The sequence below is a fragment of the Ceratotherium simum genome, chromosome 3 (genome assembly GCF_057802395.1).
Source record: "Ceratotherium simum simum isolate JZ-2026a chromosome 3, ASM5780239v1, whole genome shotgun sequence".
In the NCBI taxonomy this organism is placed as follows: Eukaryota; Metazoa; Chordata; class Mammalia; order Perissodactyla; family Rhinocerotidae; genus Ceratotherium; species Ceratotherium simum.
The window spans coordinates 47,146,676-47,265,303 of NC_141902.1; the positions used below are offsets into that span (position 1 = coordinate 47,146,676).

General features: G+C 41.1%; 3 protein-coding genes, 1 non-coding gene and 1 pseudogene across 7 annotated transcripts; 3 read left to right on the forward strand and 2 right to left on the reverse strand.

The window, feature by feature from the left end:
* The first annotated feature begins 5,511 nt into the window (after window positions 1–5,511).
* On the forward strand, window positions 5,512–40,708 carry SCG3 (secretogranin III). 2 transcript variants are annotated; one of them, XM_004421581.3, is made up of 12 exons: window positions 5,512–5,862; window positions 6,541–6,593; window positions 7,095–7,140; window positions 7,237–7,452; window positions 12,928–13,070; window positions 14,086–14,235; window positions 17,249–17,426; window positions 20,657–20,773; window positions 24,302–24,385; window positions 26,033–26,170; window positions 35,997–36,077; window positions 40,494–40,708. In XM_004421581.3, exons 1-12 carry the CDS (start codon window positions 5,772–5,774, stop codon window positions 40,610–40,612), a joined length of 1,416 nt encoding a protein of 471 aa, XP_004421638.1. In that variant the 5' UTR covers window positions 5,512–5,771; the 3' UTR covers window positions 40,613–40,708. The 2 variants fall into 2 exon arrangements, with proteins under 2 accessions (XP_004421638.1, XP_087283360.1); XM_087427234.1 differs by lacking the exons at window positions 35,997–36,077; window positions 40,494–40,708 and adding an exon at window positions 28,068–29,926.
* Window positions 40,709–43,737: 3,029 nt separating this feature from the next.
* LYSMD2 (LysM domain containing 2) lies at window positions 43,738–72,671 on the reverse strand. Of its 2 annotated transcripts, none has more exons than XM_004421585.2 (3): window positions 56,170–56,596; window positions 45,374–45,702; window positions 43,738–44,333 (listed from the first exon to the last, which is right to left on the reverse strand). In XM_004421585.2, the coding sequence occupies exons 1-3, from the start codon at window positions 56,440–56,442 to the stop codon at window positions 44,291–44,293; spliced, it is 645 nt and encodes a 214-aa protein (XP_004421642.2). In that variant the 5' UTR covers window positions 56,443–56,596; the 3' UTR covers window positions 43,738–44,290. The 2 variants fall into 2 exon arrangements, with proteins under 2 accessions (XP_004421642.2, XP_087283389.1); XM_087427263.1 differs by lacking the exon at window positions 56,170–56,596 and adding an exon at window positions 72,485–72,671 and having other exon boundaries at window positions 43,742–44,333.
* Window positions 72,496–78,103, reverse strand: LOC147917553 (uncharacterized; annotated as a pseudogene).
* Window positions 72,833–118,241, forward strand: TMOD2 (tropomodulin 2). Of its 2 annotated transcripts, none has more exons than XM_087427246.1 (10): window positions 72,833–72,919; window positions 85,385–85,579; window positions 87,380–87,536; window positions 90,958–91,080; window positions 95,192–95,278; window positions 99,794–99,924; window positions 101,988–102,095; window positions 109,107–109,250; window positions 115,009–115,153; window positions 117,093–118,241. In XM_087427246.1, exons 2-10 carry the CDS (start codon window positions 85,454–85,456, stop codon window positions 117,125–117,127), a joined length of 1,056 nt encoding a protein of 351 aa, XP_087283372.1. In that variant the 5' UTR covers window positions 72,833–72,919; window positions 85,385–85,453; the 3' UTR covers window positions 117,128–118,241. The 2 variants fall into 2 exon arrangements, with proteins under 2 accessions (XP_087283372.1, XP_087283378.1); XM_087427252.1 differs by having other exon boundaries at window positions 72,849–72,919; window positions 85,382–85,579.
* On the forward strand, window positions 75,060–75,165 carry LOC147917554 (U6 spliceosomal RNA). Its single transcript, XR_015551831.1, has one exon. It is a non-coding gene; the product is annotated as a U6 spliceosomal RNA (small nuclear RNA).
* Window positions 118,242–118,628: the final 387 nt, after the last annotated feature.

Here is a 118,628-nt window from a genome sequence, read left to right on the forward strand (position 1 = left end):
ACATACCTTGCATGGCTAATACCTTGTGAAGATCCACAAGGGAGCACGTCTTCAGTATTTTAGCAAATCCGTCAAAGCTGGACCTTACAGGAAGGAATCCCAGTTCATACCATTTATCTCCCTTCCTCCGTCCCCTCAACCCCCATACCTACACCATTGAAGAGGGAGAAAAACTGGAATAATCCCCTATTCCTAATTCCCAGGGCCACAGAGGCCAGCTGCAATTACTGGCAGGGTGGAGGGTGTGTACTAATCTGAAGACCCCTTGGGAAGCCTTAGCCCACCTCAAGCATGCCCCTGGAAAGGGAAGGGAGGGGCAAAGCTGATGGGGAGGGATGGTGTCTGCTGCAGTTTGGCTACTTGAGGTACTCCCATGGTTTGCAAAAAAGTGCCAAGTCTCATGTAAGAGCACAGCTTTGGGTAGACACATAAAATGATAAAATTCCATCCAACAAACAGTTATTGACCTCTTTACTATATGCTAGATACCAATATAAAAAGATAAATCCTGGCTAGCTCCTCCCCTCAAAGAGGTCACGGTAAAAAGGACGTACAAGCAATGACAATGCACTGTGAAAATTGTTTAGAATGGCATTCAAGCAGTAGCAGAGCGTCAGGGAAGACAAAAAACCCTCCCGCCAGATTTTCATTTCTCCTTTCCCGAACTTATCACAATCTATGCTCATCTCCCAGAAGAAAGTAATTCATTACAATTGTCTGAAACATAATGGAGTATGTTTGTAGCATATAAAATTATTTATCTAGATTATATTGCTTTATTGTTTTTTTCTGATTATAAAACCAATACATACTCACATTTTCAACTCATATTTCAAGGAATTCAGGATTGCCTTATTAACAAAGAAAAAAATCTAACCTGGAAACCACTGTAAATATTACGGGAACAGATTTTTCAGATAACTCTCTATTTATGTGTGCACATACATTCACACACACACACACACACAATTTTTATCATAGGAACCAAACTGCTAATAGGAAACCTGATATTTTTCATTCAATAATGCTTGATCCATCTTAAATACTATATTCTATGATGTAGTGAGTGTCTGTTATTTTTGTTTGCCTTATGCCCTTACCCTGTTTGCCTTATACCCTGCCCTGATACCCTAAATGCTCTACATTGTAGTTCTGGAGGGAGCCCTCAATCATAGTACCTCACACCTTCCTCCCATGGCCCCTTTGGCAGGTGATTGACCTAATCTGGTTCAACCATGGTACAAGTAAGGTAAGTAAATAACAAGATAAATTAGCCAACTAGCTACCTTCCCGTCCTACCCATCTCAGATTCAGTTCTGGCTCTTTCCACTCTGTAGGTAGCCAATAACATCTTGTCATTTTGGCCCATGTTCTTTATGCGTATACTCTTTTCATTTCCATGCCTTCACTTTCCTTGATTATTTTAGCCTTTTTATTTGCTCACTTCCATTATCCTTGGTTATTTTAATTTGCCTCTGATGGTGACTTTCAGATTCCACATCTACTTCTCCTTTGAGCTATATCAGCAGCCATCTCCAGTGCTGGCATTCTGTGTCATTCCTATAACTCTGTAGCTGTGAGGGCCTTTGCCAGCTCTGGCTCTCTATTCTTAGGCCTTTCATGAACATTTCTTCTGCAAGACTACTCTTTTGTAAAGAAAATGTTGAGTGGAGAATCGTAATGACAGGGTGGATAACAGCTCTTTAAGGAACTGACAGCTTCTGGCACTGCAAGACTGTCATGAGCTTCCAATGTGGGACAGCCATCACAGTCCCGGCATTTGAAGACTAAGAGTAAACAGGCCATCCTCCATCACTTCTTTCATTTATTTAAGCAAATGCATTTCCAGATGCTATAAGAAGGGCTGAGAAATGAAAGATGAGTAAGTCGATATCTTTTTCCTCGAGGAATTCACAATTTAGTAGGATAGACAGCTATATATGTAAGCAGATAATTACAGTGAAAGATACAATTTTACAGGTATATGTATAAAATAGTTTCTTAGAAAAAACATGCACTAAAAGCACATGTACCAAAAATCAGCAGTGGTTATCTCTGTAAAATGATTTTTTTCCCTTTTTGCTTATCTGTATTTTCAGAATTTTTCCTTCAATTTTTGACATAAGGAGAGAAGAACCATGCACAAAGAGCAGCACGATGGGATACATGCTATATTGGAAGTGTGCACTGTATTCCAAGGAAGCAACCAACTTGTCTGAGGAAGTCAAACAAAAGCTTGCAACATCTACCTTTCCAATCTTACACTCAAACGTGTCTCTCACATGCCAACCAAATGCAAGTCACGTCATTGTTCGGATCCTGGTCCAAGCAAACCAACTGTAAAAATATTTATACGGCAAGGGGGGAAATCTGAACTCTGACTGGATATTTGATGATACTAAGGTAGTATTATTATTATGAGTTATGACAAAGGTATTACAGTAATGTTGGGAAAAAAAGAATCTTTATCTTTTAGGTAAACATTCTGACATACTTATGGATGAAATGATAGGAACTTTGGGATTTTTATGGGTAAACAACCCATTGCGGGGGCTGGACCCATGGCCTAGTGGTTAAGTTCGGTGTGCTCCGCTTTGGTGGCCTGGGTTTGGTTCCCGGGTGCGGACCTATACCACTTGTTGGTAGCCACGCTGTGGTGGCGATCCACATACAAAATAGAGGAAGATTGGCACAAATGTTAGCTCAGAGTGAATCTTCCTCAAGCAAAAAAAAAAAAATCCATTGCGGTTGCTAAGTGGTTGAGGATATAAAATAAAAAGAGTGGTCATGATTTAATGATTATTGAAGTTGGGTAATGAATTTATGGGAGCTCACTTCAATATTTTCTCTACTTTTGTGTGTGTTTGAAATTTTCTATAATAAAATATGCAATAATAATTAATATAACAATTTTTACTATAATAAATAAAAACATTCTTCAAATGTCTCTATCTTCAAGACTCAGCTCAAAAGGCATCTTCTCTACCAGTGAATGAGCACATGACAATCAATCCATGTGTGTGTTGACATATGCACAAGCAGTATTAACAAACTCAATTTGCATTGCCTGTTGTCTATTCCATGATAACCTGATCTATGTCAAAGACACTTGTTTTTATAATTTCAACATATATTTTTGATATTATTCAAAGTTTATATGGTGCTTACATACAATAATCAAATATTTTAACCTTTTTATTATTATGAAAAAAGACATCTTCTCTTTGAAATCTTTCCTGACTATCCGTTCCATTATTTGCACCTCACCTGAACTCTGCACATACAACAGGGAACCCATAATACACTCTTGTGCTTATTGGTTCACTTATATTTAAATGAGATCAATGTGTAGTACACGAAACCTATTCAGCAAATAGTTGTGGTTGTTGTTGTTTTTGCTGTTATAATCACAGTCCTTTCTGTTAGGCTATAAGACCAGCAGTGAGCATATCTTATTTGTCTTTGTATACCCAACAATTATCTCAATACCTGGTACATTTCAAGTGCTCAATAAACATCTGTTAAATGAATGAATGAATGAAACATAGGATTACTCCCTTCATAGGCCTATACTAAGTCAAGCAGAAGCATCCATAAGACTGAGGAATGTAGACTAATTCATGCCTCAAAGTTTCCTCAGTGGTCCACAGCTCATTTGATCAGAAACATAAAATGTTCCTAGATTTAGTATCCATTTAACACAGTCACATTGAGGCCAAATGGCAGAGAATGGTCAAATACCTTTTTTATTTTTGCAAGCAACGCAATGTGCTCGATAGCCATCCCTTACCTTCATCTCATCCTGAGCCTCTCCCAGCTGCAAACATATTTTGAGGGGAGGTGTGAGTCAGGAACAGGACAAAGCATAGAGTGAGGCTGAGGGATTCAGTCAGCAATAGAGTGAGTCTTAGGATTGGTGAATGGGTATATCACATAATATTCAGTAATGTTTCTTAAAAGCTGAAAACATTTCATGACTTATTTTTAGGCTGTGTCAAAATATTCCCGGCATCAAAATAACTTGATCAAAACATGTACCCATTTGATCTCCACAATAACATTAGGAGGTAGGCAGAGCCTGCCATCTCTGCTTTAAAGAAGAGGAAATTTACCCTTCACTCAGCTGGGATTTTAAATTGTGACTTAATTTTTTGAATGCAGTATGCTGGGATAATGATGTTATGTTATCGCTGCCAAGAAACAACTATTTGTTTTGAAGTAGCTGTTGGATTAAAAGTACTCTTTAGATTCTTAAAGGAAGTATTTGAGTGACTTCCAAACTCAAAAACTTCCAGAATGAGGGAGATTTGTTTGTTAGCTTGTTTGTTTGTTTGTTTTTAAGGACTTGAATAACTAACTTGCTCCTCGAAAAGCAAGGGTGCAGAAATCAAAGGCCTGATTGTGCTGAATCCTCCTCTTTGGTCTTTATTCAGACTGGTTCCCAGCATGCCACAGAGCAAAGGAAAGGGTCCAAGCTCTGTCTAAAAATCAGAGACTAAAGAACTTACTCAGCACCCTGCTCACATTAGTCTTGCTTGTATTCATCATTTACCAAGTCTTTTGATAGCTCCTTTTATACAATAATGTTAGGCTTCTGGGAATATTCTCAGAATATAGGAAGCACCTCCCTGACCTAGTTATGATATAAAATGCTTTTCATGACTATCTCTTCTCTTCAAGGACCCCTAGAACAGCCAGGTCCATAGGCATAATTGAATTCTGGGGAAGAATTTTACAAAAGTACAGTTGTTGTTGTTGTTGTTGTTGTTGTCGTCTATTGTTTGGTAGTCGTGAAAGGCGAGATATCCCCTTGGGGGGAAAGGGGAAATTTTAGAATGAACCTGGCCCTTGCTACTCACCTACGTAACACTGATGAGGACATTCACTCTTAGGGGAACAGGCAATGATTTTTTAGTTCTGTTTCAGCATCTAGGAGAGTGAGAGTGTGTTGCAGCAATCGGACTATTTGAAAGAATGTTCCTTGAATTTCCCAATTCAAAAGACTCCCTAGAGCTGAGACACAAAGAAGAGCACCAAACGATGCTTGGTATGTCAACCCAAATCACAAAAGGCAGGGCTTTTCTAAGGATATAAGAATTATATCTACCTTTTGGGTGCAGGAGGTAGAATGGAAAGAAGGGATTCTGGAGCAGATATCCCAGAATAATCCCAAAACAGAACTCTTCACACAAGGTTATCTAACTCTCCTTGACAGGTGCTCGGGCAGAGAAGGCATTTGGTCCTTGAGGTGACGTTTACTTGGGAGGTTATGTCAGTGATTTCCAAGTTTACAGCAATCCAGGTGACCCTGAGCACAGGAGCACCCCTAGGACTGCGGCAAGAAAATACGCTAGCAGGTCTGTCGCCCCTCCCCCTTCCATTCCCAGGGATTGGAGTAGCTTTGGAGTCGCTGACGCCATCCCTTCCCGCCTCTGGATCTCAGCGAGCATGCGCTTTCTTCCTCACTTCCTCTCAAGGAGGGAGAGTAAGGCTACGCCCTAGCCGACCCGCGGCCGGCTCCGCGTCACAGGAACTTCAGCACCCACAGCGCGGACAGCGCTCTCTTCCACCTGAAGACCTGACGCCCGAGCCCCGAGCCTTTCTAATCCCTTTACTCCCTAGCCGCGCAGAGCTCCACCGACCGCCGGTCCCCCCCACTCTCCCTCCCTGCACCCTCCTTCTTCCTGTTTTTACTCCTCCTTTTCATTCATAACAAAAGCTACAGCTTCGGGAGCCCGGCGCCAGGCTGTTTCTGAGCCAAGCGTGGAAGAATGGGGTTCCTTTGGACCGGCACTTGGATTCTGGTGTTGGTGCTCCACAGCAGCCCAATTCAAGCTTTCCCCAAACCGGGAGGCAGCCAAGGTACGCAGACACTTTCCTTCCCACCTCTCTTTTATTTCGCCACGAAAAGGTAAAACTTGGCATAATCCGAGAGCTGTAAATCACCTTGCCTCATTTTCTGATCAAATTATATCCGTGCATATTGACAGAGAAATCAGTTTGAATTTAGAGGCAGAAGACAGATTTTCCCCCTACTTTTTAAATGATAGAGGAATAACATGGTCGTTATGAAAGATCTTATTTTGAAACTGGGGAGTGGGGGGTGGCTTTTAAACCTAATAAAATGACTTGGGTTTTTTTCTAGTTGTCTTGCAACCATTCTCAGATACTCTATTCATAACAAGTGCAGTGTATGATAAAAGACTTTTAACGTGCCAATAATGCCAATTCAAATTATGCTCTGTCTAGTTGAAAACAGCTGGTAAACCAAGTGTTAGAACTATATGTTAGATTTCTGGTTAGGAAAAAAAGTGTAATTCTATTAACTCAGGAAATAAACCAGGCAAATAAGCAAGGCTACATCGATAATCATCGTTATTGTACAATCTTGATAATCTTTGTTAATATATATTTTTGTTTCACTGTCATCCAAAGATATTTCTCTTAATATTTGTTTTTCTTTTTTGAAGATTTTATGTAATAAAAGACATATTGTGTCTTTCCAATGCACAACTAAATTTATATGTGTGTTTATTCTAGACAAACCCCTACATAATAGAGAATTAAGTGCAGAAAGACCTTTAAATGAACAGGTAGGTCAAAAGTAAAATTATAAATGTTATTTCATTTTACTTTAGTTATTATTATTTAATGTAATTATACTGTGACATTTTAGCCACTTTGAATTCACAAACCTCAGGAGCTTAATAATAAGTTGACAGAAATTGGGATGAGAAATACAGTTTTGGCAATTTCTCTGTCCTGACAGTGATATACGTAGAGTTTCGCATACTACACAGAGCTGGCTGTATTATAATCCAGTGAGCTCAACATCACATCCACTCTATTATAATATTGTTTATCAGACCTTTATCTTTCACCAATATTATAGAAGGGAGTTAATATTTATAGAACATCTGCCCCTTTTTTAAATCTCATTTAATCCTATAACAATGCTTTGAGAGAGAAATTATTATCTATATTTCACAAATAAGAAAACTAAATCCCACAGAGATTAAATCATTTAGCTCTCATACTTGGTAAGTGGTGGAGCAATGATTTAAAACCAGGTCTATCCCCTGTTTGTTTCACAGATTGCTGAAGCAGAAGCAGGCAAGATTAAAAAAACATACCCTCCAGGTAAAAAGAAATTGTAATGATATTAAATTTAAATGATGTAAGCTATGAAAATCTTAACTAAAATGGATGTGTTGGGCTTGGGGACTTTTATTGCAGAAAACAAGCCAAGTGAAAGCAATTATTCCTTTGTTGATAACTTGAACCTGCTAAAGGCAATAACAGAAAAGGAAAAAATTGAGAAAGAAAGACAATCCATAGGAAGCTCCCCATATGATAATAAATTGAATGTGGAAGATGTCGATTCAACCAAGAATCGAAGACTGATTGATGATTATGATTCTACTAAGAGTGGACTGGATCATAAATTTCAAGGTAAATGAGGAAAAAGAACTTTTGCTTCCCATTTTCTCTAACTTGGAGTTTCCCATTATGGGTTAAGAGAAAGTCCTTTATTTTAAAAATACCTCTTATACACTCATAATCCTTTATTAGTCAGGACCAAAACTGAGATAGAGCCCAAATTTACTGATAATGTGTGAGGCCCAGCTCCACAGAAACCCAAATTTTATTTTCTCTTTAAAGGTTCCTTTACTGATGCTTTGGAAAAAAACTTAAATCTACTATCCATATTTTATGTTACTGAATTCATTTTAACAGTCCAATTTATTTTAAATATTAGTACAAACAAAATATCATAATTCTCAAATAATTAAATCAAAAAAATACCCTCCCCCAAAGGGGAAATATCCCTGACTTCCTTTTCAGTGTTCTCTTCCTAGCCATATCCTTTCTTTCTAGGTCATTCTAGTCTTTCCTTGGCTTCAATTACCATCTATATTCTGATGTCTCATATCACTAGCCCACACTTCTCTGAGATATACATATCCGTCCATCTACTGAACATCTTCCCTTGGAAGTCTCAGAGGCACCTCAAAATTAATGTGTCCAAGATTAAACTCATAATCTCTGTCCACCTTACAACCTAGCCCTCTTAGAGGGCTCTTTCTCTAGGTAAGGCACTACTACTCAGCCAATATTCCAAGACAGAAATCTAAGAATCAAACTACTCCTCTTTTTCCTCATTTCTCAAATTCTAATCCACTAGACTTGACTTCCTATGCATCTCTCAGATTTTTTTTTTCTCTATCCCCAATCACCGCCATTCTTGTCCAAGCTCCAATCATGTCTCACTTGAACTACAGCAGAATCTTCTAATGGGTCTTCTAATAGCAGCCAGAGTGATCTTTTTAACACACAAATATGAACATGTCACTCTTTTGCATAAAACCCATTAGTAGATTCCCATTTCTCTTAGGATAAGAACCAAAATTCTTTTTTTTTTTTTAAAGATTTTATTTATTTATTTTTCCCCCCAAAGCCCCAGTAGATAGTTGTATGTCATAGCTGCACATCCTTCTAGTTGCTGTATGTGGGATTCGGCCTCAGGATGGACGGAGAAGTGGTGCCTCGGTGCGCGCCCGGGATCCGAACCCGGGCCACCAGCATCGGAGCGCGTGCACTTAACCACCAAGCCACGGGGCCGGCCCCAGAACCAAAATTCTTAATGTGGCTTCCACAGTCCTTCATGGACTGGTTTCTGTCTGCTTTTCTAGGTTTATCCAGCACACATGATATGATAGAAACCTTGTTCCTTTCCTTCATGGCACTTCATGCAGTTCATAATTTTACATTCCTATGTGTGACTACTTATGCTTTATGTCTTTCTCCTCAAATAAATTGAAAACTTCACAAGAACAAAGAATTGATGAATGAGTAAATGAACAAATAAAAGAATACATGAGGGAATAAATGAATTATTGTACCTAGGCATTGAGGAAGAGGGTGTGTTTCCCATTCTGAGAACCAGTGCTTAAGAGTGACTATGGATTTTCTTATATGTCCTTATTCTGTTCCATGTCCACAAGAGAATTATGCCGATTATCTCTGCCAGAAAACAACTACCAATTACATTTCACTTTCATTGGTTATCGTAGCCTGAGCAGAGTTCAGAAGTATGTTGTGCATGTATGGGGTGGGGGAGATGGTTTATATTTTGAAACATTTTATTTTATTTATTTATTTTTTTTTTGTGAGGAAGATCAGCCCTCAGCTAACATCCATGCCAATCCTCCTCTTTCTGCTGAAGAAGACTGGCCCTGGGCTAAGATCTGTGCCTATCTTCCTCCGCTTTATGTGGGATGTAGCCACAGCATGGCCTGACAAGCGGTGCACCAGTGCGCACCTGGGATCCGAACCTGGGCCGCCAGCAGCAGAGCGCGCTCACTTAACCACACCCCACGGGGCCGGCCCCCTTGAAACATTTTATATTGCCTACTACTCAAGGAAATTTAGGTTTTTTTCCCCTGAATTCTACTTTTTAACCAAAAATATTTGGACTAGAAATGAATAGACACTGGGCATGGCTGCATACAAAACAGATTCCCGCCCACCCAGTGGTATAGCGGTTAAGGTCATGCGCTCTGCTTCAGCGGCCTGGGGTTCGCAGGTTCAGACCCCAGGTACGGACCTATGCACCGCTTATCAAGCCATGCTGTGGCAGGCGTCCCACATATAAAGTAGAGGAAGATGGGCACGAATGTTAGCCCAGGGCCAATCTTCTTCAGCAAAAAGAGGAGGATTGGCAACAGATGTTAGCTGAGGGCTAATCTTCCTAAAAAACAAACAAACAAACAAAACAGATTCAACCACTTTGACTGAACTGACCATTTGATTTAATAAAATTAAAAAATAGTCTAATGTTTGTTGGACTGAATCTTTTTGGTCCAACTGGTTGCACACGCAGGCGGAGGCACAGATCTCTTTGTGATCTGACCACTAACGAGTAACTTATTTTTAAATTGTTCAAAATTTTGTTAGCATCCCAAACGGGTTCAGAAATACCAAGTGCTAGTCCTGAGGTCTCTAGGTTTACCCTAGGAGTCATTTTAAGTCCACTTGAGATTACAGAGAAGATTCTTGGAGAGAATCATCTATGAGTAAATCACTGGTCTCCTCTCCTACCTTAGAAGTGTTGGAATCAAAGGGTTTGGGACCACAGAGGTGACTAGAACCTCGGAGGCATGCAGGCTTACATTGCAGAAGGGAGGGCAAGAGAGCCTAACTTCTGCAAGGTACTTTCCTGCCTTTAGGAAACCTCCAAATGGGCTTATGCTATAGGGCCCATCAGTTCTCCTTTTCAGCGTTTTCTACAGTATGTGTGATTCAGGATTTTTCCAAGTTTCTTTTATGAAGCAGTGCTTTCGGGCTCCTGTGTGCATTTACCAAACAAATATTCATTGAGCAATTACGCTTTCCGACTATGAACTAGTCAATAAACTCTGTGCACTTAGGGACCATGCCTCAACTAATTATTACTCTGTTTCCAGTTTTGGCCCACATTGTCTTTAATAAAAATATATTAAACAAGTGAATGTCAAGTGCCATGTTAGATGCTGAGGATTCAAAACATAACGGGGAAGATGATGACTTGAACATGGCTCTTTTACATCCATTTAGAATGTTTTTGCTGCTTTAAAAAGATTGTAAATGTTGAACTCATGTTTGGCTTTCCTCTGAGGGTCTATACAGGAGGGTGAGATACCCCTTCATGAGCAGTAGAGGAGTCACTCTGAGTAATTCTGTCCATTTTAGAGGAGCCAGGAGAAATCAGTGGAAGGTAAGGAGCAACGCCCAAGTGCTCAACTATTAACCCCATCTAGCAAAGCTCTACTAGGGGAGGCCTAAGTTCCTGGCTGCAGAGAATACAGCAGAGCAGCAGAGGAGAGAGGCTATTTCTTCAGAGTGTTGCTGACATCCTCCCTGTTGTGAAGTAAATGAACTGAAAAACAGTCATCTCAGTTATTGCCCAGCTCCAGCAGGCAACCAATATACTTCCTGTTTCAGATCCTGAGGGACAAGTGGGAAGGGAAATAAATTCTTCCACCTCTGTGTAGACCAGGACAGTTTCTGCTCCACATATTCCCAAGAGTCTGTGTTGCAACCTATAAATGGAAAAATCAGACCTGAATGATAGTGAGTCTCCGCTTGTGAAAAAATGGATGATGAACCCAATTTTTATTCAGCTAGGAGGGGAACTTATTTTGCGGGGTTTTTTTTAGGGGTTTTTCTGCTTATTAGTCACTGGCCCACAGGGCTCAAAGGGCTCACAGCTCATGGATTGGCTGACAGCTCAGCAATAATATACTGTCAGGGAACTTCCAGTCCTCTGTGTATAATCACTCTACCCCTAAGCTTCCTAAGCTTCTTTTCAAACAACAAGATGTTCTGCCCGAGGCTGCATATACCTCCATCTCCATAGAGTCTGGAAGAAAGGCCCTGAGAGGAATTCCTTATTTGAACCCCCCATGGAAGAAAAGGACAGAATCAATAGAAATACTAGGTTCTTCTTCCCTAGAGTGAATATAATCAGAATTATTGGGGCAGAATCTGGCCAGGGACTTAATTTCTATTGTCTCTGGAAGATAATTGCAATTCTTTTATTTCAGGTACAAATCCACTGTAGATAATAATAATTAGCTTTCATATAATATTGTAATTAGGTTTCATATAGTACTTTGCAACTTCAAAGGTGCATTTACATCTTACTTCATCTGATCCTCACAATAATTCCATGAAATAGATAATCCTAGGATCTTCCTTTACAGGGGTCCAGGGATACATAGTGGTGTCACTGGGGCTAAAATTCTGATCTTTCTAGTCTGCCTAGAGGTGACAGGGAGAGTTGAGTGCCTTGTAAACTTGCACATATTAATATATTGCTTCATGTGGTATAGCTGAAAAGAGACCAATTGATTCCCAGGAGTTCTCCATGGACATGATACAATGCTTCCTCACCACCAACTCTACTGTATGCTCCCTTTCCCTCAGGGCGGGCCCTTGCTTTAGTCCAAAGTAGTGCTGCCAAATGTATTCCCAGGACAGCCAAGCATACAGATTTGCAAGTTTCTCTGCAGAGATTTACATATTGCTTTGTGCAAATCTGTTGTCACATTTTAAAAGTTTAAATTCCAGGCACCTAAAATAAGTTCCCTATTCTCTGGAGAAAGGGGCTTATCACATTAATCTGTCTTACATAAAGGCACTCTGATACGTAAATATTTATTCCAGGTAAGTCATAAAATCTTCAGTACACACTCTCTGGTTCTAGGTGTGAGGCGGTTTCCCCCACCCTCAGCCCAGGAATTTGCCAGCAAAGGGAATACATGTACAAATAGTACCAATATACTCCTTGTATGGAAATGGAATATCAAACCATATAATAGATAGAAGGGTGCTTTGAACAGTATGGCATGCTATATAAGTACGGCATACAATAATAATTAAAAGTATAATATTGTTTGTATTATTAGAATAAAAACTGGAGTGGCCTTTTGTGTTGTCTTCAGATCTTCCTTCCTCTTGTAACCACATAAGAAGCTTTCAGAATTTCCATTATCATCCTAGGTTCTTAACTTCAAGTCAAATTTTATTTCAAACCAAGAGTTTATGTGGACCAAGCAGGACCATAGATATATTCCAAACATCTGAGTATACAAGAGCAAGGTATAGATCATATACAGTCATGTGCTACATAATGACATTTCGGTCAATGACGGACCACATACACGGTGCTGGTGCCATAAGATTAGTACCATATAGCCTAGGTGTGCAGTATACTATACCACCTAGGTTTGTGTAAGTACACTCTCTGATGTTCGCACAATGACGAAATTGCCTAATGACGCATTTCTCAGAACGTATCCCCATCACTAAGTGACATATGACTGTAATATGATCCATGAAATGTCTGTGATCACTATGATGTGAAACTGTGATTGCTCTGTCTAGATGATCCAGATGGCCTTCATCAACTAGATGGAACACCTTTAACTGCTGAAGACATTGTCCAGAAAATTGCTACCAGGATTTATGAGGAAAATGACAGAAGAGTGTTTGACAAGATCGTTTCTAAACTGCTGAATCTTGGCCTAGTAAGTCATGCATGAGAATAAACCCAATTCTTAGTACAGTTTGGAATATGCTAAGAAGCCAAGCCATGAGATTCAAGTAGCCAAATGCTTACAATGCATCTACTTTATACTAGGCACCGTAGGTTTTGAGGACAAGTAAGGCAACATTCTTTCCCTCTAGGAATGTATGGTCTATCCGTAGAACTAGTCAAGTACACACGTGCCTATGGTGGAAGCAGCATAAGAACCATAAGAGCAGTTCAGCATGCCAGAGGATGGATTATATCCAGTTGGGCAATAAGGAAAAGCTTCAGAGAAGGAGGTGTTTGAAGTTAGCTTAAAAGGATGGTTAGGATTTAACCAGCAGAAGTAAAAGACGTGTGATGTGAGGAGGAAATAACATGAGCAAGGGCAAGCAATATTTGGGAAACTCTAAGCAATCCGATTTGACCCTGCTCATCTTGGCCCCCAGCCCTAGCACAACCCTGGCAGGCTTTATTCGGGTATTAAACTTGCAAGTTTACATTACCTGACCATGACCTGCCACTGAGGGTGAGAAACAACCCTCAAGATGTTTCTCAAAGTGAGTGTGTTCCACGGGTTCCAACGGACAGGACTGACCACTTGCCCAGGGGGCCCAAAGAGTGCTGGGTAGTCACAGTAACAGCCAGCAACTAGTACAGGCATAAACAGGGGTTGTCCAGAAAGAGTGACCAGAAGATTCTCTAAAAATATGTATTCAACTACAGAGTTTAGTCTAGATTGGTTTTGTTTTGTTTTGTTTTGTTTTGTTTTGTTTGCTGAAGAAGATTCATCCTGAGCTAACATCCATGCCAATCTTCCTCTTGTTGTTTAGTATGTGGGCCACCAGCACAGCATGGCCACTAACAGAGCAGCGTAGGTCTGCACCCAGGAACCAAACCCAGGCTGCTGTAGCAGAGCATGATGAACTTAACCACTAGGCCACTGGGGCTGGCCCTAGTCTAGATTTTTTAATCACAAAAATGGGAATAACAGTTATATATGTTTATAACAGATCACAGAAAGCCAGGCACACACACTGGAAGATGAAGTAGCTGAGGTTTTACAAAAATTGATCTCAAAGGAAGCCAACAATTATGAAGAGGAACCCGATAAACCCACAAGCAGAACTGAAAGCCAGGCTGGGAAAATACCAGAGAAAGTGGTATGTATATGTGAATGTATATGTGTACGTTGTGGATGTGTGTATATGCATGTGCATGGATGTGTGTGTGTGTCTACTTGTATTTGTATATAATTAATACAACCTGTGTATAATTAATACCTCACTTGGTCCCAAAGCAGATTTGGGATATGTGACATTTTTAGCCCACTTAAAATATATATTCATGAAATACCAATAAATGAAAAGATACAAATGAACTCTACTTTGAAAATAATTTAAACATACATGTTATATTGTGTTACATAGTAAAGATTCTGTCTTATACCCCACAGTAGAATAACACATATTATGTGAAATGGTTATTGTGCATAACAACTATTTGTGTAATTCCAGTCTACTGGAACCAGATATTTCACAGCTCTTTTGGTATCCAACTTCTGTTCACAGTGAATGTCATCATCTGCCCCCAGAACCCCAAGAAAAGAAATTCAGGTTGATCTGATCCTCGGCCACACCAGCTTTTCTATTCCCCAGAGCTGGTTGCCTGCTGCTGCCTGTCTGTCCCGCCCTGTACTCTTCCACCTGCTCCCTCCTCTTTTCATTGGTTCAGAGGCCTGTCTGTCATCATTTACTTGAACCAGTCATTCATCCTTCTTTCTCCCTGCTGGTCTCTGTGCCTCTTAATCTTTTCTTTGGCATCAGCCAAGCTACTGGAATCTGTCTGCCCTCCTTGACCTCCTTTTAAAACTCTAAATGGAGCTGATCATAGGAGGAAATGGGAGGATATCAGACTCCTCACCTGTCCTTTGGTTTTCTCCACCAGAGCACCCAGACCCCAACGCTGCTCGTCTCCTCCAACATCCTATCCCAAATACAAAGAAAAAGACTATATAGGCTTATGGTCCTGTTTTAGAGGAGGCTAAGAAACAGAAATTGGGTCTGGATTTTCCTTCTTTACTAGATAGCTTAAAAGCTCCCCTTGACTCTCCCTGCTTCCAATCCCCACCAGCTTTCATCTTTCTAAACAGCTTTTGAAAATCCACTGACTCTAAAAAAAGCTTTCTAGATTTATCAAAGAACTCTTGACTTTCACTCAAGCTTACCACTCTGAACTGAAACTGAATGGCTATTTTCACGATTCTTCGCTCCCAGTATGTAGTCCTCATTTACCCATCTTTAAAATGTCCATGTGCTTGACCTGTTCACTCACGCTGTCTAAATGCATCAGCGCAAATGAAATATTCTTTTTTTTTTGAAGTTTTTTGGTTTTTTATTTATTTATTTTTTGTGAGGAAGATCAGCCCTGAGCTAACATCCATGCCAATCCTCCTCTTTTTGCTGAGGAAGACTGGCCCTGAGCTAACATCCATGCCCATCTTTCTCCACTTGATGTGGGACACCGCCACAGCATGGCCTGACAAGCGGTGTGTCAGTAGGCGCCGGGATCCGAACCCGGGCCGCCAGCAGTGGAGCGCACGCACTTAACCACTATGCCACAGGGCTGGCCCCTGAAATATTCTTTCAATAAATATTTATTGAGGTACTAACTATGTATCAAGCACTGGGGAGACAATGCTCATATAAAGAGACATAATCCCTGCTTTCATGAAGCTTACAGTCTAATGGAAGAAGTAGATGGTCTTCAAATAGTCACATGTTTTAATTACAATTGCTCTAAGTGTTCTAAGGAAAGAAACATGGTTCTATGAGATCTCATAAAAAAGGAACCTATCCTGGGGCCAGCCCCGTGGCATGGTGGTTGAGTTTGGCATGCTCTGCTTCAGCAGCCCGGGTTCAGCCCGGTTTTGATCCCAAGCGTGGACCTACACCACTCATCAGCCATGTTGTGGTGGTGACCCACATACAAAATGGAGGAAGATTGGCACAGATGTTAGCTCAGGGCTAATCTTCCTCAAGCAAAAAAAAGAGGAAGATTGGCAACAGATGTTATTTCAGGGCGAGTCTTCCTTACCAAAAAAAAAAACGAACTCGTCCTGGACTTGGGCTCAGGGGAGGCTTCCCCGAGGAAATGACTTGAGGCAAAAACCAAAGGCTGAATAGGAGTTAACTTGTGGAACATGAGAGGCAACATGTAGAGAAGGATATGTGGAGTATCCAAGTCACTGAAACAAGGACAGTGTCGCTAGCACAGAGAGAGCAATGAGAGATGAGACTGGGGAAGTGGCCCCGGGCCAAGCCAGGCAGGGCCCTCTAAGCCATGTGTGGATTCTGATCTTTATCATAAGAGCTATGGGAAAACACTGAAGGATTTTAAGCAAAGGAGTCACATGACCATACTTTTAAAAAGATAACTGGCTACAACATGGAAAAGGCAGTGTTGGGAATAGATTGGAGACGAGTCGTGTACCAGCTAGAAGGTAAGAGATGAAGGCAGCTTGGACTAGAATGGGGTAGTTGAGAAAGAGAGAAATGTACAAATTTGGGATAAATTTTGAAAGTAGGGCCAACAAGACTACTGATGGATTGGATGCGGGAAGGGAAGAGGAAGAGGCACGAAAGACTCTTAAATTTTTGTCTAGTTCACTGAATGGACAATGGCTCATTAACTAAGATGGGGAACACTGGACACAAATCAGTTCTGGGGGAAAGTCTTGTGTACTTTTCCAGACAGCCCTTAAAATGTCACTGAGAAGTCCCCAAGGTGTGACTGCTCTGCTAGTGTTAGATATTCTGACACTGATCTTGACACCATAGATTCTGTGACCTCAAAGTTCCTCTCCTTGGTGAAAGGCAATTTTACAAGGAGACACTCATGAAGACTGATAGAGGGGAAGTTGGCCAGAACGGGAAGCTAGAAATTCCCTGTCTAGTCTCCCCTGAACAGGGGCTAGGGTCTTCAGGTGAAGCACCTGTCTGTAAGTTCCAATGACCTTTCCATGTGACTAGATGCCCAGATGCCTGCAAGAGCTTGCACAGGAGGAGGTATCCTTGCACTTCACATTCAAGGGTAGCACAGAGGAAAGAATCAAGCTGGAGTGTCATTAGTTCTAACAAAATGTTTATTTTTTTATTGATTCTTTCCCCACTGGAGACTCCAATGGCGGCAATTCAAGATGGTTTTACTAATGGAGAAAATGATGAAACAGTATCTAACACTTTAACTTCGACGAATGGCTTGGAAAGGAGCACTAAAACCTACAATGAAGACAGCTTCGAGGAACTTCAATATTTCCCAAACTTCTATGCACTCCTGAAAAGTATCGATTCAGGTAAACACTGTTTTCTGACCATGTGGAACAGAAACAGTCATTCCAGGAAATGTGTGGGTGGGTTTCTTTTTCTTCCTGTTTTCAGTTTCCAAATGCAATCCTCAATGATATATATTGTGGCCTCAGGGAAAAGAGTTCACATGGATTTTTTTCAAGCATACTAGTCATGGAAACATTTAGTAAAGGCTAATCAGGAAAGGTGGAGTGTCTGGATAATTTAATCTTCTTGTTAACAGAGGGTTCATTTGTTTGTTCAACAAACAACTATGGAACATGTGCTGTGTTCATGGTATTAGAGGGAACCTTGTGCAGACGTGGAGATGAATCAGTGTCCCTGGGCTGACCCAGCTCAGCCTCAACTCTTGTTGCAAATCTTTTTTTTAAAACGGCTTTATTTATTATCCTCTCTTAGTGGGAACAATGTGTGGAACATAATTTATCATTTTTTAAATGATTCAGAATTTGCTTTTTAGACATTTTCATCTTCAGTCTTCGAATGAGTTAAAGTGAAATAAACCTTGGACTAGAGGAGGTCAGGAGCCCAAAGCACACTTGGAAAATGGTTTTTTTTAAAAAAAAAAAGTCCTTAAGGTGTCTTGCTCTTTTCTCTTATATGTGCACCAAAATAAGTTAAGTGAAGATTTCAGTTCATGTTTATTTTTCGTTAATCTGCATGGAGGATAATAACGGGCAAAGTTTCTGTTGTTGTTACTGTCCAGACAGATGCCCTACACTGCCTTACGGCTTTTCTTCTCCTTGTTCAATGATTCAGCCCCACATCGAACATTTGTAATCAAGATTTCTATAATTGTAACATATTTCCCCCAAGAAGTGACCTTAGAGTGAGCTTTCATTTCTGCAGAACATGCTTTGTCTTTCAATTCCAGACATTGCCCAGATGGCACTGGCCCCTCTTCTGGTGTCTGCAGGGCTTGTACATCTTGAGGGTCCATTCTGAGCCATCTTGCCCCATTGGTTGGCAGATGCGTGGCTCAGAACCTCTGTCATCCTGGTGAGTCACTTCTTGTCAGTGCAGAGCCTCAGCATGATACCAAATACCTATATGGATGTGACCTTGAGTAAGTAACGTGTTGGCTGAAGTTATTTACCAGCACTTTTCCAGCATCTCTTCCCCCACATTCTTCTGTCCCAACCTTGTAATTTTTATGGTATTTTTAGGATTCCACTATATGGAATGTCCTTTATTTTATGTGTTTTTATCCTTCAATTTCCTTCATCTCATTCCTTATTGCCTTTATTTTTATAGAATTTTAATTTAAATACTTACACTGAGGTCTTTGATAGTACTCATCTTTCTCACCCAAGGTCTGAACCAATTGAGAAATAATAAAGCAGGTAGAAAACCAAAGTATGTCTGATACCGATAAAAAAAGATTGAGCTATAGGGGCTGGCAGGTGGCGTAGTGGTTAAGTTCACGCACTCTGCTTCAGTGGCCAGGGGTTCTCAGGTTCAGATCCCAGGCGCAGACCTACACACCACTCATCAAGCCATGTTGGGGCAGTGTCTCACATACAAAATGGAGGAAGATTGGCACAGATGTTAGCTCAGGGTCAATCTTCCTCACCAAAAAAAAAAAAACAAAAAAAAATATTGAGTTGTAGAGTATAGATTAGTGTAAGAGCCAACAATGGGCTTGCTCACTCCCTGCTTGTCAGTTTAGCTCTTAGAACAGCCAATCTCAGGGATAATTTGAATCTGCAAAGCAGACACTTTTCTCAGATCCCTGCCTTCTGCTGTTCCAGGGGAGTGGAAAGAAGAAAGATTCCAAATCTGATCAGTCAAGAAATATAAACCAATGGCTATTGCCTACCAACCACATCTGTGGGGAGGATGAAAAGATGGGGGGAGAAGGGCTAGGAATATTTAGAGAAAATCCTTCAAGGCAGCTAAAAGAATAGGGAAAATGGGCTCTCCTCTAGCATCTTAGTTTTTCTTTTCTTCAAAAATGGAAATGGATTTTTTTCTGATTTTAGAATTGATACATCTACTGAACTGCTATGGAATCCTTGGCCATCTGGTTTTATCAAGATGCAGAATAGTGTGTTAGATATGAAGAGTTCCCGAGAAACTGAACAGTGGTTACCTATAGGGAATAGGAGTTGGCGAGGAGGAAGAGAATGTTACTTTCACTGTTATTTACTTCTGTACTATTGGAATATTTTTACTATATGTATAAATTCTTTTAAATGAAATAAAGTTTAGGAAACAGTATATACTATTGTTAAAAAATCAACCTAACATTTAAAACATAAAGATACGTGTGTGTTCTTATTTCAAATATGAAGTTTGGTTAATGAAAACAGATCATTCTTGCCCTCAAAAATGTACAGAAAAAGTAGAGTAAAGTTGAGTAGAGAAAAGTTGTTGGGTCACCAATCTTCTAACTTTCCTTTTGAGTTCATGTTATCTTGGTTGCAAACTGTCTCTTTATCATCTACTCTATTAATAAAATATTTTCAATTAAAGTAAACCTTTTTGGAGAAGTTATAATCGCCTGTTTCTGAAAAATTTCAGTATACCCATACATTATCCTGTATTCCCAATCAAGTCTTAGGCTTTTTGTAAATTAAATGCAGATCTTCCTCGACTTACAATGAGGTTACGACCTGATAAACCCATCAGTAAGTTGAGAATATCCTAAGTTGAAAATGCATTTAATACACCTAAACTACTCAACGTCATAGCTTAGCCTCGCCTAACCTAAATGTGCTTGGAACACTAACGTTAGCCTACAGTTAGGCAAAATCATCTAACACAAACCCTATTTTATAGTCAAGTGTTGACTATCTTATGTAATTTATTGAATAGCGTACTGAAAGTGAAAAATAGAATGGGTATGTGGGTACAGAATGGTTGTAAGTGTATCAGTTGTTTACCCTCGTGATCGCTGGGCTGACTGGTTGCTGCAGCTTGCTGCCGCTGCCCAGCATCACAAAAGAGTAACTACCACATATCACTAGTCCGGGAAAGGATCAAAATGGAAAATTCAACATACCATTTCTACTGAATGCATATCATTTTTGCACCATTGTAAAGTTGAAAAACCATAAGTTGAACCATCTTAAGTCTGGGACCAGATGTCTGTATACATGATTTTAACTATAAACGTAGGGCGAAATCTTTCAATAAGATGCTGTACTTCGTAAATTGACATTGAAAGATGAAGCTATACTCCAGTAGTTTTTTAAAATTTTGTCTTTTTATATAGAAAAAGAGGCAAAAGAGAAAGAAACGCTGATTACCATCATGAAAACGTTGATTGACTTTGTGAAGATGATGGTCAAGTACGGCACAATATCCCCGGAGGAAGGTGTTTCCTACCTTGGTGAGAGTCCTGTCTGTTTTGTTTTTACTGTGGTTAGTGTTCATTGTCCAAAGTGAATAAGGGATTTGGCAATAATTACTTCACTAATCTGATAATTTACACCAAAATAGCCTGAATCATCCGGTAACCAGAATAGCCCAGCTTAATAATGCATACAAATAAAATTAACCAGAAGTTTTCAACTCTTTATCTCTATAAATCCAGCTAGAGTACAAACATTTCACATTTACCATATTTTGTCTTAACATTTTCTAGTAATCTCCATGAACACAATTTAATTAAAATTTGACTTACTATTTTTTTTCAATTGTGTTTGGATGGTCAGGACTAAAAGAGTCTTGATTTTAACTGGTGAGGTCTTGTGTGGTGGGAAGGAAAGAGCATTGGACCGGGCATTGGAAGTTCTGCCTCCTGGTCCCAACTCTGCCACGGACCAGCTCTGTCCCGGCGGGGAAGGCACTCACCTTGCTGCGCCTCAGTTTCTGCATCTGTAAAATAAAAGACTTTGTTATCTATAACAGGGGCCTGTAAACTACTGCACTTGGACCAAATCTGGCCCATTGCCTATTTTTGTGTAGTACACAAGCTAAGAAGGGCTTTTACATTTTTAAATGGTTGAAAAAACATCAAAAGAAGAATAGTACATCGTGGCACAAGAAAACTATATAAAATTCAAATTTCAGTGTCCATAAATGAAGTTTTGTTGGAACACAGCTGTGCTCATTTGTTTTAGTGCAACAATGGCTGCTTTTGTGCAACAACGGCAGAGTCGAGCAGTTGCGATAGAGACCATATGACCCTCAAAGCCAAAAATATTTACTTTCTGGACCTTTATAGAAAAAGTTTGCCGACCCGTGATTCCTAGAACTTTATAGATAAGCTTGGACGTTCTTTGATTCTGCGTGTCAGTTATTTAAAAAAAAAAAAAAAGGCTCTTTGTTTTCCTGTTTGGTTTAGTTAATCCACAAATACCATTTGCCCTCATGCCCTGTGGGCGGATGAGCTCTCCGCCCCTCACTCTCATCTTTGATGCAGGAGGGAGAATTAAACAAGAGAAAATCTCATAAGACAGAGTAATCCAGAATTATTCTGCATGAACTCCATTTTTTTCTACATGAAAATAGTTTTGCTGTTTTTTTCTGATTATAAAAAGCATATTTATTTTTAAAAAATCAGTCATTGCAAAAAGGAAGTGAAAAATCACTCATAATCCAAAACTCAGGTGACATTCTGGTTTATCTCTCTCCAGATGTTTTTCTCTGTGTGTGTGTGTGTGTGTGTGTGTGTGTACACGCACACGTATATACCTATGTTTTTTCTTTCTTTTAACTTATTTAACAAGAAATAGGCTCATGTTACACACAGTGCTTTGTGGTCCACTTTACTCACTTAACAGTAGATCAAAGACATTTTTCAGATCACTCATTTTTCCATACCAATACCCTGTGACTTAGAAATAAGTTAGAGATGGCACAAGGTTGATACGCAAGGGAAGTATTTTCACTATTATTTATAGCTGTGCTGTCCAATATGGTAGCCACTAACCATATGTTGTTATTTAAAGTAAAAGTAATTAAAATTAAGCAAAATTAAAAATTAGTTTCTCAGTTACACTAAGCACATTTCAAGAGCTCAATTGCCACATGTAGCTGGTGGCTACCATGTTGAGGAGCGCAGAAATTAATATTTCCATCATTGCAGAAAGTTCTATTGGACAGCACTGGTTTATAGGAACAAAACAATGAAAATAACCCAGATACTCCACAGGAGGAGAATATCTAAAATTGTTTATTTATTATGATAAATCTAGACTATTTAAATTTTATTTTTAAATGTTTGTATTTTTAATAATTGTATATATTTATTATGTCTACAATATAAATATTGTTTACAAAGACTAATGACAGGGGGAAATAGTCATGATATACTGCTGAATGCTTAAAGCCATTTAGAATATGACCTCAATTTTGGTGTTAAAAAATGGATATATGTATAGAAAGTTGGAAGGAAATATAGCAAAACATGATCTGGGCATAATAAGTATTTTTTTCTTTATAATTTTCTGTTTTCTTCATTTTCTCGTATATATACGTGTGTGTAACTTTTACAATCAGAAAATGTTATGTTTAAAGAATTTTTCTGTATAAGTACATTGGCTTTGACTTCTGCTGCTGTGGGGTCCACCCTTAGACCCCGAGGGCTCGGGCGCACCATGGGTAGAATGGAAAGGATGGATCAGCCTCCTCTCCTCCCTTCTCAGCGAGTGACAAATAATGACTAGTCATCCACCTCTCTGTCGTGGTCCCAATAGTGTAAGCTGAGAAAACATCACTCAATAGGATATACTGATTTTCTTCTCAAAAGAAGGGTGAGGTGGGGTGGAAGGAGGAGTTTACTTGGGAAGAAATAATACAAAGTAATAATGGAATCTGTATAGAGTAATTGCAAAGAAATGCTTGTTTGCAAATAGCAAAAAAGGCCTGCCTTATTAGTGAGATGGATATGTGGCTGGTTGAATAACTAAACACTAACAGTGTGGATTCTAATTCATTGACTACTTTGAGGCGGTCACCGTCTAGATTCCTGTCTAGTAACACCTAAAATGATGGTACTCCAAAGAGCAGAATTATAACAAAGACAAGGATACAGATTTCAGCTTAGTATGAGTAGGGAAATTCTTACCCTTAAGACAACCTGACAGTAGAAATGGCTGCCTCCTGAATTAATGAGGAAGCTGAATGACGGAAATCCAACTGTTTGTTTAAGTGAAAAGGGAATTTATTGCCTCCTATAACTGAAAAGTCCAGGGCTAGGGGTGGCCTGGCTTCAGGTTTGTGAAGTCCACCAATGGTGTGAGGAATCTATCCTTCCCCATCTCACAGCTCTGACTTTCCCTATGTCAATTCATTCCAGACAAGCTGCTCCCTTATGGGAACAGGATGGCTGGCACAGCCCCAATGTCAGATCCTCACAGTACCGCAATCCTAGTGGGAAGAGAGCCTCTTTCTCCCAGGGGTCCTAGCATTGACTCTCATTGGCCTGGCTTAAGTCATGTGTTCCTCCCTGAAAGGCAGAAGTCTCAGAGGAGCCGGGTGGAAGACCCTGAGAAGCCAGGCCTGGGTTATTCAGCCCCCACTTGAGGCAAATGTGCTGAGTGGGAGAGGTCTGGGTTCTCCAAAGGAAAATCAAGGTGTAGTTACTAGAAGGTGTTGAGTAGGCCAAAATCACAGCTGTCCCTTATAGGCCCCCAACCCTGGATGTGTTCTAGCAGTGACCACAGAGACATGAAAGGGACTTCTGCAGTTAACCAAGTAGGAGGCCAAACTTGGGGATCTCAAATAGCATGCCTTTCCATCCTGAAAGTCTATGATTCCCAGAAATAAAATCTGTGTCAAAGCATCTTACTAGCAGTGTTAATATTGTGGAATTGCTGTTGTGATATTTCTGATGAGATTTAAACATTTTTAGTACAACTTTGATATCATCTTTCAGGAAATAAAATTATATTTCTTTCCCTCCTCCCTCCAGAAAACTTGGATGAAACAATTGCTCTTCAGACCAAGAACAAGCTAGAAAAAAATGTCACTGACAATAAAAGCAAGCTTTTCCCAGGTATGATTTATTTAACTATTCTTCTAGCTTTTAGTGCAATAACCCCTTTGAGCAGTAAATAATGATCTTCAAGAAACATTGATAAAGAATTACAGATTTAAAAAAGTTTTAAAATCTGAAATCCAACCATAGGATTAAGTAGCTATCACTTTAGCTATTTTGTGGCCAGTCTCAGCACAGAAATCTGATCCCAAGAAGTATTGAAAAGAAATATGTCTTTACTGAAGATTCTTAGGAGGTGGCTGGTGGGGAAAGGAGAGGGCAACATCATGAAATGGAGCAATCCTTCCTAAAATGCTCCGTTAGGTATCTTTTTCTCTCCCCAAGTCACCACTTTTCCAGACTCCTGTCCCTGGTCATCTGTCCACTCTTTGCTGCTCCCTCCACTTGCTCTCCCCTCCCAGGTCTTCTCTCTCTTCTGGGATAGTCTGTGCCCCTATGTAACATGATTTAGCCCCTTCTCTCAGTTTCTTCACTGCTGCATCTCCAGCCATCACCCTGCTCAGCACTGTGAACACCACGGAGCCGAGCTGTGCAAAGGAGCCTCCTTCCCGGGGCGGAGCCAAAAAGAGAAAAGATCGCAAGTTCATAGACCTTAATTTTGTGTCCCTATCTCAGAAGTTATGTACATATATTTGATGGCATAACACAGAGCCCTTTAAAATGTCATCTGCAAGTAGTTTTTTAATAACCTGGAAACATCCTTCCATAATGGTGACAATGACAAAAGCAAGGAACAAGATTGTACCACAACTACGAAAAAAATGTGCATCAAAAAATAGAGAGACCATAGCACTGGTAGTGGATGTGTTACGTAGTGAGACAATAACTGATTTCTTTCTTTCTTCTTTCCTATTTTTTCTATACTAATAACCCTTTTATTACAAAAAAAAAAAGCCTATTGTTAGACTGCTTGAGATTCCCTATTTTGTTGACAACAGGGATGCATTATAACTGTTTTCGAGGGGTTACCTACTTTAGGGTTTATGATTTTTTTTAATTCGATATAGGATTGCTAGAAGGAAATATAGTTATTTTTAAGTGAAAAGTGAGCAGGGTTATCCCTTCTTGACAGCAAGGGTCCAATTCTCTTCTTCACACTGGGGAGACCACGAGTAAGGGAGTAGGAAGAAGGAGGCAGAAGGAGAGAAGTCCTGCCAGAGCCCCAAATCCTTAGTGCCACTCTGAGTAACAGACTGTTCTTCAAAAACACAATGTCAAGGAGAGATTGGGCAGTTATAGAGTTATTCTCATCTGGAATCAAGACTCAAATTTACTTTGGGACCTGACATATCCCACTTGATTGCCTACATTGATTAAAGAAAAGAAAATAATCTACGCTCTAATGACACAGTGTGGCAGAAGGGAAAGAACACTGAACCAGAATCCATACAGCCAGAGGTTGGCCCAGCTCTCCTGCTAACTCAGTGGGTGAGCTTAGGTATATCTCTCTCCTCTCTGGGCCTCAGTTTCCTCTTCTGTGAAATAGAGGGAGGGAGTTGGATTAGATAATCACTAAGATCTCTTTCAGCTCAAAAAACGATCTGACCTCAAAATGTATCTTTTCAGTAAAGTTTATTTCTACATTAGGATTTAATTAATAGATAGGAAAATGGGTTATAACAACAGTGCGTAATCTGATTACAGTGCCATCAGAGAAGAGTCATGAAGAAACAGATAGTACGAAGGAAGAAGCAGCTAAGATGGAAAAGGAATATGGAACCTTGAAGGATTCCACAAAAGATGATAACTCCAACCCAAGAGGAAAGACAGATAAGCCAAAAGGTATGGAACTGACAGCTCTAGGTCGGCAATGAAATTGGGGAAGCAGAAACTTTTACCACACCTGGAAGGGTGATCCAAAAGGCAAACTTCCGCAACTCTGAGAAATTAGCACCATCTGTATAGAAAAGATTCAGCCTGTGATACCTTTATTTGAATAGTAATTTTTTTAACAGTCTTGAGTCTCCTGGGATGGCAAATTGGTTTCATCTTTTGATGGTCCTTAGTGTCCAAGAGGCTTTTCTTCTTGGGGAGGAATACTCACGACCATTTGGGCATTGTTTAATGTCCAATTTATGATCTTATGAATTTATTAAGCAATATTTCTTTAGACATAATTAATACTCCTCTAAATACTCACTACTTATTCAACAAAATCATCAAGACGTATGGATTTAAAGTGAATTTCTTTCATCATTTATAATGATTGCAACCTGACAAACACTTTTAAGGACTGGATTAAAAATCATAAATCCAATATATTAAACTTCCTTAAATAACCTAAATACCTTAAAAAGCGAAAAAGCATACATTAAACTAGCCCAATAATTACAAAACCTATGTTTTTATCTTTATTGTTACACATTCCTGGGGTCCAATTTTTACTCTGTCCTAGTAAGTCTATATGACATAAAATTTACATCTTCCTAAGATTTTAGAAACTTTACCATACCCTTAAAGAAAAAGACCCTGTGAGGTTGCAAGTTCTAAGTTGTTAACCCTTTGATTTCAGGTCAGGATGTGGGATCCAGGTGCATAGTCCAGTGGTTCAAGCCCCTTTTATTACAAAGTGTGTTAGTTACACATGGAAAATTTACATCTCTCTCTCAGATAGATATTCTTTTCTTTGAAGCTCAGTGTCTTTACCAGAAGTTGTGAACAGGTGGCTTAAGTCTATCTTATTTTTCTGTCATTATGATACATTGACCCCTTTGGTGTAATTGGAACCTTACTTACATCCTCTCAGTGTCTCATTAGTAGAGTCGTCTAGAGGTTTTCTTCCCTGGAAGCTGAGGGAGTGAATCGTTGCTCTCCCGTGGCAGGGGGGTGGGGAGTATGACATCCCACTAATTCGTCACCTGAAAACATACCACTGGGCTCTCTTTTCATTGTTTATGATGTATACTCATGAGTGACAATGAACTGATGGACTTTGCTTATTCCTTGCTATAATATGACATGAGACCACAAAAGCTGATCATGTTCATGGTATAGCTCCTAATTTTGAAGAGACTGCTTGGCCCACATACAGGTTCCCAATCTCTCCTTGCTCGTACAGATAGAAACAGGCTCACATTCATACTTAATAACAGATCCATGCTTAACAGTGTCTGTGCATTAAGTAAAAAAGAAACAAACTAGCCATGTATTTAATACCTTGTAAGTTAGCAATAAAATTACAAACCATTTCCCTTTATATTATTACTACCTTTGTTAACACTTTATACCTATTAACTTTTTCCATTTATGTAAGTTGTACCAGTTGACGAAGATGATGATGATGATTTTGTGCTTAAATTGGCATAGCCTTGGCAGTAGGAGCCCCCCTAAGTTTCTCCTTTGTCCTTTTAGCACTGTGCCCAGGGGTTTTTAAAGTATCTTTGCTCTCCAGCAACAACAGGATATTCTAGACCCACTCTGAATTTTTGTGTCTCAAGACTTGAAATCAATTCCCCTTCAAAGAGTTCTGGTTTCTTTTTGTGGAAAATATAGAAAATTGAACCTGGGTTATATGGGTTCAAATGAGTGATGATGTTGGCCGAAGGTATTGCTTCTATTTTAGTTATTGGGACTTTTTTGAGACAGGGCTGAAAAAGAAATTTTTTCTTAATGTATCAAGTTTATGTTGATTTTTTTCTATCTTATGAAGTTTTGTATTTTTGTACCCTTTTTTCTCTAGCATTCATTTCATAGACCATCACAGTTTTCTCCTACACTGACACAGCTGACGTATCAACTCTGATTGTCTGGTAATCACCTATGTTGAGAAAGGTTATGATGTTGCAACTGGACTCAGGAGGAAAGAATGTTGGACTGATTAATTAACAATGTCTGTCATGGGTATGAAAAGGGGGAATTGGTGATATATGTGCCTTGTTTGCTGAACGGTCATAATGCCTTGATCCACTCAACCCTAGGCCCACTTTAGATGAATGGTAAACTTATTTTTAATATATATATTTCTTAATTGTGGTAAAATACACATAACAAAATTTGCCATCCTAAGCGTGTTTAAGTATACAGTTCAGTGGCATTAAGTACATTCATATTATTGTGCTAGCTTCACCACCATCTATTTCCAGAACTCTTCTCATCTTGCAAAACTGAAACTCTGTACTCATTAAATAGTAACTCCCCATTTCTGTTCTCCCCCCAGGCCCTGGCAACCACCATTCTACTTTCTGTCTCTGTGAATTTGACTCCTCTAGGTACCTCATATAAGTAGAATCATATAGTATTTGTCCTTTTGCAGATGACTTATTTCACTTACCATAATGTCCTCAAGGTTCATCCATGTTATAGCACGTGTCAGAATTTCCTTCCTTTTAAAGACTGAACAATATTCCATTGGATGTATATACCACATTTTTTTGTCCATCTATTTGTCTATGAATGCTTGGGTTGCTTCCATCTTTTGGCTATTGTGAATAATGCTGCTCTGAACATGGGTGTACAGATATCTTGAGACTCTGCATTCAGTTTTTATGGGAATATTCCCAGAAGTAGAATTGCTAGATTATATGGTAGTTCTAACTTTTTGAGGAATTTCCATAACAGCTGCACCCTTTTACGTTCCCACCAACTGTGTGCAAGGGTTCCAATTTCTCCACATCCTCACCAACACTTCTTATTTTCTGTCTTTTTGATGGTAGCCATCCTAACGGATGTGAGGTACAGGATGAGTGATAAACTTTTGAAAAATTTAAAAACCAGGAAAAGACTGGTCCTGTGGCCTGAGGTAGAGAGCCAGGAACTGGGCATCACAAAGCACTTCAGCTCACCCCCATAGAAACCCGGTATGCCCAAATCATCTCTTCTGAGTGCAACTCATGTGTAGTGAATGCATTTTCCTAGAACACAGCAAGCCATCGTCCAGGTCCTTTGATTTGCTGAGGCAGCATGCTCAGTGCTTAAGACAACGCCTTATATCGCTGTGCAAATATTCCTAGGAATGGGTGCTGACAAGTCTCTTTGCTTGTGTTAGGAAAACATTATGTAAAAAAGGAATATGAGGGAGTTGATTCTTGATAGCCCACTGTTGCCTATTTAGGATGTCACTGTTTGGAGACTAATGATGAGGTTAGATTTCTTTTCTCATTAAGATTTCCATCAGGTAATAGTGGGGAGAGAGGAGAGTAAAACTCCATCCATTTGGTGTTACTCTTTGTAATGGCTCTCCTGAAACATTAGGAAGAAGGTAGAGATTTGGGGCTAAAATTAGTCCCCCCCCCCATTATTTAGAGATTTAATTTATTCATGCTCCCCCTGATCCCCATTACTCTGGGATAAGGAAAACTGATTCTAGTACCATTTAGAAAACATCAAACAGCTTAAGCCAAGGGCCAACATTTCTTTGAAAAAAATGTAATTAATCCCCAAAAGGACATACTATGGCATATCTCCTTGTATTCACAGTTGCTTTATTTGCACTTTTTTCAAAGGCTATTTTGCTTCTCTGTTATAAAGCTGGTGAGAAAACACCTCTTGTCTCTAGGCAGAAAAATAAAAGCATCCATGTGTGTGAAGGCTTGGGTGTTGACTGGCTTTCCTGAGACATTTATTCAGCAATAAATAAACATTTATTCTGATGGTGTGCCTGGCACTGTGCTCAAGAAGTAGAGCTACAGAAGGAACAGAAGAACCAATGCCTGCTTCTGAGGACTGGAAGAAGTTTTGAAATGAGAATAATTCTTCCCATACGTAGGCAAGTGTAACACAAGCCACATACGTGCATACTTATCTCTCTTATTGATGAGTCAGGAGTGTGTAGAACAGGCTCCCTTCAGAGAGAAAGTTGGAGGGTGTTACAAAGCAGAGCAAGGGATGAGATAATGGCCCAGCTAGAACCACTTAAGGAAATAATTATAAGCGGGATGCATTGGCAGGAATATCTGTAGAGTCTACTTTGGTCTTGCAATGTGAGGTGATGGCCCCATCTAACGACGGCAAATATTTATTAACCATGCCACACATATGCTGGGTCCTGTGAGGAACAGGAATAATAATAATAATAATAAACAGTAATATCCTACATTTATATCATTCTTCAAATTACAAAGCATGTTTACATGCATCTCATTTCAGGTTTAATGTAAAAAAATCCAATTTAATTACCAATGATGAAAAATGACACATTCACCTTTGAATATAGTTTACTTAGACAATTTAAACTCTTGCTTTCTACAAGGACTCACATTAAGAATAACATTTTAAAATATTGATTTCTAATTGGTGCAGTTATTTGAATGATTCCATAATTATTCCTAAATTGAGGGATATACCAATGAAATTGAATTTATTCTAATTTCAACCGTATCTATCAAGTTGCTTAACTTTTCAAGTAAATTGCTCTCTGGAGACCAAAGAAAAGTGCTTTAAAACTTTATTCCATGATCTAAGTGTGGCTCTTTTTGCCAGTTCGATGTTTACTCATTCACTTCTGCTCTATGAGTCACTGAAAATCTTTTTTTAAAATCATCCAAGGGATGAGATAAGCATTATGATACCCATAAACTCATTCCAGTGCTATTATTTGTCAAGTTTATGGCTAGATAATAGAATTAGATTGAAAAAGGTGATCTCTAAGATACTTTTCACCTAAATATCATATTATTCACATGTCTTCTTTATAGGAGCCAGAAGAGAAGACAGCTTGTTTAATTATTAAATTGATAATAAATTGACTAACTCATGAGGATGCTTTTATTTTTCAAACAACGTAAGAGAAGAAAGCTCATGCCTTTATTCAAGCCCCAAGGCATCCTGCTAGAAATGTCCAAAAATAGAGAGTCCAGTCTTCTCCCCTGTGAGTCAGCAAGTGTGCCAGGATCTAAGCACAGGCAGAGGTCTACCACCAACACGGGTTTTTTAAGGACAGTGAAGGAGAATTTCTTCCCATGTATAGAAACCATGAATCTTCTTTTTAGAATTATTCCTTAATTTACAAATAAGTAAACCAAGACTCAGGAGATAAGTGACTCACCCAAGATCTCATAGCCAACGAGTGGCAAAGCTGGCCCTTGAACTCATGCCCCTTGACTCCCATTCAGTGCTCATCCCAGTATTCCATGCTGCATCTTATGCACAAGTAAAATGTCATCATTGTGCAGAAATTCTTTTTTGTTATTGTTTTTTTTTGCTGAGAAAGAGTCACCCTGAGCTAAGATCTGTTGCCACTCTTCCTCTTTTTTTTTCCTCCCTAAAGCCCCAGTGCATAGTTGTATATCCTAGTTGTAGGTCCTTCTATGTGAGTTGCTGCCACAGCATGGCAACTGACAGATGGGTGGTGTGGTTCCTCGACTGGGACGCCACCCAGGCCACCAAAGCAGTGATAGTGCCAAACTTTAACCACTACGCCATAAGGGCTGGCCCAGAAATTCTTGAATTGAGTGGCTCTGGGGCCCATGTTGGCATCCATGATACCAGTATCAGTTGCTTTGTTTTCTGCAGTTCAAAACTGTAATCATATGATCTTTACTATACAGAATTTCAAGCATTATATCAAACAATTTTTATAAACACTTTTTTAGAAGATCTAGTATCTTTAGTATACCCAGTATTCAATAGGTTAATTCTTTTGATTTCTACAGTTTTCTTTTAAGGAGGAGCAGATCAGGATAGCATACCAGGGTTACAACAAATTCATGTATAAAAAAGGATATTTCTCTTGCAATGCTGAAAACCAGAACAGCCAGAAAAGCAGGGCTGCGTCTTGACTCTGGCCCTTTTCCCGTCTGCTGCAGCATATGTTTTAAGGCTTGTGCCATATTACCTCAGCCATGAGCTATTTTTTTCCAAAGGAAGCTAAAATAAATTTGAAAAAAAATAGGCCAGCTTTCCAAAGTGGACTGTCATGGGTTTTCAGTGTACACTGTGTAAACAAAAGATTTGCTTTACAGCTCCCGAGAAGAGAAAATGTAAATAGGAACCAGCTGCTTCTCTCCAAGAGCAGAGGGACACCTGATTTTATTTATTCTCGTTGTTACCAGTGCGCCAGTAAGTGTGTGGAGCTCCCAATACCAGTGGCAGTGGTTCCCAAACTTGGCCCCATATTGGAATCACCTCAGGATGGTTAAAAAATACTGATGCTTGGCCCCTACCTCCAGATATGCTGATTTAATTGGCATGAAGAGTGACTGGGCATTAGGATTTTTAAAAGCTCCCCTATGTGATTCTAATGTGCAACTGAGTTTGAGAACCACCTACCGCCTTGCTGGCCAGTTTGGTAATAACAACAGGCACTACTTCCCTCTCGTGTAAAAGGTGAATTTTATGTAGCTCCACTATGAGAGGCTCCAGATTCATTCTCATTCAAGTGCAAGCTCTGACCCTTACTCAGCTGTGTCCCCTTGGGCACATCACTTAGCCCCTCTGAGCCTTAGTTCCCTCATGAGTAAAATGGAGTAAGCTTATTTCGTAGGGCTCTGTGAAGATTAAATGACATATGGATATAGTATGCCTAGCGCATTTGTAGGTGTTTTAAATTGTTTCTGATATAACTATCATTTAAATTCAGAATCCATTAAATTTCAAGTCTCTCAAATAAACAATTCATTTTTTGTAAAAAGAAAAGAAATCTATACCATTTATACTTTTTAAAAAATTGTAGTCTCCCTTGTTTCTACTCCATGCTCACTGAGCAATCTTCTGATTACAATCGGCTTCTATATAAGAAGGCTTCATTCATTCACTCATTCGACAAATATTTACTGAGAGCCTGCTACGTGTCAGGCTTTATTCTAGGCATGGGGATACATCGGAAAACAAGAAATATTTCTAAAGGAGGAAGACAAACAATGAACTTCAATATATTATATGATATGGTAGAAAGGGATAAGTGCTATGGATAAAAATAAAGCAAAAAGGGGGATGAGGGTGACGGGGGGGTTTAAATTAGAGAAACAGTCCTAATCATAGATGTTATGATCCACAAGATAGTAGTCTTTTAATGGATTGCAGTCTAGTTTTCTTTAAGCCGCAGTAAACTCACTCTCTGCTATGCATTGATGATGTCAAGATAGTGAGTAAAATTACTTCTCATGCATTTCATACTTTTTAAAATTCAAACACCATTTTTATTATAGGTAATTGGTTCCTGAGCAAAAAGCAAGCTAACAAGATGATCCTGAGTCCCCTGTTTCAAATTGTCTTAAGTTGGGTTCCCTCTGAATCAGATCTTAGAGAAGGATTTGAGGTTGAGTAGTTTAATTGGGAGATGACCCCAGGAAGCACCACTGGGGGGATAGGTACATGAGACAGCGAAGGGAAAGAAACCAATGTAAGGTGTGTTAGTGAGCAGGCTTCAGCTGTGAGCAACTGGGGCTCCATCCCACTGAGGACCTCTGGGAGACTGGAACATGCCTGAGGAGTAAGGATGCTGGGGTATTCATCTACCAATTTTGCCCTTCATTGGTTGAGGGCTCCTCTGTGAGCATATCTGGAATAGGGAAGCATGAGGGTGAGGAATCAACAATGTCTGCTACAGTAGGGCAAAACTTCATATTTATTTTTTACTCTCCTAATTCAGAATTTTTAATACAGTATTTAAACAGAGACTAAGTCCTGGTTTTCCTTTTCTCAAATAGGCTGTCCACATTATGATATGATATCATAGACAAGATTGTGGGAAGAATGCTTATTATCTAAAGAACAAGACTATTTTCACACATTCTCAAAAGTTTCAGAAGCCCTGATTCCCTAATGTGCTAATGCTAAATTATTATCTATTCATTAAAGCAAGCCCTAAGACCCACTAATTTGATTTAAACTCTTTGAAAATATGATGTTGCATTCTTTAGAAATAGTCTACAATAGTCTACACTAGGATTTCTTTCCTTGTTCATAGCGCCTTTTCTTACTGAGTTAATTTGAAATAGAGAATCCCGTTTTTATGTTACCAGATCCAGTTGACATTCGCGGCAAACGGGCAACAGACAGCGCCTATCTCTGTATTCATTGTGCTGTTGTGTTATAACATCAGCCAGGGAACCGTTGGTCTTTCACATGTTCTAACATTCTTAAAAACAAAGCACTGAAATCAGAATTTTTTTACACAGGCGATCGAAGTGAGTAGGGGCTGAAAATTGTGGATCTCTTCTCTTGCCCACTTAAGCCTTTTTGCACAAGACCTTCTCTGTGCTTCTTTGGGGACCAGACAAAGTGGATCCCCAGTGGTGAGGCAAGAGTGGGCTTACAAGATCAGGAAGAAAGATGCTCAGGAAGTCATTTAGGTAAATGCAATGGTGGAAATCGGCACATCGGCAAATCTTAGGGCAATGTTGTTGTTCATGGACTGCAGTCAGGTGTACCCAGATTCAAACCTGGCTCTACTACTTACTAGCCACGTGATCTTCAGCATATTACTTTATCTCTCTATGCCTCAGTTTCTTCATCTGTGAAATGGGGGTGAAATAGGACTGCCTCAAAAGGTTGTTGTGAAGAGTAAGAAAGATCATGCATTTTGGAGCACAAAGCACAGCCCTGGCACATAGTAAGCACACAGTATAAGTAGCTCAACCAAGAGGTCTGGGCAGTAGACTAGAGGTAACAGGGCTCAAAGGGGGCTCAGAACGGGTGGTCACCACATTGAGCTGTGGCAGCCGTTGCTTCTGCAGAGGCTCTGGACTTTGTGGCCTCTCTTTGTAGGCGATCCAGTACTCTCCAGATCACCTGCTTTCTTGGTGCAGACACTCTGAGCACTAGGGACCTCACCTGGTTAAGGGGATGGTCAATTTCTCTGAGACAGAACAAGGTTACATCAGTGTCCACGTCTGAAGACAGGTCTTGTCTTTCAGATAGTGCAGGAAGCAGAAACTTGGCAAGACCAGAGTCCAAATTCCACCTCTATTATTTCCTGTGTGGCCTCAGCCAAGTCACTTAGCCTCTCTGAGCCTTGGTTTCCTCATCTCTAAGTTGATTATAATACCCACTTGCAGACAACAATGTATGTAAAGGGCATCACAGAGCAGATGCTTCAGTGATGGCTGGTATTCTCTGGCCACACTTGAGGCCCATGAGAGAACATTTACATCCAGGGGAGTTTTACTAGAACGACTTCTAAGGTTCACCACACAAACCTTGAAATGAGGCCCAGATCACCTCTTCACTTGAGTTTTTACACACTCCTTACCAGATTGGGCAGAAGACTTGTACAGCTGTTTACACAAAACCACAAATTTGAACTTACCATCACTTATTTGGTGATGGAGTCTTTTAAGTATCTGCCACTCAGATTCAGTTTTTGACCTGATGATGCTCCTCAGTTTGGAAGAACCATCCCTAATCAGAAATGACCCAGTGTAAGAATTGTAGGTACCCACTTATCTAGTGAACAGCATCGAAACTCTTTTCTGCCAGGACATCAATCTATAGTTTTTTGTGTGTGGGGATAATGGCTCCTTGACACTTACCAGCCTAGTCCTGTCCCCTGGAATCCTATCTGCACCCACCCCCCACATAGATATGTGCACTACCTCCTTAGGGACACCACCTCACGAGCGCTCAGTGAGTCCAATATTTGTTTACGGTTTCAAACATAAGTGAGGTCTTTAAAAAGAAACGCAGTGATATTTTTTATGAATGTTTAATATGAGTCTTTTGCCTTTTCCAGGGAAAACAGAAGCCTATTTGGAAGCCATCAGAAAAAATATTGAATGGTTGAAGAAACACAACAAAAAAGGAAATAAAGAAGGTAAGGATTTAGTGTGATTGTAAATTGCATACTTCACCCATTTGTTAGGGGCTCTTGTTAAAGATTCTCACAATCAAATTGGGGGCTAAAGTCTCCTCTCAGAGTCCAAAAGACACTTCTCAGATGCAGAAGGGAACAGAACCTCCATTTCTCTTATTTTTCACATCAGCCTTTCAAGCAAAGGCATTTTCTTTTCTTTTCCATTTTATTATGAAAAATATCAAACAAAAGTAGAGAGAATAGTATGATGAATCCCCACGTATTCATCACCCACCTTCAATAATTATTAACATTTTGTCAGTTTTGTTTTATCTACCTGCCCCTCTTGTCTCGGAGTATTTTAAACAAAGGCCTTTTCTGAGCACATGTTAGGTGCACCCTGCAGTCACTCACTTCCTTAAAACAAAACCCAGAACCAGACTGTGAGGGCAGAGATGTGAAGGACAGCAAGATGCAGCCCCCTGCACTCCCTGCCAAGTCGCTCACAGCAACAATAAAGCTATGGTTGGCCCTGTTCGGTGCTATCATAGATAGTGGTGATGCAGAGGAGGTAAGAGGAGGGGGCACATCTCCTTACAGGGACAGGGACCACTGGGAGAAAGGGCCGAAGGAAAGCCTTCACGGGAGAGGTAAGTGAGGAGAGATGGAGGCAGAGGGAACACTGGGTACAAAGACATAAAGGGACAAAAGAGAGTGATGCGTTCTGGGAACTGGAGCCGTTCGGTTTCCCAGGAACACTGTGTGTCTGTGGGGAGGACCGCCAGACAGGGCTGGAAAGGTGGGCAGCCAGGTCAGAAAGAGCCTTGTGTACCCTGCAAAGGAGGTTAGCTTTAGCCAGAGGAGCCTAAATCAGCGCTTAATTAGTTTAAGAACTGAGAAATCTATCTGGCAGCAGTATGGTTACAGATTGAAAAATTAAGACCCCCAGAAGTCAGGGGAGAGAGAGGAGGCAAGTATCTGGAGCAGAAATGATGGGGCTTAACCCGAGGCAAGGCAGAGGAAATAAAGAAGAAGGGAGAAACCCAAGAGCTACATGGAGAGGATTCCAGTATGATTCCCCGATATCTGGCCAGAGCAGTTGCAGAGTGATGCTTTTAAAATGAGACAAGCAGTACTTTTTAAACTTGAAAGTGCATTCACATTACCTGTGGAGCTTCTAAATATCCTGATGCCCACAAGACCACGAAATCAAACTTGAGGGGCAGGACCCAGGCATCAGTAGTTTTAAACCCCCCATGAGTCCATTGTGCAGCCAAGTTTGAGCACTGCTGAGATAGAGCACAGTGGGAGGAAGAGGTATTTTCAGCATCCCTGTAGCCTGTGATCATGTAAGTTGAGCGAGATGGAAACAATCATCAGGTCCTCACACATACTTCATTTTATTTGATTCAAAATGATGTGCATTTCCAGGCTGTCAGCTCCACTAAAATTCACATAAACTGTATTTCATCAAATCTGTCATTGACTGAAAAATGGGCCATTGTTTCATGTACCACTAAGGAAGAAAAACTATAACAAGCCATAGATGACTGCAAAGACTTTAAAATAAAAAAATGTTTATCTTAGAGTAAATGTAATATGGTGTGTACCAAAATGCATTCTGAAACCAATGTAAATTGTATGGTCCAACAATTTGGAGTACTCATGTTATTTCTTTCACTGATTAACAAATGAATCAGACTCCCGGTCATAACCAGCAACATCCTGCAATTCAATCTTCTAGTTCCAGAAACGACTAACCTAGTGAAGCATGGGACTGTGGTGCTGCATATTGAAGGCTCTGTGAGCAAACTTCAGAATGACAATATTGGGTTTGATGCTCTCTTCTGCCTCCAGAAAGTGAGGGTGACAGGCAATACACCTCCTGAAGGCAGAAACAGCTCTTCCTCCACTGTCTTCATAGGTGTTCTGCTTGACTTGGGTCATCTCTCAAAGCCTGTGGAGATCTAGGTCCTGGGGCCATGCAGTGGCTGCAGCTGTGTGAGCAGGAAGTCTTATTATTAGCTCTGACCTTCCTTAACCTCTGCTGATGCCCTTTGTTTGACAGGGACCTGCGACCTGAATCTCTTTACCAAATCCAGGAAAGGGAGGTCCATGTGATATGATAGTGAGGATGATGATAAAATCTTATGCAGCCTTAGAAAAAAGTCTGCACTTTTTTATAAGTGAATCACAGCCCTTATCTCTTTTGAACCTTACAATCTTAAAATCTCTTTGAAGGTTAGCAAGGTGGCCACTGACTTGTGTTCCCTAACAGCCAGCTAAGGCAGAGCTGGGACGGACTCCAGCAGCCTTTCCTCTGCACCATACTGATTTTCCCACAGCACACAGTGACAGCTGTGTCATAAAGATAGTTTTTCCATCTCAAAAGAAAGCAAAATATTTTCCTGTTTGTCCATTCAAATCACCTGGACCTCTTCACATCTGTCCTTGGGAGTCTGCCTTTTGTCCCGCTAAAGATGTTGACCCTGCAGCCAATTTGGAAGAGCCAGTATTAATTTGAACCAGGGGTCATCAAGAGGCATCTCTTTGTGCCCTGGGAGTCAGTCAGGAATCACATCATGAGGTGCGCACAAAATGTCTGTTCAGATCGATTCTCTATTTTGTGCCTCAGAGAAAGGGAAAGTCAACAAAACAAGACGAAACACCCAAGCACTTATTGAACGTTTGCTCTGCACTTGTCAGATGCTTCACATTCACTACTTCAAGGCCACAGAGCGGTCGAAGCTGTGACTCCAGACAGACCTGGGTTCAGAACCTGACTCTAAAAGGACCCGAGCAAGTGACTTACCTCCTCTGTCCTGTTTCTTCATCTCTGAAATGGGGATACCAATGCTTGCCCTGTTGGGCTTTGTGAGGAGCAAATAAGATGATGGTTGTAAAGTGCTCAATGCTGGGACTTACTTCTTTAATCCTTATGGCCATGCCCTAATGGGGAGCCAATGCTCTCCTTGGCGGAGAGGAAACAAGCTCTCTCTAAGCCTCAGCTCACCTTGATATGGTAAATACCTGGTGCCTGTAGAAAGGACCCTCATGCTTAGTTATCCTTTCAGGCAGGGGCTTAAAGATGCCCAAGTGACCCAGATTCAGGTTACATTCAGGCTGGCTATAGGTGGCCATGGAATGTTCTGAGCTTTTGTACTCCACTCTCTCCTTTCTCTTCTCTTTACAAACTGACAGAAGGCAGGGCTCTGTTCCAGAGGCTGCCAACAGCCAAGACGAATGGCACTGTCCTCAAGAAACTCAGCCTCAGGCAACTCAGAATCTGGAGGGGTCTCCCCAGTTACTCTATGGTATGAAAGACCTACATGTCCAACCATGGGGGATGAGTGTCATCAATTTTGTTACCTCCATAGGATGTATTATATGTAGCCATTAAAAATGGTGTTTCTGAAGAATATTAATGCTCACCGTGTAAAGTTAATGAAAGGAGCTAGTTATAAAGTTGTATATACATTGTGATCTCAATTCTGGATTGAGATACATATATTGAAAAGCTAGAAGAAAATAGAACAAAATACCAACTGTGGTTATCTATGATTAATAGAATTCGGGTGATTTGAATTTTATTTTCATGTTTCTGTATTTTCCATTTTTTAAAACAATAAGTATATAATACTTAAAGAATCAAGGGGAGATACGGGGTTTTTTAAAAAGCCTTCAGAAAGATGCCACCAGCAGCCTCCTTAATGGGGGATCTCTTTGTTTTTGGTGGGTGGTTTGATGGTTTACAAATTTGTTTAAGTAGGACAGAGGAAACATAAAGAGGTTATGGTTTGGCTTTTTATTCCATGCAATTCAAACAACAGGAAAATAGAGGTAATTCTTAATATGGAAAAAAAAAAGTGGGTTGTCACATCAACATGGACTTAACCAACATAACAAGTTCAGGATGTCAAAACGCTGGTTCTGATCGTAAATTTTACTACCTGTGTGACCTTGAAAAAGGCACTTAAACTTTGGGATCTTGTTACCCCAAGTGTGATTCCTGGACCAGCAGATCACCATCTCCCGGGAGCTTGTTTAAAATGAAGAATCTGGGGCCCCAACTCAGACCTACTGAATACAAATCCGCAACTTCCCAAGAAGAGCCCCCGGTGGTTGGTATAAACATTCAAGTTTGCGAAGCCCTGGTCTATCAGCCTGTTCCCTCTGTGGTCAAATGAGGTGGTACTCCCCACCTGAACACCTCACAGGGTTGTGATGAAGAGCACATGAGATAACATAATGCACATAAACATGATTTGAAACTGCAAAGTACTGTACAATTGCTGAGAACTAAAATGTTTTCCATTGTGAAAGACAATAGATGGCAGTTGTGTCGTTGTACAAAATGCTTCCTAGCTAATGGTAATCACTGTAATGGGATCGTTCTTTCCTGATCTTTGCTCATGATACTCTACTGATATTTTCCAGATTATGACCTTTCAAAGATGAGGGACTTCATCAACCAACAAGCTGATGCCTACGTGGAGAAAGGCATCCTTGATAAAGAAGAAGCTGATGCCATCAAGCGTATTTACAGCAGCCTGTAAAAATGGCAAAAGATCTGGGAGTCTTTCAACCATTTCAGAAAACATAATATAGCTTAAAACACTTCTAATTCTGTGATTAAAGTTATTTTGACCCAAGGATTGTTAGAAAGTGCTGAATTTACAGTAGTTAACTTTTTAGAAGTGGTTAACACATAGCTTTCTTGCCATAAAAACTCTGAAAAGTAAAGTTGTATGTAAGCTGAGAGTTTGTATATAGAATCCTTATTTCCTTATAGATTTATAGTCAGAGATGTGTTGGTTTGGAAAAGCCTGTAACGGGCTGAAGTTAAAACTGAACCTTCTTCCCACTGTCACCCCTTGAAGAATTAGAGGGTTCTGTTTTCAAGGCATGCTGGGTACCAAAGTACCTCATAGAATATGTCTGTTACGAGATGTCATTTTCACTACCAGTTCCCTTTTGGGAGTTAAAATAAATTCATGTTTCCTCAAAGCCTCTAGAGCTTAAAGGATAGCTATCTGCTTTGTTGGCTGTTCCTGCTGGCTCTTTATCATGCCCAATGGCACAAAAAGGAACCTGAAAAATGCACATAGGATTTGCTGGATTTATTAGCAGTTTTCCCCTACTCTTAACACTTTCTATTAGTGAGTTTTCAGACATTGAGCTTAAGAGAGATACCTATGTACTCTCCAAGAAGAAAAATGAGATCATAAACACTACACAAAGCAGGGTAAAAATTTATGCCAGATCTCAGTTATCTAAACTGAATATGATCCAAGCCAAGGTTTCTCAATAGAGAGCAAGATGGCCAGGCAGTAGGGTAGAAATAGAGAAAAATATCATTCCCTTCTCTGTGAACAAAAGCTGGGCGATGAACCTCCCTGGAAGAAAAAGTTAATGAACTTTGGATCCCTGCAATTCCTCTTCCTCAACCAACCACAAACACAGCCCTGGAGACAACACTCAGTGGCCCAAGGTCCTCCTGAAATGTTAATGGGCAATGTTCCCAAACCAAAGAATGCTTTGAAAATGTATTATTCAGTGTAAATTAATTATGCAAATATTTTTCTATATATCTCAGTTAGAAATCATAAAAATTATAATGCTTTGTATATTAGCTGTCACTACTTCAAATGGCCTTCTGTTTCCTGTCTTCAAAGCCCCTACTTGGTATTCACTTTTTGGTGAGGGCTGGGGAACTCAAAGGGAAGCTGTAAGGGGCTGTTTTTCACGGGTAGGAGAGCACTGCTCCTCATCCACATCTCTCTCTATAGTTGCAAATACAAACAAAAACCAAACTGACACACACGCAAACCAAACTCAGTATGTTCTAGAGAAGCCAGTACTCACTGGTGAGCATTGAGAGGGAACTAAAAACACCTGTGCCCAAGCTGCACTTGTCAAAGCACCACGAGTCAGACTGTTTCAACGAGTCATCTTTGATGACAAGACCGACTCCACTGGACCCACATCCTATAGTCCACACAGGCTACTTCTACATCAGAGAGAAAGAACTGGCTGTGACTACAGCATTTTATCTATTTGCTTTTCTATAATTTATCTAAATATCTGTGCAGTATTTTTAAAAATAAGAAATTTACTTAGGGAGTTTATTGTAGCTTTCTGAGCACATTGACATTCATTAGCTCCTATTGATACCCAAGACAAAAGGGAGAGAGATCATCAGTCCTGTTTTAGAAATGAGCAAACTGGTTCACAAAAAGAACGAGAGCACAGGATATGCTCAAACTCGAATGGCCAAGAAGTGGTAAAGCTAGGACCAGAACCTAGGGTTCTTGTCTCTCAGCCCACTCCTCCACAAGGATTCTACATGCGAGGCAGGGACTCAAGTACTCTAGTCAGGACAGTTCAGTTGTGGCCACGACGAATTCAGTCTTTACTAACTTGAAGAAGGGGAGAGATGTTTTGGCTAGAAATTGCTAAGAGAGACCTTAGGCAAAAATAAAATATTCAGAAAAATGTTTTTGAGATTGTGGTCTTAATTTCAAATTTGAGCTTATATCTTTTGGATCAAGTTTTTGGATTTTTGTCTTTTGGATTACTCTCAAATTTCAATTGTTTTATGTGAGACAGCATGATAACTACATTTTTTAGTTACTGGGCCTCCACAGAGGCCTGGGTCTTTGCTTACATACATAACTGTTTCGCTTCCTTTATTTGTTTCTTTTAGTTTTCTCCTCTTCCAACTTACTCCCCATAGTTTAGGTGTAGTGGAAACAAGAAAACAGCAAGCATGATCAAGAGTTCACCCTATATCAAAGATGATAATAACATGAGAAAACATGAGAAATAAAAACACGAGATGTTATTATCATGAGAAAAAACGTGAGAAAAAATAACGAGAAAAAAACAAAACACAAGGGATTATGTACGTTATGAACAAACCAGAAATTCAAGACAAGGCGGACAGCTACTGTTTCCCATTCACGCACCTCTTGGTCAGCCTCAGCGGCTGGATCTGTGAGGTTCTGGGTCTGCAAGTTCTGCTGCCTTAACACCCAAGGGCACTTGTTTCCCACTTAATGGGAGGCCTGGAGGAGCCAAGACGGGGAGGAGAAAATGAGGGGAGAGAAGGGAAACAAAGGTCCATTTTGCCTCACAGATAGCAGACTCCTTTGGGGATGTTCGGGAGGGATAAATACAGGGAATTTTTGTGGAAGCTTAAAGATTTATTTAATCTGGTACTTGAATAGAAATTGAGACCAAAAAATATTTAATTGTAAATAATATATTGCTGCTGTAAGGTTTACTGCTGTAACCTATACGTATAATAAAAGTGAGACAAATTAAATTATGTGAATAAAAACCTAACCCTCAATTCAAATGAGCACAGTGACTCAAAACACTATGAAGTGACTTAATGCAATCTAAACTAGAATTCGCCGATGTGTCAGATCATGGTATTGTTTATTTCTTCTTCTGATCGTATTCCATGTTTTCACTACATCTGACCTGAAACATCAGGTCAAATATTATGAAGATGCAAAGGTTACCAGTAACCATAATTGATTTGCTTTTAGATTACTGACTTTTTTTTCAAAATTGCAATTACAATAATAAAAACCATTAAAATAGAGGAGAAACTGTCAGTTTCAAAAATATAATTTAAAAATCTATTTTATTTTCCCATTTGTTGAAAAAAATTGAAGACAAATATGAAAACATAGTTTATTTTCTCATTCAGACTTTTATAGTTTATTTTTACAAAATAGCAGACAAAATTTGGTTCTTTGTATTGTTACAGAATATGTAACACATATCGAAATATATAATATATATATAGCACTTAAGTTATAAACACATAGCAAAATCAGCATCACTTAAACAGTAACCATGTTTTTCACATAATTAGGATTTCTGAGGAGATAAACATTGTTTTTAGCTTGAATATGTAAATAGTCTTTGATGCTTTATGTCAACTAATGTTTACAAAAGCTAGTCTAAAAACTACCACCACCCACAAAAGTGATGAGCTTTAGGAGACAATTTTGCTATCATGCCATAACAAAGACTTAACATTATAGAAAGCCAGAAGGAGCCGATCACATGAGTGCATTTGCAGTAGGTGGAACTACTTAATTGTGATTTAAAGATGTATGCCACGAGAATCCAAAAGGGATGCTTTTGAATCTTCAGTTGTTGCTTTCCTTATGATCCAACCATCTCTTATCCCAGGTTAGACCGTGCCCCTTGATGATCTAACTGTGATAGAGGGAAGTTGCATAGGGACTTTCTTCATCTCTGAAAAAAAGAAATACAACATAAATCAGTGTTTAAAAACTGTATTCAAAAAACTAGCACATACACTTATTATACAACTTAGTATCCACTTGCCAAAGAAGTGCAGGAGTATATCAACTTACAATATTGTGCATGCCTTGAAAGTTATATGAAATGCATATGCTCATTAAGGTGTACCTTATTGTCTTCATTTTATTGGTATCTCAGTTACTGGAATAAAGAATGGTACTTGTTATATATTTATATTTTATATGACATTTAAATAAAGTATATTAAATTATAAAATGATTATATTCATATTTATACTTGTTTATATGTTTTATATTCCACCTCTTTCTCAAAACAATTTGAGGTGCCTACAACAAAGGGCATACATGTAATAAAAGGAATAAAATACAAATAAAACATCAGGACTAAGGAAAGGAGAAGGATACAAATATATTAACTAAAAGAAATATTATAGTACTGTAGTTGAACTGAGCATCAATTTTAGTTGCAAGCTTCCTGGTAGCCAGGGCAAAAAAGATAACAGTAGGTTGTGCCAATTCTTGGAATCACAACAGAAAAAGGAAACCAACTCTACGGGAAAGAGAAAGGTTTGCCCTAGTACCAAATTAAACAACAAAGAAAAAAGCTCACGTAAGATCTTACGTAGGAAACACTCGGTAACAAATGATGAACAATGTCTTTGACAAGTTTTATGAGGATCAGTATTACAAGTATTCTCTAGGGCATTGCTTCCTTTGAAGGGGTCAACTAGATGTCTCTGCTTGGTTGCTCTCCAGAATGGCTAGCTGGACAGTTATGCTACTAAAGCAAAGAAGCAAATGCTTTATAATAAATAACAGAGACAAAAGCATTGGGACAGATAAAGCCTTATGCAGAATGCAGTAGCTCTGTTTAGACTTCATATACTAAAAATGCCTTTCTGGAATTAAAATATAGTTTTTAAAGCAAAAAAGGAAACGAAAAATTTACCACACAAGGACATCTTAAGAGTAATTTATTCAGCCTCTGACATTTTACCAGCATATTCTTACCTGCTCTCTTCTTTTAGTTTCTTGGCTGCCTGTGTTGATAACTTAATCTGTAAGTCTAGTCTCTGCAGGAAATCTCTGGCTGACACTTCCTCAGCCTGCACAGGCCGAACATCGGATTCTTGAGGACTGGGAGGAGAGAGGTCTTCCCCAGCTGCTACTGGCTCCTCTTCATGAGAAAAACTACCAACAGTTTCATTTTCTGGAGAATCTATTGAGTTAAGTCCATTAAACAACAAAGGCTTGTCTGATATAACTGGGATGTTCAAAGTCTTCTTCAGAAATATACAATCATTGGTAAACAGTTTATTTGCCCTTTTAATCTGCTCCATCTAAAATACAGAAAAGGAAACAGAGTCACATATAAATAAATCCAGAAGTAGGGCTTATTACACAACACAACTAAAAATATTCATGAGCAAAACGTGTACAATGCTTTCTCTGGAATTGAGATTCTTATTTCAGGATTAGCTACCTCCCCAGATATTTCAAGAGATGTCATGAAATTCTGTTTCCAATTTAAAAAAAAATAAAGACTAATTTCCCCTACTATATTATTTCCCCTACACGGCAGCTTTTACCAAGCAGCCTTAAATCTCTGAAGTTAAAAAATGTAGAATTTTTAGCACTTATTTAATAAATTCAATTCTTATTTTAATATTTCGATTATCTGATTAAAAAAAATTACTGGTGCTGTTATTTTACTTATGGAGCGCTTCCTATGTCTCTAGAATTGTGTTTGGTAAATATAATGGATACTGAGGTGGTACAGAGTAAGTACAATGAGAATTTGGAAGAATAGTGTAGACTGGGCTGCAGTCATTAAAAAAGTCCTCTCGGAAAAGGTGGGGTTCTGATTTTGATTCTTTTGACTTTAGATGGGCCTTGAAGAATGTGTAGAAATGGGACAGGGAAGGAAAGGAGGTGGGAGCACTTTACACACAGTATCTCATTTTATCTACCCTATGGAGTAGGTATTTGAAGATCCACTTTACAAACAAAAGAAACAAAACTCATAGAGATTATGTACCATGGAATCATCATACGACTGGCAGATGAAGAAGCTGGAATTTAACACAGGTTTCTATAACTTCAAACTCTTTCATAGCCTGTGGATGCCTCCCCTAAACCACAGAGACGGGGATGTGAGTGGAGGTGAAAGTGAGAATGGAATTTACATACATTATCTCATTTAACCTTCATAACTGTTCCGCAATGTAGATATGATCTCCTTTTCACAAATGAAGAAAAGGAGACTCAAGTGAGTTAAGTGGCACCCCTAAGTCCACAATGCTGGTAAGTGCAGACAGGACGCAAAGTCTGCCGGTGCCAAGCGTGATGGAGAAATGCCTGCTCTTATGTTCATCACACTGTATTATGATAGCTGCAGACTTCTCCACCCAACTACCCTGGGAACTCACACTATGCCAGGCTCTTTACGTGTACTGTGTCACCGAATTTTCTCCATAACACTTTCTTGCGAGTGTGTAACCATGACAGTTTGGTATAATAGCTAAGCACACAGGCTTGGGAATCGGACAGACCTGGTTTCAGATCCCAGCTCCACCAACATGAACTGTCCGAACATGACCTTGTTACTTCTTGCATCGAGCCTGTTTCCTCATGCATAAAAAAGGTATTATTTACCCTTCACGGGCTGTCAGAAGGATTCAATGAGAGTTTACACATATACATGCATAGAGGAGATAGACAGACAGACAGACAGATAGATACATAGATACACAGGGATACAGGATATACATGAAAGAGAAAGAACATTTATCAGAGTGCCTGGCAGTAAATGGTACTTACTATTCTCCATTTTCCAATGAAGAAATTAAGGCATACAAGAGATTACTGATTTGACCAAGTGTATATGACTCTCTAAACGTATGAGCTGGAACTTCTGTCTGACTCTAAAGTCCAATGACCTCAGGATAAAAGTGCACGACTAATGGGACCAAATTATGGGGACCCTTTAACGCCAAATTCATCAGGAGTGAAAAAAATTAGATTTCTACTTCCAAGATCTTGAAAAAGCAATAGTCAAATAAACAGACCCTGTTCCTCCTGCTTTCTAACTATAAGCTGAACCCACACAAAAATGTACATTTAAAACTTTTTCTTTTAAAGATACTACGTTAAAGTACTTTTTGGGGGGGGGCGGTCTTTTGTGTTCTAGTTTCTAGTCAAAGGAGAGAAGGCAAGGGTGAGAGAGAGAACATGAATAGGCAGGTGCATTTTAGAGACAAAATTAAAACCTAAAAATCCTAAGTCTCTCTCATCTAGCTGAGGCTTAGATTTGAGAGACTTAAGTAATGTCAATACTTTATCCATAGCAAGTTCAAGTATATTCTAATCTGCCTTCAGTACTCTGTGTTTTTACCACCTCCTCCATCTCTCCATGGAGAGGGCTTCCAACGGCACTGAGCCCTCTCTGGCTCCAGGGTGAGTATACGACTCACTCCTGCCCTTTGGAGCATTACAGAGCTGTGGCTTTTGTGAGAGGTCACAGTCTCATCTCAGAATCACTCAGAGATGCGAGGAGACTTTTGCTGGGTCGGGAGGGGAAAGGTCCTCTATTTTTTCTGCTGGAAGGAGATGTGCCTGCAGCTGCCGGCAGCCATCCTGCCACCTCATGGAACCTGACAGCAAGGCCAGCTTGGAGGAGAGCAATCCCACTTCTGAATCAAAGCCTGAAGCCAGAACACCCCAGGACTTTTCAGTTTCATGAGCTAATAAATGCCATTTTTCGTTTTTGTGTGTGTGTTTTGTGTTTTGCTTAGGCCAATTTGAGTTAGGTTTTCTGTCACTTGTAAATGAAAGAGCCCTCACTGAAACAGTGCCCTCTGAAATGCTCATTGGCAGGGGCCTACAATTGCTAATAGTCATTGCTTTCTGGGAATGATGATGGAGGACAGAAACAGATGGGAGCACCAGGATCTGATTGCTGAGGCAGGAATGCGAACATCAAATGTAACCTGAATTCCCTCAGGACAGGAACTGTTATTTCTATAGCTCCCCAGGGTCAAACAAAGATCTTATACACACTAGGTGCTTAGGATGGATGGATGGATGGGTGGACGGATGGACGAATTGATACAGGTCAGAGGAACAGGCATAAAAGATGAATCCAGAGAAGTAACCAGAAAGCAGTAGTAAGTTATCTGTTATGTTGATTTTTCTCCCTTTAAGCCCACTCTGACCTCCCAATCCATCCACCACTCTTCTTGAGCCTGTTCTTGAGCCTGCACCACCCAAGCCCCCCTGTCCTTGGAATTCCAGTTGGTATTCCAAAGGAAGGCATCAGCAGAACGACCACACTGTGACTCCCACCGCTGCATCCCTGCAGGGCAGAGTTCCTGCCAAGCAGCCCCTCGTCCAAGGCTTCAGCTCTTATCAGTGTTAGGACACCACTCCTCCCTGGCCCTTCAGGCGCAGGGGAACATCTCCCTGCTGCTGACAGTCTCAGGTGCTTCATCATCCCTTGTTGGTTCCCTTAACCCTGCTCACACCTCTGTAAATGTCCCTTCATTAAACTCTCTTTGGCCACACCCTCTGGGCCCACTATCTGTTTCCTGCCAGGACCCTAATGATATATCTATCATTCAGAGCAAGACAGGCCATCACAGCCAGGCTAGGGGCCAATGACAGGGAGCACAAAACAAAGTGACTGAGTGAAAGGCTGGGTGTGGTCAAGGAGTCCACAGGGAGTGAAGGGCTGGGCTCCCTGGCTCCTGTGCATGCTGTTGTACTACTGATTCACTGAGAGAATTGCCTCTTTAACTGGTCTATGAGCTTCCTGAAGTCAGGGACTGTGCCGTCTCCATCTCAGTATCATCAGCAAGCATTTAAGGTGACGTTGACTCTTATGGTCTATACTCTAAGATGGCACACGAGGTGCCAGCATCAGGGACATCAGGGATGACTCTAAGGACAAGCAGATTGAAGTCTGAAGATGAAAACAGGTAAATGAGTTTAATATAAGGTAGTAGTTGGAAACATGGGCTCTGGGGCCACACTTGCTGGGTTCAAATCCTGGCTTTGCCACTTTCTAATCATTCTCTACATCTGTTTTCTTTTCTGTAAAGTAAGGCTAATATTAGTACCTTCCACAGAATATGATTATCGTGAGGATTAAATTAATTAATTCATATAAAGCATTTAGAACAATGCACAGCACACAGGAAGCACTCAAAAATGTCAGCAACTATTATCATTCAATTTGGTTAAAAGAGAGAAAGCAACAGGTAAGGGCAAATGCTAACCTGTATTCAGCAAACAAGAAGGAAGGAGGTAGGAATTTTCTCCCAATAAAAAATATTTCTCCCACAAAGTAAAACTACATAAAGAGAATTTCATGTAAACGAGCCCAGATGAATAACATTATACATTGCCACTGCCCTGAGGCGTGAGCTTTAAGTTTTTTCAAAAGGTAACTAATTTGCTTCTTTACTTGTTCTCCTTTATAAGCAATGGCTTGAACCAACTGCATAGGCTCCAAAATCTGTTACCTGTAGTAAAGTTCAGGAATGAAACCAGCCATGAAAAAGCCAGAAAAAAAGCATTCCAGCCAGAAGGAACAGCTGCAATGCCCCAGAGCAGGAAAAAATTGTGTGGCTGAAGTGCAGGGAGTAACGAGTAAGCTCCAGGCCACACAGACAGCGCCTTGGATGTCAAGGTAAGGAATCGGATTTTATTTTAAATGCGACAAGAAGCCATTGGGGAGTGAAGGGAGGGGGTGACACGATCTGATTACAGTCAAATATCATTTTGGCAGCTTTGTGGAAAATGGACTGGCAAGAAAGAGGCATTAGTGGAAGAAGAAGCCCAGTTATGGAGGAAACCACAGCAGCACAGATAAGAGATTGTAGATAATCCCAAACAGTAAAATGGTGTTTTAGGAATGCTTTATACTTTTATCTGAACGTATATGGGTCTAATGTTCTGGGACTTCCACCTCGCGTAAAACTAAGAAAAGTCATGATCCAATCCAAGGAAGAGCTGGAAAACTCTACAGCTTTCCCACCTGCCCTCTGTTCAACGTTTCCTAATACCCGATTAATGCTGAGAAGAGATTATGACCTTTTCAAAGTGAGGCAGAACTACTCCCTGTTTCTCGGGGGCGGATAAGTAGGGGGAGGTATAGCCATCAAATGCTTTCATTTCAGAAATCTCTCCAATCAGGACTGAACAGCATGACTCACTGAAATTTACTTCTGGTCACTAAGAAACAGATTACAGAATAATTAAGAAAAAGCTAACAGGATGGCCACAAGGTCGACCATGATGAAATTAGGTAGAACAAGTGCCATCAATAACTTAAAAACAACTTATTTAAAATGACTCTCCTGTAAATACATTTTGTAAAGGTGAATTCACTCTGGTGGGAACTCAAAAAACTTCTCCCCAAAACGTAACTCAACAGCAGCTGCTGGGCATGGCCAAGAACTCTCCCCAAAGGCTACTCTGCTCAGCTCACCTGCCTGCCTGTGACTGTAAAATTCAAAATTTCTTTTCTTCCTCTCCACTCCTTAAAAAAGACAAACTCTTCCAAAAACATTTCAGGATACATAATAACTAACATTTACACAGCACTGTGCAGCTTTCACAATGTATATGAAAATATACACATATAACTCTCATTTGATTATCATTTTACAAAAAAGCAAACAAATATTAAAGGATTCTCTCAAGATCATTTTCCAGTAAGTGCTGGATTCCCTCCCCTCCCCCCCACCCCTACTGTCTCCTGTTAAGTTCTAGGTGTTGGTGGCAATCAGACTCTTCCATTGCCATACGCTAATGGGGAAAAGGATTTATTTCTTCCCCATGCTATCTCAGAAGAATATATGAGATTCCATTTATATGTAATGTCCAGAAAAGGCAAATCTATAGATTTAGAAAGTAGGTTCATGGTTGCTGGGACTAGAGAAGGAAACAGGGAATAAGTGCAATGGGCACAGGGACCGTTTCAGTGTGATGAAACTGTTCTAAAAATGGATTGTGGTGAAGGGTGCACAACTCTGCAAATTTACTAACAGTCCTTGAATTGTACACTTCAGATGGGTGAATTTTGTGGCATGGAAATTATACCTCAATAAAGCTGTTTTTAAATTAAAAATACATGAGAAGATATTAAAACTGCAAACTACTAAAGGCTATTTACCGTACCTCTCACTACAGGTGGCACTAGTTATTTATGGTTCTCTTCCCTTGACCAGCAAGAGTCAAGAATTTCCATCAGCAGCAGGGGCTAAAGTTATAAATATGAAAGATTTACATACACTTACATTTCTAACTCACAACACTTGTTCCTCCTAAAATGACAATCATTTCACCTTTTCTCAGCAAGGTGACTTCTGTTCGGGGAAGTATTAAGAAGCGACTGGGCTTACAGAAAGAGAAAACTCTGGGAATAGAACTGGACAGAGGGGCCGGCCCTGTGGCTTAGCAGTTAAGTGCGCACGCTCTGCTACTGGCAGCCCGGGTTCGGATCCCGGGAGCGCACCGATGCACCGCTTCTCCAGCCATGCTGAGGCCGCGTCCCACATACAGCAACTAGAAGGATGTGCAACTATGACATACAACTATCTACTGGGGCTTTGGCGTAAAAAAAAGGAGGAGGATTGGCAATAGATGTTAGCTCAGAGCTGGTCTTCCTCAGCAAAAAGAGGACAATTAGCATGGATGTTAGCTCAGGGCTGTTCTTCCTCACAAAAAAAAAAAAGAACTGGACAGGAAGTGACTGAGGGCACGGGGGTCAATGTGGCCTCTGGAGAGGGGAGAGGACAGGCAAGTTGCCAGGCGGGGAGCAAAGAGACAAAGAAAAAGTATATGCAAATAATAGATCCCCTCCCTGCCTCCTACCCACTTTCAGTTTCTATACCGTTCTCTGGACGTTTTCCCAGGGTTTCCAAACAAAAAGTTCACAAGGCTGCCTGGAGCTGGTCCGTTTCCTCCAGAGGCTTGAAGCCAACTGAGAGGAGCTAGGATCACTGCAAAAGTCATAGCTAAATCTAGAATACTGGGATAGGGAAGGGGCCTTAATGTCTCAGTGGAGATAAGCAGAGCCAGGGAAATACAGCCCAAGCTAGTTCAAGTTCATGTCTCAGATCTGAACTGTACTTAATAATTCCTCAACTCAGCCCAGTGGTTTCGGTTTCCCAGACCCACTTCCTCAAATGCCTCTTACTCTGCTAGAGATGCTCAAATCTAAACCTCTATTTAATGCAATGTAAAGACCCATTGCTGGTGGAAGAGGAGGAAAGAAGCACGGAGCAGTAGTGGCAGTGGTCTTCTTCTGTAGGTTGGAGAGCCAGCCTCAAATGAAACTTGGCAATTCAAGCCAAGCTGGCTGCACCCCCTCACTCAACCCCTACCCTGGGCCCCATCTTTCAGAGTCTGCTTAACTCCAGGGCCCAGTGATTTCACACCAGTCAGGCTTTCCTGTGTATTAAGTGCACACATGGGTGGAGGGGCCACCACGTGCCAGACTCAGGCCAGGCGCAGAATATACAGAGATGAATCAGACAAGCAATCTGGCTTCTCAAGTAGCTACAAGCTAGCGGAAAGTAGTAGCTGATAAACTCACCATGAACAAAAAGAGGACAGCATGCATTATCTTGTAGCCCCAGCATCTAGCACAGGGCCTCAAACAAACCAAGCTCAATAAAAGTAAATTAAAAAATGACGAATGACAGTTATTAACAACTATGAATGACTTTACAAGGGATGGTGGGAAGGGTCATCAAGATATTTTCTAAGCCACTGGCAGAAGAACTGGGGTCCACCAAGTGTCAGACTTGGCTGGGTTCTTGAACATCCACATTCTTCTTTTCTATAAAGCCTCCTGGATTTATAGAATCCAGGGCCCATCTCTAGGGCAGAGATACTCAAACAAAACAGTAAACAAATAAGCAGAAAATTTATAGCATAAAACCTAGTGCTTTGAGAACAAATAAAGAGGCCACGCTTATAAAACATGAAGATTCCTGGGCTCCTTTTCTGGACATTCTGATCCGGTAGGTTCCAGGTCAGCTAGAGTCCTATGAGTCTGTCCCAGGGCATTCTCCTACCCAGGTAAGCTGAAGGAACACTGATCTATTCTCACATCTTGGGATGTACCCTGTTGCTACAGTTGAGCACCCCTTCACATAATCAGTTTCCAACTTGTCCCCCTGGTAACCCAGGGTTGGCAACCAGGTCTCCATCTTTACCCCTAGTTAGAGTCTCTGTTCTGGGAACCTCCTTGTAGCTAAAATACTACTGGCTCTTCCCAGTCTCCCCCACCAAGGGACTAAAGTCCTCCTGGACATCCAGCTGGGTGGCTGGGGAGCTGCCACTGGCAGACAGGCTTCCCTGAGAGTTCCTGCTCCTCTAAGTAAGACTACAGAGCTGTGCTCTGTTCTGGCCAGACAACGGATGTTAAAGTCAACTGTTTGCCTGGACTGACTCTTTATTTCCAGGTGCACTGCTCTGGGTCTCTCAATCTTCAACATCTCATCACCCACTTCTCTAAAAAATCATTTAAACATGTTATAGATGACCTTGGCAGTCAATATTAGAAACTTAACTCACTCAACTTCTTTCTGTTCAGTCAGGGAAAGAAAAAAACTTTTCTACCTTTTTAGCTTCCACCTAAAATCTCAATTTATATTGAGCAAATCCAATTCATACCTACAGACATTAACTAAAGCAAGAATATCACTTCCCTGTTACAGTAAGTATTATCACTTTCACTGGTTCTATGTAACCAGTGGAAAAGTCTCTAAAAATTTATCAACTAGAGTTCAGGGCCCAAAGTAAATGATATATATGTAATAAACCAGTGGTTCTCAACGAAGAGTGAGTTTCTTCCCAGGGAACATTGGGCAATGTCTGGATAGGGGTGGGGGGTGCTACTGGCATCTAGTAAGCAGAAATCAGAGATGCTCCTAAACATCCTACAATGCACAGTACAGCCTCCCACAACAAAGAAGGATCTAGTCCACAACATCAATAGTGCTGAGGCTGAGAAATCCTCTAATAGACTATTTGTGCCTATAGATTATAGTTTCCAATTCATTATATTTGAGCTTAATATCTTAAAATTAAGTCATTATAAGCGTAATGAAAAATATAATTTATACTCTATTGGAAAGGGGTGAAAGGTTATGAGTAACAGGATGTATATTAAAGAAAACAAGGATTAGAAAGCATTTGATCAAAGCTAGAGAACTGCAGTGAGCGGATGTTTAGGAGCTCTAAGCAACTCAAGTGAAACCGTGGAGGGCAGTGGGTGGCAGAGAGACTGCTGTGGGTAGGGACCAGGGAAATAACACTTCTCCGGATATCATGGATTCCTAGGTGCAGTCACCCTGGCCTAGTAAGTAAGATGCATAGAAACCAGACAGAAGGGACCTTCCTTCTTCAGTAACCAAGAAGCTAAGGGAGCTCTCAATAAGACTAGGATAAATATAAGAGTGGAAATTAAAAGTAATATCTAGAAAAAAGCAAATGCTTTTTCACTGTGCTAATTCAAGCTGTCTCAATGAATAAGCATACTTGGAAAATATCCTTCCTTCTCATCCATCTTTTCATCTGTAAAAAGGAGATTAATTACACCTATCTCCAAGGCTTATTAGGAAATCAAACTGAACGAGAACAAGATGGAACAGGACAAATGCAATGCCTGGCACATAGCAGGCATTCAGCAGAAGGTAGCTACTGATATTTCCCAACTCGGCTTAGCTCTGACTCAAACCAGGCCCCATTAATGCACATTAGAATTGGAGTTCTATGTCCACATTTAGAAACTCCCAAGAGGGCAGAATGGGACTATCCCATGATAATGTCAGTAAAGGCCTGCACAGGAAGATCCCTGCTCTCAAAATGTTTACATGAGAGAAGGACCTGCTAGGTAAACATGTACCAGCTTGAATGTGCAAAATAGATGACTCAGTCTCCGTCATTCAGTGACACGCCAGAAAGAGTTTCACTTTAAGAGAAAGATATAGATAAGATCACCTTTCTTCCCATTGCTGTCTAAGGTGCTTCAGGAAAGAACATTGAAAGCTGATACACAACTCAAAAGTAAAAAGGCCATCACATCGCTCAGAGTTAATTGTAGGTAATTTTAATGAAACAATATGTTCCCTCAGGTTTCCATGTTCTTCCCAGAGGTGTAATGCAATATGCCCAAGACACACACACTTATAAATTTATAATAAACACAGCTCTCCAGCTCACCTAGACCACAGTTCTTGGCTGCTGCTTAGCGACAGGTGTCACATTCACAGTTGCCAGTGAGCCCAGGGGTGTAATTTCACTTCTAAATAAAGCAGCATAATCAATAGAACCAGAACCATCCTGCGGGAAAAACTGTACATTCCTGACTCATCACAGCGCTTGTTTACACAGAAAACAAAATTCTCTGCCCTCAGTTCAGCTTTGAGTAAATATACGGTGGTATGATGGGACTGAAACTTGGGGTGCTGTGGCTCCCCGTGGTGCCAAAGCCCTGGTCCTCTTTGGCCTTCCTCACACGACAGATCTGGTGCGAGTCTGGGCAGGGCACCGGGAACTCGATGCACCTACTTGGCGAGGGAGCCCTGGCGGCCCGCCCCTCTGGCTACGGGACCAGCTTTGGCGATCCTTGCTGTCGCCAGCAGCGCGCGCGGAGCGAGCGCTGGGGGCTGAGCCGCCGGGGGACAGACGGCTGCCTCCTCGACCAGCACTCCTCCGGTGCCCCGCCCCGAGCCATTACCCCTCCCCGCCCCGTGGCCGCCGGCCCGGCCGCGGCGGCGCGCCCAGCTCACCGTGACTCCGTACTTGAGCGCGATGCCCTGCAGCGTGTCGCCGGCGCGGACCCGGTGCTCCACATGGCGCTCGATGCCGCCGGCGCCCAGCGGCGCCCGCACGCTGGCCGTGCTGCCGTACGAGCGGGTCTTGGTGCGGGCCAGGCTCAGCGACAGCTCGGCCTCCTCGGACTCGGAGCCGGAGCGCGAGCGCGGCGGCGGCGAGGGCGCCGAGGGCCGGGGCGCGCGGAGGCCGCCTCCCCGCAGGGCCGGCGCGGGCGAGGAATCCGCCATGGGTCCTGCGGAGGCCGTCAGGTCGGGAAGCTGGCCGAGGGGGCGGTGCCTCGCCGCCGCCGCCGCCGCCGCCTCTGCTTCCTCCTCACAGGGGCTGCGGCCCGCCGTGCTGCGGGGGCGGCGGGCTGCAGGCCGCGGCGGGAAGCTGCGCGCCGGCCATGGCGGGCGCCTGCCTCCTCCGCGTGCCGCCTTCCCGGGGCGCACCTGAAAGGGGAAGGGCGAAACGAGCTCCCGCAGCTGCCTGGCCGACTGCCGCGGCTCCACCCTGCCCTGCCCGCCGGTACCGGGAAGGCCCTACGGTGCCCGGAAGCGGGGACGCGGCCGTGGGGCTACGAGGAGCCCATCCTAAGGCGTTCTCGGCCCGGGTGCAACCCTGCGCCCTGCCGACAGAGCCTGGTTAGAGCCCTGCCGTGACCACAGCAAAACACCCAAGCTTTGCTCAGCCTCCTTTATTGATTCCCTAGCAGGCGCCAGGTTCCTCAGACCTTCAAGCTCTCCCATGCCAAGCGTACTTCCCTTTCCACACCCGATTACCCAGATGACCTCCAAGTCCATGTCACAGAAAACATTAAGACCTTATGAACCACACACAGCTTCTCCAGGCCCAACTCAACAGCCTGGTGGGTCCAGTCCTTTCAACATTACACCAAGAGAGACAGTGTTTCTAAGGCCTGGTGGGTGACCTCAAACTAACCCTCCAGTTGTTTCGGTTTCACTCTTCATTGCACACCAGTGCCAATTTCAGCCCTGGGCTGCCTTGAATGTCTGAGTAGCTAGTCCATTGTCCTGGCTCACTACTTAGAATTTACTATCTGCACCCATCTTTTTTTTTTTTTTTTAATCAGTTTCCTCTTTAATACCCTGAAATCATAACTCCCCAAAGTATAATCATTAAATCCACCAATGACCTCTTATCTGTATTCTTCCTCTGAACACTCTCCTCAACATTCTAGTTTTCGATAGTATTCTATACAGTAGGTGAACATTTACTAGAATCTAGTGCCCGAGTTTCTGTTGTACTCTGGACAGCTCTCCAAGAAGATGTACCCTACAGGCAGGTTAGGAGACTGGAAGTTGAATTCATTGGCTGAAGTTTGAATATGTTGCTGTGCTGGACAGAGGCAAAGAGACTAGCGCTCAGGAGACACAATAAAGGATGGGAGAGGAGCACGTGGTCTCCAAATCACCCTCCCACTCAAAAATTCTTCAATGGCTCCCTGGGGACAACAGAATTAACATAAGTCACACTGGCATTCAAGCTATTATTTCCATTTTTATTATTCATGCTATGGCCATACCCCATCTACAACTCATCCCGTACACTCCACATGCTCCTGCCAAACACAGCCACTTGAACTTGCCCCTCATTCCTACCTTCATGCCTTGCATAAGTTATACCCTCCACCTGTAATGCCACTCTTCCAATACTGTCTACATTTTAAAAAAATTTAAGGCTCATCCCAAATGACACATCCTTCATGAGATCTTTCTTGATTCCTCCCACCTGCTCCCCTCCCCAACTGCCCAATTGTTTTTGTTTCTCCACTGAACTCCAAAGTGGTTTGTACCTCTTGTTTAGCATTAAACTTGTGTTTTGTGTCATGTACTTGTCTTCTCTGCTGTATACATGCTCCTGGGAGGTATAACTAGATCTTACTCATCTTTTTAGCTCCAGCAGTGCCTGGCTTATTGCCTTGAATAAAGCATCAAAAGTGGTTGAATTGAGCTATAGTAAAAAGATCCTGAAAGCTAGATTAGATAATTTAACAAGAGTCTGCCATGCATAAATTCTTGGGTGGTATCCAGTGTGCCCATCCCAGGACCTAAGAGAGAGGCAGAACCCCAGAGTTTAAATATATAGATGAGATTAGATATTACTTCAAAGAGTTTGCAATCTAGTAGTGAGACAGCAAGTAACGTGTCTTCCACTAAGGAAAAGTTTACTGAAGAATTGGAAGTTTTTATTTGAAGATTAATGAACTGGGTTATTGAAGTGTTATTAGGTGTTCTTTGGAAAGGGTTCCATGATCAATTAATTGGGGAAACACTGCAAGCTATATTTCTCCTTTGGAGATTCACAATTCATATTAGAATACTGAAGGCTCTGGAAGTCCTGTAGTAAAGTAGGCTATTGGATTTTTCTTTTTTTTCTTTTTTCAAAGATTTTATTTATTCAGTTTTTTCCCCCCAAAGCCCCAGTAGATAGTTGTATGTCATAGGTTCACATCCTTCTAGTTGCTGTACGTGGGACTCGGCCTCGCGTTGGACGGAGAAGTGGTGCCTCGGGGCGCTCCCGGGATCCGAACCCGGGTCGCCAGCATTAGAGCGCGCGCACTTAACCGCTAAGCCACAGAGCCGGCCCAATTGGATTTTTCTTGACACTGTATTTCCCAAACTCATTTGACTATGGAACTCTTTTGTCCTCAGAATTTCTACAGTTTGGGAAATACTGAATCAAAGCGGGGAAAGACAGACCTAAATAAGGGACCAGGAAGGTGACTTTGAGGAGTTAGAGATTACCAAAAGACAGAACAGTAGGTACCTAAAGTAAGCAGCAGAAAATGAGCCCAGGTAGGAAAAAGGCTAAGTGATCGCTTAATTCCTTTATAAAATGACCCAGGCCTCTGTAAAAGTGAAGGAAAAAAGTTACCACCAACAATGTATAGAGATTCGAAAGCCATCCCTTTCGAGAGCCCTCCCTTATGAGAGCTAATTTCTAAGCTGTCCCTAGTTATCTTCAGTTTCTCCAGCCATAAGAAATCCTGGGTCATAAAACATCTCCATAACAGTTGAAAAAGTGCTCTGAAATAAATCCTACTGAGAATTCTCAGAATTTTCTCCCTGATTCCTTTTTGTGATCTTCACTAGAGTTTTCTCTAGATCTCAGAAATTTATCAGCTTGAATTAATACCTATATGATATTTTATAGTAAGGGTTCTTTGCAAGTTGTTTTCCCCTAGATATATGGGCTATTTCCAAATATCTAATCTTCCTGTGAACTTTATATCTATTTCTCCTTAATCCAAAAAGTAAAAGTTAATATCTACAATTTGTGGCTCATATTGAATTTTTTATATATTTACTTTTCCTTCTTCAATCAGAACTTCAAAATTGGTTTCATGTGTAACTACCTACAACACAGAGCAAACTTTACAATTAATGGTGAAACATTAGAAGCACTTCCTTTGAGGTCAAGAATAAGAAAAGGAAGCCTTCTATTACTGCTTCTACTTCATTTTGTTCTGGAGGTCCTAGCATTAAAGAGGGAGGATGGGGAATGAAGATTGAAAAGAAATAAACTGTCATTTACCAATAACAGATGTTTCTAAAATGATTACAGGCAACACAGATGATGTCTACATTGGAACTCTTCAAACTATTGGAACTGTTCAAACTTCAAAGCTATGAGACACAAGACCAATATGCAATATCGATTGCATCAATCAGAAAATATAACTGTGGAAAAGATGACATTCTAGATATCAAAAAAATATTTAGGAATAGACTTAACAAAAGAGAAGCATACTTTATATGGAAAAATTATAAAATCCTATTGAAGGATATAAAAGAAGATAAAAATAAAAGAAGTATACCATGTTTACGGATGAGAAGACGTAAAATAATGAAAATATAATTTCCTTCCCAAACATTAAAATTCCAACCAAAATCCCTATAGGATTCTTCAAAGGACATGACAAGCTTATCTTAAAATTCATATGGGGGCCGGCCCCATGACGTAGCGGTTAAGTGCACGCACTCTGCTACTGGCGGCCCTGGATCAGATCCCGGGCGCACAGCGAGGCACCGCTTCTCCGGCCATGCTGAGGCCGCGACCCACATATAGCAACTAGAAGGATGTGCAACTATGACATACAACTATCTACTGGGGCTTTGGGGGAAAAAAAAAAAGGAGGAGGATTGGCAATAGATGTTAGCTCAGAGCCGGTCTTCCTCAGCCAAAAGAGTAGGATTAGCACGGATGTAAGCTCAGGGCTGATCTTCCTCACAAAAAAAAAAATTAAAAAAAAAAAATTCATATGGAAGATAAAGGGCTAAGAAAAGCCAAGACATTCCTGACAAAGAAGAATGCAGAAGAGGGACTTACCTTCACAGCCATCAAGACTTATAATAAAGCAATGAGAACTAAACTATTGCAGTACTGATGCTGAGGTAGACAAATATAACAAAGGGACAACAGAGAAAACCCAGAAACAGACCCATACATATCAGAGAAGTTAATCTATGACGGAGGTAGAATTACATTCAATAAATGTTTACTGGCATAATTAGTTATTCATGCATGTGAAAAAAAAATGAAGTTATATCTCTACCTTATACCATATACCCAAATCAATTACAGATTGATTAAAGATATAATTGGGAAAAGCTAATTTTAACTCTTTTAAAATTATGTCTTTATAACTCTGGAATTGCAAAGGATTTCTTAAGCAAGATACCAAAAATATAAACCACAAAGAAAAAAGGCTGATAAATTCTATTTATCAACATTAAAAACTTCTGTGCCTCAAAAGGCAACTTAAAAATTTGAATAGACAACGCATAAAATTGGAAAATACATTTGAATACATATAACTGACAAAGTATTACTATATAGAATATATTAAAATGCCTACAAATTATTAAAAGACAAACACCTACTAGAAAATGGTCAAAAGAGCCGGCCCTCTGGCTTAGCGGTTAAGTGCGCGCACTCTGCTGCTGGCGGCCCGGGGTTTGGATCCAGGGCGCACACAGACGCACCGCTTGTCTGGCCATGCTGAGGCCGTGTCCCACATACAGCAACTAGAAGGATGTACAACTATGACATACAACTATCTACTGGGGCTTTGGGGAAAAAAATAAATAAATAAAAATTATAAAAAAAAAAAAGAAAATGGTCAAAAGATATGAACATGCAATTTACAGGAGATAAGACTCAAATGGCCAATAAACCTAGGGAAAGATGCTCAACCTCACCAGTAAGCAGAAAACTTCCATTGAAAACTATAATTTCATAGGCCTGAGATTAACGAAATTAAAGAACTGGACAATTCTAAGTACTGGTAAGATTGTCAAACAATAGGAATCCTCAACAGTGCTGGTGGCAGTATAAATTGGTGCAATTACTTCAAAGAGCTATGTGACAATATCTAGTAAAGTTGAAGAAATACATTATCTGGAGTTCTGTTCTGGCATAAGTCTAAACTAACATGAAAGTCCTCCTACTAAAAGTATTTACAATTTAGATTAATTTTTTAAAAGAAATTCATAATTAAGCTGGAAATAATAAGAGGGACAGCCTCATGCATCAAAACAAGAGGAACTTGAAAGCTAGAACAGGGCTGGCCCAGTGGCATACTGGTTAAGTTTGGCACCCTCTGCTTTGGCAGCCTGGGGTTCGTGGGTTCCGATCCCGGGGGTGGACCTATACCACTCACCAAGCCATGCTGTGGCGGTGACCCACATACAAAATAGAGGAAGACTGCCACAGACGTTAGCTCAGGGCCAGTCTTCCTCACCAAAAAAAGAAAAGAAAAGCTAGAACCACAAACAATTTGCCTAAACTAATATATAAAGACATAAAAAATCTGAATAGTTCTATCACCTTAAAGAAATTAAATCAGTACTAGCGTCAAAAATCTTGCTACCAAAAAAAATCAGCATCAGAAGATTTTGTTGGAAGATTCTACCAATCTTTCAAGGAACATATCAATCCAATCTTATGTAAACTCTTTCAGAGAACAGAAGTAGCAGGAACAATCCCCAACTCAGTCCATGGTATAACCATACATCCAATCTCATAAACATCATGCTATAACCATGACCAAAACCAACTGAGGAAGGTACAAAAAGGAAAATTATGGACTTATCTCACTCATGAACATGGATATAAGAATCTTAAAATATTAAGTCAAATCTAGCAGTGCATACAAAAGATAATCATGAACAAGATGACTTTATCCCAGAAATTCAAGGGTGCTTTAATATTAAAATATTAATAACTTAAATGACAGAATAGATAGAACCAAGGAATGAATCTAATAAAGGATGAGCAAGACTTTTTTAGCAAAAAACATTTAACTTTACTAAAAGACATTAAAGAAGACTTAAATAAAAAAGCTAAGCCATGTTCATGGACAAGAAGACTCAACATGATAAAAAAATGTAATACTTGGGGCTGGCCCAGTGGCATAGCAGTTAAGTTCACACGTTCCACTTCGGCGGGCCAGGGTTCTCCGCTTCAGATCCTGGGCGTGGACCTACTCACCACTGATCAAGCCATGCTGAGGCAGATAGAAGAACTAGAAGGACCTACAACTAGGATACATAACTATGTACTGGGGCTTTGGGGAGAAAAGAGAAAAAGAGGAAGATTGGTAACAGATGTTAGCTCAGGGCCAATCTTCCTCAAAAATAATAATAATAATAATAATACTCTACAAATTGATCTATATATTCTATGCAACAGCAATTAATATCCCAATATGGGTTTGCAAAAAACATAACAAGCTAATTCTAAAGTAGACATGGAAAAGCAAAGACCCACAGAATAAGATACTTCTGAAGAATAAGGAAAGGAAAATTGCCCTACCAGATATCAAGAATTACTATGAAGCTCTAATAGTTAGGACAGAGTGATATTGAGGCTGGGAGAACAAGGGGTAAGAATACTGCACCCAGAAACAGAATCACAAATGTATGAGCAATTCATCTATGACAAAGGTGGCATCACAGATCACTGGGGAATGATCTATGAAATACATGATGTCAGGACGATCGGTTATCCACATGGTAGGATCCCTACTTCCTACCATACACAAAAGTTAACTTCAGATGGGTTACAGACTTAAACGTGAAAGATAAAACTTTACAGCTTTTAGAAGAATATATAGAAAAATATCTTTATGACCTCAGGATAAGAAAGGACTTCTGTAGTAAGACAAAAAAGGCAATACTCATAAAAGAAAAAATTGATAAGCATGACAACATTAAAATTAAGAACTTCTGCTAACAAAAAGATACCTTACAGAAAATGAAAAGACAAATTAGAAACTAAGAAAAGAAACAAGTGTCCCAGGAACCAAAAATATTTAAATAAAATATTTGAATTATCCCTCATTATCCAAACTCTAGCTAATTTTGATATAAAAATCAGGAACCAAATAGATTCTGAAAACTAGATTTTCTTAATTATTTGAACTCTGGCTATCTGAATTCAGGAGCTGCATAAATTCTGGCAGCAAAGAATGTTTTATTTGCAATATATACAACCAACAAAAGATTAATATCTAGAATATTGAAAGAGCTAATTCCTACACAAAAATAAGAAAAAGACAAATAATTCAGTGACATAACTAGAATTGTAAAGAAGAAAAACTCTTAGTGGTAAATAAACATATGAAAAGATATTCAACCTCATTAATAATCAGAAAAATTCACATTAAGACCACAAAGTGACCATTTTACACTCATGAGATTGGCAAAAATTAAGAAGTTTGGCAAGACCAGTTATAGGTGAAGATAGGAACTAAGACTGCTAGGAGGAGTACAATTTGATACAACCACTTTGAAACACACTCTGCCATTATCTTGCAAAACTGTGCCTGTGTATTCCCTACAAACCAGAAATTCCAGTACTAGAGACTGTATGTGCCCTCTTGAAAATCTAGTACCTATACACCAGAAGACATTTGTGAGAAGGTACATAGCATCATTTAGAATAACAAAAAACTGGAAACAATCATTCATCAACAGCAGAATAGATAAGCAAATTGTGCTATAATTATATAATTGCATATTTTAACAGCCTTATTGAGAAATAATTCACACACCATAACAACTCATCCATTTAAAGTACGCAATTCAAGTTTTTTGCATATTTATATTAATTAGTTTTTAAAATTATGGTAAAACATATATATAACATAAAATTAAAACCACTTTAACCATTTTTAAGTATACAATTTAGTGGCATTAATTACATTCGTAATGTCCTACAGCCATCACCACCGTCTATTTCCAAAACTTTTTCATCACTCCAAACAGAAACTGTAACCACTAAGCAATAACTCCCCATTCCTGCCTCCCCCAACCCCTGGTAACCTCTAATCTACCTTCTGTCTCTATGAATTTGCCTATTCTAGACATTTTGTATAAGTACAAACATACAGCATTTGTCCTTTTGTGTCTGGCTTATTTCACTCAGCATAATGTCCTCCAGGTTCATCCATGTTGTAGCATGTATCAGAACTTCAACCTTTTTTTGTGTGTGTGAGGAAGATCAGCCCTGAGCTAACATCCGATGCCAATCCTCCTCTTTTTTTTTTTTTTTTGGCTGAGGAAGATTGGCCCTGTGCCGAGATCCGTGCCCATCTTCCTCCACTTTATACGGGACGCCGCCACAGCATGGCTTGACAAGCGGTGCTTCAGTGCGCGCCCAGGATCTGAACTTGCGAACCCCAGGCCACTGCAGCAGAGTATGCGCACCCAACCACTTGCACCACTGGGCTGACCGCTTCATTTCTTTTTATGGTTGAATCATATTTCACTGTGTGGATATGTCACATTTTGTTTCTCCATTCACCTGTTGATGGACACTTGGGCTGTTTCCACCTTTTGACTATTGGAAATAATGCTGCAATAAACATTGGCGTATAAGTATCTGTTCGAGTTCTTGCTTTCAGTTTCTTTGCGTAGATACTACCTAGGAGTGGAATTTCTGGGTTATATGCTAATTCTATGTTTAGCTTTTTGAGGAACCACCAAACCATTTTCCATAGCAGCTGCACCATTTTATATTCCCACTGGCAATGTACAAGTGTTCCAATTTCTCCACATCTTTGCCAACAAATATTTTTTCCCAGTCTATGGCTTGCCTTTTCATTCTTTTAACAGTGTCTTTCTCAGAGCAGAAGTCTTCAGCTTTAATAAAGTCCAACTTATCAATTTTTTCTTTCATGGATCATGCTTTTGGTGTTGTATCTAAAAAGTCAATGCCAAATCCAAAGTCACCCAGATTTTCTCCTATGTTATCTTCTAGAAGTTTTATAGTTTTGTCTTCGCATTTAGGTCTCTGATTCAGCTTGAGTTAATTTCTGTGAACAGTGAAAAGTCTGTGTTTAGATTCATTCTTTTGCATGTGGATGTCCAGTTGTTTCAGCACCATTTGTTGAAAAGACTATCCTTTCTCCATTGAATTTTCTTTGTCAAAGATAAGTTAGCTATATTTGTGTGAGTCTATTTCTGGGCTCTCTACTCTGTTCCATTGATCTACTTGTCTATTACTTCATCAATACCACACTGTCTTGATTACTGAAGTTTTATAGTAAGTCTTGAAGTTAGGTAGTGTAAGTTCTCTGACTCTGTTTTTCTTCTTCAGTATTATATTGGCTATTCTGGCTCTTGTGCCCTTCCATATAAACTTTGGAATCAGTTTCTTGATATCTACAAAATAACTTGCTGGGATTTTGTTTGGCATTGCATTGAATCTATGGGTCAAGTTGGGAAGAACTGACATCCTAACAATATTGAGTCTTCCTATCCATAAACGTGAAATATCTATTTAGATCTTCTTTGATTTTTTTTTAAAGATTTTATTTATTTATTTATTTTTCCCCCAAAGCCCCAGTAGATAGTTGTATGTCACAGCTGCACATCCTTCTAGTTGCTGTATGTGGGACGCGGCCTCAGCATGGCCGGAGAAGCAGTGCGTCGGTGCGCGCCTGAGATCCGAACCAGGGCCGCCAGCAGCGGAGCGCGCGCACTTAACCGCTAAGCCACCGGGCCGGCCCTTCTTTGATTTATTTCATCAGAGTTTTGTTGTTTCCCTCAAAGAGATGTTATACATACACCTAAGTATTTCTTTGTTGTTTTGATGCTAATGTAAACGGTGTTGCATTTTTTATTTCAAATTCCAATTATAGGAAAGCAATTGACTTTTGTATATTGACCTGTATCCTACAACCTTACTATAATCACTGATCAGTTTCATAAGGTTTTTTTTAATGATTCTTTGGGATTTTCTACATAGACAATCATGTAATCTATGAACAAAGACAGCTTTATTTTTTCCTTCTCAATCTTTATATATCTTACCCCTCCCCTTCTTGTCTTATTGCATTAACAAGGACTTCCAGTATGTTGACTAGGAATGGTGAGTAGAGACATCCCTGTCTTTTCTCAGATCACAGGGGGAAAGCATCTAGTTTCTCATCATTATGTATGATGTCAGCTGTAGAGTTTTTATAGATGTTCTTTATTGTATTGAGGAAGTTCCCCTATACTGTATTCCTAATTTTCTGGGAGCTTTTTATCACAAATGAATGTTGGATTTTGTCAACTGCTTTTTTCTGTATCTATTGATATGATCATATGATTTTTTTCTTCTTTAGCCTGTTGATGGGATAGATTATATTAATTTATTTCTTGAATGTTAAACTAGCCTTGCATACCTGAAATAAATCCCACTTGGCCATGATAAAAAGATAATTCTTTTTATACATTGTTGGATTCTACCTATTCATATTTTGTTGAGGACTTTTGCATCTATTTTCATGAGATTATATTGGTCTGTAATTTTCCTCTCTTGTAATGTCTTTATCTGATTTTGGTATGGTAATGTTGGCCTCATAGAATGAGTTAGAGAGTGTTTCATCTCTTTCCATTTTCTGGAAGATTATAGAGAAATGGTATAATTTCTTCCTTAAATGCTTGGTAGAATTCACCAGTGAGACCATCTGGGCCATGATAAAGCTAATAAGGATGAGAGCAGAAATAAAGGAAATAGAGACTAGAAAAACAATAGAGAAAATCAACAAAACCAAAGGTTAGTTGTTTGAAAAGATCAACAAAATTGACAAACTGTTAGCTAGACTGACCAAGAAAAAAACAGAGAAGACTCAAATTACTAAAATTAGGAACAAAAGATGCGACATCACTACTTGTCTTACAGAAATAAAAAGGATAATAAAGGAATACTACGAACAACCGTATGCCAACAAACTAGATAATTTAGATGAAATAGATAAATTCCTAGAGAGACACAAATCAGCAAAACTGACTCAAGAAGAAATACGTAATCTGAAGAGATGCAGAACAAGCAAAGAGATTGAATTGGTAATTTAAAATTTTTCAACAAAGAAAAGCCAAGGCACAGATGGCTTCGTTGGTAAATTCTACCAAACATTTAAAGAATTAATACCAATCCTTCACAAATACTTTCAAAGAATAGAAGAAGAAGAAACACTTTCTAACTCATTCTATAAGGCAAATATTACTCTGATACCCAAACTAGTCAAAGATATCAAAAGAAAAAAGACTACAGACCAATAATTCTTTTGAATATGGACACAAAAATTCTCAAAAAAGTACTAACAAACCAAATCCAACAACATATGAAAAGGATTATACACCATGACCAAGTGGGATTTATCCCAGGAATAAATAGTTAATTTAACATCTGCAAAATCAATGTAATACACCATATTGATAGAATAAAGGGAAAAAATCCACATGATCATCTTAACAGACACAGAAAAGGTCTTTGATGAAATCCAAGGCCCTTGCATGGTAAAAAGCATTCAGCAAAATAGGAATAGACAGGAAATTCCTCAAACTGATAAAGGGTGTTTACGAAAGGATGTCATCAAGAAAGTGAAAAAGAAAACAACCCACAAAATGGGAGAAAATGTATGCAAACCACATGTCTGATAAGGGATTTATAACCAGAACATACAAAAAAACTTACAGATCAATAATAAAAAGACAAAAAACCCAATTAAAAAGTAGGTAAAAGATTTGAACAGACATTTCTCCAAAGAAGATACAAAAATCACCAATAAGCACATGAAAAAATGCTCAACATCATTAGTCATTAGAGAAATGCATATCAAAATCACAATGGGATATCACTTCACATACACTAGGATGGCTATAATTAAAAAAAGACAGACACTAACAAGTGCTGGCAAAGATATGGAGAAATTAGAACCCTCACATATTACTGGTAAGAATGGAAAATGGTGCAAGTACTTTGGAAAACAGTTTGGCTGTTCCTCGAAATGCTAAACATAAAGTTACATATGACCCAGAAATTCCACTCCTAGGTATATACCCAAGAAAAATGAAAATATGTCTATACAAAAACTTGTACACAAATGTGCATAGCAGCATTATTCATAATAGTCAAAATATGGAAACAATCTAAATGTCCATCAACTGATGAATAAAGAAAATGTGGTATATCCACACAGTGGAATGTTATTTGGCCACAAAAAAGAATAAAGCACTGACACATGCTACAACATGGATGAACCTTGAAAGCATTATGTTAAGTGAAAGAAGGCAGTCATAAAAGACCATATGTTGTATGATTCCATTTACATGAAATGTCCAAAATTGGCAAATCCTGAGAAGATAGAAAATAGATTCGTGGTTGTCAGGGTCTGGGAGTGTGGGAGAAAGGGAGAATGGACTGCTAATGTACATAGGGTTTCTTTTTGAGGTTTTGAAAATGTTCTAATTTTAGATTGGGTGATAGTTACATAACTCTGTGAATATACTAAAAACTATTGAATTGTACACTTTAAAAGGGTGAATTTGTGGTATATGAAATATATTTCAATGAAGCTGTATAAAAAATGTAGAGAGAATGGTTTAATAAAGCTGCATCACTCAGCTTCAATCATTATCAGCTCATGACTAATCTTGTTTCATCGATACTGCCACCCTGTCACCCTGCCACCCCTCTCACACTGGATTATTTTAAAAGCAAACCCAGATATTATTTCTTCTGTAAATATCCAATTTTTTAGTAATATTCAGTAGTATCTCTCCAAAAGATAAGGACTCTAAAAAAAAAATAACATGATACCATTATGACATCCAAAAAATTTTAAATAATACTTTAATATAATCAGATATCCTATTCACATTTCCCCCAATTCTCTCATAAACGTGATTTTTTAACAGCTACTTCATTCAAATCAAGATTTGGTTACTTGTCTCTTATGTTTCTGTATATTTGTAAGCTCTCCCTTTTTTATTTTTCCTGCAATTTATTTATTGAAGAAATGGGTTGTCATGTCTCACTGGCCAGAACTGGGTCACGTGCCCACCCCTTATCTCTCACCAGCCACTCAACAGGATCCTATTCCCCTTGCCCACGATAGCTTTAGGAGTGTATCTCTGAAATTATAACAGGATCACCCTCCCTAATGGGTGAACACTTGTGTAGGCTTTTGAAAAGAGGAAGGAAGAGGGTGGAATGGAAGTTGAGTAAGCAAGCAACAGTATCTACTGTTCTACTACATGTTCCTAATGAGGTATGCTACATTTTCCGTTGGGAATAATGAAAATATTGCATTACAACTGCCACATAGAATATCTCACAGTTTACCAAGTGACATTTACTGTTGATGTATCAGCTTCCTCATCTGCACAGAGAAGAGACTAGACAAGATGATCTGCAAGGTCCCTTCCAGCTCTAGGACTTCTGTTTCAATTTTACATTTTCATTTTCCAAAAAGCAAGTTGAAAAGTTAAACCTACGCGATATGGTTCAGAAATGGTGATGGGTTTAAACTGATAAGTCATAGGCATGACTGACATCCTTTTCTCCCTCAAAAAATTTTAGACACAGACATTAGATTTAAAGAACTAGACAGACTAGAACTGATAACGTCTTTTCATTAGGTTTTAACATTAAAAATAGAAAGGTTAAGGGGCCAGCCCAGTGGTGTAGTGGTTAAGTTTGCACTCTCTGCTTCTGCGGCCTGGGGTTCACAGGTTCGGATCCCAGGCTCAGACCTACACACTGCTTATCAAGCCATACTGTGGCAGGCGTCCCTCATATAACATAGAGGAGGATGGGCACAGATGTTAGCCCAGGGCTAATCTTCCTCAGCAAAAAAGAAGAGGATTGGCAACAGATGTTAGCTCAGGGCTAATCTTCCTCACAAAAAAAGAAAAGAAAAGAAAAGAAAGGCTAAGTAGTCTACCTTCCTCAACTCATCCATTAACACCTACTAGCTTCTAGCCCTGATGGCACAGACAGAGATTGATTACAAGTTCCTTTTCACAACTCTTTTTTTAGTTTGGCGTCAACATCCTCCCAGAGCTCATACATGGCTCTGGGACTGTCAGATAGCTCTTGTATCTCTGCTTTGGCTGCCAGCTATGACTTTAACTTAAGAAATCACTTCCATACCTGCTTCCTTTCAGTCTTTGTCTAAAGTAATGTTCCATTCATTTTACCACACACAGACATTTTCCTTGTGAGGAACCACAAGGAAACAAAGAGAAAGATAATACACTGCTGAGCATCTTTGCTAGATCAAACCTTTGCTACTCTTTCTTCCAATCTGAATAAAATTGCTTTATCATTCTCAGCTTATGCCTACCATCAGCTTTCTCTGGGAAAACTGCTGGCTTGATCTGTAAGTAGTCCCATTCTTATGTAACAGAAGGCTATGACTGTGACAAATGCACAACATAAAGTCAAAGATACGGTGTCTGTTACACAGGACATTTGGAATAACAAATGTATAGGAAAACTTGGGAATGTGATTTAAGCTGGTTTAGCCATATCTCCATTTCATTTAACTCTTTCCAGCTCAGATTTGTCATTCTGGTGAGGAAGCCCTGGGTGCAGTCCATGGAAGCAACTGGGTGCAGCTGATGGTGGAAACCACACTGGTCTCTCAGACCACAGCTCCTGTGTGCCATTGTGCATCATGCTAGTTCCAAGAGCCTTAGAGAATTAACTTTATCTTCTGATTCAGGGAAAGGTATGGGCCTGTTTTGAAATGTACAAAGGAAAGACAGTGCTGAGAGAGCTCTTTGGGGGAAGGGCTAGAGTGTTCAGAGTGGAAGGAGAGAAGATAGGCTTAACAACCAGCTGGATGACCTTGAACGAGTCATAACATCTCTCTGTGTCTCTCAGAACTCTGACTGAAGAAAAATTCTCACTCTGCATCTCACAAGTTGTTGCAAAAATCAAGAATATGAATAGAAAAGTATTTTCACAAATGCAAAGTGGTGTTGTTATTTTTAATAATGGAATTTCCTCTGCAGCACCTTTTTTTTGGCCACATGATTACTGTACAGGTCATGTCAGATTACAATGCTGTTTCACCTCCATTCACCCTCTGCCTGTTTTAGACAGAGATTACACCAGCAATGCTGCGTCCACCCCTTTGGTTCATTTTCCTTCCACGACATCTCTAAGATGCAAATCTCACCATAATGTGAAACACTGCATAGTAGACACTTACAAAACTCAACATACATTAAATTGTCAAGATAAGTGCTAAGCAACAGTTACACTAGAAGTACGCAGCAAAGGTTCAAAAAGGAGAGAGACCACATCTAATTAGAAAAAGCTTCTGGAAGGTAACCCCATTCCACTACGTATTTTAGTAATTTCGGTCTTTGTCCTATGTCACCCCACCCCACTTCCATGCTTCAGAGACAAGACAGTATATTCTCTATCTTTGTAGCCCAAGAACATGGCAGAGAGGACATCTCAGTGTTCAGAAAGGAAGTGAACTGGCTAAACGGCTGACAGCAACAAGCCCGGTGGGTTTTAACATTTTTAACCCAGCCCAATGAGGCCCAGTTATCTTTAGCTTAGTAGTATATGTAGGACTTTCCAGGCAGGAAGTGTGCCTGAGAACGCCCTTGTAACCCCCAAGGAAGGAACCTTTACTGAGGATGTGCTAAGGGCCAGACAGAGGTGCTTTCACGTAGGCACCGAATATGCACTTAGTCCTCACAACATGTCTTCAAGCTGTAAACCTATTTTACAGATGAGGATGCTAAGGCTCGGACAGGCCGAGTTGTCCAGTCTCATATCTAGTGCAGCCACCGCCTGTGCGTTGGCTCTCCAACACCTTCATCCCAAAACTGTAGATCAGCTAAATCCCACCTTGCTTACCGCCCTCCCCCTAGTCATCTACCCTGGCTACTCCTCCTTTGCACGCCCCAGCCCCAGGCTCGCGGAAAACCTAGGTCTTAAGGCTTCCACGTAAAGATGCTCACTCACCCAACTGCTCCTCACAAGCTTGAAAAGGCTTTGCCACCCACCCTGTCAGTAGCCCCGAGTTTCTCAAAAAAGCCTGCACGGCTTTTTCCCAAGGCTGAGGTTCTCCTCGCCTGCAGGGCGGTCACGAGTTCGGAACACCGATTCCGGGCGAGGACACCTGCCGCGAGAGTGGCGGGGGGTGGGGAGCCCCAGCGCGACTGCGGCGTCCGGGGAGGGGGTCCCGCCTCCGCGCGGCCGCGGCGCGCCGCCCGGAACTACGCTTCCCAGCCTGCTCCGCTGCAGCCGCGCGCCCCCGCGCGGCGCCCGGCCGGGAGCCGCCTGTTGATCGCCGCGCTCGCCTCGGCCGCGGCGCCGCCCCTGCTCGGCCGCCCGGCTCCCTCGGAGCTGACGGACTGACGGCCCGCGCCGACGGCTCCGGGATGGGCGCACGGACGGGTGAGCGCGCCGGGGTGGGTGGGGGCCGGCCCGGGCGAGGCGCTGTCTGCAGCCCCCGGCCCGCAGCGCGGGGGTGGCCGCGCCCTCCCTGCGGGCTGGAAGATGCTCCGCGGCGTGGGCGCTCGGCCCGGCGGGCGCGCGGAGCGCGGGCTGCCTCTTGCCTCCCCGGCCCGGCGGGCGGCGCCCGCCGGTGTGGCTCCCGCGCCCTGCACTGCGGCTCCGCAGCCTCTGCAGCTCGCCGGGCCGCTGCAGTGAGGGCGCGGTCTCCTCTCCTCCCCGAGCTGCGGGGCTGGGTCTTTCCGTGCTGCGCTTTGTTCCCCACTTTCTCCTCTCCTGTGCACGTTTGGCAAGCTCCTGGAGCCTGATGCCTCTCACTGCATCGTAAAAGCGGGCGACGGGAAGGGGGGACTCCGGCTGGTGTGTTTTTCTCAGATCCCTGGAGCTGTCACCCGCAGGGCGTTTCAGCCTCCGAGAAAGCAGCATTCAGAGAGCGGCCTCGTGCAGGTCCTCGAGACCCTTATTTTTTTCCTGATTAAAGTAATGGTAGCATGTGCTCTCTTGAGTCGTCCTCAATTTTCTGTTGACTTGCAAAAATGAAGATTGATTTTAAAATAATAATATTAATAAAAGGCTCCTAATGGGCATTTTTACTTATTCAAAGGTGGGAAGGTGATGCAGGCAACATGCAAATTAGCAATGAAGGAGGCCGTGAATGCTATGGCTTCATCTAGCTCGCTACACCTCCGAATCACAAGGCACTTGGGAAGGGAATGAAAAGAACATCCGAGGAGGTATTTTTAAAACCGGGTTCCTGCCCTAGCTCTACCGTTAAGGAGCTGAGGGAGTCTGGGCAAGTCCTTTCATCTCCCTGAGCCTCTTTCTCCGTGTAAAATGGGGGCATTTGGGCTAAACGATTTCTAGACCTCTGTTCTTCCAAGATTCTTTCATCAGGAAACTGAAGAGATGAGGGTGCTTCTGTCCAGCACCATTACAAAAAGCTTGATTGTGACAGAACGAGTGGCTTTACCTTAGTGAGGAGGAGAGATTTTTCAGAGCTTGGGCAATCTGATTTTTTAAAAAATAAACTGATTTCCTCTACTCTCTTCAATCTAACCCAATAAATATGCATTATAGCCATTTTAATTTTGTAAATTACTGTTAATTGGTAGGCAACAGCATGTGTTTTTTGTTTGTTTGTTTTGAATGTGCTGAAGGTGCTGTGGTGAGATCAGCAGGTGAAGGGAGAAGGAAATGGCTCCTGGGGCTGGGCGGGCTTGGGCAGATGTGGTCAGCCGGGAGATGGGAGGAAGCCCCAGCGGAAGAAGCCAGAGAGTATATACTCTGAGGAAAGAGAGGAGGGGCACTGATGGGTGGGTCATTGTTTGAATAATAAATAGACAATAGAAGGAATGAGAGAACCAGAAAACCAGCGCTATGCAAACCCCACCATAGTCGATTCAAGCAAGGACTCAGCTGTGGATACAAATCCTTTGAGTGGAAGGTGGTTGGAGAAGAGGATTTTCACATTGTTACAAAGTATCTCACCATAGATTACCTAGGGAAAATGTGTCCCTACAATGGGGCGATGAGAGGTCAGCACTTTAGCCTAGTGGTCAAGCTTACCAGCACTTATTATCGGTCTCCTGTTGGGATGCAATGAGAAGGTCATAACTTCACCTATGTACTGTTCCTGCCAAAAAGACTGGAGGGGGGGGTGGAGACTGTTGTAGATTAAAATACTTAGGTGATGTAACAATCTGTTGGGATGTGTGAACTTTGGATCCTAGATCAGAAAAAAATAGCTGTAAAAGATGATTTGGAGACAAGTGGGGTAATTTGAATGTGGACTGCATATTAGATAATGTTGTGGAATTACTGTTCATTTTCTGAGGTGCAGTAGTGGTACTGTGGTTATGTAGGACACTGTCCTCATTCTTTCAAGATGTGGGTGTTAAAGGCAAAGTCATGACGTCTGCAACTTTCAGCTGGTTCAGGAAAAAAAGGTATAAGGTAGAGGCAAGCTGAGGAATGTAGCAAAATGATCACAGTTGATGAGTCAAAAAGAATGGTATACAGGAGTTTGTTGTACTATTCTCTTACCTTTTCCATAGATTTGAACTTTTTAAATAAAAAAATTGGGGTGCTCGCTTCGGCAGCGCATATACTAAAATTGGAACGATATGGAGAAGATTAGCATGCCCCTGCGCAAGGATGACACGCAAATTCTTGAAGCATTCCGTATTTTTGATGGCAACTAAACTTTTGATGGGGAACACGCTGTTAATATAGTGATATACACCTGAAATTTATACAATATTGTAAATCAATGTTACCTGAATAAAAGATTTAAAAAGAAGAAGAAGAAGCATGAATGGGATTGGAGGGAAATTAATTGTCTGCTCTTTCTGGGAGGTAAAAAGAAACACCCGAACTGTAACCTGCAAGCCCTGCCACTGCGGCTGAGGGCCAGTGACCCCAAGGGCTGCCCAGGTGGGCTGTCAGCTGCCCCTGGCCTGGGCACTATGGTCTGAGTCTGTGGTATAAAGAAGGGCTACTAAAAAAAAAATGGTGGAAGGTCAATAAAATAAATAAGTTAATAAAGAGAAAGGATTGTAGAGGACTGTGTGGTTAGTGACAGAGAGCTGCAGTGAATCTATGGGGAACTCACAGTGACTCTGTGGCTTCAAATTCCCAAAATTTGAATCCTGTTGGAGATGTGAGTGGGGTCGGGGGAAATTCCCTTTATTGGTTCATCTTGGCCACTGGCAATCATTTATTCGTAAGACACTCCATCCCTAATTCCAACCTCAAAGTATTAATAATTCCCAAACTTTAGAAATTCTAGCCGTACCTGAGAACCATCCTAAAGTGTGGTCCCTTTCCTCTCTACATCCAAGATCTGTGTCAGTGTCAGAAGAAGTTCCAGGTGGTGGTTCTTTTTATTTTGAGTTAGGGGAGTGTTGGGGAAAGAACAGATCCAGCTTTTTGACAGAACAGAAGTTGTGGGGTTTCCTCTCATTCTCTTTATGTATGAATCACAAACAACCAAATGTTTTCCATATAGACTATGTGTGGTTCAAAGAGGTTCACAGAAGGCACGTGCGGAAGAGACTTCCTGTTACCAGACCAAGAAGACAGAATCAACTCTTAAGATAAACACTTAATTTTATATAAAACCTTTTGCTGCAAGGATATTTTTGTTATACCTGAAATATCTATACTTCTGCTTTTATGTTTTGCCCTCCTGTTTAGGCATCAAAGCTGCCCCATTGATGATGTCTTTCATGTTTGTTGCCAGTATTCCTGGATTTCCCTCATGACAGCTGAGTGGAGTGGGATGAGAAAATCAGCTCTGGAACTGTGGTAACAGGAGATCAGGAAACAGGAAATAGGGCCAGTCATGCCAAGCCTGGACGTGAGGAGAAAGGAGCAAATCTGGGACACCAGTCCTAAGAAAGAACCAAGGGCCCTCTTTTGAGGGTGGTTGGAAGGGTCTGGAGTCTAGTGAGCTGGGCTGCTGTTCACCCTGTATGTGGGGGGACAGCCATCCCCGTTTTTATAGCTGACAACCATTCTGACTGGGCAGTGCCCATTCCATATTAGTTGCTAAATATTTTGCATATCATCTTGGTGAGCAGTCATGAGTCAAGGTGCACATAGCACCCATAAGTCATAACAAAGCATTGGTCAAAACCTAGCTGGGGTACAGATGCCAGAGAATGAGACAAGATAGGTGGGTCAAAGACCACATAAGCAGGCAGAAGCCAGGAGGGCACGTGAATCAAAAGAGAAAGAGCAGGGAACGCATGGTGCCAGTCAGGAATTGAGAATCCCATCGCTTCCCGAAGGCAAGATGAAGGGATGTGGCTAGAACCAACAAACAGTTAAGAACTAGAAAGTCGCAGATACCCAAGTGGAAGGCAAGGAGCTAGGCAGAGGTCAAAAAACAGGAACTCCTCAGAAAACAGAGAACAGGGCAAGACAGAGGGATAAGGCAGCAGAAGGAAGGAGGACCCGCCAAGAAACTTAGAAACCAGGTGGCAGTCTGGGCAGACCGTAAGACTGCCATTCAAAAGAGCTTCTGCCTGAGCCGGGAAGCTTCTTGGCTACTTCCTGCCAGGTGGAAACCTATCTCATACTTTGGCCAGCCTATACATGGCAGCTTGCTACACCTAGTAACGCTGACTCAGGACTCTTATAGGATGCTGCCTGTCCATATTCAACAGATCCTGACAAGGATAACAGGGAACAAATACCCCAAATAGAAGATTATTCCCAGACCAAGGACAAAAGAGAAATGGCTTTGACTGAGGGCTTGCGCGTCCTAATCACTGCGCCTAGCACACACATTATCGCATTAAGCATCACCGCCACCTTCTGAGGTAAGTACTGTTCTTTGCCTGTTTTACAGAGGAAAGAACAGAGGCTTGGAGAGGCTGTCACTCGCACATGGGTCTATAACCATCAGACCCAGGGCTGGTTAACTCCAAGGCCTGTGCTTTTAGTCTTTTGTGCTCTTCTGAACCTGGAGGGAGGTGCTCACTAGTGGGAGCATTGTTTTAAAAGAGGACTGTTTTCCAGCTCAATTTTAGCTCCGGCAGCTTTTGTGTTGTGAGATTGGGAAATTAAGAACAAATAGTCTCTGATACGAACTCTTCATTCTGGTCTGATCTGTTTCTTATCCCCTTTCAGCTTGCTCCTTCCAATTGCCTTGCCATATTTTTTGCCTGAAGTTCCTTCTTATCCTACCCCATTCCCTGCCCTTCATCTCCTGCAAGTATTTCCCAGAATGTGGCAGGAGCCATTTGGTTATTTGAAAAAAGAAACAGACTTGACTGGGCTGTCTTCAAATAGCTCGATTCCAAAACACAGGCTATAGCTGTTACATCTCTGCATTTGCCCACAGTTAGAAAGGAGTAAAATATATAGGATCAACTCATGTCTTGTTGGAGGATTTATTGATATGCTGATTTTGTTCTAATTTACTAGTTTTATAAAATGTAAATTTGGCTCTTGTGCAAATTGGTTCCCTGATTATTTTAAAATTATTATGAAATATTGAAGATTTATAATAAAGAATAATAAGTTCTCACTTACCGACTCCCCCACTTGGGTAGTTGAAGCTGAGTCCCCCTTCTCCAGTCTGTCCCCCTTTCCTCCCAGTGTGGTGTCTCTCCTTTCCATGAGCGGTCCTTTGTAACTTTCCTAGATCTGTGTGTACTCCAAAGCAATTTATGGCACTGTTTTGCCCATTTAAAAAACTTTTCACTGGGTTTTTTAGAGTATTTTTTGTTTACTCTTTTGTAAAAACGAGTCTCTGGTTTGGTTTGGGTTTAATAAATAGGGCTGCTTGTTTTGGCTTTGGTTATAAGTCTTTGTGTGTAGGCAGGGCCAAAGGCTGGGCACTTCGTGTTGTATCTGATTTTCCTCTTTCATACCAGGGTTATACAAATAAGGTAGTGGAAAGAGAAGTAAAGAAAGCCCCACTCCTTGTTTTTTCCTTCCCAGGGCTCATATCTTCGGATAATAGGAAGTTATTTGAGGGCCTACATCATCCTTCCTTCAGCTCAAGTCCTTACTCCTATTTTCCATTTTTCTAACTGGCTGGATGTCCTCGCCCACCTGGACTCCGGGAAGCCTCGTTTCGCACTTGCTTCATTCCAGTGTGTACATTAGTATCTTGTTGCATGTTGAGTGCTTGCCACGGGATAGACACTCTGCCGGAGGTGAGGCCGCAACAGTGCTTTGCAGACTTTCCACTGCAGGGTCGCTAACAGGAGGGGAGGACAGATGTGAACCCTTGTGGGGCCTGGGTGGGTGAAAGCAGGCCAGCCAGGAGGCAGAAATCGGCGATTTGACTTTAAAAGCTATGTAAATGCTGTTTTCTTCTCCACAGTATATCTATATTTGTTATTAAAAAATAGTGACTAGCTTCCGCCAAGTCTTCAAGTCAAAGCTGTGCTCCAGGAGGATGCACCATTTTTGTTTTCTGCTCTGGCTTTGAGACCCCCTGGTACCTTGGCACAACATATGCAGTTTGTTTTAACAGGTACTGTTATGTAGTATTAACATGTTATTGTAACTATTTAATTCATGTCTCTGTCCCTGCTAAACTGTAAGCGCAGTTGGGGCACAGGATATCATGTTTTGTTCACTGCTATTCTCCCAGCAGTGTCTGGAAAAGGTGGGCTTTCCCACCTTTTTGTTTGTTTGTTTGTTGAATTAATATACAAACCTGAGTTTGAATAAAGGATTACATCATCCCTGTCCTCTGGGAGTTTATGGTGTAGTTGGAGAGAGAGCCATATATTTAATGTACATGAAAAGATAATGAGAGAGCAAGGGACAAACACCAAACTGGTGACATGGGCAATGCAAATTTAGGAACAGGAGCAACTTCTGTGGGCTTAGGTGGCCTCAGAAAGTTCCATGACAGAGAATGGAGGCAGTGGATATCGTGGAATGAGCTCTGGACGAGTGGGCTCACCACACCTCTATGAGCTCATTTCCTTCGTGTGACATTTGTTGCACAATATTTGTTGGATGCCTACTCTGGGTCACGACCTGTGCTGGAAGCTAGAATTATAACAGTGACTAAACCTGATACAGTCTCCACCCTCACAGAGATTAGCAAGGAAAACAGAGATAAAACAACGAACTTTAATAAAGTCAAGGAGAGCTCTGATCAAGGGTGTGCTGTGGGTGCAGGGAGTGACTCAGATTTCGTCTGGGGGGGTCCCAACAAGACCTCCCTGAGGAATTGAACCTTGTGTTGAGACCGGAAGAAGAGTAGGATAGCCGTCAGCCAGAGGAGGAGGGCGTAAGAGTGCTTTCAGGAGAGGAAACAGCATAATGCATGATCCAGGAATTGGAAGTGGTCCAGGAGGCTGGAGCCAGGAGGAGATGGGGAGTGCCATGCAGGATGAGGCTGATGAGGATGACAGAGGCCAGGCTGTGAATTTGAACCTTATCCTCAAGGCAATGGGAAGCCACTGGAGAATTTTAAGTAACTAGAGGAGAGTTGTTTAAAGAGATCCCTTTGGCCATTTGTATGGAAAATAGATCAAAAAGGGGTAAAGCTGGATGTGGCAGTGCAGATGGGTGAAGTGGGTGGATACGCAACACGTTTAGGTAAGGACAGGATTTGGTGATTGATGGATGGGGAGGAGACAAGGAAGAAAAGGTATCAAGGATGGCTCCCTGGTTTCTTGGCCAACTTCCTGAAACTGGAAATTCTAGAGGAGGAGAAGCTGTTTGGAAGGAAAGATGATGAAAGTACTTCTGACATTTGCGATGCCTGAGGCAGCCAAGTAGAGATGTTGCTTCAGCAGTTGGAAATATATGGATCTAGCCCTCAGGAACAAACTCTAGGATAAAGATATGGATTTGGGGGTCTTCAGGATATGGATTACAATTAAAACTTTGGAGGCAGTGAGTTCCTCCAGGGAGAACATATAGGGTGAAAAAAGAACTTCTAAGACACAACCTTGCAGCATGCCAGTATTTAAGGTGGAGGAAGAGGAATTGCCAAAGGAGACCAAGAAGGAGTGATCGATCAGAGAAGAAGGAGAAAAACCATCTATGTTGCTGGACTGGATGGTCTTTAAGGCCTCACTCAGTCTGATATTCTGTGGTCCCACAGAGCTGGCATCTGAGACAGGTCTCGGAAGCAGAGCACATGGATAGGCGATGAGAATAGGGAAGGGCATTCCAAGTAATATTACTGTAATGTTACTGTATCAGCCAAGGTCCCAACAAGAAACAGAGGACATACGCAGTCTGGATAATTTGAGGGGATTTTAATAAAGAGGCTATTTACAAAGATGTAGGGAGGGTTTAGGGAATCCAACAAGGCAGCAATCTGGCTCTAGCCACACAAGAACCCTTCACCACCCCCAGGCCTGAAGTCAGCAGAGGGAGGGCAGCTGTACAGAGAGGGCTGCCTGAGAGGAGATGTGGCCTCTGGACCCAGCCTCCCTCTCCCCCTGTCCTCCAATGTCCTGGCGCCTCCTGTTGGCCAAACAGAAGCCAGAGAGCAAGGGAGCCCCTTGATGCAATGTAAATTGATCATCTTCCTGGGGCACAGACCAGGGTGGGGGTGTGGATGTAGAGGGGAAAACAAGATAGCCAGAACAATTATCTTGGAAAATGGAAGTGCAAGAAAGTGTATTAGTTTTCTGTTGCTGCTTTCACAAATTCAGTGGCTTAAAACGATTCAAATTTATTATGTTGCGTTTTGGAGGTTAGAAGTCCAAACCAGGTTTCACTGGGCTAAAATCAGTGTGTCACCAGGGCTGCATTCCTTCCTGAAGGCTCTAGGGGGGAATCTATTTCCTTGCCTTTTCCAGCTTCTAGAGGCTGCCCACATTTCTTGGCTCTTGGCTCCTTCCTCCATCTTCAAAGCCAGCAATGGCATCATTCTGACCCTCTCCTTCTATCATCACATCTCCTTCTCTGATTCTTCTGCCTTCCTCTTCCATCTTTTAAGAGCCCTTGTGATTACAACGGGCCCACCCAGATAATCCAGGGTGATCTCCCTATTTTAAGATTCTTAATCACTCCTGGTCCCTTTTGCCATGTAAAGTAACATATTCCCATGTTCTGGGGTTTAACAGGAGGACATAATTAGGGGCCCATTGTTCGCATACCACAGAGAGTGAATAAACCATTTTGACTGGAAGGGAGGGCTCCCTAGGAAAGTAATGAAGAGAGAAAACAGGAAGTGCAGATCAAAGTCAAATTATGGAAGCTTTGGATGCTAGCTGTCTGAATTTCATTCTGTAGACAAGAGGGAGCCATTATAAGTCCTTAATCAGGGAAGTGGCTTGTTAGCATTATTAAGGAAGATGATTCATCGTGGTGCTCTGGGCAGCTTAGAGGGAAGAACAGAAACCTTTCAAGATGCGATTAGAGTAGTCTAGGTCCTAAGGAACAAAGGTCTAAAACAGGAGTGAGAGGAAGGGATGATGTGAAAAGTGCTGTGCGGTAAGATCTACAGGAGGTGCTCGCCAACTGGACATGGAAAGAAGGCGAAGAATCTAAGGCTGGTCTGAGTTTTGGAAGTGAGTGACTAGTAGATTAATGGTATGCTCTAGAAAATCAAGAGAGCAAGTCTGTTTCAGGGGAAGATGAGGAGTTGAAGTGTAGTTTTGGAATCCTGCAACAGAAATACAAATAGAATCTTATCAACTCTAAGACACCATCAATTGTAAAACAAACCAATATTTTCTATATCACTAAGAAAAAAATGCTGCCAGTTAAAATATGACACATGCCTTCTTAAAAATATAATTTTTACTTTATTGAAAGAGATGTTTTAGACTTACACTAGATTTTTAAAAATCTTTTAATTGACGTAGAATAAATTGCACGTATTTAAAGTGTACAGTTTGATAAGTGTTGACATATGCAGGCACCTGTGAAACCATCACCACAATCAAGGTAGTGAACATATGCAAAACCCGCAGAAGTTTCTTCTTGCCCCTTCGCAATCCCTCCCTCCCCCGCGTCTCTCCCATCCCTAAGCAACTACTGATTTGCTTTCTGTCGCATAGATCAGTTTACATTTTCTAAAATTTTAGATAAATGGAATCATCCTGTATACATTCTTTGTGATGTGGCTTCTTTCGTTCAGTATAATTATTTTGAGGTTCGTCCATGTCCTGTGTGTATCAATAGTCTGTCCCTTTTTCTTTCTGAGTAGGCTCCATTATGTGGATATACCACAATTTGTTTATCCATTCACCTACTAATGATCATTTAGGTTGTTTACAGTTTTTATCTATTACAAATAAAGCTGCTATGAATATACATTGATTTTTTAAGTCATATGTCACCCCTGTGCATATATAAAAAGGGGGAATGCAAGTGAAATGAATTGATTAATATTCTTAAAACTTCTTCACGTTCAGAGTCCAAGTTTTTGAATCACTTTTTGACTCATAGTCATCGATGTCTGTTTTTTTCCCACACAATATCTCCTCTTTGCCATCAAGAGTGGTAATTAAAAAAAAAAATCTGTAAAAGAACTAAAAGGCATTGATGCTGGGCTCTTCAGCCCACTCTGTTATGTGGAACTGGCCTAGTCTGGACCTTCCTTTGGGAGTGTTGCTAAACATACCTGAGTCACCACCTCCCTCACTCCCTCCCCACTAGGTTTTAAAAGAGCGTTCCACTCTCTTTAAAAGTTCCTGGGATTTTTTCCAAATCGCTGATACCCATTCGGCTAGTTCTAAAGCTGGTGCTTTCAATATTTTATGCATATGTAGGCAATGACAAGCACACCTTGACTGCTGCTGAGCCAACAGTAATTATAGGACCATCAATTGTAAGACACATCTCAATTTCAGAATGTTAAGTGTGGGAAACTGTGCAGCTTAGAATCCATTAAGTAGATTAGTTCAACCAAGTCATTTGGTGGCTAAAAGCCTGGCAGATTGAGATCCTTGTCCAGTGTCACATGATAAATTAGTAGTGGCTGGGACCAGAACAAAGTGTACACGATCCAGTTGGTTTCTCTGACTTTAGTGGGGTGGGTTTTGTTTGTTTCTTTTACTTCACTATGGCAACTGAAGCTTAAAAGAAGGTAGGCTAATGAAAGGGAAAGAGAGTTACATTGTTTGTGGAAAAGACACCTAAATAGAAAACCACAAACTTGAACATGGTGGGCAGTTGAATTAACAAGGGGAGGGGAGCAACATTCTAATAGCCCTTCAGTGGCCCACTGCAACTGGTCTCTTTCCATGCCCATTCTTACCATTTGAATTACCTTATTAAAAAACAGAGCTTCTCAGATCATTCCTCTACTTTAAAAATTTGTGGTGGCTCCCCATCTCCGACATAATAAAGCCCAGGTTCCTTGGCAAGCCATATAGGGAAGACCCTTCACAAATGTCTTTTCCTTGTCTTTAGTTCTTTCCTCTCTCCACCCCCATCCTCCCCTCTAGCCACACCAACCATTCGCCAACATATCATGTACTTTCTTATCTTATGCCTTTGTTTAGACTGTGCCCTTTTCCCGGAATGACCCTTCCCACACGTCTACCTCATGGCCTCTTCCTTCAATCCTCAAACTCAACCTCTTCTTCATAGTCTCCCCTGACATCCCACCCCCCATCCAATGACTATTTCCTCGTGTGTTTTTAAACCTACTTTATACGTTACTTCTCTTATAAGACTTATCAAGTGGCATTATCCCTATTTGTGTGTCTCACTGAGCTGTAATCTCCTTGAGGAAGGGGTCATATCTTATTTATCTTTGTATTCCTGGTTTCTAGAACTGTGCCTGGCAAATAGTAGGTATACAGCAAATATTAATTGCCGTGAAAGATCTGATTGATGTTAACACCTCCTAAGGAGAAACATACTCAGTTAAGTACATTGCTATTTCCTAAATGCAGTGTTATCTTGCCAGGGAAGATGTATAAAATCCTCTGCAAGGAGGAAGGCATTGAGTAAAATTTTCTCTTTAATGGAAGTTTAGGCAAGAGGGCATAAAAAAAGGGGGTTGTGGAGTGGGTCCGGTGGTGTAGTGGTTAAGTTCTCACGCTCAGCTTCGGTGGCCTGGGGTTTGCAGGTTTGAATCCTGGATGTGGACCGACGGCACCGCTCATCAAGCCAAACTGTGGCAGTGTCCCATATACAAAATGGAGGAAAGGCTGGCACAGACGTTAGCTCAGGGCCAATCTTCCTCAAGCCAAAAGAGGAAGATTGGCAACAGATGTTAGCACAAGGCCAATCCGCCTCACCAAAAAAGCGGGGGGGTTGAAAGGAGAATGGATGAGGGGAATAAAGAATTAGGGAGGATGGCTAAAGAAACAAAGAGGAAATGGGACTAGAAAGACAGTGGGAGATGAGGAGAGAAGAAAAGAGAGGAAAGAAGTGCAGAGAGTGATGATGTAGCCAGGATTTTAGGATCTTCCTTAGTTTAATTGCAGGAGAGTTACTGGACAATGCTTTCTCACATGAACGTTCCAACCCTCTTTCCTGAATGAACCCCATTTTGTATTCTTCACATCACTCTCTCCCTGAAAAGACACAAGTGTGCTTCTTACAACTGCCTGACAATCAGTGCTTTGTTCTTCATTGTTTTCTCTGGAAAGCTGGAGGAGGCAGAGTAGTTTGGTGGAAAGGCTACACTGGGAATCAGAAGGCCTGGCATGTCCCAGTTCTGGGCCTCAAGCAAGGCACTTAGCCACCTTTACCAGAATCTTCATCTGTAAAATGGAATGTTAACATCTGTCCAGGCTTCCTTTCCAGGTTGTTGTGATGATCTAAATAAGTGAAATAATACATATGAAAACACTTTGTAAGCTGTCAGGTTGCTCTGCAAATGAAGGTAATACTACCTTTTTGTTGAATTATTCGTCCAGTAGAGAGACTCCGTGGGCAGATAACTTAGCCTTGTCTCCTGATAATAAGTCCTGTTTGCAGAAAGGAGATAATAGTATTTTTTCTTATTAGTAGTATTCTGAAGTCTCGGCAAGCTGGCCCATTTAGATGTTCACGGCCCATGAGGAAGGCATGTAAGAAGCCATGGCGCTCCCTTTTCAGAAAGAGCTGGAGAAATACAAGAACATTGATGAAGATGAGCTTCTTGGCAAACTCTCAGAAGAGGAACTGAAACAGTTGGAAAATGTTCTCGATGACCTAGATCCCGAGGTTAGTGTCCTGGGACTGAGCAGCGCGGTTAATGATAGTATGGGATAAATGGTGTGCTTGATCCTTAAACAGTAGTGTAGGAATCCCTTAGCTCCAAATGCAAATTCTGTGTTCTTCTCCTGATTGGTTCTGGGTCACTGACTTTTACAAATTCATGGAGAACCTCAATAGCCACATCTATAATATGATATGGCAAATGTATTTCCCATATACTAGTTTAATGTAACTGGGGAAAAACATTTCCTATGGGTTGAGTAGAGACTGGTCTCACATAGGGAAGAAGAAGGAAAGAGGGAAAGGGAACAAATCTTACCGAGTTTCTTCTGAGTCATACACTCTGCTGGGCACAGAAGCCCTTGAGGTGAATTGTATTATCCCCACTTCGTAAATAAGGAGACAAACTAGGAGAAGTAATGTACCTAAGACCCCATAATAGTAAATGTCAGAGATGGTATTTAAACCCAGTCTTTAACCCCAGACGCAGATCTTTTTTATATCTTATTTCTTTAAAATGCATAAATAACTTGAAATCTTTGGTGATCCTATAACAACGTATCAATTAGAATAACTGTAATCATAATCTCAAGTACGTTTAAGTGGAGCTTCTAATATTTTAATAAAAGCTACGTAGCTGTTGCAGTGTTTGTTTAGCAACCAGTTTCTTCAGCTCTGTTGGTATTATCATAAACTTAGAATCAGAGGCCTCCAAAACGATCACTTTACTGTAAATAAAAATGTCACTAAATATTACTTGTATGATATTCTGATGTGCCAGATACTTTGTATGTTGTGTTTACTTTAAAAAATATAAGTATTCTGTTTTTATTTTTTATTTATTTTTTTTTAATTTTTTATTTATTTATTTTTTCCCCCAAAGCCCCAGTAGATAGTTGTATGTCATAGTTGCACAGCCTTCTAGTTGCTGTAGGTGGGACACGGCCTCAGCATGGCCGGAGAAGCGGTGCGTCGGTGCGCGCCCGGGATCCGAACCTGGGCCGCCAGCAGCGGAGCGCGCGCACTTAACCGCTAAGCGACGGGGCCGGCCCCTGTTTTTATTTTTTAAACTGAAGGGATTTCTTTTTTTTTTTTTAATTTTTTTAAAGATTTTATTTATTTATTTTTCCCCCCAAAGCCCCAGTAGATAGTTGTATGTCTGCACATCCTTCTAGTTGCGGCCTCAGCATGGCCGGAGAAGCGGCGTGTCGGTGCGCGCCCGGGATCCGAACCCGGGCCGCCAGCAGCGGAGCGCGCGCACCTAACTGTTAAGCCACGGGGCCAGCCCTAAACTGAAGGGATTTCTAAGCTTAATCAAGCAGGTATCAATGTCTACCATAATATTCACTTACCTGCTTGGCTGCTTCCCCAGGAGAGGGGATAGAAATAAGAGAGTGTAGCCATATTGGCTCCTTGTTAGTCTCCATAGAGTCTCCCTGCCTGGGAGCACCTTAGGTGCAGACCTGGTCAAACCTAAGTGTGAGCCACGAGGAAAGAGGCCGTCAAGGATGGCTGGCCTTTTGCCGCCACATTCTAGAAGGCAGCTGCAGAAGACTCAGAGACTACTCTATGTTCTGCCTGAGCTCGTTGGGAGCCCTTTTCTCAGCACGGGATGATAGAGCAAGTAGGGCCTCAGAGACATGCCAGAGACCCCAGCCCTCAGCTCACACCCACATCTCTGCACAGGTATCCTTCTTCCTGCCTCCCCCATATACAGCAGGTGAGGGGAGGAGGCAGAGGGAGGGAGGTAACAAAGTATCAGTCAGGCAGACGCCTTCTTTCCCACCCACACCTCTGTCTTGTCAGAGTGCGATGCTGCCAGCTGGATTCCGACAGAAAGACCAGACACAGAAAGCAGCCACTGGCCCGTTTGACCGTGAGCACCTCCTCATGTACCTAGAGAAGGAGGCTTTGGAACAAAAAGACAGGGAAGACTTTGTGCCCTTCACTGGAGAAAAGAAAGGTAAGGACCACAGGGAGTATGTCTTGGGACAGAGGTACTCCTAATGTGCTGTCATGGAGGGTCGAGCAAGGGAACTGACCTGAATGTGGAAAATCAGCCCATGAACTGGATTTACTGTTAAAAAGAATCATGGTTGGTGGATACATGTCAGTACGTATTTGTCCAGACCCACAGAATGTACACCACCAAGAGTGAACCCTAATGTTAACTATGGACTTGGGTGATGATGTCGACGTAGGTTCATCGACTGTAACAAATGTACCACTCTGCTGCAGGGTATGTTAGAGGGGGAGGTTGTGAGTGTGGGGGGCGCAGGGTATATGGGAACTGTCTACTTTCCTCTGTAAACCTAAAACTGCTCCAAAAAATAAAGTTTATTAATTAAAAAAAAGAATCATGGCAGAATATATAGGCTAATTAAATGAATAGAGTGTAATGGGATTGTGTCTCTCTTGCATCCTGGCACAGGAGAGGCACTCAATAAATATGGATTTGGATGAATGTCATCTCTGAGCTTCTATATGTGGCCTAGGAGAGCAGGAGGTCGCTCCTCAACTGGCGCGAGTCAGGGCACTGCTGCCTTCTCTTATGCAGCCTGCTGCCTCTCCTCTGAATCGTGTACATTCGATGGATCATGCACCACCAATAATATCATCTTATTAAGAAAGTAAAGTTAAACAGTGACAAGTTGGGCAAATAACCAAGGATTACCATAGAAATATGGAGCTGTTTCTATGGCAGCATAGTCCCTATTGGACTAATTTAGTTGTGAAAGAAAAAAATAAATTATAATGTCAAATCTTCAGTAAAATCCCAATTAGCATCCAGTATTAGGGTAGTGAGAGAATAGTAAGAAGAAACCTGTTGTCTTCTGTTCTCAGAGTAGATGTCTGAGGAGTGGCAATGGTAAATTAGCTCTTGATCTAGATTAGTCTGCAGATGGTTCATGGGGGAGTTAGGAATGCAAAAGCAGTCTGAGTAATAAATGGGGGATACAAAAATGGTGTAAAGTTGCGCAGTATAGCTTAGGAGAAGGTTGAGAAGCAGCACAATTGAGCAAAATGAGTAGAGAGGAAGTTTTCCAAATAGAGCAGAGGGATCAGGGTGGAGTCTACAGGGCCCCTGGAAGGACGAGCGGATGATCTAGGAGCAGTGGGAGGCGGTCGTGAGGGCCTCAGGAGACGGGCCACACAACCTCAGTTCTGAATGCCATGTGCCCTGGGCACTCAGTTCCTGGGCTACCTTTGCTTCTGCACTGCAGCTCTATTCACTTAGAACTTGCTGTCTGGTTGGCCCCACAGGAATGGATGTGCAGCAGCAGTTGTCCTGAAAGCTGGTAGCTGAGGGCCACCCGTGCACCTAGTGTTTAGAGTAATCCTAACAGTACTGGCAAGGAGGAACTTAGAAGCCCATTTTGACTCTGGACCCAAGATCATCTGAGCCAGAAAGAAAATGCTTCAGGCTACATATACTATGAAAATTAAGTCTGGGATGAGCCCCAGTATCTGAGATGTTATAGATTGCTTGATTTTTTTTTTTTCACTTTCTATCTTCTAGCCATTCTCCCGTTTGTTTCCCAGTGTATTTTCCTTGTGTCTGGGAAATGTAGCAGCTTATGTGATGTCGAGGCAGGAAGCAGGATGATGGTCAATGGTGGTGACCTTGTGGCCAGGATGCCCAAGTCTGACCACAAGCAGTGGTGCCTCTTGGGGTGCCCAGCTCTGCCTGGACCCTGTTTACTTATTCAACCATTTGAAGATCTGGTAAACCATCAGGAAGTAGGCAGCCCCTGTAACTAGGACGTCTCCTGGAGAGTTTTCATGAGAGAGAGTTACTGACTTTGGGTTTGACTCTTCCTTTCCCATGGGAGTGGGGAAGGGCAAGCTAGCCAAGGAGTTCTGGACAGAGCTTGGGTCCCCATTGGCTCAAGCTGGAGCCAGCTATCTATTCTACCCAAGGTGACAAAGAGAAGGCAACGGAGGTGTCTTTAGGGAACTCCAAAGATAAAAATGGAGGAGATCAATTTCAAAGATCATGCCAAGAAGTAAGAACAGCTCCAAAAAAGTGAGAAACCAAGAGTCAAAAGCCGGGAGGAATTGGGAAAGAGTGTGAGTAGGTCTGGAGTATTGCTACGGTGGCTCTGGAGTGTCCTGGGTTTACTTTTATGAGCCATTGCGTGTGTGGGATGCAGATGTGGTGGCCTGGCTGGAAGTTAGGAGCAGGTACCATGCCTTGTGCCATCCTCCCAACAATGTGACCATCAGTCCAGAAGTTTGGGCTGCAGAAGTTTGGGCTGCATAGATATCAACATATTCAGAAGTGAGTAGAGGGCAAAATAAATGGAATCTGACTGACAGGATGAAGTGGGAGATGGTGGCAGAGAATGCGTATGTGGGACACACAGAATTCCTTGCTGTTCACAGACCCCCACAATCTCTCTGACAACTCTGATTTTTCCTTTTAAATTAGGCTTACTTTGGTGTGCTCTAGAGAGGTGGCTTTGTCCCCAGGTCCCTACACTAGTTCAAGTGACCCTAGATATAGCATCTTAGTGATCTACAATCCCAATTTAAGGGGGAAAACTCTGGGGGATCACCAGTTTGTCCCTCAGGAACCCCTGGGGCAGTTTGGATGAATCTGCTCCCAATATTTGCAGGGGCCAAGGCACGAACACAAATAGAAGCCCACATACCATTTTTTATAATTATTTGAAAGCTAACAAACTGTTAAACTATGTTCCATCCTCTTGCAAATACACCTAGAAGACCATTACTCTTGGACTTCCAAAGTTCCACGCAGGGACATGGGTCCATCCTACACTGCTGGGGCTTCACACACCTGTATTTGACATCCCAGTCTACATATCCAAGCTTCTTCCATATCACCCACAGACAGCTTCCTCTTGGCAATGTGACCTGCTCTCAGGAGGATGGACATGGAGAAGGGACTTATGCAGGTCCTGGAAGCAGACTCAGGGCTCTTTGGGCAGGAAATTCCAGGGTCCCAGGTGCCTGGAGTGTGGTCCAGCAGGTGGCCTGTATTCTGGATGGGAATGTTCCCTTGGCCCCATAACCCCCCCTTCAGTGGGTTGGGGGGAGGAGGTAGATTACAGCAGATGAGGGCCATGGCAGGAGGAGTCGGGAGGCCCATGGCAGGCCCCTCTTGTCCGGGTCTAAGGGCAATGCTGCTGATCTCTGTGTTGCAGAATACAGGATTTCCCCTCTCACTTTCCTTCCCTCTAATAGTCTGATAGTGGATTATTGATATTGGCATCATCCCAGCAATTAAGGAATCCCAGTTGGATGTGCAATGGCTTAATGATTCAGCTCTTAACGGCCAGAGCTGCATTGTCCAGTCAGTCTGCTTACACTACAATAAGGCAGCAGCGCACAATGGTTTTTGTTTGTCTTCTGATTTAAAGGGAGAGTCTTTATCCCCAAAGAAAAGCCCATAGAAACCCGTAAAGAAGAAAAAGTCACTCTTGACCCAGAACTGGAAGAAGCTTTGGCCAGCGCCTCCGACACTGAACTCTACGATCTTGCAGGTTAGTCCTCGGCTCTGGGAAACTTTCCTGTCTGGCTCTGTGACCTCTAGACGCGCACTGGCACCCATGGCAGCAGCCTTTGAGTCTCTCCCTAGCTAGTGATTATGATTGTAATTCCAGGTTGGCTTCAGCCATTGTGTAGCTGTAAGACTTGATGCAAGCGACTTAACCTCTCTGAGCAAACATTTTGCTGTATCTCAGCTCTAAAATGTAAAACCACATCTCGGGTAAGATGCCCGAATACTACCCATCCTACAAAACTCAAGAGTTTGAGAAATCAAAGAGAATAAAGAATGGGCCGGCCCCGTGGCTTAGCGGTTAAGTGTGCGCGCTCTGATGCTGGCGGCCCGGGTTCGGATCCCGGGAGCGCGCCGAGGCACCACTTCTCCGTCCAGCGCGAGGCCGAGTCCCACGTACAGCAACTAGAAGGATGTGAACCTATGACGTACAACTATCTACTGGGGCTTTGGGGGGGAAAACTGAATAAATAAAATCTTAAAAAAAAAAAAAAACCAAAGAGAATAAAGAAGAAGGAGTGTTGAAAACTTAAACAATAAATTAACAGCCCTTATGCTTTCTAAGGAGCTTTCACATTTGGCATTTTATCACATTTTATCATCACCAAATTTCCATAAAGTTCTTGCTCTTTCCCACAGTCACTGTTCGATTTTGATTCCCACTAAGAGGTCTGTTAGCCTAACCAGGGAGCAGGAGTAATCTACTGTTACATTCACCCTGTAAGGTAAATCCATATGCAGCCCAATCTGCTCATTTTTTTCTAGTTTTCTTAACAATAACAATAATATAATAATTATTATTATTTGAATTGGTTATACATGCAGATAGAAAAAGGCCAAATAGTACAAAAGAAAATGTAATGAAAGGTCTCTCACCCTAGTTACCCAAGCCTCCTCCCATTTCTTGTATATCCTTCAAGAAGGATTCTATGCATATACCTGCATGTTTGTGCACTAATGGGATGCATTTTTTTCCAAATGGGATGGAAATTTGGATTATTAGGGTCATTGGCTCACCACAGGATAGAGGTGCTTTAAAAAACAGTCCATAACTTTAGCAAGAATTCTCACATTTTTATTCCATTGAAAGACATATGTAATAACAATCTCCTTCCTCCCAGGAGAACCAGCTATGCCTTATTCTAATACCATGCCAGCCATTCAGCTGCATGTTCATTTCTTCCGGGATAATGATATCAGTGGTCCATATGAAGTTCACATATTCAAACCCGTCTCAGAAGTCACTGCAGGAGTTGAGGTACCTGCATCACAGAGTTAAGAAGGTGCTTTGAGGCCGGCCCTGTGGCTTGGTGGTTAAGTGCGCGCGCTGCGATGCTGGCGGCCCGGGTTCGGATCCCGGGTGCGCATCGAGGCACCGCTTCTCTGCCCATCCTGGGGCCGAGTCCCACATACAGCAACTAGAGGGGTGTGCAGCTATGACATACAACTATCTACTGGGGCTTTGGGGGCAAAAAATAAAAAATAAATAAAATCTTAAAAAAAAAAAGGTGCTTTGAGGTGACCAGTATTCTTAGCCTTGTGGTTACTGTCGAGGGCTCTGTTATGGTTACTGCTCCTCCCAAGGGTTGCCTCATAGTCTCTACTGGAATTTCCCAAAGGGAGAATGCAGAGCTGGGCTTGTATTCCCAGGAAATGCCTAAGAAAGGAGGAAGAGAAAATTACCAATCATTTGGAGAATACTAGATCCTGAAATTCATACAGTAAAACCAGGGGGATAATCCCAATAGAAAACTGTCTTGTTCATCTTTACTCAGCCTCCCTCCTTCATCCAGTCCTCCCTCAGGACTCAGGAGGAGGCCCAGCTGGGGGTGAGTGTCAGCATTTTCTCTAGGGTGGCTCTTTCTGGAAGATAAGAGCAGCCCCATGAGCGGGTCGGCTGGCAGGCTTTGAGGTTTAGATAAGAAAGAGTGTCAATGCCCTGCCCATGTTACTGGGCAGATCCGGAGCAGACACACAGTCCATCAAGGGAGCAGCAGTTGACCTCCAAGACAGCACCTTCCAGAGTGGCTGTATCTCAGTATGGTCACCACCCAGAGTCTGGTTCTCAGCTCTGGTCTAGAGATTTGATCTTGTCAGTGCACATAGGAGCAGTCAGATTGGGGCCACGTGGTAGGCACTGACCCACTAGTCAGATTCACAGGAAACAGATAAAACAAAAATTAAAACTTGGCAATGGGAACCAAATTATAATTAGAAGTTGCTTAGTAAGTATGGGGCCAAAGCAAGATATGTTTGTTGGATGGTCTCAGTGGCCTGTGCTTATCAAATAGGGCATCTTCTCCCTAGACAATGCCAGAAACACAGTGACAAATTCTTATTTATTTAACAAGAATTTGTAAAGCACTTAGAACAGTGCCTGACACATGGGAAGTCATTTAATCTTTGTAATAGGTAAAGCATAATTATTATCCCTGTTTTACAGATGGAGAAACTGAGGCTCGGAGGCATTTAGTAACTTCTCAGGTCACACAGGTGGTACCTGACAGAGTCAGGATTCAAACTCTGACTGCTCCTGAGTGCCACTCTTCACCCCTAGACTTTCTGGCTCTAAACATTGCCCTTTCTCATGTGGCTGGCTGCCCCCCTCCTTCTAATATGTAGATTACAGGACAGCTGATGAGGAGCTCAGAGGTGCGCCTCTGCCACCTGTTCACAGGTTATCTGTTCCGGGATCCTTCTCCAAGTGGCCACCTGTAATTTCTCGCGTGTAATTTCATTAGCAAAGGGAAAGCTGGGTGGGCAGGTGCAATTTCAGCCTGCCCAGTGTTCTTTCTCCCCTGGTGCTGTTTCTTGCATACTGTGCTGCCTCCTGGTGCAAGTTCCATGTAATACAGGAGACTCAAAATCTCAGCATGCTTCTCTGACCTTTTCTTGCTGACATCTCTTCTTTTATTTTTTTTATTTATTTTATTTTTATTTATTTATTTATTTATTTTTCCGCAAAGCCCCAGTAGATAGTTGTATGTCATAGCTGCACATCCTTCTAGTTGCTGTATGTGGGACGCCGCCTCAGCATGGCCGGAGAAGCGGTGCGTTAGTGCGTGCCTGGGATCCGAACCTGGGCTGCCAGCAGCGGAGCGCGCGCACTTAACCTCTAAGCCACGGGGCCGGCCCAACAATCTCTTCTTTTATTTGCCACCTTGGGATGCTCTAGACGGGGAAAGGATAGTCCTTTTGGGACTGAGAGATGGGAGAGACCTCTTACACTGAAAGAGGCCCGTGATCTTTCTGCTGTATGCCTCCAGAAAAATAGGTGCCATAATCTATATAATGTTAGATCTTAAAATAGCCTTAGACTCAGTCCTATGCTCACCTTTTACAGATGAGAAAACTGAAGGCTTCAATCTACTTAACTAGGGGGTCCAAGCAGATTTTCAGTAATTGGGGATATAACTAGACCATCAGCCAGCCCTAGTGGTCTAGTGGTTAAGATTCGACGCTCTCACCACCATGGCTTGGGTTAGTTTCCCAGTCGGGGAACCACACCACCCATCTGTTGATTGTCATACTGTGGTGGCTGCTTGTTGCTATGATGCTGAAAGCTATGCCACCAGTATTTCAAATACCAGCAGGGTCACATGGTGGACAGGTTTCAGCAGAGCTTCCAGACTAAGACAAACCACGAAGAAGGACCTGGCCACCCACTTCTGAAAAGAGTGGTCATGAAAACTCTGAATAGCAGTGAAGCATTTTCTGATATAGCGCCGGAAGGTGAGAGGATGGCACGAAAAGACAGCGCAGGGTTCTGTTCTACTTTACACATGTCACTAGGAGTTTGGATCAGCTCGACAGCACTAACAACAAACCAGATCATTGTCCCTCAGAGCCTAAATGATTCCACATGTATGGATGTAGAAAGACGGGTGAAGATTGCTAGTGGTCTCGGAAGGGAGAGGTTTTTATAAGCTCATTTAGTGCTATACATGTACCACACACTATGAAAGGCAAGGGGGATCTGGAGACTTACCTTTATGATATGAAGAATTGTTCTTCGAGGGGCAAATTAACAGTGTGAACATCCTAACATGCCTTCCCAAACTTAATGTTCATTCACTGATTTTCTTTGCTTTCAGCTGTTCTTGGAGTACACAATTTGCTCAACAATCCAAAGTTTGATGAAGAAACAGCCAACAGTAAAGGTGGCAAAGGACCTGTGAGAAGTAAGTTGATGTGGAATCTGTGGTTTTGTGAAACTTGGGAGCCTCCAGGTGTTGCTGATAGGAGAGAGGCCTGTTGACTGGGCCTCCTACTGAATCCAGACTCTGTCACAGGCTTCGAAGGTGGGTTTTTGTCAGTTCACCAAGGATCATTGGACTCTGAGCAATCAAACCAGAATAGAGGGCCGGCCCCATGGCTTAGCGGTTAAGTGCGCGCGCTCCGCTGCTGGCAGCCCGGGGTTTGGATCCCAGGCACACACCGACGCACCGCTTCTCCGGCCATGCTGAGGCCGCGTCCCACATACAGCAACTAGAAGGATGTGCAGCTATGACATACAACTATCTACTGGGGCTTTGGGGGAAAAAATAAATAAAATTAAATTAAAAAAAAAAAAAAACCAGAATAGAATGATCATGGGACCTCTGTCTGGCGGTGTTACTAGTACCAATCAGTGGGTTTTGCCCAGAACATACTCTCTTGGTAGGTCTGTTCAGTCAAAAGATCAAATTTCTGATAGAAAGGTTGCATAGTCAGCACAGAATGCAAACAGAGTTTCATGTTCCCAATGATGTTTTAATCAATTATCATGTCTTAGATAAGTTCCCTTCTCTATTTGATTGTCTTTTTGTCTCAATAATGGATGTGTGTCTTTAGAATTTGAATACCCACTTCCTCCAGAGAACACAAAAGACACACTGGCATGGACTGGCTGGCACAGAAAGTTCCAGATTACTGTCTTCTGTGTCAACATTTCCTGGAGAAGTGTACAGTTCATTAGATTCTCTCACTCATTCGTCAGTCATCTACTAAATACGTACTATGTGTCAGGATGTTCAAGGCTTAGGTACAAAGACAAAAGATGGCCCCTGCCCAAAGAAACTTATTTCTCTGTGGTAGGGATGGACTAATAATTAGGTAATTTTGGTATAGTGTAATCCAGATGCTATGAAAGCTCACAGAAGATCACAAATTTTCTAAGATTAATTATATTTTATTCTCTTTGATGGAGACTTGGGAGATGCTTTCTAGTCTCAGCAGCATATTTATAAACCATCGTTTATACTGGGTAATTTACTCAGACAATGAGCAATATTCCTTTTATTTTCTTTCTGGTTTCTTATGCATACAGATGAAAAATGTTCATCCTTTTTAACTTCAATATCAAAGGGTGACATTCTGACAACACGTTTGCTATTAAAAATCTGGTATATAACTATCCGGGCTTTTATACATACACATACATATGATTAACTTTTCTTTAAGGCTTTGGTTTTTTTAGAGCAGTTTTAGGTTCACAGCAAAATTGAGAGGAAGGCACCGAGATATCCCATAGAGCTCCTGTCCCTCCACATGGTTAGCCTCCCCCATTATCAACATCCTACACCAGAGTGGTACCTATGTTACAATTGATGAACCTACATTGACATGTCATTATCACCCTAAGTACATAGTTTACATTGGGGTTAACTGTTGGGGTTGTACATTCTATGGGTTTGGACAAATGTATAATGACATGTATCCACCATTATAGTATCACGCAGAGTAGTTTCACTGCCCTAAAATTCCTCTGTGCTCCACCTATTCATCTCTCCTTCCCCTCTAACCACTGATCTTTTTACTGTCTCCATAGTTTTGCCTTTTCCAGAATGTCGTATAGTTGGAATCATAGATTATGTAGCCTATTCAGACTGGCTTCCTTCACTTAGTAAAATGCATTTAAGGTTCCTCCAGGTCTTTTCATGGCTTGATAGCTCATTTCTTTTTAGCGCTGAATAATATTCCATTAACTGCATCTACCACAGTTTATTTATCCATTCAACTACTGAAGGACATCTTGGTTGCTTCCAAGTTTTGGCAGTTATGAATAAAGCTGTTATAAACATCATGTGCAGGTTTTTCTGTAGGCATAAGTTTTCAACTCCTTTGAGTCAATACCAAGGAATGTGACTACTGATCATATGGTAAGAGAATGTTTAGTTTTGGAAGAAAACTATCTTCCAAAATGTCTGTACCATTTTGCATACCCACTAGAGAAGTATGAGAGTTCCTGTTGCTCTGCATTCTCGCCGGCATTTGGTTTTGTCAGTGTTCCAGATTTTGGTCATTCTAATAGGTGTACAGTGGTATCTCATTGTTTTAACTTGCATTTCCCTGGTGACATATGATGTGGAGCATCTTTTCATATGTTTATTTGCCATCTGTATATCTTCTTTGGTGAGGTGTTTGTTAAGGTCTTTGACCCATTTTTTAATCAGGTTGTTTTCTTATTGTTGAGTTTTAGGTGTTGTTTATATATTTTGGATAACAGTCCTTTATCAGAAGTGTCTTTTACAAATATTTTCTCCCAATCTATGGCTCATTTCCTCCTTCTCTTGACAGTATCTTTCACAGAGTAGAAACTTAATTTTAATGAAGTCCAGCCTATCAATTCTTTCCTTCATGGATCACACCTTTCGTGTTGTATCTAAAAATTCATCACCAAACCAAAGGTCACCTAGATTTTCTCCTCTGTTATCTTCCAGGAGTTTTATAGTTTTACATTTTGGTCTGTGATTCATTTTGAGTTAAATAAAGGTGTAAGGTCTGTGTCTAGATTCATTTTTTTGGTTTTGGATGTCCAGTTGTTCCAGCACCATTTGTTGAGAAGGCGATCTTTTCTTCGTTGTGTTGCCTTTGCTCATTTGTCAAAGATCAGTTGACTATATTTATATGGATCTATTTCTGGGCTCTCTATTCTGTTCCATTGATATATTTGTATATTCTTTCACCAATACCACACTGTCTTGATTACTGTAGCTTTATAGTAAGTCTTGAAGTCAGGTAGTGTCAATCCTCCAACTTTGTTCTTCTCTTTCAGTATTGTGTTAGCCAACACAATTCTGGGTATTTTGCTTCTCCATATAAACTTTAGAATCAGTTTGTTGATATCTACAAAATAACTTGCTGGGATTTTTATTGAGATTGCATTGAATCCATAGTTCAAGTTGGGAAGAACTGACATCTTGACAATATTGAGTCTTCCTATTCATGAACATGGAATATCTCTCCATTTAGTTCTTTGATTTCTTTCAATAGAGTTTTGTAGTTTTCCCATATAGATCTCATACATATTTTGTTAGATTCATACCTATCTCATTTTTTATTAACTTTTTTTCATATTGTGGTTCTTTTATCAATACATGTAGGTTTACCTCATTCTTTTAATGAATAGCATCTATTATGTGATTGTGCTATAACTTATTTAACCATTTTCACATTGATGGACATTTTGTTTATTTACCATGTGTTGCTGTCACCAGTAATACATCAGTGAACATCCCTAAATATATATCTTTATGTATCAATGCTATTTTTTTCTGTAGATTAGGCTTCTAGATATAGAATTGCTGGGTCATAGAGTATCCACATTTTAAATTTTGATTGACAATACCAAATTACTCTCCCAAAAAGTTTGCACCAGTTCACATTCCCACCAACAATATATGAAGATGCCTTTTCCTCCACATTGTTGCCAGCTCTGAATGTTATCTCTTTTTACATTTTTTTGCTAGTCAAATGGTATCTCATTTTTTTTTTTTTTTTTTGCTGGGAAAGATTCACTCTGAATCTGTTGCCAATCTTTCTCTCTCTTTTTTTTTTCTCCTCAAAGCCCCAGTACATAGTTGTATATTCTAGTTTTAAGTCCTTCTAGTTCTTTGTGAGCCGCCACCACAGCACGGCTACTGACAGACGAGTGGTGTGGTTCCATGCCTAGAAACTGAACCCAGGCCACTGAAGCAGAGCGTGCCAAACTTTAACCACTAAGCCCTCAGGCCTGGCTCTCATTTTTTATCTTAGAGTTTAATTACTTTTTATATTTTTTAGTTGGGTGACAGAAATTCTTCTGATCATATTACTTGTTCATTTTTAACTGGGTTGTCTTATTGATTTGTAGGAGCTCTGAGTGTGTTGGGATATTAACCTTTTATATGTAACATATATTGCAAGCATTTTCTGTTAAATACTTTTGAGAATTCTTCCATTCTTCTTTTCCATTCCTTTCTCTTCCCATACCTTCCTTAAAAGTAAAGCTCCAAAATGGAGATCAGAGGAGGGTAGGGTATGGTCAAGAAACCAGAGGAGTACTAAGGTTTTGGAAAATGAAGAGGCTCATCATTTCATTTTTGCATCTCACATCCTGTGGTTTGGTTATTATAGTCTGAAAGAGGTCCATATAGATTAGCAATAATGGCCCATGGATGTTCTTTTTGGGGTTTGAGTTTGCTCTAGGGCCTCCTCCAATGCAGTCTCAGCCACTGAGACTTCTCACTGCAGTTGAGAACCATCAACCTTTAAAACTGACTCAGAGCTGTACCATTCCCATGACTGCTTAGTTGAGAATAAGCTTACTGTCAGTGATATTAGGGTATTATTTGAATCAGAGCATATGAAAGAAAGGTCATTTTGGAGGAAGTCATCTCTGATTTTGACAGGAGAGCTCTTACATTTTCTTTTTAAAATTAAAACTTTTGTCTTAGATGTGGTCAAAGGTGAAAAGGTCAAGCCTATATTTGAGGAACCACCCAATCCCACAAATGTGGAAGTAAGTCTGCAGCAGATGAAAGCCAATGATCCCAGCCTGCAAGAAGTCAACCTCAACAACATTAAGGTATTTCATTATGATCCTTGTCAGTCACTTGATTTATCGTGAGTGCAGAAAACTTAATGGAGATAACTGATTACCTACTTTCACACCTCTTTGCAATCCTTTGTGTTACTGATTTTGAGGCAAGACATCCTACTCAAAAGAAAAAGTGGGGGCCAGCCCCGTGGCTTAGCGGTTAAGCACGCACACTCCACTGCTTGCAGCCCGGGTTTGGATCCCGGGAGCGCACCGATGTGCTGCTTCTCCGGCCATGCTGAGGCCGCGTCCCACGTACAGCGACTGGAAGGATGTGCAGCTATGGCATACAACTATCTACTGGAGCTTTGGGGGAAAAAATAAATAAATAAAATTATTAAAAAAGAAAAGTTTAGGGCCGGCCCCGTGGCTTGGTGGTTAAGTGAGCGCGCTCCACTGCTGGCGACCCGGGTTCGGATCCCGGGCTCGCACCGACGCGCTGCTTCTCCAGCCATGCTGAGGCCGCATCCCACATACAGCAACTAGAAGGATGTGCAGCTATGACACACAACTATCTACTGGGGCTTTGGGGGGAAAAAATAAATAAATAAAATCTTTAAAAAAAAAAAAAAAGAAAGAAAAGTTTAAAAAAAGAAAAAGTGGGTTTAAAAAAGAGTGATTTCTGAAATTCTTTGAAAAGAATCACAGTACTTGTGTTAAACATAGTGTATTAGTTATCTATTGATGAGTAACAAATTACTACAAAAATTAGAGGCTTAAAACAATAAACCTTTATTATTTCACAGTTTCTGAGTGTCAGGAATCAGGGAGTGACTTAGCTTGGTAGTTGTGGCTGTGTCTCAGATGAGGCTTTAGTGAAGCTGTCAGCCAGGGCTGCAATCATTTGAAGGCTTGACTGGGGCGGGAGGATCCACTTCCAAGATGGCACATCACGTAGCTGTTGGCGGGAAGCCTCAATTTCTTACCACATCGGCCTCTCCATAGGGCTGCCTGAGTGTCATGACAGCCAGCCCCCAGAGCAAGTGATTGAAGAGAAAAAGAGAGAGCAAGCAGAAAGCCACAATGCCTTTTATGACCTATTCTCTAAAGTCACACATCGTCACTTCTGCTTTATTCTACTTGGCAATAAGTCATGTCATTCTCAAAGGGAAAGGAAATAAGTGTGTGTGTGTGCGTGTGTGTGTGTGAGAGAGAGAGGGAAAAAAACACATTGCCTGACGTCTTGTTTTGTTCATTCTCGTTGGGCCAATTTCTAGCATTTAATAATAATGACTGACTTTTATTGAGTACTCAGTACATCTTTTGTTTAATACTCGAAATTCATTATCTCATTTAATCCTTATGGGACTTAAAGAGGTTAAGTTGTCCACTGTCACAGAGCTAGTCTGTGGCACATCTAGGACTCACGTCAACCTCTAGCTGTGCCGCATATTGTCTCCCTCTCCAGTGGTCAGTACTGTGCTAAGTGCTGTAGAAAGGAGACTAAGATGCATTCGGCCTTTATTCTGAAGAACTTATATTAGGAGAAAAACACTAAACAAATAATTACAACACGATGTGGTAAGCCCCCAACAGTTATGGAATTGTGGGTAAGGAAAAAGTTGATCCTGCCTAGGAGAGCCAATAAACAAAGGAGGGAGTATTTCAGCAGGGTCTTAAAAGGTGAGTGGGAATTAATCAGAGAAAAGTACAAAGGAATTTCCAGGCAAAGGGAAAAGCATATCTAAAGGTATGGAGGAGAGAAAGACCATGGCATATTAAAAGAATAACAAGTAGGTCAGTCTGCCTAGAATACAGAGAATGCAAGAGAAAAGGAGGGAAGTGTGGTTTGTGCATAATTTCTTGGTTAGGGTGAACAGAAAGGGGAGGCCAGAATGTCACATTGTGTTAGATTCCCTTAATGGACACTAAGTGGTGCTCTTGGCTAGGGATGGGTGGTTGCTGGAGGATGGGTGCTGACTATCTCTTAGAGGGGATGTCACACAATTAGCCATCTAAACAGATAAAGTATTTAAAAGCTGTGGGTCCTTAGCTTGGGGTGGGAGCACTGCAGAATGTTTAATCAACCATCTGTGTCTTCTCTCTCTTAGAACATTCCAATTCCAACCCTGAAGGAATTTGCGAAGGCTCTGGAAACCAACACTCACGTAAAGAAATTCAGCCTGGCTGCAACCCGCAGCAATGACCCTGTGGCGATTGTGAGTAAAATTCTTAGAAATATAACATGAAAATATTTAATTCATTAGCAACTGTTTTTTTCTTCCCTGAGGAAGATTCGCCCTAAGCTAACATCTGTTGTCAGTCTTCCTCTATTTTGTATGTGGGCCACTGCCACACATGGCCACCGACAAGTGGTGTAGGTCCACGCCCAGGAACAGAACCCAGGCCACTGAAGCATAGTGTGCTGAACTTAACCACCAGGCCATGGGGCTGGCCCTCATTAGCAACTATTTTTAATTTGTTTTATCAAATAATAATTTTTAGAGCTGATAAATTTATTTTCTACACAGTTAATAAAGACAAAATTAGTTATAATGAGACAGTAGAACAGAACCCAGCTGTCAAGCACTTTGAATTAACTGGAATTTTGTTAGCACTACACTTTTACGAGAAAGAAAATATTACATTAGGCATTTACCTAAGTAAATATTTAGATTTTGTTCTGTGCTTAGTACAAATTTTCTGAAACTTTTACATCTACAGTAACATTCTGTCACAATCAGTGGATATTATAAGACCCCCAAATCCTACAGGAACTCAGCACATATAAAAATCTTAAAGCATATTTCATTTTAATCTTTGAAATGGATTAATGTTTCAAAATATTTTACCAACCAAATCTTGAAACATTTTTTATTTTACATTGTTAACCAGAATATGAAAAAAAAAAAAAAACAACCAAAAGCTCTTTTCCTTCTATGCATTTTAGATCATTCAGCTAAATAAGGAAGCCCCTTGACCCAAGTAAATACTACTACCATCACCATCATCAGTGTTATTCCTCCTATTAATAGCTAACATTTCTTGAGCAATTAGTAAATGCCAGCACTGATCTCTGTGCTTTATACACGTCATCTCACCTAATCCTCACTATAATACGATGAGCTATGTACTATTATACATACTTTAACAAATGAGCAGTCTGAGGCTCAGAGAGGTTAATGAACTTTCCAAGGTAACATAGCCAGAAAGCAGCAAAGCCAGGATTCACCAACAGATCTTTCTGGCTCCACAGCCACGATACTTAACTATCAAGCTATGCTATATTTGCACACAGTGCCTCACTATCATACATTTGCTAAAATATGTTACTTATTAGGAGCCTGAGCATCAGCCTGTGGTTCTACAGCATCTAAGCTCAGCCCTTGAATCGAGCTAGAAAAACAAAAGTTTTCTTGACTTGATGATGTGATTTAAAGTAAGACGTCTTTTGGAAGATCTAAAATACCGTTAAAAACAGACAACATGAAAGTCATGACTATCTGTTACAGTGCTGGCACAGAGTAGATGTGTGAAGAATGTTTGTTGAATGAATGTGCCCTCCAGCCTCTCAGCAATAGAGAATATTTCCATGATGACGAGAACAAACTTGAAATGAGCACTGAAAACAGAGGGACTAAGCTACAAAACTGATGTTTTCACCAGCAGTTATTACATATCTAAATTTGTAGGTTGAAAGCAGTTTTGAATCTGAAACCTATCATTAAAATACAAAAAGAGCAGAACAAGATCGTTGGTAATGTGAAATTAGCAATTTAAAGGTTCTCATCTGTTATGTATATGATTTTGTATAATCTCTGCCTTTTAGTAGATTTGTTTTCAATAAAGCAAAAATATTCACAATACGTTTTGTATGTGAGTGACTAAAGGGATGAATAAAGAAATGATTTGTCACTCCTATTTAATATGTTATTTACAGTAAAATGGCAGGCATAGGAATAGTCCATTGTCAACACTACTAGTAAATAATCTACGTTCTACTCTAGGTCAAATAGATAACTTGCTAAGTGAATTAAATAAATTCCAAATATAATAATCTCTTTGATACTGTTTTTAAGGTGACAGCTGTGTGTTGAATGCATACCATGTGACAAGCACACCATACAATTGTGAGGAACAATTACTATCCTTAAAGATATGAAGAGAAGAGCCTCTTTCACCCTCATGCCTACATGGTCCAGCGCTCACCTGGCTGCCCCCAGAAGGTTCCCCTTTCACTATGCCATTGTCAGGAAAGAACTTTTCTGTAGGTTGAAAATTGGTTCATTACCCCACAGGCAATAGAGATCTTCACACTGGGTTTATGGCTGAACAACTCGCTTTTGAGAAGTAAAAGTCAGCATTAAAGCAAAGAGCTTCAAGAGACTTTTCTATTTAAGGTTGAGAAACAGATTCAACTAAGCACTTGCCGGATTATGGTGAACGTAGACCAGCTATGTGTGTGTGAGATGGCATTATTCCCATTTTACAGATGAGGCAACTGAGGCTCAGAGAGGTTGAGTAACAACTAAGATAACACAGCATGTGGCCAAGCCAGGAAGCAAATTTAAATGACCTGTAATCAAGTTCAGTTCATCATGCCCCAAGCACTTCCATATAACCACATCTGTAGCAGTGAATATTAATGGAACTTGCCCCCACTGAATGCTAATGTAGAGAAAAGGCCCAAATTTGTAAAAAATGATATTGTTATTAACAATGATGCCACGGAAAAATCAAGAGTTTAGGGGGCCGGCCTGGTGGCATAGCAGTTAAGTGCACGCACTCCGCTTCAGCAGTGGCCGGGGATTTGCAGGTTCGGATCCTGGGCGTGCACTGACGCACCGCTTGTCAAGCCATGCTGTGGCAGCGTCCCATATATAGTAGAGGAAGATGGGCACAGATGTTAGCCGAGGGCTCAATCTTCCTCAGCAAAAAGAGGAGGATTGGCATCGATGTTAGCTCAGGGCTAATCTTCCTCACACACAAAAAAAAAAATCAAGAGTTTAGGACAGCACTGTCCAATAGAAATAAAATGTAAGCCACATGTATAATTTTAAGTTTTCTAGTAGCACATTAAAAAACAAAAAGAAATAGGTGAAATTAATTTTAATATTTTTTAAACCAATACATCCCAAATATTATCATTTCAAAATGTAGTTTGAAAATGTCATGAGGTATTTTACATTATTTTTTTCATGCTACGTCTTTGAAATCCAGTGTGTGTTTTATATTTCCAGCACGTCTCAATTCAGACCAGCCATTTTTCAAGGGGTCAATAGCCACGTGTGTCTTGTGACTACCATTTGGTGGCACAGGTCTAGACAGTGCAGGAAACTGCATTTCCATACAATGCTGTAAAGTACAGAAAGCAAAACCTTCTCTTTAAAAATCTATTTCTACTCTAATTATTTATATAACAGTTAAGAAATCTCGTCTTTGTTTTACTAATGTTATTATCCCCAGCACATGTAATAGATGCTCAAATATTTGCTGAACTGAAATGAACTTGGGCTGACAGCCCAGGGTTATGTTTGGCTGGGTCTCTCCTATTTTGTTCGGTATGAGAAAAGTGTTTTCTCAAGTTTAAAAGAAATTGGCAAGATCCTGGCTACTTGCCAGGAGGTCCTGCAACTTTTTGTAAAGGCCTAATTGCTATGACATTTTGTTATTCTAATAATGAAAGTAAATCCCAAAGCTTGGAGTGTCTGTAAGGAAAGGCCTGATGCATTCCCTTCTGGTGCTCTAATTAAAATGTGTACATTTAATTCTAATTAAAGACCTAGAACTAAATAAATGCACTTTAATTTACATGGTGTACAATAATGTCAGTCCAAATTTTTGAGCTTTCTTTGTAGTTCAAGCAAATGCTTGACTAATACACAGAATTATTCTTCTAGTCCAGTGGTTCTCAACTCAGGGCAGTTTTGCCCTCCAGGGGAGATTTGGCAGTGTCTGGAGATATTTTTGGTTGTCGTGACTGGGAGGGGTACTTCTGGTGTTTAGTTGGTCTCACAGGCTGCTAAACCACAGGACAACCTCCCACAACAAAAAATTCTCTGGCCTCAAAGGGTGCCGAAGCTGAGAAGCCCTGTTCTTGTTCCAAGTTGGATTCCTTCTCTTCTTCCTTCTTCCTTCCTTCCTCCTTATTGTGTTTCCACCGTAAACACAATGAAGATAGTTTAGAAGTCCCTTGTTCTAGTCCCCAGAGCAATCACTATTAGCAGTTTGTTATTCATTCTTCTCGTTGTTGTCTTTATGACTTTAATTAAAGTGGCTGTCAATCCTGGCTGAACATCAGTCACCCTAGAGAGCTTTTCAAAAATGCAACTGTCCAGGTCACAGCCCGAGATTCTGATTTAATTCAGCTGGGGTGGGGCTGAAGTATTAGTATATTTGTTAAGGCTCCCAGGTCATTCTAATGTGTAGCCAGGGTAGAAAAACACTAATATACATACAACCTAATTTTTAATTTAGCATCTTAGGTAATTTTTGAGTCTTCATTAGAACAGATAAGGGCAGTTCTATACTCACTTTGCCTTCTCTCTCTCCTTCTTCTACCTCCAAATTGTAGTTATATTATTATTTTCACACATTTGAGATTTATACATTTTATGTCATCATATTCTATGTTATGTGTATAACTGACGCCAAAAAATTAAAACTTATCACCAGCACTTACAATTATCTAGCTATATAAACATGTAAATCTCTGTTCTCATGGCACTTACAGTCTAGTGACTAATGCTGGTCTGATTCTTGTTCCTTTATGAGAAACTTATTTTTTCTTGCTAGAAACTTTTGGGACCGTCTCTTTTCCCTTGAAGTTGTGAAATTTCGCTTGTATGTGCCCACTTATGAGTCTTTTTTATTCATTCCACTGAGCATCCAGTGGGTTCTTTCAGATAAAGATTTGTTACTTTCTTCAACTCTGGGAAATCTATTATTTTGTAGTTTCTTCCTTTGTGTTGTCCTCCAGAAACTCAATTAGATAAATGTTGAACTTCTGTATCTTTGCCTCCACTTTTCTTAACATTTCTCTTATATTTTCTATCTCTTGGCTTTTTTTTTTTTTTTTTTTTGTGAGGAAGATCAGCCCTGAGCTAACATCCATGCTAATCCTCCTCTTTTTGCTGAGGAAGACCGGCTCTGAGCTAACATCTATTACCAATCCTCCTCCTTTTTTTTTTTCCCCCAAAGCCCCAGTAGATAGTTGTATGTCATAGTTGCACACCTTCTAGTTGCTGTATGTGGGACGCGGCCTCAGCATGGCCGGAGAAGTGGTGCTTGGTGCGCACCTGGGATCCAAACCCGGGCCACCAGTAGCAGAGCACACACACTTAACCTCTAAGCCACGGGGCCGGCCGTATCTCTTTGTCTTTTAACTCTACATTCTTGGAAATACGCTCAGCTTTATCTTCTAACTCACCCGCTTGGTCTTCAGCCATGCTTATTTTGTAATTCTGGATGTCCATTACTTTTCTTTATTTCAATGTAATGTTTTAAATTTTCAAATCATTTTCTTGTTCTTATTCCTCTTTTTTTCCCATAATAGTACTTATTTTATGGACACAATGTCTTTTCTTTCTTTTTCTTTTCTTTTTTTTTTTTTTGGTGGGAGAGAGGAGAGAGAGAATAATTAGAACTTTTACATTTCTGTTCCCTGAATAATCTCTGTTCCCTCAATGGCATGTAATACTGTTTGGTCAACCTGACTTTTCTCTTTCTTGATGCCAGTTTTCCTAGTATGTCTGGCAATCGTTGGTTGCTTGTTCATGTTTCTGAATAGAGAACAAGGTTGGTGTGTGTAAACCAGGATCATTTCCTCTGTAGTTCGGTAGGTCTGTTTCACCAACAGTCCTTTCCCTTAAAAGGGAGACCCTTTTATCTTTCTCCATTTGTCCCCGTCTGACAGGCTATATATTTTATTTATTAAATACTGACTCTGCCCTCCTGCTCAAATATAAGCTCCCTAGGACAGGTACATAGTAGAAGCCCAGTAAATAGTCTTTTTTGAATGAATGAATAAATGAATGAATGAGCGCTCTTGTAAGCAGGCAGGTGAATTGACTGGCAGCCACCTGTGTAGTGTGTGTTTGGGGAGCTGGCGGACAGCCTGGGAGTCCCCGCCAGTGCTCCAGTTAGGAGGGCTTCATGCTGGAGGGTACATTTCAGTAGATTTCATTCCAGGGCGTGGCTGCCCCTCCCCTCCTTGCTCCCTCGCTGTATCTGGTGGATGGTCTGGAGGTGCCTCCGTTTCTGCACTGCTGCTCTCTCAGGTCCTAGCACCCTCACCAGAGGCTCTTCCAGGGAGATTTTTCATCGACGGTTGTGCTGGCAGTTGCTCTTTTTCGGGGAATCCGCAGAGAGGGGGGGTGTACTCTCCATCTACTCTGGCTCTTGCATCTGTTGCTCAGGCCGTTCTGTAATGAGATGCCTCCCTTGAGACTTACCTCTGGCATCTTAGGCAACTTGGTGCTAATTTCTCAACCAGTCTTTCTATTTTCTGTATTTTAGCAATTCTTCAAGATAATGGCCCTCTTTTTTTTGTTGTTGTTTTCTTGCACTGTGAGAGTTCCAGTTGCTTCAAAATTCTGTCTTTTCTTCATGAAGTGGGAAACTTTGAGGGCAAGGGGGGCAGACAGGTGCATGTGTGCAGTCTGCCGTCTTGAACGGGGAGTCGCCAGTGGGTTTGCCCCTCTGAGTGGTGATTTTGTTCCGAAAGTATCTTTGAGGAATTCTGATTTATACATGACCTGAAATTATATGACTAAATCAGTAGTGCTCTAATGCTCATCAATGGTAGTTTTTTATCCATTCATAGTAAAAGGGACAAAATAAAATAATTCTGAGATTATATCCTTTCTACATTTTTCCTACTGTTAAAATGCCTTTTCTAAAAAAATTGACAATGATAACAGATGATAGTGGGTTTTTTTTTTTTTAATGTCCTTATTTAACAAAACAAAGTTGGTAATCCTACATCAGTGTCTTTTTTTTTTTCTTTGTTTTAGTTTTGCAGGTATGTGAAATTCCTAAGTCTGGGCTGCTGGACTAAACTATTTTTATTGCAGTTTTAAATTATTATCTTTGTTGCTTGGAGGAGAAAGTGTGATTTAACTAAGGTTTTCTTTAAGTACTGTAAAAGATATCTAATTAATTTGGGAGTGGGTAGTTCAGTAAATAAATCTTTAGAAACTCTAATGGTTATTTCTTTTTTGTATAATAAGGCTTTTGCAGATATGCTGAAAGTAAACAAGACCTTGAAAAGTCTAAACGTAGAATCCAATTTTATCACTGGAACTGGGATCCTGGCCCTGGTGGAGGCACTGAGAGAAAATGACACCTTGACGGAGATCAAGATCGACAACCAGGTGAGCTGACTCATGGGAACCTGTGAAAGGGGGCCTGCCACAGTGGAGTGAGTTGAAGACAATGTTCTGTGACTGGATTTGATGCTCTGGCTCTCCTGTAAATTATAACAGCTTCTGGCCTGTGGAGGGTGTGGGAGAGCATGTTAATAATTAAACAATGCACAGTGGGGCATCCTGAAACAGAGAGAGCCAGCTTTCCACAGCCCTGGGCTAGTCAGGCACCAGAGGAGAAAGAGAGGAGGTGGGAGCAGAGGGGTTGACAGCTGCTTTGTTCAGCCATCATCACTGTTGCTTCTTAGTGGGATTCTCAGCCCAGTCCTGTCCCAGACTTGCTGTGGCCTCTTACTGGGCCTGTGGCTACAAGGAGAAAGCAGAGTGGCTACGCCCAAAGACATACTCCTTGTCCTTGGTTGGAGGCTGCCAGAGCCGAAAGAAAGAGTGGGCCCGGGCTCCTGCAGTCTGGTGCTGGCCACATAGCATATTTCAAAGAATCCAGATCTAGAAGATGGTCTGGCTTACAGTAGCAGGCCACATCCACAGAGCAATCACAATCTCAACTCTGTCGCTGCATTTCTCAGGTTCCCATCAACAGCCAAAGCCAGCTGCTTTTCCCTGGAGCCGCCACTTCCCGCACCTCTTTTTCCCAGCATCAGCCTGCAGTGCCTTTGGCGTTGCTCTGCAGGCTTCAACTGGCTCCTGCCCAGAGACAGCAGGTCTCAGTTCTTAGCGTGATGCTGTGCCCTGCCCCTTTGGCTACAGGGAAGTGTCTGCAATGGGATTCAGTGAATCTGAGGAGTCTAGATACTGGATAGTAGGAAGAAAGGGCCCTGGAATGGAGCAGAAAGAGGAGAGAGCAAGGAGACTTGTGCTGTGAGCATTCCCTTGTGGGGTGGAGGGAGGGACAGTGGGGGAAATGCCTGGTGAGAGTGCCCCCCCACGTGTCTGGGAAATTCCCTGGTCTAGACCCTCCAAGATCTGATAAAGCACCACGTCCCACTCAGGACTTTTGCCTAAGCCTGGAGATCCGCAGCAGGTCCCATGAACAGCTCTACTCTCCGTTTTTGCTAACCAGGACAAGCAGGTCCTCTGTCCCTGTACTCCTCCCGAGGCTTGTGGCCAGGGCAGCAGGGGAGCCCCACCAGGAGACACACGCTCCTTCACTCACACCCTGCCCGGAAGGGATGCATCACCAGGACCATACACACTCAAGGGAAGCTTGATGCTGTGTACCCTGGTCTGAGTCCAGCTGCTAGTAAATTAAGAAAGAGTCATCAAGGAGTGGGAGAGTAGAAAAACAAGGTAGAGAGAAATATGAACTGGGCAAAAAGAAGTGATAGCTCAGGGATATTTATTGAATGGACTAGTTTCAGGAAGAAGTTAAGAGGGCTCCTAGTTAATATCTCAGGAGATTTAAGACAGAAGTGGGTACCTTATTCCAAAATATATTTATATTTTTGTGTTGGTTTAGGCTATAGTGAAACCCCATATCCGAAATAATGTTCCAGACACTCTATTCCTAGTTCCTTGTAAGATACCACCTAGTTAGGGTTGCCAAATAAAATACAGTTAAACTTGAATTTCAGATAAACAACGAATAATTTTTAGTATAAATATGTCCTATGAAATATTTGGGACATACTTATACTAAAAAATTGTTTGTTATTTATTGAAATTCACATTTAACTGAGTGTCCTGTCTTTGTATTTGCTAAATGTGGCAACCTTATACTAGTGAATGAACTGAAATCCTAAAAATTTAGAATAGAGCAGCTTTTTATAATGCATATGAAGACCCTGAACTACAAAGTCTGAACTTGCTCTCTTAAATCTCCTCTGAATCATCCTCATCAGCCCTCCTCAGTCATCTAGGAATGGGTTTGTGCAATTTTTCAACTTCAGTCCCCCAATATGCCTCTGAAATGGCTTCTCTTGTGACAAAAAAGGATTAAGTTCTAGATCAATTGGAAAAATTCTTTGCTTTATACTGAGAATGACGAAATTCAGAGACAAAACTTGTCTTCCATCCAAATTTTATTAACTCATAGGCTATTAGAAGTAAACCTCAGTTTCCTCATCTGTCTAATGAAGAGTTTGAAATAAACTAATCTCTAAGTTTCCTTGGGCAGGACGAGCAGCTGAGACCAATTTAGCATCATTGCAGCAGACAGCTGCAGCAAAGTGAGGCCCTGCTGAGAATTTATCACTGGGGCAGGCTGCTGCCTAGGCTCCCCGTGAATACATAATTATTTCATCAGGTGCCCCTGTGAGAAGAACAATCGGTGACGCATATTAATGAAACGGATGGGTAACTGCTAAATAAATTTGATTAGAGAAAAGAGGTTACTTTAAAAAAAAAAAAGTGATCTGAAGAAATGTATGCTTAAACTTTTGTTTCTTTTTTTTTCCTTTGTATTTAGTGACTTAAAATAAAAAAGAGAAATATATCCAAATTATCAGAAATTTTGGTGCCCTTTTGGTGCCCTGGGTTTATACAACACATAAGACCTCAAATCAAAAACAAAGACTCAGGAGCCAGCTCTGATGGCCTAGCAGTTAAAGTTCAGCGCACTCACTGCTTCACCGGCCCAGATTCGTTTCCCGGTGGCGGAACCACACCACCCCTCTGTTGGTTGCCATGTTGTGGCTGCGACTCACACAGAAGAACTAGAACAACTTACAACTAGGATATACAACCATGTACTGGGGCTTTGGGGAGAAAAAAAAAAAAAGAGGAAGACTGGCAACAGATGTTAGCTCAGGGTGAATCTTTCAAAAGAAAAACTAAGGCTGAGGAAGAAAGATGCCCTGTTATATTATTTTCTCCTCTTCTTATATATGCCCCACTCCCAATAGAATTTTCTTCAACTCCTACATCTTTTATATAGCCAACAGCATGCCCATCCTGCATGTTACCCAAGTAGGGGACTCCAGATACTTGAGATTTGTGAGGGGAAGTTAAGAGACTTTTATCTCTTCTCTCCCAGTCAGCCCCATCCACATGAGCTCCTTCGGCCCTTGGATAGCACCACTTTGGCCCAGTCCAGGGGCATAAGTCATAGCTATGGCAGCCCGACCTTAGCTCAGATCTCAGTCCTTAATATACTCTCACTGTTCTAAAGTGTGTCATGAGCTAGAACTGCTCAAGAAACTGTGAGGTCAGTATCTTTTATTTTTTTGCTCCCTCTCCCTCCCATAGAACTGCATTGCTTAGAACCCTAATCTCTGCACTGTGGATACCCAGAATTGTTATTGTGTGACTGGAAAGACCACATTTGTTAGTTTCTTAGGGAGAGGCTCGTTTGACAGGTTCCTGGATGAAAAGAAAGAAGAGGAGCAGAATTAAGCCTTAGAACTTGCCTAGAACACGAAAGTTCCTCCATAAACTTTTCTCCTTCATCTACTCAATACTTAAGTTTTCCAAATTTAAAAGGTATATTTTAAAAATATATATCATAATGCAATCAAAATTGCATGGTACTGGCACAAAAATAGACTTGACAGAGCAATAGAGTCCAGAAACACATCTGAATACACCTGAGAATTTTGCAGCAAAGTAGTATTTCAAGTCCGTGAGGGAGGAACAAAGTGAAAGATGGTGGGACAATTCACTAGCATTTTGGAACAAAATTGTTGGCCTTCTATCTTAATTCTTATACTAAAATTCATTCCAGATGAAGTGAAGATTTAAATATTAAAATATACAAAATCATAAAACAAATGGAAGAAATCAGAAGGAGTAGAGAGTCTTCCTAAACATGGCATAAAATCTAGGAGATTCATAAATTTAAGCCTATGAAAATGAAGAAAGTCTTTATAGTAATCAAAAAGAAAATCAAAAGACAAACTGAGCAAAGTATTTTCAGCACATTTGACAAAATGGCTAATTTCTTAATATATAAGAAACTTAAAAATAAATTAAAAAAAAACAAAAACAGGAACCCTAAGCTGGTAGAAAAATGGGAAAATGACAGAGATTGGTAGTTTCCAAAAAGAGAAATACAAATGCATAAGAAAATTAATTGTTCTTATTGATAACTTAGGAAATGCAAGTTAAACAATTAAATAAATACAGGTGAAATTTAAATTTTGACCTATTGGATTGGCAAAGATGAAAAAGATGATAATGTTGGCTAGGGTAGGGCAAGCAATAACTCTCAAAAACTGTTAGCAGGAGTAAAGATTGTCATAACCTTTGAAGGTAAGTCAGTAATATAGCAAAATCTGAAACATGCCTACTCTTGAACTCAGCTATAATTTGCCCTAAAGGAACACTTGCAGGAATGCCCCCAGGATGTACTGTGTGTGCGAGGGAAGTTCACGGAAACATTGTAGGAATGGAAAACAATGTAACAGGCAGTCAGTTGGGCCTAGCTAAATAAATTATTCTCCATGACTACAGTGGAATGCTGTGCAGCTATTTATAAGGATGAAGTAAACATATATTTACCTACATGAAAAGGTGTTCTTAATGTTAAATGAAAATTAAAAACGTTTCAGAACAATATGCTTTTATGTGAAAAAAGCATAGGTGTACATGTGATTATGTAGACATATGCATGCATAGAAAATGTTTAAAAGACTACATACTACTTGCCAAACTGGCTTTCTCTATAGGGAATGGAATATTGGGGGCAGGGAGCTTTTATATTTTACACACTTTCTTGTTTGCTTTTTCTGGATAAGCCTGTACTTTTTACTTTAAAAAATTTAATGAATACGTTATGAAAAAATATACTATGTCCTTTAAATTTAATTTTAAATTCCTGTATTTACATGCCCCATTTTTTTTAAAAACCCTACTTTTAATTTTTTTTTATTCTATCTGTCAACTTAAAGAACAAACAAACAGAGGTCAGCCCCATGGCATACCGGTTGGGTGCACGCGCTCCACTGCTAGCAGCCCGGGTTTGGATCCTGGGCGTGCACCAATGCGCCGCTTGTGCAGCCATGCTGTGGTGGCATCCCCTATAAAGTGGAGGAGGATGGGCACAGATGTTAGCCCAGAGCCAGTCTTTCTCAGCAAAAAAAAAAAAGAGGAGGATTGGCATGGATGTTAGCTCAGGGCTGATCTTCGTCACAAAAAAAAAAAAAAAGGAACAAACAAACAAAAGATCTCTTTCTACCAACTTAAAAAACTTGAAGAGGGGCTGGCCCAGTGGCATAGTGGTTAAGTTCGCATTCTCCGCTTCGGCTGCTCAGGGTTCTTGGGTTCAGATCCCGGGCGAGGACATATACACTACTTATCTAGCCATGCTGTGGCAGGCGTCCCACATATAAAGGGGAGGAAGATGGGCACGAATGTTAGCCCAGGGCCAATCTTCCTCAGCAAAAAGAGGAGGATTGGCAACAGATGTTAGCTCAGGGCTAATATTCCTCACAAAAAACCCAACCAAACAAACAAACAAAAAAATCACCCTTTGTTTAAACCAGAGATACTGGGATAAATTAGAAACACCAAATATTAGTTTTGCTTTAATTTTACACCTGGAATCATTTTTTCCTTCCTAAATAATTTGCATAGTCTTTTCAGTTTAGCACGCCGACAGATTTGGCTACTGTTGGATTTTGCTTCTAGACAAGGAGCAAGTCTCAAATGACAGTAGGGGAGAAAATATCTCAAGTGACTTTGTCCCTTTCAAATTGAGACTTTTGCCTCTTTGCCTTTTTGTCCAACAAGTAGCCATGCATCTTTCCCATGCAAGTAACTGTGTCCTCTTCCTTCTTGGTGGTCTTGTGTATGTGTCCACACCTGCAACCAGAGACAGCAGTTGGGAACAGCCGTAGAGATGGAAATTGCCCAGATGGTGGAGGAGAATTCAAGGATCCTCAAGTTTGGATACCAGTTTACCAAGCAAGGACCACGAACAAGGGTGGCAGCTGCCATCACAAAGAATAATGACCTGGGTAATGCAGCCTTAACATGTGCTGTTAGCAATTAGAGGAGCATGATGACCATTCATTTCTCCACTTCAGATATAACATCACATACCATTCCACTGGCCTCTGGTGTCAGCCCTTCATGAAGGGCACATTATTCCATGGTCATAGGAATCCTCAACTTCATAATGTTTAAGTTTTATTGTAGCATTCTCTCAAAAAGAACCATTTGTTCTTTTTTCTAGACAGCCTTTGATTTTTGCTTGATTTCCTCTGGGTATTTGCTTTTCCTTTACTTCTTACATGTAACCATCTTCTGTTGTTATCTGTACCAGAAGATGGACTCAGTGATGTGGAAATTCCCAGTTCACTTCTGTTTGACTCATGACTATGCTTTTGTACTTGGGTTAAATATGGTTACATCTGATACCTTGGTGATTTATGTGTGAAATAAACAAATGGAGCTATGTTATGAAGGTTGAACTCAGAAGTAGCTTTTTCGGTTAGCCCCCCTTTAATCTTTCCCGCTGCCCACTCCTTGCTGAGGATCCATGGCATTTCTTCTGTTAGGGTGAGGTGGAGCATGTCCTGGTCAATCACAGAACAGAAGAATGAGACAGATTGGGAAGACTTGTCTAGGGACATCCCAGCCACCTGGAGCAGCGTGGCAAAAGGACATCCAGGAGCCGACAGTCCACTGGCAAGCAGTCAGCCAATAGCAGACCTCAGTCCCCAGTTTGAGGTTCAGGGACAGAGTGCCAGGCCTTGGACAGGGGAACTGGGCAAAGTGTTCCACCAGGTATAGTGCTGGCCATGGGGAGGATTCAGATCGTGGACAAGATGGAAACTAAGAGTTAGAACCAGAAGGGGGCAGGTAAAGGTTAGTGTCCAGTTCCCTGCCCAGACATGCTTAGCCAAGACCCCGAGGCCCAGCCAAGGTACAATGTGTGGCCTCCAGAGGCTAGCCAGGCATATGGCAGTGCTTGCCTTGGGGGTGCCGAGGGTGAGGCTTAGGGGACAGCCCAGCAAACAGGGCTTTGGGAAAGGGTAGAGGCAGCAGTCAGAAAGTGCCTAGGAAAAGCACATTAGGTCCACAGCTGAACAACACAGAGACCAAAGAAAAAGAGGCAAAATAAGAGGTTTGAAGTAAACAGGCAATCCTGAGCCCAAGAGCAGCAGCCTTGGGCAACAGCTTTGGTCAAATTTTCTGCAGCCTAGGCAGGAGCAGGCTGGGCTATTTAAAGTGGAGAGTTGGGGCAGGACCACAGCCAGGGTACCTTTTTGCCAAATCCACGAAGGTTAGAGTAGCTGTCTTCCTCTTGACCAGGAGAAGTTGCAGGTGGGGAGGTGGAAGTGGGAAGAAATGGGTTGCAGAAACTGGGAACAGGCAGTGGGGGCAACTTCTTTGATACTAAGTACCCGCTTAAGGGAACCTTCATCTCTGAGTTTGCTTGCCATCTGAATCATGCCTTCCTTGGAGGTTGATACTTTAGGAGATTTTATTTAAAACAGGTTTAGAAACTTTGAACTTCTGTTTGCAGCTCCTCCTGGTCTTCAAGCCATCAGCAGAATTAATAGATTGTGCAAGTGTCGTCTGGGAGTTAAAGCCAGTTGGTGAATGAGTTGCACAGAAGCTGAGATGTTCTATGGATAAGTGACCATGAAAATATTTAGAAGTTCACTGTTTCATAGGTCTATTCTAGACCTTCTACTCCCTAGAAATGGGAAAGTTCTAACATTCAAATTCCCAACTATCAGACATAGCTTTATTTAAATGTAAATTCCACAAGATATTGGATTATTCTGTCATTTCCATTTATTGCCCTGGGTGATTGGGATTGAAATTTAAGATAACTGTAACCTCAAGTGTGGGATTGCTATTATGTGTGATTAATGTTGTTTGTCTTAAATTTAAGGAATATTCCTTCGCTTTGTCTTTCTAAACCTTTCTTTCTTTCTTACCTAGTTCGTAAAAAGCGAGTTGAAGGAGACAGAAGGTAAACTTCACAAGAAGAGGCGAAGTTTCACCATGGTGGCAATTTAAAAACAAACAAACACTCTTCTCCTTCCCCATTGGGACCATTTTATCGAAGGTCATTCATTTCCGTTAATCACACAACTAATAATTTAATTGTTATTCTTTTTTAGCACTACTTATTTATCTTGGATTTTTTAACATATATAATGTTTTATTTGCTCATGGGCACCTCTGGCAACTTGCACCAGTGGACTTGTGCAGATCTTAGTGGGTGACAACAGTTGAAAATGATTTAACCACTTTCATATTGAGTTGTCTTGCTTTCTTGTATGAACTTTTTTTTTTTAACCACTGAAAGGAATTTAGTATATAAATATGTTTGTAACTCTGATTATGATAGAGGCCTATCTCTGTTTACATGAATAACTTTGAGTTAGGCTAAATATATCAGAAGTGTTCTGCTGACCACATAAGAAGTTAGTATTGCCAATCTTTCACTGGGTGAGAAAATGTGAGCAACTTAGCACAAATTCTCCCTTAGTTCTAGAAAAATCACTAAATGCACATGGCCCACTGATTGAAGATCAGTGGTGTCATCTTCCTAAAAGCAAGACAGCATTATGATACTTTAACACAGCATTAGCAAATAAGTATAAAATATTTATTAACCCACAACTATAGCTTCAAGCCAGACTCACAGGTAGCAAAATGAATTAGCACACCTACCGTTATTGATTATTCAACATAAATTTCGTCTTTAACATCACTCTGTGGATAACTTTTTACAAAGCTGTTTTGAAGTTTTCCAGACATGATGGGAAATTTTAAAATTTTAGTAAGAGGGAGGCTTTTAAAACAGTACATTCCTAAATAAAACAATAATAATTGCACCTTCAGGTTGTCTGATTCACATGATTACATTATTTTGGCAAATTTTAGAAGTATCTATTGCTTTATCTTTAGTGTATGTAATAAGATCACAGGATGAAATGTGAACATTCAAGTTAATTGTATCAGATTTTTGTCCACATGGAGTGATCCATCCAGATATTTGCAAACATCAGGAAAAAATGTGAATGATCACTTATGCAGATGTTTGTCATCTCAAGGATAAAGCCCATAAAAGTACAACCGAAATGATTGTATGGTAGTCTGCGTTAATCTTGTCACCCAGCGGTGTGACAGTGCAGTGCTCAGCGAAGGAAGCGTGACTGCAGCCTTTGGCTCAAGCTCACATGTCTTTGATAACCATCAGTGCCTGAGGCTGTAATTGGTGGCACTCTGACACTGGCTTCTCACCTCTCCCTCCCTTCCCCTATTCCTTCCTTCCACCTCTCTCTTTTTTCTTCTTTTCTCTGTCATTCTGAGCCGTGGTAAAGGTGACAGCTCTTCTGCTGGTGACAACTGGAGCTAAAGAGATTGCTGGCTCAGGCGGAAGGTGGGCCCAATCCAGAATTTGTTTAGTAATTGAATGTTCCTGAGTTGCTTGATAGCAATAAAATGAGTTAATGGGAAAATAATTCA

Bases quoted from the DNA above. Each gene is read 5' to 3' on its own strand.
- TMOD2 (XM_087427246.1), top strand. From the start codon at position 85,454: ATGGCGCTCCCTTTTCAGAAAGAGCTGGAGAAATACAAGAACATTGAT. The intron at 87,537-90,957 runs GTAAGGACCACA...TCTGATTTAAAG, and splicing joins CTTCACTGGAGAAAAGAAAG to GGAGAGTCTTTATCCCCAAA. The intron at 115,154-117,092 runs GTAATGCAGCCT...TTTCTTACCTAG, and splicing joins CACAAAGAATAATGACCTGG to TTCGTAAAAAGCGAGTTGAA.
- LYSMD2 (XM_004421585.2), bottom strand. From the start codon at position 56,442: ATGGCGGATTCCTCGCCCGCGCCGGCCCTGCGGGGAGGCGGCCTCCGC. The intron at 45,703-56,169 runs GTGAGCTGGGCG...TCTGTATTTTAG, and splicing joins CGCTCAAGTACGGAGTCACG to ATGGAGCAGATTAAAAGGGC. The intron at 44,334-45,373 runs GTAAGAATATGC...TCTTTTTTTCAG, and splicing joins AAACTAAAAGAAGAGAGCAG to AGATGAAGAAAGTCCCTATG.
- SCG3 (XM_004421581.3), top strand. From the start codon at position 5,772: ATGGGGTTCCTTTGGACCGGCACTTGGATTCTGGTGTTGGTGCTCCAC. The intron at 6,594-7,094 runs GTAGGTCAAAAG...TTTGTTTCACAG, and splicing joins AAAGACCTTTAAATGAACAG to ATTGCTGAAGCAGAAGCAGG. The intron at 26,171-35,996 runs GTATGGAACTGA...TGCCTTTTCCAG, and splicing joins AAAGACAGATAAGCCAAAAG to GGAAAACAGAAGCCTATTTG.